The sequence below is a fragment of the Chenopodium quinoa genome, unplaced genomic scaffold (genome assembly GCF_001683475.1).
Source record: "Chenopodium quinoa cultivar QQ74 unplaced genomic scaffold, ASM168347v1, whole genome shotgun sequence".
Taxonomy (NCBI): Eukaryota; Viridiplantae; Streptophyta; class Magnoliopsida; order Caryophyllales; family Amaranthaceae; genus Chenopodium; species Chenopodium quinoa.
The window spans coordinates 2,271,800-2,394,404 of record NW_018744151.1 but is presented as its reverse complement, the minus strand read 5'-3'; the positions used below and the strand labels follow the sequence as shown (position 1 = coordinate 2,394,404).

General features: G+C 34.2%; 8 protein-coding genes, 1 non-coding gene and 1 pseudogene across 9 annotated transcripts; 4 read left to right on the top strand and 6 right to left on the bottom strand.

Annotated features, from left to right (window-relative positions):
- The first annotated feature begins 23,851 nt into the window (after positions 1 to 23,851).
- Positions 23,852 to 28,531, top strand: LOC110693563. Its single transcript, XM_021870691.1, has 2 exons — positions 23,852 to 24,885; positions 27,904 to 28,531. The coding sequence occupies exons 1-2, from the start codon at positions 24,613 to 24,615 to the stop codon at positions 28,093 to 28,095; spliced, it is 465 nt and encodes a 154-aa protein (XP_021726383.1). The 5' UTR covers positions 23,852 to 24,612; the 3' UTR covers positions 28,096 to 28,531.
- A 1,027-nt stretch (positions 28,532 to 29,558) lies between these two features.
- On the bottom strand, positions 29,559 to 29,645 carry TRNAM-CAU. Its single transcript is given in 2 exon segments — positions 29,559 to 29,594; positions 29,608 to 29,645. It is a non-coding gene; the product is annotated as a tRNA-Met (tRNA).
- Positions 29,646 to 29,826: 181 nt separating this feature from the next.
- LOC110693760 (albumin-2-like) lies at positions 29,827 to 30,842 on the bottom strand. The gene is given in 2 exon segments (XM_021870931.1): positions 29,827 to 30,212; positions 30,215 to 30,842. Coding segments are annotated over 2 exon segments (867 nt in total). The 5' UTR covers positions 30,831 to 30,842; the 3' UTR covers positions 29,827 to 29,961.
- Positions 30,843 to 40,443: 9,601 nt separating this feature from the next.
- Positions 40,444 to 41,334, bottom strand: LOC110693399 (serine/arginine repetitive matrix protein 1-like). The gene has a single exon (XM_021870520.1). The coding sequence runs from the start codon at positions 41,332 to 41,334 to the stop codon at positions 40,444 to 40,446; it is 891 nt and encodes a 296-aa protein (XP_021726212.1).
- Positions 41,335 to 47,977: 6,643 nt separating this feature from the next.
- Positions 47,978 to 51,929, bottom strand: LOC110693562 (lipoyl synthase 2, mitochondrial-like). Its single transcript, XM_021870690.1, has 4 exons — positions 51,359 to 51,929; positions 49,384 to 49,595; positions 48,440 to 48,819; positions 47,978 to 48,337 (listed from the first exon to the last, which is right to left on the bottom strand). The coding sequence occupies exons 1-4, from the start codon at positions 51,799 to 51,801 to the stop codon at positions 48,206 to 48,208; spliced, it is 1,167 nt and encodes a 388-aa protein (XP_021726382.1). The 5' UTR covers positions 51,802 to 51,929; the 3' UTR covers positions 47,978 to 48,205.
- A 3,134-nt stretch (positions 51,930 to 55,063) lies between these two features.
- Positions 55,064 to 63,954, bottom strand: LOC110693561 (annotated as a pseudogene).
- A 2,751-nt stretch (positions 63,955 to 66,705) lies between these two features.
- Positions 66,706 to 70,967, bottom strand: LOC110693560 (F-box protein CPR30-like). Its single transcript, XM_021870689.1, is given in 3 exon segments — positions 66,706 to 67,806; positions 69,085 to 69,779; positions 69,781 to 70,967. Coding segments are annotated over 3 exon segments (1,218 nt in total). The 5' UTR covers positions 70,255 to 70,967; the 3' UTR covers positions 66,706 to 67,757.
- Positions 70,968 to 81,661: 10,694 nt separating this feature from the next.
- Positions 81,662 to 89,352, top strand: LOC110693559 (protein STRUBBELIG-RECEPTOR FAMILY 3-like). Its single transcript, XM_021870688.1, has 17 exons — positions 81,662 to 82,253; positions 82,950 to 83,105; positions 83,244 to 83,373; positions 83,485 to 83,556; positions 83,671 to 83,736; positions 83,857 to 83,925; positions 84,036 to 84,107; positions 84,200 to 84,271; positions 84,361 to 84,426; positions 84,500 to 84,565; positions 85,627 to 86,015; positions 86,122 to 86,483; positions 87,176 to 87,447; positions 87,551 to 87,689; positions 88,069 to 88,187; positions 88,300 to 88,456; positions 88,884 to 89,352. Exons 2-17 carry the CDS (start codon positions 82,997 to 82,999, stop codon positions 88,956 to 88,958), a joined length of 2,235 nt encoding a protein of 744 aa, XP_021726380.1. The 5' UTR covers positions 81,662 to 82,253; positions 82,950 to 82,996; the 3' UTR covers positions 88,959 to 89,352.
- Positions 89,353 to 103,391: 14,039 nt separating this feature from the next.
- LOC110693558 (uncharacterized protein DDB_G0271670-like) lies at positions 103,392 to 105,960 on the top strand. The gene is made up of 2 exons (XM_021870687.1): positions 103,392 to 104,958; positions 105,417 to 105,960. The coding sequence occupies exons 1-2, from the start codon at positions 103,719 to 103,721 to the stop codon at positions 105,467 to 105,469; spliced, it is 1,293 nt and encodes a 430-aa protein (XP_021726379.1). The 5' UTR covers positions 103,392 to 103,718; the 3' UTR covers positions 105,470 to 105,960.
- A 14,785-nt stretch (positions 105,961 to 120,745) lies between these two features.
- Positions 120,746 to 121,159, top strand: LOC110693398. The gene has a single exon (XM_021870519.1). It carries the CDS (start codon positions 120,746 to 120,748, stop codon positions 121,157 to 121,159), a length of 414 nt encoding a protein of 137 aa, XP_021726211.1.
- The last annotated feature ends 1,446 nt before the right edge of the window (positions 121,160 to 122,605 follow it).

Here is a 122,605-nt window from a genome sequence, read left to right as displayed (position 1 = left end):
TTGTACCCTTGAAGTAGATTACTAGACCGGAGAAGGAACCTATTCTCCATGTTTTGACATAAATCCTTCCGTCTCTTAGGGTATGTTCTCATTTACTAAGCTGAGCTGCACTAAAATTAAATTGAAGAGAACATACCCTTAGTTTAATCTTTTTGTATTTTTTTGAGATAATCATGTTCAAATAAAAATTAAGAATTCCCTAAAAAAAAATTAAGAATTACTCCGTATTAAAGGTACTCATATTAGAGACAGAGTATCTTTTACCAAGAATTAATGTTCACTGTTGATGATGAATGATTTATTCATCAATGATAAACTTCCAGGTTCCCATAAAATAATGATGAAACCTGTCATTCGAGCAAGAAAACATGGATTCTTTGTAGATTTGGTGATGGATGAGATCATAAGACATACTTACTACAGTAGAAACTAGAGACTGTTGCTGTTCTAGTACTACTTGTCCAAATATTACCCGAGTTTTATGCGGTAAAAAATTGGCAAAAAAAAAACCCAATTAATGTTTTTTAGCACAAGGTTGAAAGTAACTTAAAACCACCACAAAACAAACCACTGAATTCTCAATAAGAGAATATATAGTGGGCCCCACTACCCAACTGATTTCTCTGCTTCTTCACAGCTACTCACCTGTGTTTGTTGTAGACTACCAGTCGGTCACTTCATCAACACTTTTACCCAAATGAGGTAAAAATTCAACAGTAAAACAAAATTTACTGTTGTAGACAATTTTCTGCAAATTATTAGAAATTCCACTCTCAAGTCTGAAATGAAAACAGCAACACACCACTAAGGAATGATAAATCCACATCCAACCCCTTTTACCAGGACAATAAGGACAAGCAAATCCGATTATCTGATCCGAAATCCAATTTAATTATCCGATATTTCTAACATTTGATCCGAATTATAGAACCAAACCCGACCCGATACCCGGTTTTGCTCACCCCTAGTTATTAGTCCCTCGCCAACTAGTACAATGACACTTTGTTTTTGTGGATAGAATAAGATGACATTTTCTGAGTCTTCTTATTTGTCAATTTATTCTGGTGGGTCATCTAGGAAATAAGAAAATACAGTAAATATACTCTAAAAATAAGTGTAGAAAACCCAGAAAAATATACCAATAACCCAAAGACAGAAACCCCAATTGGATTAATATAAGCATAAAAGCCAATTTGTACTAACTTATATGCAAAATTTTTGCAAACTTCAGGGAAAACATGAGTCAATTCACTAAGTACTAGACTACTACTACATTCAACAAACCTTGATTTATCAAAGTCTGATTAAGAAAACATAAACTAAAGTAGAATTAGCAGCTAAAAAGAAGAAAAATTGAAACTTGTAATAATATCCAATTCCATTTTCTTCTCCAACATTACTCTCTGCTCCTCCTCTGCTCCTGAATACTCCATCAATAGAGTTGTTGCTGTTGTCATTATTGCCGCCATCATCGAAATTAAGAGCATAACTTGAAGGATCATAATGAAATGTGACCTGTTTTTTCTTATTCTTTTGATTGTTACTCTTAACACTCTTCTTAACTGCTGCTCTTACTCTCCAGAATAAGCTTCTGCATTGTTTTTTACAACTATTTCTGTTAATCCACCCAAAACTTCTGGCAAAACCCATCATTAATTTCGATTAAACTTGATGATTTGATGGGTTATATGTTAGAAAGATTCAATTTTTAGGGGTACCCACTTCAATTTAAGTAAGAAAATATTGAAGGGAGTTTGATCTTACAGAAAATTTATAGCAAAACCCATCAATAATTTCGGACAAATTTGAGGTTTTGATGGGTTGGTTGTAAGAAAGATTCGATTTTGGGGATTACCCACTTTGAATTAAGCAAGAAAAAATGAAGGGAATTTGTGTTCTTTTTTTTTTTGTTTTTTTTTTTTTTTGAAACCAGGGAATTTGTGTTCTTTAGAGAGAGAAAGGAAGTTTTTTTTTTTTTTTTCTTAATATTTATGAGGAAAATGAAGGACGGAGTTTTAGAAGGAGAGTTATAAATAAGAAGGAAATAAATTATGGAAAAGGGTGTTTTTTTTTTTTTTTTTCCCGGAAAATCCAAAGAAAGGTTTGGAAAATTCTGTTACTTTAGAGGGATTAACCTAAGTAGTAACTGTGTATTGGGACGCTAAAATTCCATGTTTTGAGAGAGAGAGTAGAGACTTAAGAGAGAGAAGATGGAGAAGAAGGTGGGTGATACAGTAGGCAGAGAGAGCACCTTGCCTTCTTTTATGTCGTATAACTTTCAACATGGTGTAACACGAGGACAAAAACTAAGTCTCTTAAATTACGAGTACAAGTTTTAGGCGCATGTAAGATCTAATTTGTGATTTAGATTACTCAATTAAAAGCTTTAGTTGAATTTCACATAGTAAATCTCATTGTTTTTTTTTTTTTTTGTTTTGTTTTTTTTTTTTTTTTTTTTGGACAAAAGAGCTAGCAAATAAATAAAAGCGATATTACAACCTAAGAGAGCTAAAAGAAGCAAAAACCAACCTAACACAAACAACCTTGTGTAAAGATGCTAAGACAACACACCTAAACCTATCATCATAGAGTGCCTGCCAATGACTAATGGAGGAAATACAAAGAGAACCAGAGTACCAGAAAAGACTCGCTGCATCCCAAACACTACAGAGCCTAGCCAACCAAGATAATCGTACCACATCCTCAATGTGGATCGTGAGATGTCGAATTAACCATAAAATTTGAGATGGATAGAAAACACAATATAACCTCAATGCAGAAAACCGGAAGTGGCACTGGCATCAGAAAATAAGTGCACCCTATTGTTGAAAAAAAGACCCTTGACACCATTCCACTACTAGGGATCGAAAAGCAAAGCCACATCCTCGAAGGCTTGGAGCAAACCCATTAGAGTTATATACTTGATTGACTCTATCATGAAAAACTGTGCATTCTAATGTAGGTTTACTTCTTGCAACCCTACCAACAGAGAGTGCAAGAAAATGGAGGACTTTGTTTACCCCAAACACTAAAGATGGGGAGCCTCCTTCAAGATTTTGATTTACAACGATGACTGTCTTTGTCATCACCAGGACAAACAACAAGGGGATGGTAGCAATTGTATGAACGCCCATATTATCCCACAACCAAACAACACGGACTACAAACAAACCGCTTTTCTCAAGACCCCTCTCCCCCTACAATCTCCAAACGCAAGGGAACTCTTCCAACTGCATACGAAACTTGACCCCCTGGAAAACAAAACAAGGAAAACCACCACACTCCCGGAGAAGGAAACCCCAACACCTGATTGAGAACTCCCCTTCAACCGAAAAACTTTAACTACCATGGGAACAAAGACACACCCCGAAAAAGCAACCACACGAACCACCAACCCAACTAGTAAGAGATTGCCTAACCTTACAACCCCTAAAACCGACCAACAAGGCTCCAAGAACAACGACCACACTTCAATAACCTCCATAATCAGAACAACCCTATGAAACTCTTAACTCATGACCACACAAAGAAAGAGAATTATTACTGAACAACAACCAAAACAACAAAATACACAAGGACAACATAATTGAACTAAGGCAAACTAAGAAAAACATAATTGTTGGCTTTGGTTAGCTTTGAGTTTAAAATTAAAGTTTTTTTTTTTTTTTTTTTTTTACTTTATCCGTGTGATATATTAAGAAGTGTTAAGTAGTTAAACGGTGCATTTTAATGAACTAGTGGTAGATCAAATCATGCTGAGCTTTGAATCATCATAAATCACCTGTTTCGATGCTATTGGTATCATCTTGACGTCTTCAGTTATAATACTAGTATCAATCATATACTCCCTTACTTTCAAACTATGATAATGAGGTAATAGGTTATACTTGCACCTTCTTTATCTTGTACACAGAATTAGTACAAGTGATATGTTTAATGTGTAATAATGTTGTGCATGTAAGTCAGTATAAAAAGGAGAGCTTATATCAAGATAAAGGGTGTTTCATTAGTCTTTGAGGAATGTATGCTTAAATTGAGCTAATTTATCGAAAACAATGAGACAAAAATAATAAGGAAAATGCTATACATAGTTCTAAGGGCTACATATAAGCATTTAATTTACTCTTGAAAATTGTTTAAATTTAGAAAATCATGACAAAAACACACTAATTACACCGATTTGCGCGTGTTTTTGTCATGCATTCTTAACTTTATACATTTTCCAAGAGTAAATTCAATGCTTATATATAGCCCTAAGGGCTATGTATAGCATTATTATAATCTAAGCAAAATTAGCAACTTTTCTACTAATATACGGATTAATGGTTTTCGAATTTTGATAGATGACTATATGTCTATAACTCTATATGCATAATCAAGACTATAAGAAGTGGTCCAACAAAGGGCTAGGTTGCTAGATCTATCTTACAAGTTACAACTCATCTATCAATTAAGACAATTATTAACACTCTGATAGATGGGCATGGACCAAAAATAAAATTGTATAATTTGTATACGGAATCAAATACGGAGTAATTTCTTTTATTAAAACTGTTATATCTTTAAATGTCTTGGTTAATTATTAGTTTTCATGGCGTTTCATTGTTTAATGAGCAAATCTATTGAAAAGTAAATTATTTTACCTATTTTTCTAACAATTGGTTAATTTAATGAAAAACAAAATTATTAAAACTAATAGAGGTAATTGTGTAATACTCACTTTTCTATAATTTTCCCAATTGATTTTGAAAACAAAACAAAGGAAAATGAAATGACACAATACGTTTATTTTCAGTTCAATTCAACTCAATTCAGTTCAGTTCAGCTCCTAATTTCCTTATCTTATAAAATATTCAGTTCAGTTCAGCTAATTTCAGTCTATTAGAACAGGCCCTTAAGTAGTATAAAAATTTCCACACTTTATACAATTTTACTTCTCCATAGTAATTTGATGCACAATACTAATAAAATTAATACTTTGTACCAAACAAAATTTAACTCATTAGGTAGAATTTCCACCTCAAATTTTGTAATCTGAGGTTCCAATCTTAAGAAATTGTAGTGTATTTCGATCAGTCTTTTTCTTTAACGTAAATAAATACAAATAAAATAAAATAAAATTTGTTTTTACCAACGATCCATCAATTCAAAGTGTCCTTTATAGAGCTCTAACTGTTTTGTCATCGATAGAGTGCAATATAGAAGGATATGGTTCATATATGAGAATGAAATTAAACTCTTTACATATTACTGAGCTTTTTTAAAAATTTGATGCTCATCACTTTCCATTTTGTCATCATGTTTAAAGCCATTTTGCTTTAACATATTCCACTAACATTAAATTCCCTTATTGTCCTTATTATGAACATTTTTCCAATGAAAATGCAAATTTTAATAATCTTTTTGCATGGCCAAGTCCTTTTCAAAATTAATGAGTAATTTTAGTGTTGCCAAAATGTGGAGGGGTCAGTTGGTCTTTTTACCATATGACCTGTCATTCTTCTATATAGGGCTAAATCTTTGTCCCTAATCTCTGCAATTGGTGGACACTTTCTATAGCATTGTCTAATTTTGATGTTGATTTACAGCATTTATTTTAAGTGGGTTATTTTGTTGAATAATTATCTTGTATGGAATTTTTTTTTCATGTTTGCATAATTAAAAAATTAATATGAATCTAAAAATATCTCATTTGTTTTTATTTTTTAATAAATAGATGTACAAATATGATCAACATTTAGTCATATTTGAATCTGTAATTTGATCAAGCCAGAGATCAAGTGGATTGCACATAATATAATCTAATTAAAGGTCTGTTTTCATTGACTGAACTCAGCCGAATTGAATTGAACTGAACTGAGCTGAACTGAACTGAATTGAATATTTTATAAGAGAAGGAAATTAGGAGCTGAACTGAACTGAACTAAGCTGAGCTGAACCGAACTAAACTTAACTGAATTTCAACGTAAGAGAATAGACCCTAACACTTGAGATTGAGTGGCTTGTTTGAGAGAAGAAAAAATATACTTCGTATATAGTTACCATGTATAATTATATACATTGTATATACATATATATAATTAGATTAAGGTTTTAAATACATAACATATTTGATAATCTCCTTAGGGAATTATGTTTCAAGGTAATTAATGCTTAGACTATATGTTCACTTCACCTTTACAAATTATTTAGTAAAATTCAATTTAAATTACAAAATACTATTAGAAATTAATTTTAATCCATGTAATTAAATTAACTTTGTTGAATAAATAACACTACATGTACTTAGATCAGAGTATGAAATGACAAGAACAAATTTAAATCAGTAAAAATAATTTACATTCAACATAGTTAAGGTATAAACATAATTATGCACTCATGGAAACACTCCTAATAAGGTAAAATCATTTCCAAAAAAGACAAAATTAGGCTATATATGCAATGTATAGGAGCATCCCTAGCCTTAGGAGAAGTTTCAATATAAAATCAAGGGAAGACCAAAAGTGTGATTGGTCAAAATATTCGATTGCTAAATTTGCTAACAATACAAGCTAGCTTTAATTTCCTTTCCCATGTTAATAATCTTAAAATGTATCTGACTTAACAAAGAACCGTTGCCTTCAAAACTTTAAGTGCAACAAATAAATGTTGTATGATAGCCAACTTTAGGGTAAAAATTCTAGAGAAATTAAATTATCTCTTGTACTTTTACTACAATCTGTCAATTCTTTTGGAGTACGAGTACACCCTTTAACCATTTGTTAAAGAATCCAATACTCGTATAGTCGTATGTTTTTACTAGAGGGTACTAGTACTAGATTTTGTCACAGCCATGCAATTCTTGTGATACCTGGGTTACTCAAAGTCATTTTCAATAATAAAAAAATAAAAAAAAATCATCTACTCCGTATATGTTTGTTGGGTATGGTGTGTTTCGCCTTTTAAGGCTCGTAGTATTATATTCTCCTTATTTTTATTGACTCTGTATTTAAATATAAAGTATATCGAATAAGAGTTGATAAGTTTAATAAGTGAAGAAAATTTTTATGTATTAGTTACCGATTTTTAAATTTTCAATTAGTCAATTAGTAAAATATTTTGTGTAAATAAGGATAATGTAATGTGTATCAGTAGAAATATTTCGTCTCAGTAGACATTAGGAGAAAAGACATAACCTTAAATATTGTGTAAAACCAAACAAAAATAATAATCTGTTATAAACACATAGATTTTCCCATGAATAATTTTATTGTTGATTTTGAGTGCTAAATAAGCATGACTCTTCAAAGCAGTTTCCTTTAGGTGCACTAGGACGTCCTAGTTTGAAAAACTTTCTTCTACCATTTTGGTGTTAAGGAGTTCAACATCAAGTACAACATTAATATATATGAAAGTTACTTTATTTAACAAATAAATTAGTTTAAGGTTGTGCAGCTCAACTTGTCAACATACCTAACTACGTGTTTAATATTTTTCTCTACTAACCTGTAGCTTTTAAAATTTGTCCGTACGATAACATATTCCCTCCTTATTTCAATGAATTATAGGATTGATTCTCATCACTCGTCCTTATACCTTTTGGAAACCCAATAAAAAACATTCATACTTTCCCTCAATTTTCAACTATTGTATGTGCATAGCTTTGAGTCTTTGACATTCCATTGTTCTTAGAATTGCCCTTTGTTATAATATATGCAAAATACTATAAAAAAAACCTATTTATGAACAACATCTAGTTTTAAAAGCTCGATATATATATATATATATATATATATATATATATATATATATATATATATATATATATATATTTTTACAAAAAAAGCTTGAATATAAGGGGGTTTTTTAAAGTTAATTTTTAAGGTGCATCCAAATTAAATAAAATAGTAAAAAAGAAGCCATGATGCTTTGAAACTTATTTTAAATTTTTAATCCTGTTGTAAGCAAGTGCACTAACTTCAATAAATTTGTTTGCCATATATACTACTTTAATAATTATTATTATCACTAATCATTTACTAATCAAGTACATGTTCCAATTTACTAAAACCAAATGAATTGAATCGAGCTAATTAAAATAAATTGTTTATGAGATAAGGAAATTATAAATTGAACTGAACTGATTGGAACTGAACTGAACTGAACTGAAGTTAAGCAGAACATAACAGGCCCTAAGGGTCTATTCTGATTGACTGAACTGAATTGAATTGAACTGAAGTGAGCTGAACTTATTGAAGCTGAACTGAACTTAATATTTCATAAGAGAAGAAAATTAAGATAAGAACTGAACTGAACTGAACTGAACTTATTGAAGCTGAACTAAACTGAAAATATGCTGAAAAGAATAGTCCCTTAAGTTTACATAAAATAAATAAATAAAAAAATAAAAATGATCTAAGCTACACTCAGATTAAACCAAAATTAGATTAGTCAGTTTGATTGAATATGACCAATCAAATATATTTTATTTATGGAAAGTATTACACTTATAATTAAAATATTCATATCAATTTAACCGACATATTTATCGAAAAATATTTTTGACCATTGATATCTTTAATTATTTATTAGTAAAAATTATAAAACAATTAAATTATGAAAATGGACATTGTAACTAATCCAACAATATCTTACAACTTTACAAGTAATAAAATTGCTGTTAAAAAAAAAAGTAATACGGTAAAATTCATTCATTTTATAATAATAAAAAATATAAATAAAAAAAATTATATAAATAGTGTATAAATCAAAGTGATAAAAATATTAAAAAACAGAAGGAGTAATATAATTTATAAAGATATAGTCATACTCATAAGATTCTCTCAAAAAATAGAACAAAATATAGTCATAAGATGAATCAAACATACTCCGGTATTTGCGTATTTCTTATTATTCGGCTTTTATATTTACAAGTTCTCCGTATATTTTATGTAGTGTCTTGTGATACTCTAAAAGCCTAACATAGAGACTATAGACAATCTTGCTTTATAGAACAGAAATTGCTTATGCTATTTCAGTAGATTCTCACTTTAATTTGTTGACTATATTCCTTACCAAGTAAGACCTTTTTGATTCACTTTAATTTTGATGAACTGAAATTATTTTTACTGAATTGAACTTATTTTTACTTAACTGAACTTAATTTTACTGAACTTAAATTATTTTTACTGATTTTCTATTATAATTCATCTTTAAGAAAACTGAATTTTACTGAACTGAACTTATTTTTACTGAACTGAAATTATTTTTACTGAAATGAAATTAATTTTAGTAAACTGAAATTAATTTTACTGAACTGAAATTATTTTTACTTAATATTATTTTTTTTAAGGTGAAAAGAACAGGGCCTAACAAGTAGAGATTACTTTAGATGATACATACCAAGTATTTTTTGGGTTATCAAATAACCAAGCACGTGAAATAGCCCCCAATTTGAGCTGTAGTATTGCTCCTCTTTCTAGCTTCCAGCATTTTCTTGCAAATATCATTTGAAACAAAATATTTTTCTCATCGATCTATGCAATCAACTTTAATTACATTATGAAGTACAAGCACAAGTATTTATTTTATTGTATTTCATATCTCTACATGTTCAAGTTCTTAACTTTCAATTCCAATAAAGAAGAATTGTCAATAAATATTTTAGTAATAATATGTGGGAAAAATAATAATTTGTACTCTATGATTCTCTACAAATTTAGTGATCAGAAGATCCTATCAAGTTTTGATCTTACACAAGTCATTCGGCTTAGGCTTAATGGACATGGTCACGGGCACTTAGAAATTGGGAGAGTAATAAGGGAATTTTCATCCCAAAAAACCTCTTATTACATACAAGTTGAACCTATAGCGCCTTATATTATTAGATATAAATCTTTTCATTAGATTAAGCTTTGATTATACTTGGTTCAAATTAGGGACAAAAACAACGTAAATTGTGAAGTACAAATATATAATGACATACTTTTCATGTACTAAAAATAGGTCTTAGGACTTGTTTTCTTCAACTTAATTTTAGTTCAGTTTAGTTCATAATTTCCTTCTCTCATAAACAATTCAGTTCAGTTCTTAGTTTCTTTCTCTCATAAACAGTTCAGTTTAGTTCAAATCAGTTAAGTTCAGTTCAGTAAATTAGAACATACCCTTAGCTAAGAAAAAATTCATTATATCTAACCGTGCCTATAAAACTACAAAAACCCTTGGTAAGGAGGACCTGTGTTCGGTGCTCCACAACAATAATGAAACATAACCACCCACAACTGATCTCTGAATTCGAATTAGCCCAAAGGGTAAATCGGATGAAAAAAAAAAAAACTTATTTTTAGCTAAATTATACTCTATAGACTATAGTACGATAGAAGCCAACACATGTCACATGTGTATTCATATTTTGAGAACAACCATATTAGTAATTAAACAAATTAAGTGGCCGGCGAAATTAAAGTACAAACCACGTTCATTTTGTTGACTTTGCAAAAGTAAAATACTTCGAAAAATTTATGACTAATTGACTAATCGTAATTTGTAGATCAACTAGCAAATGCCAATGGCAAGGTTTTGCTTGTGTTGATATGGAGCACTCGACCTACTCCTCGAGGTGGGGTGGGATTCTCTTAACCTCTTTTTTCAAGTTTTTGGTTTTGATTTACTAAATTGAGCTGAATTGAAATGAATTGTTTATGAGAGAATGAAATTAGGAACTGAATTAATTGAAATTGAACAGAACTAAACTAAAATTATTGGTTATGCCCATTTGTGTATAATTTTTGTTGTCATTTTTTTTTTTTTTTTTTTTTTTTTTTTTGTGAAGAGTAAATTTTGTTCTCTTTATTAAAAACTATAATAAAATGCTTGTATTATTTTTACCGAATTAAAATTATTTTACTAAATAATACGAAATACTACTATTTTTAAAGGTAAAGAGATTAGGGCATTATAAAGGATAAAAAAAATAAAAGTATATATAAGGAGTAATATTATTTTACTAATTAAAAATAAGTACTCCACTTGTATAATTTAAATTTTTTAATTATTTTATTGAAGTAGTTGTATATATATATACATACTTGTTTTTAAATGATTTTTTTCTTAATTAAAGTACTTGTATAATTTAATTAATTTAAGATAAGGTAAGAAGTAGTATAATATAGTCGTAGGTAATCTAGGAGCTGACAGTCCTAACAAAGTGAAGCAGGCATGAGAGGCTGACTTTATGTCTACAAGTGAGAAATTCGAGATATCTAAATCAAATAAAAATATTATCTAAATTATTTGTTAATGTTAAATAAAACTGCAGAAGTATCTCATATGGATTTGGATATGAATACTTTTTTGTCGTTTTGATGTCTTTTTAGGCTACAAAATTATGCATAAATTGGCTTTTTGTGTTTGTTTAATAAAGACTTAAAGAGAGCAACTACAGCTAAGGGTTTATTCTCATACGTTAAAATTCAGTTCAGCTCAGTTCAATTTAGTTCAGCTCCTAATTTCCTTCTCTTATAAAATTTTCATTTCAATTTAGCTGAGTTCAGTCAATGAGAACAGACCCTAAGTATAGGCGTAAAATACTCCGATACATATACATATAATATCTCCGTTTCATATTATTTGCAACGATTTGACATAAAAAAGGAAAAAAAATGTCTAATCATTGCAAATAATATATAACGGTGGTAGACTGGTAGTATTTATTTTAAGGTAAGGAAGCCTTCTCACTAGAAAAATTCTTTATATTTTAAATAAAATACTATAAATATATATATGCGGAGTATAAATTATGTTGAAATGGTGCGATGGAGGAGGTAAAATAAGGAAGAAGAAGATCTCATTTGGATTTGTTCCCATGCATGATGCATCCTCCTCTTCTTTTTAGGTGGTATTTGCCTGCACACTGCCTCCTATACCGTACTAGATCATGCGTCCATGCTTGAAGTCATGATTCATGAACAATGTATATAGTCTTTTTTGCAGATTCTGGATTTCTAGCTAGAGTTAACACCAAAAAATTAGAAGAAAAAAAAACTCCTTAGAAACAAGTTACGGTAGAATTATATACGGAGTATAAATTATTGTTTAATTAGATTGTAAATACGGAATATTAAACATTTATTTTGGTCGATAAATTTTACAAACACGAAATAATTTTTCTAATTATCAATATAATAAAATGATCAAATTAAAAAGTATTCATTTATCTATGTTTGGTATCATATATGAATAAAAAATAGTTAAAGTAAGAGAAACTATTTATTTATGATTTGAAAATAATAGATTCGACAACTTTTTGATTTTTTATAGCATAAACGAGAAGGGAGATAAAGATTAAAAAAAAATCAAAAAAAATCTTAAAAAATAAGTTGAACACAAAATTAATTATGCACATATCTAAGTAGAAATTTAGGTGAACAAACAATTTATAAATATTTGTTCACATTTACTGAATTGAGCTGATTTAAACAGAATTATTGAATACTTTTTGAGATAAGGAAATCAGGAAATGAACTGAATATTTTATGAGAGAAGAAAATTAGGAACTAAATTGAACTGAACTGAAATTAAGCTGAAGTGAACAAGCCATAAGTCGATATTAAACTCGACTTAATATAAAATTTTCAAATATCAACTTTTTATACTTTTCACTTATATGATAATACATATTAATAGTATAAAATATACATTAGAGACTATGAAAATGCAAATTAAAGTAAGGGCCTGTTCCGATTGACTGAACTCAACTGAACTGAACTGAACTGAGCTGAACTGAACTGAACTGAACTGAACTGAACTTATTAATTAGTGATTTTTAACTACGGATTAGTGATCTTTGATTATTTATTAATTATTTATTACTATACATATGTGTATATACAAATGTACATAATAATAATAATATTATTATTATTATTATTATTATTTTTATTATTATTATTATTATTGATTATTATTATTATTATTATTTATTGATTATTATTATTAGTATTATTATTATTGTTATTATTATTATTATTATTATTATTATTATTTATTGATTATTATTATTAGTATTATTATTATTGTTATTATTATTATTATTATTATTATTATTATTATTATTTATTGATTATTATTATTATTATTAATTATTGATTATTGATTATTATTATTATTATTATTTATTGATTATTATTAGTAGTATTATTATTATTGTTATTATTATTATTATTATTATTTATTTATTATTATTATTATTATTTATTGATTATTATTATTAGTATTATTATTATTGTTATTATTATTATTATTATTATTATTATTTATTGATTGTTATTATTATTATTATTATTATTATTTATTGATTATTATTATTAGTATTATTATTTCAATTATTATTGTTATTATTATTATTATTATTTATTGATGATTATTATTATTATTTATTACTTATTGATTATTATTATTATTTATTACTTATTATTATTATTGTTGTTGTTGTTGTTGTTGTTGTTGTTGTCGTCGTCGTTGTAATAAGAGCTTAAAAGAATGAAATTTGGCTTTATATCATTAGCAATATCATTAGACGTAAATTAAGAGCTGAACTGAACTGAATTTCAACGGAAGAGAACAGACCCTAAGTTTACCTTAAAAAAACCATAGAAGTATGATTTTTGATTATATGACTTGGTTGAATTGTTTGGTTGTTATTTTTATAATTTTATTTTATTTACTACGTATAAAGTTTGTCCTAAAAATCAATAATTGTGCTTTCATTTTATAGTCTCTTTATTTCATAATAAATAAATTAATAATGGGCATAGTTTGCATTTATAAGGCTTTCATCCATGAACTTTTTTAAATCCTACTCAACGGGTTCGGTTGTTGTTCTATGGCCATAACCGCATGGGCTTTTATTTTACTCCCAAGTCATCCCAAAAACGGGTTGAGCAAATTTAGCCCAGAAGGCCCAAACCATCCCAAAAACGGGTTGAGTTTTATTAGCTCAATTTAAATTTATTTATAATACAGTGGGCTTTGTAAATCAAATTATCAAGGCTGGATTCTATAATCATAAAGAAAATGGGCATGATTGCTTCAAAAAAAAAAAAAAAAAGGGCATGATATGGCCTGCAAAAGAAAAACTTATGTTACGAAATGCAAATGTTAAACTACACCCAAGTGTAAAGTATTTTCATCCAAAATTTTTTGGACAATGCACTTACCAAACCAAATATTTTCAAATGTACCAATATAGATAAATAGATACTCCGTAGTCCTGTAGTTAATACACCTCCAGTAAGCGATTCCTACTCCATCTCTGATGAGGTGAAGGGGAAAATCTTTAAGTATCTACTAGTCAAACTCGGATTCACATACATTTGGAATTCAAAAGACTTAACTGGCTAACTATCCAAACTTGATTTGAAGTTAGAATAATATATGCTACGTGTATGTCTTTTATTTGAAGTACTACGTATAAATTATTAGTTACTGAGTATGAAAATTGTAGAGCTTTCGCCTTCTGGGATAAAATCCCTAAATATGTGTAGTCGAAACACCTTTTATAGTAGAAAGATCTAAGATCCTGTTCAATCGATAAACTTAAGTAAACCTCAAGCTTTAGTATAATTGGGCTCCATAATGTGCTTTGAGCTTTACTAATTAAGATATGATACTTTATCCTAAATATGTCTCTATGTTGGTGTTACGTTTCCACTTTGTTAAACAACTTGGATGTTGTTTGTCCAATTTTATTAGTGGCTAAAATCATCTTTGGATCTTATCATAATTAATAATAATACTACGGAGTATTATAATAAAGTTTATTGATTAGTCTCAATCAGTAATTTATTATTTCTAATTAGTCATTATATATAAGACATAATTAGTGATAATATATATTGATAAAATGTTGATTATTTAATGTAAGATCATGCAAAATTGTAACAGGCGCATGCATACGAGTTATAATGCATGTTTATTATGATAACTATATCATAGTATATTTTTAATTAGTTCAATCTGTATTATTATTGTTTTATCTTGTCCAATGGGACCACACCATTAATTATTATTTGAGTGCTCAACTTTATTTTGCAATAATGTAGTCTTAAAGTCATAATGTGATGATCGATTAGATAAACCCACAACAAAAAATAACAAGTGCTTAAGGCTCCTTTTGCTTGATAGACTTAGCAAATAAACAAAGTTACTGATAGATATTTGTGTATATATCTCCCTTGATTGGTTGATAATATTTAGATATATGAGATTGAAGGATAGCTCAAATGGTTAGATTTTCTCTTCCGATTTCAGGAGATCTTGGGATCGATTCTCGCCCCACCCTTGTGGCTGTCTAAACACCAAAAAATAAAAAAAAATAATGAATCACTATATGCGTAGTTTATAAAGGAATTCTTGTGTAAACTTACATAGTGAATTTGTGATGCTTGTTTGGTAGAGTTCGCTATTATTTGAAACGCGTACGTACTTTTAGATGAATAATCGACGGTGACTAATACTTTTTTCAAGTTTGAGTTGAGCTCCAATGTTTTACAAACTAAGTTGTGCTTTATAAAGTCTTGTCAAGCTGGAGTTAGAGTCTAATCAAATTTAATCAAGCTCAAATCATTAGCCTATATATAAATAATGTTGGATTTTCACGGTAAGAAAGTCTCAAATCAATAGTTTAGAAAAGACCCGCACCCGAGCTCAGAAATGAGTTTGGGCAACCCAAACAAGGAGGATGAGAGTTTGGTTCCCAAATAAGACTAAAGAAAATAAGAGATTTCATACTAAGACCAATTGACAATAATAAGAGTAACTCCTCTATCTTATAAAGTGAAAGTGTGGAACCATATCTTCTGTTTCTCTAATATGGAATAGTCTAAATGGGTTATAATGGGTTTCAACAGAGATCATTAAAGACATATAAGTATATCTTTTCTATTGCTCAAATAATTGAGATTGTAAATACAAGTATTAGAAAATTTCAAATAAAATACACTTTTTAAGGCTTCTTGAAGATTTAGATGGGTCACGGGGCAAAATTACGATCACGTTGAAAGCGCATATATTCCCAAAAGTGGGCCGGAAATGTCTGGGATGATCTAAAGCCCACATTCTTTAGAGTCAAAATCCAATCAAAAACATTTTTTTTACTCCATTGAAAGACGAGAAAGTAGTACAGAACAAAGATCACTAAACTCGGCCAATGGAAAAAGAAAAAGGGAAGTTTAATAATTAAATAAATAAATAAAGAATACAACGTATAAAATAATTATAAAAATAAAGTGAAAAAAAAAGGGTGAACGAGGGACCAACTTACTATCTGTCTAAGTGTCTATCTCAATTCTCAAAGCATCCTGTATTATAATTTTACAAACCATGCACTTACTTGTAGGGCTTCATTCAATCTGTAATTGCGAGAGAAAACATACATGAAGGTGATAAGAAAATGTATCAATCTGAACATCATCCGTTTAGATAGGTTGGTTATTTGGTTAAAGTATGTAAGTACCTTATTTCGCCTATTGTACACACATTGTTCTTAATATATTTTATAAACAACACGAAATAAATCTAAAACAAACAGGAATATGACGATTTGTGATCTGTAGCTATGAACTTACAAATATACATTATGTATTACTCACGTCCACTGTGGGCCTGTTGATTTACATAATTGAGCTAAACTGAACTGAATATTTTATGAGAGAAGGAAATTAGGAAATGAACTGAAAATAAGATGAAGAGAACAAGTCCTTTGTCATTATAGTAGTCATATTTAAAAAATGAAATAAAAATCATTTAATGTGATGCTTCCACCTTGCTTGCAGATTATTTTGACAAAAAGCTTTATAGTTCATTAATAATATATTTTATTATATATATATATATATATATATATATATATATATATATATATATATATATATATATATATATATATATATATGGTGCACCCCATGATGAGTTTTTCACGTAAACATGTACGTTATGTATTGCTATTGTTTATCTTGTTTCTTTTTCTAATTCCCAATACAAAATGAATGGAGAGTTCAGATGTACAAATAAGCTTCATTACATTCTTAATGGATGTTATCAAAGCATTGATTCGATAGTTGTTTTAATTTGCTCAATGTGAAAAACTTTGGAGTAAGACTTGTTCTTTTTGTTTTCAACCAGTTTCAATTTATTTTACTTCAGTTCAACTAAAACAAAGCAAGGCTTAACTATCTCATACATTTAAAAAATTCATCATTAATAAACATGCATTTTGTCATTAGGAGAACAAATCTCTACGACTTTTGTCTTAACATATACGATCTCAAGACATATGAGCAAATGAAGCCATGACCATGTACTAATGAATCTAAAATTTAGAAAACTAGCATTCTTATTAACATAGATTGAGAACGTCTACAATTGGAACCATTTATCATCTATACAAAACTAGATAATTACAAATATGGATCATAGTTACAGTTTATATTTTTATCTAATTAACTAGGTCGTGACTATATATTTTTATCCACTATTTTTTTTTTCTCTCATTAATTCTCCAATGTCCGAAGTTACAGTTACAAAAATAACGGAATAATCCTTAAATAAAACGAAAGAATTGAAGAAAGGTAGGCAAGGAGTAGAATGAGAAGAGCACGAGTGAATAGATGACAAGTCACAATCACCAAGGTAGAGTATTCCGTAGTAGTGGGGGCCCAGTAAGTAGAGTGGGGTAAAAGTGTAAAATGAGCAGTCCTCACTATTTTAATTTTAATTTTAATTTGGCACTTTGCTTTTCAACACTCATACATGGACCGTACTTTTCTTTCAATGTCTTGTTCTACGAGTACCTTATTTTTATTTTTTAAGGTAAGGTAAAAAACTCTATTGAACCTACACCTCTCACAAGTTTAGCTAATTCAGTTCCGTAGGTTGACGCTTAATAGTAGAGAGAGGAGGTAAGAGAATTCCCCTATGCTTAAGAGTATATTACTAACTACGAAAAATGAAGCATGCATTTTCAAAATTAATTTTTTTTTTGATATGCTTATAATAATTCTCTCTTTGCTAACTTGACATCAAATTAAGAACAATGATCAGGCTTCAGTTACTTAATCTTGTACGACGTACCTATAATTGTATATATAATGTATATTGTTGTTTCGTTTCAAGACTCATTAAACTGGTGCGTAATATTGATTATTGGCACTCCATTAGTCCATTTTGTTGTACCAGCACCACTACAGTAGATACGGAGTATGAATTTACAATGCAGTCGTCGGTAGTTGTCATATGGTTGGACACAGGGTCTGAAATCAATTAAATTGTACTAAACTAAATTGATTGGGGCTGAATTAAAGTGAATAGAGCTGAAATGGATTGTTTATGAGAGAAGGAAATTAGAAATTGAACTAAACTAATTTGATTGGAGCTAAACTGAACTGAACTAAAATTAAGCTGAACAAAATAGGCCCTTATAGTCCCAGAGTCCCTTGTCACATACTCACATTTACAGACACCAGAATTTTGGTGTTAGTGATAAGCTGATAACTGATGTTCCCTCTATTTTTAAATACTTACTCCTTCATGGCTCCATGTGCGGAGTTTTATACGTATTGTATTTTTTGACAAATATCACGAGTCTATATAAGAAAATAAAGAGGCCAATCCCCCGGCTTCCTGGAATAACTATATATATATATATAGTAATTCTTTAACACTCTTTAAAATGTCTATTAAGGAAGTAATTACAAGATTGCTTTGCATTCCATGATCCAAGAATTTACCTAATAACATGACTTTTAGATGCTTCTAAATAACTAAACAATTTTTTTTCTCCTTAAATCAAGCTAAGGCCTGGACTATCAATTACTTCATCCATTTTCTTTTACTTGCAACACTTCCCTAAAAAGGAAACGTCACAATACTTGCAACACACTATAAAAAGAAAGTTACTTTAGGGAAAAACTATACTATATCCCTTAGGGCCCACTAAATTACACTTCTAACAACCACTCATCCTATTTTAAAGTTTATTATATTATTTAAACCCCACATTTCTTAATTACCGCGCTAAAGGGTGTGTTGCATCAAAAAGAAAACGGAGGAAGTATGTAGCATTAGGCGTTAATAATTTTTTTTTATTTTTTTTTTTTACATATAAAAAAATCACCAAGTCATCATAAAATTATTAGCTATTATACTACCAAATTTCATAGATTAGTCATTGCACATATATTCTTGCCTTTATTACTGTGCTTAAAATGTGTTACTCTTAAAATGTTACTCCCTCCGTCCCTTATTTTTTAGGTTATGACGTATATCCGTATTATATAATTGTAGTGTACAATACATCTGGCAGAATTTGGTGGTACCACGATAAATTATGTATTGTGGTACAGTACATATACATTATACGGACCAATAGATGATGAGTTGAATAGAGTTGGTGCATGTGGTACAGTGGTAGTATGGGTGAGGTACTGGAAAGACAAGCAATATGACAAATTATTGAGATGTACTCCTTATATTTGAAGGAAACATATATTGTCATTTTGAAGGTAGGGTTGTGCACTTGTGCATGGGTCAATTACATGGATTAATATTTAATACTGTATCGTTATGTTTCATTAAGTAATCAACAACTTAAAAAAAACAGTACTCGTACCCTGTATTTATTAAAGGTTCAAGTACCCAAATTTTCGAATCAAATATTAAATGTTGTTTGTGATTAAAATTGGAAAATTCATGTGCGAATATATATAAGAAGACAAAAGCTAATGAGGGTTCCCGGGACATTAGATAAGAAAATTAAAGTGCAAATATTAGAGTAAAATTAAGAATTACTCACGCCTTCTTCAAATACAATTTGATAAATTATGTGTATATAAGCCATAGAGTGTTTACAATAATTTTCAAAACCCATAAAATGTAGATGTTAAAACAACTTTCATAATCAAAACAATTACTGGTTATATTACTTATATTTAGGGCATGTTCTGATTTACTGAACTGAACTGAATTGAGCTGAAATGAATATTTATGAGAGAAGGAAATTAGGAACTGAACTATAGAATTGATTGGAGCTAAACTGATCTGACATTAAGCTGAAAAGAACATACCCTTAACATGCATGCTCAAGCATATATTATTGTCTTTGCATTCTTGTTTTTAGGTGGCATGATGCCTTGCAGTTTCATTTTATGCTATAATAATTCAGATTAAAGAATTTAGGAAAATTCCTAAACTCGACCTTATGAATCTATACCACCTTTCAAATTATTTGAAAATTGGGTTTACAATCCTAAATATTAATAAATATCTAGTAATCCGAGAAAATAATATCCCTACAAAAGAAAAGAAGCCTCATTGTAAAATTGTATAGATAAATCGCAAAATTTAACTTTACAATTCAGGAATGGTTGCTATAGTTTGATGAGAAGTGGATGGATGAGGGGAAAAAATTAAAAAAAAAAAAAGTTAAGTACACCTCATACTTAATTATTTTATAGGAAAAATTGTCCGGAATAATCCTACTTTTGGGCCGTCCGCTAAAAATAATCTCACCTTTGGGGTATTTTAAAATAATCTCACCTTTATCCCTAATCTACTCCCAATGGTCCCAAGTGTCTGGTTACTTTTAAAAAAGCCTTTTTTGGGGGGGTTAAAGTACACGTGTCACTATACATTTGTCTTAAATTATAATTTAAAAAGGGAGGAGGGGGAGTCAGCCAACCACCCTTCCACCAGCCCCAGGACCCAGCCACCGCACTCGATCACTGAATTGCAGCAACCATCGGATCAGAGCTCGCCGAATCGCAGCAACCATCGGGGAGGCCGAACTCGAACCGGGGAAAATGGAGGGAGATCGGGATTGCATCCATCAGCAGATCGAGACAGGGGAAGGGGCGAGATCGGGATGGCGATAAGAATTCTGAGGGTGGCGAGATGATTTTATGGGCCAAAAAAGGGATAAGGGAAGAGGAGAGGCAAAAAAAGTAGCGGGGGAAAGAGGTTGGGATCGGGACGGAGAGGATTCAAAGGTGTTTAGTGGTTCAGGAAGGGGGATATAGAGGTCAGTGCGTTCAAGGGGAGGGGTACGACGATCGGGGCAGCACGACGCGTCGCTCTGGCGTTGAAAGGCTGGCAGGCGATCGGGGGTGGTGGGATGGTGGGAGTGGGTTGGCGTGATAGATGGTTAGGCTGGTGGGGGTGATTTTTTTTGTTTATTTTTCAAAGGTTGTTTGGTGGTTCACGGGAAGGAGTGCAAGCATGCCGCCGAAGACGGCGCTAGGGCAGGGTTTAGGTGACCGAAGCCACGAGGCAGGGGTGTAGGAGCGGCAGGGAAGGCTTGGGCTGGTGGTGGTTTTTACATAATTATTTATTTTATTTATTTTTTCCTTAAAAAAAATTAACCTTTTTGTAAAAAAAAAAAAAAAAATTTTTTGACAAATCACAAGCAAACATGTGTACATGACCGGTTGAAACCATTTGAAGTAGATTGATATCAACGGTGGGATTATTTAAAGATAACCAAAAGGTGGGATTATTCTGGACAATTTTTCCTATTTTATATGTGAATTTTAACCACTAAAAAAATATATATTTTTGCAACGTTTTTTTTTTAAAAAAAAAATTCATATTTTTACAAATCTAATAAGATCTCAACTCAATTAATATATATTATCCCTGTGATTAAGCTTATATATTCAAAGCTCACTCAATTTAAACAATCACATCACATCAAATCAAATAAGAAAAAAGGGTTTAGATTAGATTAGACTAGATCACTAGACGGATTAAAAACATAAAAATAAACTACACATAGCCTAATTTGGATGATTTACAAAAATATAGCTTTTAAGAAACTTATTTACGGTTTTGCATTGGAATGAAACTTATTTACGAAAATATGGTCCACGTAGGCTTGGAGATACATTTGGGGGTAATTTTTTTTCTTTAGAGACAAACCACTACCTTAAGTAGTGGTTATAGTCTAAAACCGCTACTTGAGGTAGCGGTTTGTCATTAGTACTCTAAGTAAAGATACATTTAATTAATTTATGAAGAGTAAAACCGCTACCTCAAGTAGCGGTTTTAGTACATAAACCGCTACTTGAGGTAGCGGTTTTACTTTGAAAAAAAAAAAAAAAAAAAACTTATCCGAGCCTACGTGGACAATAAATTCGTAATTAAGTTTCATTCCGACGCAAAAGTGTAAATAAGTTTTAAAATAACCATACTTTCGTAAATCACCCGCCTAATTTCTTCTTTCAATTTAACACATATTTAAACCTCAGCTCCCTAATTTAAATACTACGAAGTACTATCTCCGTCCTTTTATTAAGACCATATTTTCCATTTTGGGTAACCAAAATTAAGAGTCTATTTCTATTTATAAGTTGTACTTTATTTTTTACAATGTTATTTTCTTTTAATGATTTGTCATTGTTTTTGTACTTTTGACATCAATTTTTAATATTTTTTATCTCCTTCTCATTAATAACTAGTGTGTGGCCCGAGCGATGCTCCGGATTATTTTTTTAACACTTATAATTGAATAGATAGATTCATTTTTTTTTGTTATTTATTCATTCATTATTTGTATATAATTTATAATAATTTCTATTAAACCTTTGAATAAATTATTTATGGAACAACTATTGACTAATTATATAAATATGTTCTTGTAAAAAAAAAATATAGATACATATTTTTTGTATATGCTTTTTAATATAATGAAAATAAAGACATAATTATTATCAAAATAATTAAATAACTAAAATTTATAACAATAGTTAATTTTTCTTGGTTGTATGTATTATCTCGATGATCATAATTAGTAAATAATAGGATTTTTTTTTTTAAGAATTGCAGTTATTAAATGTTCAGATCTCTATCCAATCCATATACTTATATATTTATGAGTCGAGTATTAAAACATGATTAATATATGGATGAGATGGTAAGACATCTAACGCATATTTTTGTGGTTGTGAATTCGAATCTCATGATAAACATTTTTATTATAATATGCTCATAGTTGAAAGATGACATAGCGAGGTGCCACGTGACACATAAACATTTTTAGGAACGCTTTTTAATAGATAAGTATAGATAGATATCTACGGAGTAACTGCTTTTTCTTTCTCTGTATTTCTTTGCCCACATGCATATTTATACTCCCAATCATTAGTTTTTACAAAATTACAACTTTCTCAATTCCGATAAAAAAAAAAAGCCAAAAAGGTTCTTAATAAAAAGGATAAAAGGTAGTAGTATCTTCTAGAGGTGTCAAAATCAAACTGATCCGAAAAAAACCATCCGTCTCGAACTGTAATCTATCCAATTTGATCCCATAAATTCAAGACCCAAATCCGATTTGTAACCGAGCTGAACTCAACGCGTATCAGAATTGACCCGATTTAAACTTTACCCGGTACCGATTTGATCAACTTGAACTTAAACTGATCTGGTATGACTCGACCTGAACTCAATCCAAACTGAAATTGCGCTTGACCAAAAAAATACTAGATTCAATCCAATCTGTTTTTTTTTATCCGAATAGATATTAACTAGACCTGATTTTGATCTGGCCTAATTTTGACTTAATATGATTTTAAACCAACCATATTTTTAAATCCAACTTGTTATTTATTTTTAATTTTTTTTTCTTTTTGAAACATATATTAGTGACACGATTCGAAAAGATGACACTGAATGACTTGCTATCGAACCAATAACAAATTAAATAAATAAAAGACTTAATAACTACTACAATTTCAAGAATGTAATTATTTGAATATTAAATTTGGTTAACCCAACCAAAATTCAGCCAAACATGAAAAGTTTTTGAATCAAAATTGACCGAATATTGAATCAACCTTAATAATCAAATCGAAGTTAACATAATCGAAATGAACCGAATCAGTATCAAGCATCAACCTTATCCAAATTCATCCAACCCAAAATTAACCCAGTCAAACCCGTTTTAAACTCTGATCTGTATTTATCTGAACCAAATATGAACCAATTTTAAGTTGACCCGACCCAAACCCAATAAATTTTGACCAAAATTTAACACGATTCGAAAGTAAACCGATTCGACCTGAGGTGGGTTAATAGGGTGGATAGTTTTAAATCGAATATACCCGATCTGAATATATTCGACCCGTCATAAATCCATCCAAACTCCATCCTGAATTGACACCTCTAAGAGTATCCATCATCTAAGAGTAGTTGTTAAAAGACCAAATGAAGACCATTTTAAAGGTTCACATCTTTGTTCCCACTCCCATACATCCCTAGCTATTGTTTACACACTTTTCTCTCTCCTCACTCTTCACTACTCACTTACTCAGTCCACACTCCTCTCTACACTAGTAACACTACATAAAACAAAAACAAAAACAAAAACATCTGAATCTTTCAACATTACACTATTATCCAAATTCCAAAGCCTCTCTTCTCAAAATCCCACTTAAATAACTAATTTTATTTTTCTCTTTCATTTTACAATTTTATTTTCTGTAAGAACGAAGCTTGAAAAAAATAAAAAAGCTGAAAACTTTATTCTTCATTTTCGGTGAATTAATAATATTTATTATAAAATAAACAAATTAAATTTTTTTGAAAATGGGTGAAGGTGAAAATTGGGGATGGCAACCAAGTGGGTCTCCAACAATGAATTTGGAGAGATCAGATGTACATTGGAGTCATTTTGACAGTTCTGTAAATGCAGTTTCATTTGGTTTTGTTGCTACTGCTGTTCTTATTTCAATGTTTCTTGTTATGGCCATTTTTGAGAGGTTTCTCCGCCCAAATCCGCCGGAACTTCCGCTGCCTAGCCGCCGTGACATTGAATCCCAACTGGGTTTTCATTCAAAGCTTGGTTACTCTTCTCCCAAGGTTTGTTTTTCACCTTTTTTTACTATGCCTGTTAACTGTTTGATGAAATTACTGAATGAAGTTACTGCAGAAAATCTGAGGAATCAGAAGTGTTTTTTACTCAATTCGTGTACCCTTTATGTAAAATGTTTTGTTCTGGAAAAAATTTGCTTTTGTTTGGTGCAAAAGTTTATTTCTTTAATTTGGTGAGTTACCCTTAAATTGTGGAATTTTTTTGCATTTTCTTTTTAGTTATCATGTAATTGGTTTCTACTGTTTAAGTAATTTTGCTAACTTTATCAGCAGGGTAACAGCCTTCCTGGATTAATGTGAATGTGACCATTTTTTTTTATCACTTGGTAGTATTATTATATACTCCGTACTTCGCTTTAATCTTTGTATGCTCCCGAAAGCTCTTTAAATTTGGTAATTTAATAAGATGATTTCAATTCATAGCATTACATGGATTCTGTCACATTTGAGGAAACTTAGATATTTTGTCTCCAGTATATCTGAATTTGCTAGTACGGAGTAAGATTTATCCTGTTTTAGTAATTTAGACCGTATTTATCTGAACTTATTTGCCCTTATTGAAACTTTACTGTAGTTGTGAACTAAACCTACTGAAATTTATGGTAGTTGTGAATTGAACTCATTGGTACTACTTCGTATATAATAATGGCATTCTTAGGATGTCTTAGCTTCCCATGTGATTTTGGTCCTTCTGATTTGAACTCTTTCCTGAGTTTTTCCAATTTTATAATCATGCAGAAACCCTTTTCATCTGCACAGTCATGTGGATGAAATGGTGGTACTAATTTCATTTAGGGTAATGATTATTTTCTAAAGATAGGGAAAGAAACAGATGGAAAGAAGAAAACGATAATTCATTTTTCTGTGGACGTAACTTTACATGGTCCATCCCCATCACATACTAAATTGGACAATCTTCAATAATTTTATTTTGGCCTATAGTCTAAAGTAAACCTCTAGCTACTACAAAGCTGCAAGCCCTTTGAAACATATTTTTGTTTTATTTGAGGTTAAATCCTCTAAGCTAGTTGTGTGAGTTGGAGTACATTAATTATAGCAAGACTCTATAAACCTTCTTACTCGTGTCCAAGTATGCAACCCATATGCATCTATCGGTTAAGAGACGATAGATACATGGGTTAACTGATAGATACATGGGAGCATTGTGGTCATTTTAGATAGGCCTTTTAGAGTTTTCCGATCAAGGTATATTTGGGATGGCGGATAAAAATATCCAATTGCTGTTACGCACTTGTATGTAGGTTGTATTGGTCTTGAGTCCGCTGATACACACGAAAGCAATAGTAGCAATGTTGCATGGAACCTTGCATTTGTGGATCTTAGTCCCTTGCAAATGTTGCAATGTAATATTGTCAAAATCCCCACATGTGCAGAATTGAGTTTGTCTTTTGGATTTTTTTGAGTGCCTGATTAAAAAAATCAATTGCTCAACCAACCTCTTGTCTGCTGGATGTTTAAGTTGCAAGCAGCCCGAGGGCCATGATGCTAATGCTTACCAGTCAAGACAGAAATCTCCTAATATTGCAGATTTCTGATGGCCCATGAATACCCAGATGCATATAATGTCCCACATGACTAATGTCTTCATAGTTTTTATAGTTAATTCCCTTTCTTCATGGACAAGCCTTGTTGTCTTCTTTTAAGCTATTAATTTATTGTTTATCTTAGCCCATTCAGAAGAGCAAATCATTGTTTTCATTCTTGTCTATGCTGTCTCACTCGCTGTCTAGCTAATAAATTTGTCACCAAGATTTCAATGTTTTGTCATCTTCAATCTTGTCTATGCTGTCTCACTCGCTGTCTAGCCCGAGGGCCATGTGCAGAAAGCTAACAAACACTGCCTTTTAGTGTTATGTAATGAAGATAAATAGTCGTAGTAGGTCGGCATTCTAATATATTACTCCGTATAATTCAGCATGGATTAGGTCATCAGGAGAGATATTTTTAGCATTCCTCCATCTTTACCTCCAAGGGTTTTGACATTCTATGGATGTGTCTTGGAAGGATCAATTGACTTGTACTTCATTATTTTTCTATCCTGACTCTGATTTCCATTGCTTCATTTGTTTCAAATCCATATTCAACTTTTTATAGAGACATCGATTTCTTTGTGTGTTACAGCTCCAATACTTTCCATTAGCTTGAAAAACATGTATTTACAGAGTTTGTTAAGCTACGTGCATTTTTGTGTGTGCCAATTTTATCTTTTAGGGTCCTATACTTCCTATTAGTAATGACACTTGCACTTAAAACTTGGTCATAAAAGATTATGTTCTTCAAGTCTATTGCATGTTGCAAACTTGCAATTGATACTGAACTCCTTGGGAATTGGGATGTCACAAAATTCTTAAGATTAGATGACTCTGCCTTTACTGACCTGCTTTTATTGACATACAATAGATGCAATCATACACGGACAGGTATATAATTTTTGTGGTACCCCGAGCTTTAATACCATTTAGGGTAAAGCAACCAGTTGGGAGTAGGTGCTCGTATACATTGTTATATTTTTTTTAAGGTAAAAAAAGGGCTTTACCGAGCCAGAACCCTTCACAGGTCAACCAAGGCCAGCTGGCTAGGCACTTAGTGTGGGATAGGGTAAGGGGATCCCTCCTCCACTTTGGTAGTGTGGGATAGTTAAAGGGATCCTCCTCCAAAGTGGGGATTGAATCCCCAACCTTGAAGTTAGAAGGTGCTCTCCTTTCCACAAAGCCGAGCTTAGCTTGGTATATAATTGTTAGGTTAGATCACAAACTTTTACATATACGTGTATGTTTTTTATCCTCTTATATAGAATGATACCAGCTGCTCTAATCAGCTGTTTGTTGATCTTATCTTATTTAATTTTTTGTGGTTTTTGTGGTTCCTATGTTGCCATCAGTCCTGCAGAAGGCCTGCTTGTGTGACAGACAGAAATAGAGTAGACATTTTTAACAGTGTAATGTCTAAATTGTCATTTTAATGTGTCTTTGTTTTCGTCTTCAGATGACAGTCTACTCTCAAGAGCATCCGGTAGTGATGCCTGGAGATAATATTCCAACTTTCATTGCTCATCCGGTTCCTCTTCCGTGCCCTCCTGACCGCATCCATTGGCCACCCTGTAAGTTTAAATTACCTCCAAAAGGCCCTCAAAATGCCAGAAGTACCCTGCAAGCTATCGTAAGAGAATCAGTCTAAAGATAGATAGCACAATAGCACATATTGTTGCAAATTTCTTTTTAGTATGGACAATTTTTAGCTCGCACAATGGAGATTTTCTTCTCCATTTGAGTTGTTTACTACTTGTACATAGAGCATCTCGCTCCTTTGTGTAGACTCGCCCTTTCACTTTGAGAGACTGAGGCGAGCAAGGCTTACTGCTTTCAGTTTCTAGGGATCGATGAAGTTGCGGATCAAATTGAAATCCCCGGTTGTAAAAAAATTGGAATATGTAATTGATATGTTGAGCACAAGCTGATTCATACCATGTTTTGGACCAAGTTTTTTGACATGGTCAGAAATTAGAGAACCAACATGTTCTAAACATTATTTTTATATTTCACTGTGATTTACATCATTTCGAAAATTACAACTGTAATCTTTGTTATCTTAACACTCTTTGTTGCCGGAGTATTGATGTTCTAGGACCGCGTTTATCAGTTTCCTTTAATTAACGGGGAGTCATTCTTAGCACATGAACTTGAGCTATATAGGTGATATTGTGGACACAATTTATGCCGTATGACTAATATGCATATATTGCCAATAATTCGAATTATTTTTTGCAGATATTTCCAAATTTATGCATATATTGCCAATAATTCGAATTATTTTTCGCAGATTTTTCCAAATTATAACTAGAGACTTGGTGAATTAACTACATGCTTTATTACTACGTATCATTCATACGTTTCAATCTTTAAAACGAAGCATGTTATACAATAGTTTCTGTTGCATGTATGTCAAATGTTGATTTATGTGACCAAACATAATTTCATATCAAGGTGGGGACTTTATTTATACAATTATACACGAATATAATTCATTGACAGAGTATGTAAACCAATTGACAATAAATTTCATGTTTGATTGTTTGTTTGTTTGTCTTACTAGACTGCATACTTTGATTTAATATGTGACCTAACTTTTTATATCAAGGTTTATCTATTAAATAGTCACTTTCATATTGATTGTATTTTATTCAGACCATCTTCCTTTGTCATGCAAAATATATACAGATCAATCTTGATTTTGACACCTCAACCCTAAATTCTAACACGACTATTGTCTTTGTTGACCTACATTTAATTTGTTAGAAAATTTAATTACTCTTTACATAGATTTTTTTATTAATTGTGAATGATTAGTTATGATGTTATGACAATTTTTTTTACTAAATAATATAGAGTTGTAAAAACACTCATAGTTAAGGGTTTAAAGTTAAAATTACTTGAATAAAGATAGGGTAGGGAGATCCCTGATTTACGTGCCTTGGACTTGGCTCGACCCATGGACGAGCCTAATCACTAAAGTGAGGGTTATGCTCAACTTAAGGCCAAGATCTATTGTTTTGTCATGTCGTGATGTGTTTGCACTAGTACAAGTATTATTCTCCAATTAAAACGTGGCCTAGGTCCCTCCCACAATAGTAATAAAAAAAATGGGGTGAGAGAGGCTCGAACTCTCGACCTCAGGATCACTCAACAAAGCTATGAGACCTACGCGCTAGCCAACTGCGCCACCACCCCAATGTTGATATATTTAGCTCTAAATTAATTATAACTCCAAAAAGGCACAGAAATTGCACCTCAAGAACTTAAAACATCCAACTAAATGCTATTGTATTACATCACGGTATTATTAGTTTTTTTTTGTCCAACAAGCTAAGTAACATTGCTTTATTCTTAATAAAAATAAAAGTGCATATAATTTAAAATTTTAAATACCCTAAGCCTAAAACAAGAAAAACCTTCTCAAGTGAGAAGTAAAAACTGTAGACAAACTCTAAATATAATCCTCATAAAACAACTTAGCTTGTAGTAGGACTATATATTGCAATGATTTTCAAGTTGATTCATCATCACCAGTTATGTCAATACCACGGTTGTTCCGAGGCAATATGGATTGCAGAGAAGTCCAATTAGGAAGAATTTTCTTAACCCCGCCAATAAGAGAGTCATCTGTTGAACCAGGAGCAAAGTTTATGAGCGCATACGAGTCTCCTTTAAAAAGGTAAGCCTCATTGTTTCGGTGTGAAGCAAATGCCGCATCAAATCCGCTTTCGAAGATGGTGTTTCTCAAACTACCAAACCCCGTGATATAGAACGGATGGCGATAAGACGGGGAGAGGCATTGTTGTCCATCTTGTAGTTTATAAGAGCATACTGATCGCCTTTAAATAGATAGGCTTCATACGGAGTAGATGACTCAAATGCGGCATCTACTCCGTTTTGGAAGTTAGTGTTTTTGAAGAAAGGGAACATCTTAGTGATAGTCATGGGACCGCTCGTGATACGGTCGTTTGTGGTGCCCGGAGCGTAGTTCATCCGGGCACATAAATTTCCCGAGAAAATAGAAGCTTCATACTTATTATCAGACCCAAAAGAACAGTCTACTCCATAGTCTCCAAAGGCGGTACCCTTTAGTGAATGGAACCCGTAGGGTATCAGGAACGGTCCGTTGAGTACTCTGTCATCTGATGACCCTGTTGCGTAGTCGAGTAGCAGATACTCGTTCTTCATGAATAGGTATGCTTCATTAGTACGCGACGAACGGAATGCGGCGTCAATGTAGCCCTCTGACTTACTTACCCCATCCGTGTACCATTCTATCATGGAACAATTGGTGGTGTTGTTCCTTTTATCCCCTGATAATTGACATTTGTTTATGCTTAGACTTACCCTTTCGCCGTTTTCAGCTTTGTAGTTAAACATTGGCAACGGGCCGTGCCGGCTTCGCGGTGGCCGTGCCGTGCCTAAATTTGGCACACCGGCTCCCGTGCCTGGCAGGCCGTGCCGGGCCGCGGGCCAAACCGTGCCACTTTTTTTTTTTTTTTTTTTTTTTTAAATGAACGTAAAAAAAAAACGATATATAAATATTTTTTAGGACAACTTAATTTTATATAAATAATGTTATTAATTTATGTTTATATTAATGTTAATATATTTTGTTTTGAACAAACTTTATTTTAATTAAGGTTATAAAAATTATATATCTAATTATGTTTAAGTTTATATAAATAAATTTATTAATTTAGCAAAAAACAACAATACATATAATAAAAATTAAATTACCACTGCCGTGCCAGACCGTGCCACGTGTAGTGCCGGCGTGCCGACCCACGGGCCGGCCACCGTGCCTCGTGCCGTGCTCCCAAATTTTTGTTCACGGCCCACAGGTGGGCCGCCGTGCCGTGCCGGAATCGTGCCGGGCCCGTGCCGCCCGCGTGTCGGCACGGCCCATGCCCATCTTTATTTGTAGTAGCTTATTGGCCTCTGAAGGTTGATCAGCCTTTGTGGATGGGATTGTGGGTTGAAATTCGAGTTTATAAATAGTACATTGTCTACTCTTTCTCGTCCTGTGCACCTGTTTCCTCGAATTATTATAATACATAGATGATTATAATTGACAAAACAAGAGAGAGGAAAGTAGCTGAAAATTTTAAGGTGCAGGCGGTTGTAAAGACGCAAAAAGAACATGTAACTATTTTGTAAAGAACATATAATTGTTTTGTTATGAACATCCAATTTTATATATATTTTTTTTATACTAAAGAACATGTGTAATATTAATAAAGAGCATGATAATATTATTAATAAACATTATCTATATATAACCACCATAATTTGAAGACAAAATATAATAAACATTTACAATAAGCAATGAATATTATGTCGCAAATAAAAATACATTACGCTGACAATCAAAGAACATAAACATATGTTCTTTTCATTTTTTTTTGTGCAAATATATTCTTTTCACTCTAGGTATATGTTCATTATATTTTGATAGTATGTTATTTTCACTCTAGATATATGTTCATTATATTTTAATAGTATGTTCTTTTCACTATAGCTATATGTTCATTACTTTTATATATCAGGTTTTTTCCTACAAAACGACTGTATATTGCACCGTACAGGCGCCTGTAGGAACCAGCTATTGGAAAGTAGCTAGTAAATCAAATAGCCATCTTATAGTAAACTCCAGACATAATTAAGCCAATTGATAATATGCTGCATCTGGGACTAGCTAGTAAAACAAGTTGGTCAGTCTAGGCTAAATATTTAGTTATTTACTACATTGAAATATAACATGTGGAACAAAATGAACATTGAGCACATTATAAATAAATATAATTATTATACAATCATAGAATGAACATTGTTATTATCTAACTTTTGGTAGTGCGGCATTAAAGATTAAAGATATATGCAATTAATAATTCACATCGATATATGCAGATAAAAAACATTATAAAACGAAGAGAGTAACCAAAATTGAGATTACGATGATATGGGAAGTTTAGGATCAACGTTTGGAATTTAGTAGCTAGTAAGGGATAATAAGTATTAACGTGAACTCCTTGAATGTTGACTTTCTCAAGTGATATAAATTCCAGACATGCATATACTGATATACGAAAGTGGTTAGTTTTATGATCAGACTTCGTATACTTTTTTTTTTTCCAAGATGCAAAAAATTGTTGTGTTATTTTTTTTTTTCCACTTATGACTAGAAATTTTTTACGCTCATAAACTGAAGCATAGACAAGCCAAGGCAATTCAATTCCTAGCACATACGAAGTATATTGAGTTGAAATTGCTCAGTTTTTGGCTAACTTCAATCTCAAATTTGACTATTAAGGTCCCAAAATGACCCCATATAACATCAATTGAGGAAATTTCACGGCTAAAATAAAATAAATGCGAAATTGAGGCATTACTTGCCCACAAACCATGGTCTGCATAGTCGTTTATTACCAATTTCTACTTTAAACTATATTCATAGAAGGTCAAAATGATTCTAAACTTCAACCGAACAATTTCTGTGTTTTGTAAAAAATTATCTTAAAATTTAAATTTTATGGTTCAAATTTAGTACTTCGTATAAACGAAAAACGAAAAAAGGACTCCAGTTTGCAAAGGTATAATTTTACGATAAATCTTGGTACCAAGTCATTCAAATGTTTTGTACACCCAAATTAGAATTATCGTTTTCAGTTTTTTCTTCTTTCTATGATCAGCTTCTTTTTTCTTCAAAAAATGTTATCACCACGTGTGCGTGCCTACCCATTTCATCCACATGACTATATGTGCTGATACATAATAAAGGGTTTTTAATTTGTATGATCTGATTATGAAAATGCATGGAAGAGGCTAAGACTAATTGCTTCTTAAGTCTTCTATTTTAAGTTTTAAACAGCCGCCAACATGAATTATATTTATTCCCTCTCCGTTTCATAACAATCGCAAAACTTAGTATTGGATAAAGTTTAAAAATATATATATAGTCGGGCTAAAAGGTGAATTATATAATATAAAATGCAGTTAGTGATAACTTTTTTGTTATTTACTTTTGTAAAAATAAGGTCAAACTAGTGTATCGGCATGTGTGTAAAGTTTGATTGTGTCAGTTATTCTTGAGACAGGTGGAGTATGGACTAATTAACGAATTAGAGGTCTATAATTAGTTTGATGTTCGTTTGCACAATTGATTCACCTGCATTCGTGTGCTCTTTGTTCAAAGTATGTGATCGGCTGATGACTCTTATGTTCCCTTTACTCAATCCTTTATTGTTGCGTAGCTTTGATTGGTTTTTTTTATTTATTTATTTTTTTGTGACACAAAATTGTGTGCTGGTCTATTACAAAGTTATACGGAGTGAGAGTGAGGGATAGCTCAAGTGGTTAGAGCTTCCTTCACATTTTCAAGAGATTTTAGGATCGATTCTCACTTCACCTTTAGTGGCTTTTTAAATACCAAAAAAATAAAATAAAGACAAAAAACAAAGTTATGCGGAGTACATTATTATTAATAAAACTAATGGCCTGGTACCATTGTTTCACGTAATTACTCAGTTAATTAATTATCTTTATTATGGAGTACTTGGTACACATCAACTAAAACACACTTAATAAAAAGTAACTTGGTGTAAATCGTTTGATAATTTATGATTTGCAATTCATATACCAATTATTCTAACAAGTGTTCGTGAGCACTTTTTAAGATTTAAAAAGACATTAGACAATCCTTGGAAATACTTCTAAGTAGATCTAACATATGAAGTTATACAAAGTTATTACAAACTAGTGAACTACAAAGTACCAAAGAGATGTTGGAAAAACATGTAATTAGAGAGGGAGCTTTACCTTCATTTGTAGGATTTTTCTTCTAGTTTTATGTTTGGGCTTTTTATTTAGGAAGTAGCTCACATATTTGGGCCTTTTTTGCATTTTATTAGAAATTCTTAACGCTTGGCTTTGTACCTTTTAAAAACCAGGCCTCAAATGGCCCAAATTAATAAAAGAGGAGATATTTTGGCTACTAAATGACAAGAAGGTAAGACCACAATACATGAACTAACAATATTATTGAAGGATAAAATGGAAGCAATAGAAACGAAAGCATGTGAGATTTTGAGGTAAATGACAATTTAATATTTGGTGATGATAATCTTGGAAGATAGAGTTGTTACTTGTTAGCGTGGATTTTCATTTTCCTATGAAAAATTTGAGATGGAAAGTGACTTGTTTGTATATACTCCGAGTATGATTTTAATCTAAAACATAACTAAACTCATATAATGATATAAGTATGTAACCATAGTTATCTTTGTATTATCTAATTAATCTTAATCTTTTCTAATGTAATTAGACGACATATAATTGGTGCAAATTTTATGTCTACAGTTAAGTGTCTCACTATGACACTGAGGACCTATTCATATTTACAGAAATGAGCTGAACTGCATAGAGCTATAATGAATATTTTATGAGAAAAGGAAATTAGGAGCTGAACTGAATTGAAATTAAGTTGAAGTGAACTTAGGGTCTGCTCACATTTACTAAACTGAACTGAACTGAACTGAAATGAATATTTTATGAGAGAAGGAAATTAGGAGCTAATCTGAAGTGATTGGAGCTGAACTGAACTGAAATGAAATTAAGCTGAAGTGAACATGCCCTAACTCGGCTTATATATGAGTAGCTTGATGCTATGTTCGATCCCTAAATTATAAAAAAAGTTTATTAGGTGTTTTTATATCTGAATTGTGCACATCTATATTAATACCAATTTAAAGACATCTTATTTTATAAATATTTTATTAGCAATTAGCGTAATAATAAGACTAAGCTCAATCAAATTGGAGAAATTTAAATGAGATGAATTAAACGTCACCTTGCAGTATAAAGGGTCTTAAATGTGTGTCCACTGTCCAGGCCACCAGTTGGTGCCTGCTAGCAATCCTACCATCCTAGTGCCTACCATTTTTCATACCCAAACAAAAACAATCCTAGACCTTAGCCCTAAATGGTCACTATAATTTAAACCACAACGGCTCTTTACTCTTTAGATTGTTACCGTACAGTGTGAATGCCAAGTGGCTGATTTCTTCCCAATATATGTCTCAGTGCTTTCCTGCAAATAAGGATGGCAATTTTATATGGATATCCAGTAATCCGCTCCACCCGCTCTAATTAAATGGATGAAAACCCGACTTATACGGATGAAAGGCGGGTGGTGGATGAAATGGATGACGGATCGGGTCGGATTCGGGTGGAACTTTTAGTCATCCGTCACCCGTTTATCATCCACCCGTTTAATTTTTATAATAATAAAAAAATATGCCCTGAAATTAAATAAACCCTAATCTAAATTTCAAGCAGCCACCTTCTTTCATTTTCAATCTCCCTCTATAGTCTACTTCCTCTCTACCTTTCATTCTTTAGGCTCCACCTTCATCGACGACTCCACCCTCACCGGCGGCGACTCTACCCTCTCCGGCGACTCTACCTCCACCTGCGACTCCATCTCACCTTAGTCACCTACGACGTCCAGCGATTAAGGTATAATTTTATACCCTTTTTTTTTAATTTCCCTATTTTAATTTGTTCTTTTGACACACCATCTATAAATCTATAATCCAAGAATCGATTCTATGTTTGTGTGTTTCGATTTAACCATTTTTTTTTGTTAAAGATTGTTAGTTTTTTGATATGTATTTAATTTGTACATAGTTGCATTCAAAATTTTCAAATAAGTAGTAGCTCTGAAATTTGTTTTATTTTTTCTTCTGTATTAACATTTCTGATGTTTTCAACTTTAGATCTAAAAACTTTAACTTTTATGCCTAATTTTAAATTTGTATAGCATTGTAAATAATAAAAGATAATTAAAAAAGTTCGTGAGATTATATTTTTTGTACTCTTATAGGATGATGACGATTTCATGGATATTTGAAGAAAAAAAGGGACTTGATGACAAATCTCACCTCTTTGGCTCATTGCAAGTTCATTGCTAATTTGCTACTGTAATTGTGTTCTAGTCATTAGTTCATTTTTATGTTATTGACATATTTGAGTAATTTGACACCTAATTGGTGTACTACTGTAATATTTTACATTTATTGAAGGTTGTAGTGCTTTTGTTTTTCGACAATAAATTATGATTTCGATAAATTATAATTTCATTGCAAGTTTAATAGCTTACATCCATTTAGCATCCGATTCACCCGTTTCACCCGCGGATGATGGGTGGATCGGATATGGATGATGGGGTAAGCGGGTGGTGGGTGGAGCGGATGGCGGGTGCGGATGGATGCGGGTGAAGGTCCATCCGATTCAAATCCGACCCGTTGCCATCCCTACCTGCAAAGGAGTTTGCATTTTAGTTAGTTTGCAGGAGCAAAATGATTGTATAATTACTTCATAAGATACAAATTTAATTTACAAGTATGAAGTTTCAATTTTATGCACCAATGTTTTCCATTGTTATTTATTACAACTTCTATAAATAGAATGCAAGTATTAATAGTCCATAATCATATCCGTGAGCTTTTGAAAATGCATTTAATTCTATTATAGGGATAGTGTGTGTTCATGTGACTATTTTGAATTTCATAAATGATCAAATAGGTCAAGTTTTGAATTCTGTAGAAACCACTTACTACGTATTAGTTCAATACTTACAACTTTACAAGTTACAAGCAAAGCATAAGAGATCATAAAATACATCAAGGGAGAGTGATCAACCCATCGAATTAGCTTGAATATCATGGGTTGTAAGTCTAGTAACTTGTAACTAGTAAGGTATAATTCAAGAATATTCAAAAAATATGTTGTGCACAACACAATATAAATGAGAATGAATATCAATGTAAATATAAACTTATCTACTCACAAAATACTCGATCTCGTGTCTAGCGGTGTTAGGCAATAAGGGGTAATATATTGAGTTAAAAAGCCCTTAAAAAATTGTTTAGGAGAGGTTTCACATCACATTAACCATTCTATTCTTTTTTTGAAAAACCTTAAATGTGTACATGAGGCTATCTTATTAGTGAGAGACTCATAATCGAGTCATATTAAAATCTCTTATTATTGAGTACATTAGATTAGTCATAAAATCAAGTACAAGTATCAATTTTCTGGTGGATTTAAGTGAATTTAGGTACAATTCAATTCATATTCAAGCTGAACTATTGCATACTCCGTACAGGTCGAGTCGGTTATACGAAATCCATTGTACATCTCCTTTACTTTACCCATCTATTTCAATTATTGACAAGTACCAGCAATACATACCAACTACCTTATTAAAATTGAATGTGATATCACAAGATTTGCAAATGTCCTACCACCATGTACTGGCTTTTGTATCAATAACAAAATTGAAAGAAAGAGTATAAAAACGTACATGCAAAGTAAGTATGCAGTACGCCAGTACTTGATGAAGTTGAGTCACTCAGATTGACATAACTTGCGTTCTTATGTAACCAAACTGACATAATAGTGATTTTTTTCTTTAATTTATAATGGACCTTCCCAAAAGCTAAAGGATACCCTTCTAAATATTAACCACTTTCCTACTTTTTTTTTTTTTTTTTTTTTTTTTTTTTTTTTTTTTGGGTCCATGACAAATTGACAAGATATGATATCTTACATCCAACTATATAACAAACAAAAAAATGTCATTATAATATAAAGTGTACAATCATTAATTGTGATCTTCTACCACCTTTTGACTTGAGAATATTATATTACTAATATTAATTAACTTTAATAGCAACTCTAACCGATGATTAAGGTGATTGTGATTGTGGGTCTTGTGATCTACATTTGCCTTATATAATTGGTAAAACTCAATCACAAGCTTTACTTCAACTTAACTACTAGTATTAGTATATTATTAATGTTTGCAATACATATTACTTCCTCCGTTCTATTAATATTGCAACAAGGAGGAAATTACGCATCCCAATGCACATTTTATATGCTAGATATCTATAATTGTGTAAGAATAAAAATTATAAAAAGTTGATATTGTGAAAGTATTTTATGAGACGAATCCATCAAGATATCACATGACCATAATTTGCATAGTGTATAAATCATATTATATGGTCAAACAAGAGTGATGAATAGTGCAAAAAGTTCATTGTTGCAATATTAACAGAACGGAGGAAGTAATAATTTAGGTCTTGTTCACTTTACTTTAAAAAGAATAATATCCAATAGAAATAATTTTAGTTCTTTAAAAATGATTTTAGTTCAGTAAAAGTAAGTTTAGTTTAGTAAATTTAAAAAATGTAACAGAAAATCAGTAAAAATAATTATAGTTCAGCAAAAAAAAAAAATCAGTTTAGTAAAAATAATTTAAAATTAGCAAAAAAATTCATTTGAGTAAAAATAATTTCAGTTTAGCAAAAATAAGCTAAAGTGAAGTGAATATGACCTTAATTTATTATTTTGTCTATTAAAAATTCAAAATGTAACATTTAATTCCATTACTAGATAAAATAATCATCAATTAGCTTCGTTATTAATAAATTAATTTTCCATTGATGCGGGTGATGTACTTACTCTTTTTTTTTTTTACATTAAAACATAATTTATGAAGTCTTAATATCTTGCCCATAGTTTTTTTTTTTTTTTTTTTGACAGAAACCTTGCCCATAGTTGTCGCAGTACTCATTTTGGGTATAATCTTTTAGATCTTGCTATAATCCCGAGGAATTTTAAAGGGAGGAAAGTTAGGCATTTGTAAATGCATAACATTGATTAAAATATTATTAAAACACATGATAGAGAGAGAAAAGAGTAGAGAGATAGGAAGAGAGAGGTCTGTAGGTGAACCCCCCCTATTTTTTGGTCGGATTGTATCACGTGATGGGGACTACATGTTGATTGTTCCACTGAAAGTTTATATGGTACCATTGAATCCTCGCATAAATTTTGTACAACTGAATGCATATATAATACCATTATGTGCATATATAGTATCACTGTATATTCAGTGGTACCATTTGATCATTCAGTGATACTAGAATATACATTCGTCTGTACATATGTATAATTACATGAATACCCCCTGTTATGCATTTGTAAATGCCAAACTTTCCTCGTTCTAGTTCCTCCTATAATCTCATCGTTGCTAACTTGCTATGAGTACAGGTCTCATTCTATGTCATAGTACTTCCATATTATTGGTAAATTGATACGAGTATAAAGAGAGAAAAATTCATTTTTTTTTATATTAAAAAAAAAAAAAGTACTCCAATTGATTCAAACATTAAAACCGTTGATAATCAAAGATAATTGATGGCCTATCTTCAATTAATGGAGAGATACAAAGGACAGACAATATCAATTGTAACCAAGGCAACAATTGAAAGACTACTCCCCTACTTTGATTGTGCATGTTTGTCAATGTCTTATTTTGATCATAAATATCTTTGTTTCTGTCTTATATTTTGAGAGAAGATTTTAATAGCAATAAGTTTTTTCTACCATTAGACAATAATAACTTGTTTAGTTGTTTAACACAAAGTAGTATAGTGTAAATTATGGTTTATAAATAGGTTATGTCCACTCGAGTTTGTGTTCATGTCAAAAATTAAACAATAATACACAATTGAGATTTGACAAATTGAGATTAACCTTGATGTCTTAATAGCAGATACTAATAAATTTGTTCATAACATTCATAGTACATCAAACATTACATGGAGGAGTTCATAAATGGAGAATAGGAGTATTACACAATTTGGTCAATAAAACTCATATAAAGAAAATTGCAACATTAAACAATTAGATAACATTGCATTAAAAAAAAAACAATTAGACAACAAGAGTAATGGTAATCCGCTAATCCCTATTGAGATCAAATCCTCCTAATGTAATACACTAATTACTACATTACTATCAACATTTACAATTAAATATTACTAAGAAAACATTTAACAAAACCACAAATTACAAAAATCCCAACATTCATTCATTAAAAAAAAAAAAAAGTACTAACTAATTTTAGTAGAGTAATAATCTACAGAAAGATGAAGCACTCCAATGAAACAAGTGGATTTTCAAGTGATTCCTTTGGACCTTGCCACTCTTCACTCTCTCTCCTCATCCCAATCTCTTCATTCTCTTCCATCTCCTCCTCTACCTTCCTCCCATTCTCCGGGCCATGGACCATCCTAACCCGGCCCGGAGATGGCCCAGTCCTCCTGGAAGACGGGCTACGGCCCACATTAGCCCGTATTCCAGGGGACTGAGACCGACGGCCCGAATTATCCCCGGTAAATTCCCTTTTAGGCACACCACCACCCGGGCTGGGATTCCTCTTTCGAGGCGGGGATGGTTCGGGCCGTCGTCTCGCGGGCGATCTCCCCTGATTCCTATAATGCTGACCACCACCACCACCACCATTGTTCACATTATTAAACCCCTGAGATCTGTACACCCTTTGACGATACTCACTACCACCACCTCCCCCACTAGTAACAACGCCTTCTCTGCCGAACAATATTTGATTAAGATGATGATCATCTTCTCTGGTTGTAGATATACTCTCGCTAAAACTACACATTTCCGACGCTTCTGAGATCTCTTCTGGGGTACACGGATCCGGGTACCCGGTGGGTAGTTTCTGCTCTTCCGGGTACGCTTTCTTCGGAGGAGTAAATGGAAGCACCTTCGATTTCATGGACTCTTCTTGCTGACCATGTTCAGCTACGACCTTTCTCGGGCTTTCGGGCCTGGACCTGGGTTTGGGCCTGGGTTTTGGGGTTTCAGAGAGGACTTCTTTGACGGCCTCTTCCTCGGCTATTGGTGGTGATTTGGAGACACAAGGGAATTCATTGAGGTCGTTTGGTTGAAGTGAGGAATGTTTTAAACGATTTTGTTTGTCATGAGTGCTAACACAACAACCCATTTTTGAAAATGAAGATGAAATTGATTGTATAAAGGAGGAAATGAAGGATTTTTGTTAATGGGTTTTCATTGTTTGTTGGTTGTTGAATTTGTGAAGGTTGGATTTTAGAGTGGAAAGTGTAAAAATGGAGGAAGAGGAGAGAGAAAATGAGGTGTGAAGGAGGAAGGAGAGAAGAAGAGGTGAATGTAAGAAAGGAGTTAATTTAAAGGGGGGAAGTCAAACAGTCAAGGAAGCAAAGGGTGTTTTTAGACTTTTAAGAAAGTGTGAGAGAGTGGTGTGGCCTATAAATTTATCTATCTATCAAGATTCAAGGCCCACATTGCCTTCCACCAAGTTACCCAAATGTTAAAAGTGTAACAACCCCTATTGTAGATTTGTAGTCCAAGTAGTTTATTTAAATACTACCCCCGTTACAGCAACGATTTGACATAAATCATAGAGTTGAATTGAAAGCTTGACAAGCTTTGCTTGAGCTATGGTCTCGACTTGCTCAATTATCACCCCTTAACGTGAATTGTTATACTTCCTCTATTTTTTTATTATTGCACCATATGAGTTGGGTACAAATATTTTGGTAGTGGAAAAAAGTAAGAGAGAAAAAGGTAAAAATACAAAATTGCCCATGTAATATATTGATAAACTAAAAAGTAAGTGTAAAAAAGTAAGGGTATGTTGGGTATTTGTAGTGTGAACACAAATAATTTTTTTCCTAAAGAGGAAATGGTGCAATATTTGTGAAATTTCCTAAAAAGGCAAGTGGTGCAATAATAAAAAAACGGAGGAAAGTAGTAGATTTGTAGTTTTCAAAGATATCAAATTTACCTTATTACTAGTACTAATTTAAATCTAATACTTGTAACAATTAGGGCCTATTCTCTTATGTTGAAATTCAGTTCAGTTTAGCTCAGTTCAGTTCAGTTTAGCTCAGTTCAGTTCAGTTCAGTTCAGCTCAGTTCAATTCAGTTCAGTTCAGCTCCTAATTTCCTTCTCTTATAAAATATTCATTTCAGTTCAGTTCAATTTAATTCGGTTCAGTTCGGTCCAGTTCAGCTGAATTCAATCAATGAGAACAGACCCTTAGTTTGTGTAGAACATCTGCGCATTTACCACATAATGACTTTGGTAGCAACTATAAACGGCTACAGTTCTTAAACATTTACTTATACATCTATCAATACTCTTACAATGTATCGCTTTGTAAGCATATATACAAGATAGAATTCACATTCACCTTTACCTTTTTTTCTCATACTAAACTTTATTTTACTGATTTTTTTTTTATTTTTTTATTATTTATTCCTGACCTTAATATTACTCCATAGATTTTATTGAACTGTGTTACGAAGTAGTTATTTTGATACAATTTTCATTTTATATTATGATCTATTTTTTTATATTATGATGTACTTGTATATGTATATAATGTACTCCGTATAATGTATGATATACTTGTTGGCTTGCTGCAATTAGGGTCTGTTCTCATTGACTGAACTCAACTGAATTGAACTGAACTGAGCTGAATTTTAATGTATGAGAACAGACCCTTACTAGCAGTGGCGGATCCAGGATTTTCGAACTTATGAGTCACCATCAATAATTGATCACTTGTTTCAATCCAAAAATAGGATATAAAAATACATACTATAAAACTATTACATTAAACTAACTTTATGATTTTTTTACTTAAAAACTAGAATTATTAAAAAAAAAAAGTTAGATAACTTAAGAGATCCGTTATTAAATATAACAGGTCTCTTTAATGAAATATGAAAGCATCGCACAAAATTATTCTAATTCTGACAAAAAGAGACCTGTTATATAGATAACAGGTCTCTAATGACGTGGTGACAATAGCAGCAACAAAGAGACCACCTATCTGATATTTTAATAGGCGATCTCTTTGATATTTAAAAAACTGACAGTGGGGTAATCTCAAATAGAATCAACAAAGAGATCCCCTATCTGTAATAGGCATCTTTTTTTTTTTTTTTTTTTTTTTTTTGTGTGTGTGTGTATGTGCTGGTGAGTCACGTGACGTGACTCACTATGCACCTTAATAGATCCACCCCTGCTTACTAGTTACTATGTGTGTACTAAAAAAATCAATATTGGGTGTAATGTGCAAAATATTTCTGAAGCTTCATTGAGTTGATTCCACCTTAAACAGATACAAAATGGATAAATACAAGAGGAACAAATATTTAATGTAATATTAACATAGATTCTTGGATTCAAATAGTCAGAAAACAGACCATAAGACTCATCTCAGTATTGCTGAACTATGATTTTGTTTTGTAAGAGTATTATAACTAAAATTTCTGATGGATCTGAAATTCAGTTTCCTTATCATAAAAATTTAGGAGAATATTATTAAGACCAAGAATTATAAACATCCCCATGTTCTTCCGAATCTATCATCTATGAAACTGACGCATCTTATGTAATGCTAATGTTTTCATGCATGTGGACCCATTAAATATAATTATATGCAGGGGAGTAACTAAAATTAACTGACAAAGTTTATGTAATTTTGATTCTCTCATTTTAGAGCTAAGAGTTGTAGTACAAGTTATGAAGCTAGAAAATGACTCATCTTAAAGTTGTGGATTGAGTAAATTTGATTCATAATCTTGGACAAAATGTGTGACGTTCTTTGAGTACTTCTTTTATCACCTTATACACACAAACAAGGTGTACTACACTACTACATACACTAACAAAGTGTTAGTTGACTCACTTGATAAGATTCTTATCTCGATTTTAGATGTTTGAGGTTCGAACTCTACCAAGTGAGAGTATTTGGAGTAGAGATTCCCTTATCCTCCACAATCCCACCATTAACTCGTAAATATTGAACTAAAAAAATCTTGAGGGTTTGAGAGTTAAGGTTTAGTCAGGATCCTTCTTACTATTACACAAAAAGGTGTACACCATATAAAGAATGAGTTATTCATAATTTCATACAACTACACAGACATTATAAAAACTAACTATGAAGCATAAGTTAACACATGATATATTGATATTATATACTTCAAAGTCAAAATTGAAGATAGTACCATAAAGTACTTACTACATTTTAATTTAGTGCTTAACTCAATACATTACGTGAAAGTTTTTGTCTCAATTTATTGTTATAAAACCACGTCTAAATTGGGTAGTTTTTGAAATCTACAACCTAGTTGACCTAGCATTCCCAGTGCATCATTATTCAGGCTTGCGGTAGATATGATTTAATTCACACAAAATCATAAATGAGGTCTGGATTGTATGCCTGGATGCGCGCCAATGGATAAGGAAGGAAAGGGCGCCATAACTCACGCTCTCCTTGCTTCATTTCTTCACCTAGTCATTACCTACTTCCAATTCAAAAGTTTAGGTAAATTATAAATGAACTATCTATAACAAATAGACATTTTATTTTGCTATTGTCAAAAAAAAAAAAAAAAAAAAATAGACGTTCTTTGAAAATAAAAATACTTTCACCGTTTCTTTTTGTTTGCCTAAATTTTCTTTTCGGCATATCTCAATTTACTTGTCTCATTTTCTTTAAGTTGGGATTCATATTCACCTACCTATTGTTTCCTCTCTATTCTTTTTGTACAAATAATTACAAGATAAATAGGAACAAAGAGAGTAAAGGCATATTCTCTTCCGCTTAATTTCAGTTCAGTTCAGCTCCAAACAGTTAGTTCAGTTTGTCTCTCATAAACAATTTATTTCAGTTTAGTTCAACATACTACAACTCCAATCAGTTCAGTTCAGTAAATAAGAACAAGACCAAATAGGCAAAAACAATATAGGGATAAAAAGAAGAAATAATTATTTCATAAATTCCTACAAATAATTAACAGTTAATTAATTATGTCATGTAAACTGTCCAACCAGATATATACCGCTTGCACTAAATAATAATCACACTTCCAACAGAAGAGCGAGAGTCAACAAAACATGATCTAATGAGTAATGACACACTACAGATCGAAGGCTTATGTCTGAAGACTAGTCAAACAATAATAGTAATAACAGAAAAGGATCCTTCTTAATTCTGATCAACCAACCAACTTTAATGGCTAATCGATCATGATGTCCTTTTCATTCTTCATGCCTTCATGAGTTACATATGGACCATCATATGGTCCTGTATTATATATATCATATTCTGTACAGCCTCGCAGCATAAATCGTTATTATTATACACATTGTGTCCGCTCACACCCTTATAATCAATACTCCTTTCGTCGCATAAAGTTGACTATATTTGTTATACAAAATATTATCCAGTTTCCATGACTTATTACATACGGAGTGATCATTTATATAATATGTACGATTACTAAATTCAGTAATTTAAATTAACAAAATCGTCAGACGAACCATTGTTTGTACTAGGTCAATGTAATATAATTCTTGAGTATGAATTATGAAATATATCTAATACCTATTTACCTATGTTTTTCCGATCCTAAGAAAAAAAAAACAGGTACACAAGATTACAACTAATACAAGTACATAAATTTGCAATACTGAAACATTGTAGAATTATTATAATAAAATGATCGAGTAAAATTAGAACATGTGAGATGTCGATAAATTTGGTAATGCAAGGAGTATATTGTTGGAAAATCCAGACCCACTACATGTGAAGAAGCATAGAGAATTAGAGATGCTGTATTGGTCCAATCATATACTATATCATAGTATTTCATGTCAAAACTAATAATTTTAGAGGATAACAATAACATAGATAGCCGATGCTAGTCATAATAGAGATAATAGCATTCTGTTTGACACAACTTTGACAAATTATAAGAAATGGAGTCTACTGGTGACACATCTTTATCTTTGTCTAGTTATTTTCTTAGTTTTCCGTTACTAAATAACAAATCATCTTAAAGAGAATATTAACGACTGTATGAGATTTTTATTTATATTTTTATGAAGGATAAATTGCATTAGCATGAACATTAACACGAGACTTATAAGTGATTAACGGTCCATTTTTTTTGAGCAACAACGGATCCACGAATTAATGTTGGATACTTAGATGAGGTATTTACATACAATCACATTCATACATGTGGAAAAACACTACTCCTTACAAGTTATACGGAGTAAAAGAGATGGTTATAACGTGGGTCGACCTAAACTCATCCACATCTAACGTTATTGGTTATAATTTGTGAAGCTGTACTTCAGCAAAACTTACTCCCTATATATTTTTTGACCACCGACTATTTGCACTTCAGCATAGTTGGCTTTAAAGGCTTAAGTCTCAATATGTACTTCGTAAATGACAATCTTTGGCTGCTTCGAATTCATCTAGATGACCAACAAGAGTTAGCTTAAGTAGTACGCGGTTTGATGTCGTTTAAGGGGCTCTCGTATTTGAGCCTTATCGAATGCTAAAATCTCTTGATGGGAGACTCACCCACCATAAGCCAAGCTGTGCAACTCGAGTCAGATTCAGATGTAGCGTAAGCTCCAGTGAACTGGATAAGGCAAACTTATAAAAAAAGAAAAGAAATCATCTAGAATTCTAGATGATGGGGCCAGTGGGAAGGTGAGGTAATCTAATGTCAAGACTGAATTCCTCGTTTGCTTAATAATGCGAAAAACATGGGAAATAGGAGGATAAATATTTATTTTGTTGATAAAAAACAAAGGATGTTGCAATTTTCAAAATGTACTAATTCTCATAGGATGGAGAAAAATTTCTTCTACCATAATAGAATCAATATCCTCTTAAGAAGATGGCATGGCCTATCGGCCCTATCTCAGCCTTGCTTACAATGTATTCGTTGTAGCTAGAGTGGATAAACTTAATTGAATGTACATGGAGACAATGAGGTGTCAAAAGCATATTCGACCCGATCCGAAAAATATCCGATTCAGATTTGGATTCGCGTGGACATAACAATTTAGTATGACTTTAAAAATTTACCCGACCCGACCTGATCATATTAGACCCGACCCGATCATCCAAATTGACACCCTTAGGTTTCCAATCTGTTAGGGAAATCGACGGTAAATTACGAAATATTGTCCCACAATAAAATTTGGTGGTCGTCAATGTACTACTTCTCCTATAACCAATTAATGTGAAAGAATCTGGAGATGCTTCATTGGGTCCAAGGTCCAATCAAATAATCTTTTATCGCGGATATGCTACGTATTTTTGCCTTTAACCCATAGAATAAAGCTCATTTTCATGACCAATTTTGGACTAAAAATTATCGTTAACGTATACTTGTACAACAAATAGTCATAAAAGAAAGAGTTAGATTCATCACAATAAGTAGTTAAATAAATGTAAACTTATGTAATATTGGTAATCGAAATATTGATGGTCAAACGTACATTTTGAATAAGCACTATATCATGAAACGGAGGTTGTATGATACTGATCACAGATTTCATGCTACACACACTAGTACACTCGGAAGAAGGGAGCAAAAATAAGTCTGTTGCTCAAGCTGTGCTGATTTCTTAGTGAAAAAAAGTCGTGACTTAAGTTTTATTATACCTTTAATAAAAAGGGGTTTGTAAAGACTACATAATAGTACAGTACAGAGGAAAAAAAAGGCGGGGGGGGGGGGGTGGGGGAGGGGAGGGGAAGTTCCAACTTAAAATGGAAGGAATCTGGTAAAATAAAGAGGCATTATATCATGAATCATGGCTGAATATACAAAAAAGCAAAAGCCACATGAAGAAATTTTTTGCTTGTGTATGACTTTATGAGGTTAGAGCTTTCAGAGAGTATTCATCAGCTAACAAACAATTATAATCACAGTAATTAATATACAACGAAGTCATGCAAATCCAACAATTGAACAGCCATTATATCACGGAATTGTTCACCTCCAAAAAATTAGGAGATAACTGCCGTTGCTGCAGCAGACGATGAGGTTGCTCGATCTGCATCTATCATTGACTTGATGTAGTACTCACCAGCTTTGTATGAAGATCGTACCATGGGACCAGATGCCACATACCGAAATCCCTACAGGAAATTCAAAAAACATGATTAGCTGTTGAAGCTTAAAGAGACAGTAATCTTGTCTGTCTTGAAAGGCCAAGCAATTTCAAAATGCTTAGAGCATACCATTTCCATTCCAAGTACTCTATATTTCTCAAAAGCTTCTGGAGTTATATACTCCGACACTGGCATGTGGCGCTTTGTCGGTCTCATATATTGACCAAAGGTCATCACATCAACACCAGCTGCTCTCACCTTTTCCATAGTACTCACTACTTGGTCAGGTGTCTCACCACAACCCAACATTACTGATGTCTTAGTTAGGGTGCCAGCAGGAGCGTATTCTTTAGCCAACTTTAAAACATCTATAGATTGCTTAAAGTTAGCTCGTCGATCTCTAACAACACTCTGAAGTTCTTCCACTGTCTCAATATTGTGAGCAAACACATCCAGCCCTGATACAGAAACTTTCTCAACACAGGCAGCGTCCCCACGGAAATCAGGAACTGCAGAAGTTGCAAAAATGACAGTTAGAAAGGCGAGTCTTAAATAAACAGAGACACAGATAAAGATTTAAGAGGCAAACAAAATACTACATAAGAATGTTTAGCCCTGTTTCCAAGTATTCTGTAGCCTAACAGGAAGGGAGGACATAGGGAGGTATATGTAAAGCCTAATCAATCAAACCAGCACCATCAAAAATTTCAGTTAAGCTACTGTAATTCTGTTCTACAGCTACCTCTAGACGCCGCCACCCCCCCCCCCCCTCCCCCCCAAAGTGATGACAATAACATTGCAACTACTTCACACTGCAAGGTAGCTTACTGAGGAACTCCAATATTTGCTAGTTTGGTTATTCATTCTCAGGGACAATATCCGAAAGAGTATAGAAGCTGAAAGAGCATGATGAAGCACGACAATCATTAAGTACAGAAAGTGGACACACTATTGATTATCTTCCCAGGGTGCATGTTAAGGGCTAAATTTGGTGTCAGAAGTTGATAAAACAGCAGGACTTCTCATACAGACAAAATTGAGTAATTTAAACAGTACAAAGAAGTTTCTAGTACCAAGAGCCTCTATCAGCATAGTTGGCTTTAAAGTCTTCAATTTCTGCACAGTCTCAGCAAAGTGGCCACTACCCTGATCAGGTAAATCATCTCGGTCAACACTTGTAATTACTACATAATCAAGGCCCCAGGATGCAATAGCCTCAGCAACATTAGTTGGTTCATTTGGATCTGGTGGGGGAGGAGTTCTGGATGTCTTGACATTACAGAACCTGAGAACCAACATATTATAATCTTACAAAAATATTCGCAATATTACTAGAAATAACAGGGAGCTTAAGCAAGCAAATAGTTCTATAGGTAAATTTATAAAGGCAATCACGAATTGTCCACATATGAAGCATACATAATCCTATTACATACCATGGAAAACCACTAATACCTTCTACAAATGATGAAAAACTACCAATGATGGAAAACCATCAAATTGTAAGGTCTGAGCCCGTCAATGGTGCAACAAAACTGCCGCAAGCTCTAGCAAAAACTTAAAGTTTACTAATATAAGGCCATATGCAACAATGCAAATGATCTTCTCTAATTATATTTTCCATGTTAGTATGTAGGAAACATCCATTCCATAAAAAGATTTCACAAACAGCAGAAAACTCATTAAGCACCATGGTATTCCAAGTAAACTTGGAGTATCAATATCATTGCCAAAGTCCTTGGTTTCTGACAATGGTAGAGTTTGCAAAACAGTATTGGACCAAACAAGTGGAGTTGTCTCCAATATCTATCAAAGAATCCCTAGTTAAACGTTCCAGCCTAGGACTTTGTGCTCTTGCTCAAAAGTATAAGATTCCAAGAATGGGTTGGGTCTTATACAATTGGCAAGAGCCAGGTTCCGCGTTAGGGGTAAAGTTCTGGTTTAGGGGTAGATTCCATTCTAACCGGTAGAAAGTGGTAAAGTTAAGAAAGTTTTACTAAGCCCAGTTTCGAGGCAAGCCCTAGAATTTCACTCATCAGCAATCCTTCCACATAAGCAATTTCTTAAGCACTACATAAAAAAGTTCTATCAAGTATCAACTAGAGGAATAATAAAATTGTCTTCTGATTCAAAATTCTCACTACAAAACCATACGAGAGTTCAAATTCCACTCACATGAACATAGCTTAAACCAGATTTTCCATCATTACTAATGCCACAGTCCAACATAAAATGCTAACAGCATTTGATTCACTAATCCTCTCCCCCCTCTTCCTCCCCTGGCAAAACCTAAGAGGTATATGATATAGTATGATATGCAGTATATGATATAGCGGTAGTGCGGTACACACATTAACAAAATAACAAGGTTAACCAAGATAAGATAGTACCATTCCAATACTTGTTCCACATACCAGAGTACCAGACACTAGGTTCCAAGTAACAGTGAAGCTAACATTTCATAATTCAAATAAGCAACTCCACCACACATTGCCTAACGAACCACAACTTACGAAAATGAAGGTAAATATAACTACAACTACATTACTCCAAACATCCCCATGATCACAGGATCAAGTCAGTGGTCACCTAAGCTTAAGTATAAGTTGTTTAATTCCAATCATCTAGAATTTAAACAAGCAACACAATATTAATTCCCATTAATTCCGAAATTGGAAGCACATTACAAATGACTTCATCTCAAATACCAGACAATGTCTTATCTTCTCAAAGATCAAATCTTTCCTACCAAATCAAACAATCAACACTCCATCCAACTCATTTACCAAATTCTTTTCAATCCAACATACTACAAACCCTTTTCCACATTAACGTATACATCAAAACAACACCAGACAAAATCAAATGCATAATTAGAAACCATTTTACACCATCAATTCCATACCAACTAATCAATTTCATCAAATTTACACAGTACATAAATCAAATAACGATCATTTCCAAAAACTTACATAAAAATCATCATCAAATTCATCAAAAAGCAACAAAATAAATCAAATTAAAAAGCAAAATAAAGCAGAAACCAACCTGCAACCTCGAGTACAAGTATCCCCCAAGATCATAATAGTAGCAGTAGCCGTCCCAGTCTCACCACCAGACCAACATTCCCCCAAATTAGGGCAACGAGCTTCTTCACAAACAGTATGCAAATTCAAATCCCTCAATTTCTTCTTAATCTTAGTATACTTATCACCTCCAGGAATCGATTCCTTCATCCATTTAGGTTTAGGAAGAGGCTTCTTCTTCGTCCCAACTTCGACGGAATACTCTTCGTTTCGCTGCAATCGGATGAATTCATCTAGGGTTGGAGATTCGTCGGCTAATCGACGTCGGAGAGATTCTAGGGTTTTGGATTGGGGTTCTGGAGGAGAAAGAGTGGATTTTGGGCGGAGTTGGAGGAGAGAGATGACGGATTGTGGGTTGTTGCGGTGGTTCAGATGGCGGAGGATGGGTGTTAGCCGAGGATACATTTTTTTTTCTCCTCGGTTTTTCTTTGTTTTTCCTCCCTTTTCTCGGCCTTTAAACTACCTTATTTAATTTTTAAATGTCAATTCGTGTGTCCGGATCGGATTCGGTAAGGTCAGATAAGATTACTGGTCTATTTAAAAACTTGAATCATGTTACCTAAAAGTGATCACGCGAGTCGAAATTTGAATTGGATATTTTTCGAGTCGGTTTTGGATCAGGTTGAGTTAGGTAGTGTGGTTTTGAGATTTGACACCTCTATTCCGATGTGTGGGTTCGGCTTATTAACTTGATTTTCACTTGTGTGAGTTAATGGTTTGTTTTGAACTATTTCTTTCATTTTGGGAAAAAAAAGTTTAAGTAAAGTGAATTGGAATTAACTTGAATAAGGGTCTGTTCTGATTGGCTAAATTGAGTTGAACTGAATTGAACCGAACTGAATATTTTATGAGAGAAGGAAATTAAGAACTGAACTGAAAATAATCTGAAGATAACAGACCCTAAATCCAAATGAAATAAGCTTAACCTAGAGTTAAAAATTGATTTGATAGGATTTACTATTAATCGTAATTGGAGATTGTATTAAGTTTCACGCTATCTTTGATATGACATACAAGTATATATTAAGCATGACAAATTGAACAGAAAACTATCAAAAATTGGCAACATCATCTCTATAAATAGGTAATTAATCTCATGATAATATGTCATATTCCATATAGACCATATGTCTTAACCTTTTATAATTTCATTCACTTTCACCCCAATGCAACACTGTACTATATACTACCAACTAAGCTTCCAAGCATATGTGAGCCAACAATTGTTTGAATTTGCATTGAATTGGCAGATTGTTTCTTTAACAATGATTAGCAAAATTTTATATTTGGTATTTAATTTGTAACAATTGATCAAATTTAAATAGCTTACTGAGTTTTAAATAGGCGGATCGATCAAGGAAAAAAAAATATAGGTGGATTTAGTGGTCACCACTTTCACACTTTGTACAAAAAGAAGCTATGTATGGTTGTGGATTTGAGGATACCCACTCCATATTTCATTTTTGTGGGATAAAGACATAAAGTTTGTGGATTATTTGTTGTCAAATTTAAAGAAAAACCCTATTAGAAAAAAGAGTATATAAGGAAAGGGTGAAATCTAAAGGGAATTTTCCCATTATATTTGTTTTTTTTTTTTGAATAGAACCATTATATTTGTTATTATCAAAAAGACTTGCGTGGACCTGGTCTACAATAATATTATTGTGGACCCGAGATCTATACACATGCAACTGACTTTATATTGAACATAATGACCATTATTTTAAACATAGTAACCTTATTTTTAACCTAGTAACCTTTATTAAAACTAATACAATGTTTAATAATATTGTGAACTTGAAATACGACGCTATTACCCTAATTTTAACCTAGTGGCTTTTATTATTCATATTGATTAATATATAAAATACTTCATTATAAAAATAACCACTTAGGCCTATTTCCAAAATGATTACCAAAATGATTTTTATTTCAATATAGTGACTTTTTTTTAATTATAGTGACATTTTTTTTTATTAATAAAACAACCATACTTTCTCTAATGTTAGTGGTCCACAATAAATTAGTGTGAACCAGGTCCATTTAAGAATTTGTATGTTATTATAAGTAATAATCATATTTTTAAAGGCTTCTTACATGATTTGAGGGTTTATCTATTTTATTATACTCTAATTTGGCTAATAAATTACATTATACGAGGGCTACTATTCTCATCAATTAGAAATTTTTTATATTAATTTGGGCTCTGTCTAATGGATCCTAATAAAGTAATAATGTCTATTCACTCTATGCAAAAATTGCTCATTAATTTTGGTTTAAAAAAAATTAATTAAAGAAGTGCTCACTGATTTCCTGAGTAAATAAAAGATCAATTTATATGTACAACTATCGATTAGAAGACTGGAAAAATCAATTATAAGGCTGGATAAATATTTAGATAGTATATATAATTCACAAAATCTACGTTGCAAATTTTGTACGAAGAATCATATAATAAAACTAAACTTTCATTAATGCAATCAAATAATCAAATTAAACAACCATGTACATCGTATAATCATCCACAGATATTACTACTTTGAAGTTTGAACTGCTGGATATTTAACATAATAACGTAACATAATAATTACATAAATGTACCAAGAATATTTAACATAACAGTCCAAACTGCTGGATCTTAATTAATTCTTCTTAAGGACGTGTTCTTCGGCAGCAACCTCTTTAGTCTTCTCTTCATCTTCATCAATGTTTCTTTGGACTCGACTCTACTTTTTTTTCACTTCCAATGTACCAAGATTGTCGAAGTCAGAGTCGTAACCCTCTAACTCGGTGCAATTGTTCCATTCATCTAAGTCGAAACTGAACGTAACGAAATTCGTATTCACACGCATTCTAGGCTTCCTAGAACGTCTTACTACTCTTGGTTTATTGGACTCCTTGGTCACACCCAAGAGTGCCAACGTAACAGTAGACTTCTTTACCCTCGCAATGTCACGATCACGATCACCGTTGCCGTGGCGGAGTTGGAAATCAGAGGATTTGGGACTCATATTTGAAGGTTAAGAACGAACTAAAACTTACGACTTGGAAGTCAAGAATATCTGTAATAATTTGAAGTAATTTTGGAATGATAGAAGTCATGAGCTATAAGGGGTTGCAAAAGCGGTGTATGTACTACGTGATCAACAAGATATCCAGAATAAATCTGATAAAATTTAACCAACATTATGGAAAGTTTTATAATTTTTATTAAAAAAAAAATTGTAAAAGATATTAACCCAAACCCAAAATAAATCTGAAAAAATTTAACCAATATTATGGAAAGTTTTATTTATCTTTTTTTTAAATATTTTTTTGTAAAAAATATTAACCCAAGCCGGCTATCAAAAACAATACGGAGTATAGTATACGGAATAGTATAATTTATCAAAAAGATATTAGAACAATTAATACTTTTCTATATGGCTTTAATAATTTGAAGTCTAATCAAATACTAATTCCATTGCACATTATTATTTGTAGAAATATTAAAAGTTAAATTAGTTCTTCAAAAAAAAATGTGTACTCCGTAATTTGTTTGGTTTTGATATAATCCAGGATGATAATTTGAGGAATATTATTGTCAGACTTTTATAGACTTTTGGAAATCTAATTAAGTTTAGCTTTAGACAAGAAAAATATTAATTGCAAGTAGTAATAGCCAAGATTTAATAACATACTGAGTGTATGCATGCACACCCAAAACAGAATATCATATGATTCAACATTACAACCAGATGATCAAATTAATAACAAACGTCAAAATGGTTCAAAACTGCATTAAGTAAAAAGAAAATAAAATTCCAAAGTCACAAAGTCTGCTTGATCAAACAAACACTTGTTGTCGAGGACAAAAGATAGATAGCAGGTCCAGCATTTTCACATCTAACTATCTCAACAGTCAATTGCACACCTATGAGATAAGAAACATGAAAACGAGTTATCGTGTAGATATAATAGTTGAATCATAAGATGCATGAAATCGTATACTTAGTAGAAAGTCAGCGTAAAAAAGATAAGAATCATAAGATGCAGTTCAAAAGATAACTAAGTTTAATTTCATCAGTGTACGCGCACTCACAGTTTAATATATTCGTAAAAAAGGTAAGATGCTGTCCTTTTTGTTTATTGACGGGAAGACGCAGTTCAAACCATTGAAATCAAGCCTACAAAGATCAAGAGTATAAAAAAAAAAAAAAAAAAAAATTCAATATTTCCAACACCACAATGTATAAGACACTATCACAAATCACAGTGGAACATATGAAAAACAGTACCTTTCATTCTGGTTCATACTTTTCTGGAATCCTTTGGGTGGTTGCTCATGAATAACCGGGAAATTACTTGTACTGTTACCAATCGGAACAAAACTACTTGAGCACAACACAGTATCAAATGCTTTAGGCAGGCCGGAGGTTTTGACAAAATCAATTGTCTTCTTGGTCAAGTTGTACCAAAGAAACTTTTCATTATCTTGCTCAAAAAGGATTTGAGAGCCATCCTCTGAATATGTTAATGGCTTCAGATAATCGAAGCATCTGATTACATTAGGCTGCGAGATGGAAACCAGTTTTGTCCAAGACTCAGTGTAATAGTCATCCATCACCCACAAATCAAAGCTTTCTTTAGGATAATGGCAGAGAAAACAAAGATTACCCCCTAAAAGACCAATATTCATGTGGAAATTAGTGTCAACGTAATTTGGCTGAGCAACCTCCCTGCATTTCTCCACTCCAAGATCAAAAGCTATGAGCAGATTTGAGTTACTGTACAAGTCGGGACTTTGACGTGCCACCCAATACAAAGCTCCACTTGCATAAACTCCATAGCATAGACAGCAAACAAAGTAAGAAAAATGATGAATCTGTTTCCAACTTTTGGCTTTCAAACTATATACTTGAACTTCAGTATGAACTGTACCACCTTTGAGCCGGTTGTGCTGATGTAACATAGAGACAATCTTGTAGTCATCACTAGTGGGATCATACCCAAATCCATGGATAAAGTAACGAAAGTGATTGAAAGCATGCTCAAAATGAAAATCAGGACAATGAATTTTCTCATGTTTGCCAGTATATGGATTCCAGAGGGCAAGGTTCTGGTCCTTGCACAAGCAGATTAAGCCATTACATGAACCCACAATATTAGTATATTCATTATCACATAAAAGTGGGTGACTGATCTCAACAGCTTTAATGAGAAGCTGAGCATTCACTGAGAAAAATCTATCCCCCTTAAGAATGAGTGACAAACCACTGTTGCACTTCCTCGGAACTTCAAGATGCATCTTAATAAAATCTGGCCCGTGAATGATATTGAACCATGTCTTGCAAACACATTGAATCTGCACAAGGGTCTTAACAGGAAGCTGAGAAAAGATATGACACAGCACTTTCTCTGGAAGGGCTGCTAAGAGACTGCTCAACTTCAATGGTTGTTCCTTTTGCCTTATCACAGCATGACTTCTGCAATGGAAAAAAAAATGTGGTGGATGAAATAGGGCTAACCAATAAAGAATTTCAAATTGCTACTATATTCTCATAAGCAATATATATATATATATATATATATATATATATATATATATATATATATATATATATATATATATATATATATATATATATATATATATATATATATATATATATATATATATATATACTTATTGTCAAGGAAAATGTAGGATTTGATATATGTAACCAAGATACCTAATATATATGTATAAGAAACCATAAGTAGACAACTAAAAGCATTTGATAACCGGATAACGCATTTATCATACATTATAGCATTTCAGAAAATTGTGTTAAATTTTTATACATAAGAACATAACCGGTAGGGATACATAGAGCAAAACCCTTTTCAATGCGAACCACCTTTGTTGAATCTTTACTGCCAAACAATATAGCACCAGATAAAGTATAGGTAGCACAACAGGAAAGAAAATAAAGTATTGAACAACTACGACCCAAAGAAATCTATGCAAGTAATTAAACTAGAGAAAAGGTACACACCAAAATGAACAAAAACTGTATACAACAATACCCTGGTGAAATTAACAAAGCAGGCATGAAGGTGAAAGTTAAGATATCAAGATATAAATCTACTACCTCGTCTGGTTGAAATTTTCAGGATCAAGTAGACTTCCAGAAAAGACCTTTGCTTCGAATAGATTTGGCAGGTGACGTATATTAACATGCCTAATTGTCTTCTTTTGCAAGTTATACCAGACATACTTTTTAAAATCTAATTCCAACAGAACTTCACTGCCATTCTTAGAGTACATCAATGGTGTGATATACTCAAAGTATTTAATTGGCCTTGGGTGAATAATTGAAATTAGTTTGCACCACTGATTAGAATCCTTCAAAACCCACATATCAGCACCGTGTTTTGGGTATGTGCAAATTACACAAAGCGATTCTCCTAAGAGCCCCAAGCCCATGTGGAAATGTATGTCATCATATTCTGGTTGTTGCACTACTCTGCACTTTTCGAGATCAAGATCAAACACCATAATTATATAGGAGGTACTATCCATCTCATGCCTTCGGCGTGCAACCCAGTGCAACGCTCCATTTGCAAAGACACCAGGGTATGTGTCACAGATAATGTAGGGAAAATTATCAACCCTTCTCCAATTGTTGGCTTTCAAACTGTAAATATGGACCTCAGAGCCAGCAAATGTGTCACTATTAGTGTCCAGGAAGCCATATTCAGCATAACCACAATAGTGGTAACACTGCAAACACTGGACAACCTTGTAGTCATCAAAAATGGGATCATATCCAAATCCATAAATTAACGAGTGGTAGACATCTGAAGCATTTTGGGGATCAGTAAAGAAATGATGGAAGGGAGAAGTATTAGACTGGGATTCAGAAATAGGCAACCTAAGACATTTTCCAGCCAGGGGATTCCACAGAGCAACATCTTTATGTTGGTTGGCTATACACAACAAGCCATTGCATGAACCCTCTATATAAGTCCAGCCCTCAGGGCATGTCAGAGGGTGGTTGACCTGAACTGCTCTATTCAGATTAAGATCAACCATATGCAGCTTCTCCTCTCTAAGAATGAGGTTCAAGTTTTCATTGCTATTTCCAGACACCTCAAGATGCAGTTTAGCAAATTCAGGTTCACGAATAAGATTATTCCATTTCTTGCAAACACATTTTAATGGCAAAAGAGACATAGCAGGAAGACGAGACCAAATGTTGTAAAGTAGAATAGTTGGAAGTGTTGCCATCTGACTGCTGAGTTGCTCTAACTGCGCATATCTGCAATATGTCAAAAAAGAAAATACAAAAGCCAACAAATTAATAACTGAAAACAAAATTAGCAACTTCATGGTTTCAGCACTTTATCAATATTATGACAAGAAAAAGATGAAAAAATGATGCATTCTTAAATACTTTTCATAAGGCATCAAGGGAGTAGTATTGACACCAAGAAAAAGAAAATTATTAAAGAAAGGGCATTGCAACCTAAATACCTAATACAAGGTATAACTAGAATCACATTTTAATAAGTGCTTACCAAATTCAATGATTGTGCATAAATACTTAATATATGAACTAGTTCTCTACAGGTATTAAAATTTCTCCATCCACAATAATTAATAGCCATCATACTCTAAGACAAGTAAACAACAACAAGAATCATTCAACAACATACCTTTCATCTATAAAGAGAAATCAAACAGCTATTTTTTTTTTTTTTAACTCACAAAAAAAAAAAAAAAAAAAATTTCAACCACAATCTAAATCCCAAAAGATTTAAGATTAGATTCAATGCTTCAACTCTTATATTTCTGTAAGAAATTTTCTCCTCACTTTTCAATGTCACCACCCAAAAAAAAATTGTGAATGCAAACTCAAAGAATAATTCTGAACAGTCATAAGGTTCATATCTTAAAACCTCACTTTTGCTAAATTTAGCCCACCAACTTTAACATAATCACGTCAAACATTAAGAAGCACATATATCTCACACAAATAATCCTTCATTGAAGTGACGACAGAAAACAAATGAGCTTGCACACTCCAGTTGTCAGCAATTAACACAGAATCTTGCTATACATGAGGACTGACCAACAGTAAATAATTGTCATTCTCTAAAAAATAATTGTTAATTTTTAAAAAATATTACTCGATTAAATCAATATTTTAACATGATTTTGCAAGCATATTCAACTCCCATGTACTATCGTTTACTACCTACGTTCTTATCCACCTTTTCCTACGTCCACTCAGATTTTCCAACCTTTCCAAGAGTCTGCCTAATGTAAGTGTTCCATCATAAAAGGGGAGAAAGTATAAATCAAGTATGAACTTTTAAAAACGGAGTAAGTATGTTCAATAAATTTGAAGAAAGATGGATACCTATACATGAATTAGATTCCTATGCATCCAAGGATAAGGCTTAAAGCATAGACTTCCCTTTTATTTTTAGATTTTCCCTTCTCATACTATTTCCATGAAACAGCAAAAAATCTAGCAAAGTAAATTCAAGTAATCTACTGAATAGTGCACACTTAAGGCCCTGTTCTCTTTGCCATATTTTTGCTAAACTCAAATTATTTTTACTATACTAAAATTATTTTGAACTTATATTTTTTACAGAACTGATATTATCTTCACAAATTTTCTACTACATTTGTTCTTTAGATTTATTTTAAAGAGCTAGAACTATTTTTACTGAATATTATTTTTTATGGTAAACAGAACAAGGCCTAAGTTCAAATCATTAAATACACATTTGCCAAATTCTTAGTCCACTGCACTTTGTGTAACTGCCTAAGACATAAGAAAAAAGAGACCTCTCCCATTCATTTTCCTCCAGACAAAAGCTAACACAAAGTTGCACTAAGGCGAACATTTAACCAGCAAATTCTATAAAGAGGCGAAAAGAGCAGTATAACCTGCCTCCTTCCTCTGCATTTATCTACATGATAATCTCTCTTTAATTTAATGCTGTTGTCATTTACTAAAAGGTATTCGTCAGCCATAACAATCTTTTACTAAGATATACAGAGTACTTCATATGAGAATGATTCTTACTACCAACCTATGTACTTATAATGTCCTTAACCAACCCCCCCTCCCCCCACCTGCCTTATTCCCTTTTACAAAATTAAGCACCCCTAGGAAATGCTAAAGAAAGACAGCATGCCAAGCCAATCATACAAATCGATTGTGAGTTAGCATGGTAATCATGTGACATTTTAAAAAGAGAAGTATCAGTAGACTTCATAGATCAGATATTATTTTGCCCAACTTAACATACCACCAGCCCTGTGAAAATCTCTAGTAGTAACAAAAGAATCTTATGAAACACGACTAACACCACCACTGGTCCATGGTTATAATATGACTTGAGGCATTGAGGTGCAGAAGGCAATCAACTCAAGATGTTTCAGCAAAGAGGCACACCTTTAGCATACTTGTTCAAATTACAAGAGGTAACCCACTAACGTGATTGTTCAAATTACCGTCTTCAAACTCTAGTGTTTTTCTTATATAATGGTATAATGCTACTAATGATATTATGTTAAATTCGAAAAGTATGTTCTGCTACTTTGCAAAGCTGGTAAACTTTCTACTCTACTGTTCCTTTAAACAGCACTCTTAAGATCAAAATTACAGTGGCCTAACACATACATTCCTTCAAATTTGCTAGAACAAAACTCCAAACAGGATATAACTTACCTTTTCAGCACAAAAAATCCAAAAGAGTATAACAGCTTAAGGAAGGAACTCCATATCCACCAAGGCAATCACAAATAGATAAATAGCAAATTTAACATGAGAACTACAATAAATTAACTTATCTATCACAATTCACACAGATAGAGTAAAGAAGACTCATCCAACATACCATAGCTACTTAAACTATCTAAAGCCACATAAGGAGAGAAGAAAATTCTTCCAACATACCACGACAGTGCAATAAAGGTACAAACAGATAATGCGACTAATAATACTTTGTAATAATGGTGACAGCACCACAACAATGTTATCATGCAAAAACCACGCATCAAATGACAGTATAATCATACGAAAAAGTTCATTATTAAGCTACAAATATAAGAAGGCAGAGAAGTACAACATATCATGATACCTCTTCTTTTTAGGCTTCTTTTTCTTCTTCTTCTTGGGATAATCAAGTGGAACAAGGCTTTCCACCATTAGTACCGTGTCAATTGAATCAGGAAGACCACGAGTGTTCACAGTCTTAGATCTTCGCCGCTTAAGATCAAACCACACAAGTGTCTCAAAATTTTTCTCAAAGAGCACCTCCTCAGAACCATTCTTATTCAAGTAAACAATTGGCTTCAAAGAATGATATACACCAAGACACTCCCTCTGAGGAACCGTAAACAGCTTAGTCCATGATTCCTTCACCCCATACTCCTTCATGATCCACACATCAGTCCGAACCCTACGATAAGCTACCCGAACCATAAGGCACCCATCAATGACCCCTAAATTAGCAGTATAATTCAGGCACCCATCAATGACCCCTAAATTAGCAGTATAATTCGAAGTCACTTGATCATACTTAGGTTGTGGCACAACCTTGTATTTTTTCCGTCCCAATATCAAATGCAACAAGCACAATCACCCCATCTGACACTGGTTTTCGAACATAAAACCAATGCAAACACCCATTCAAATAAACTCCCCCAGAAATATTGCTATTACCAATGTAATATTTATTAGAATATTCCCCAACTTTTTTCCAAGAATTAGACTTCAAACTATATAATTTCACTTCACTAACATGATCATCACTATTATCAGCAAACATTTGAATAACACGCACCAATTTATAATCATCATTCAATTTATCATACCCAAAACCATAAACTGCCCTATTAAGTTCTTTAAACCCAGGAATTTCAACAGGAGAAACAGGTAATACCCGGTATTTTCTCGTTGCTGGGTTCCAAATAAACGCAGCAATTCCATCAGCCAAACACAGCAATCCATTGCAAGAACCCGCAATCTCTGTTTCAAAAGAATTGCAATCAAAGGGGCAATTGATTAATGTGGCACGATTCAAAGAAGGGTAATCGACGGAGTAAAGAAAAGGGTCTTTGTCGGTGGAATTGGGACTACCACCATATAAGAAAATGTCGTTGATTAAGAGGGTTTGATGAGTAGGGTTTTGCAAAGAGTTTTTGAGATGAAGATTGATGAAATATTGTTCGTCGATCAAAGAACGCCATGATTTTGCGACACAACGGAAGCGTAGAAGAGATTTGACTGGAAGTTTTGAGAGGATTATGGTGATTAATGGCGTCGGAAGATCCGCCATTGTTGTGCCTTGCATGCAACTATGGAACACTCCAGGGTTTGAATTCCAAGGAAAATGATACGACTCGATTGAGGGTTTGTAAACTTCTAAGTTCTAACCCCACGATTCACTTGTGTAAGTTGTGTTAAATGTGATCATTTGGGCTAAGCTGGGTCTTAACATCAAATGTCATTCCTGGATTCGTAAAAAAGTGGTGGGTTATCGGGTTGAAACGGACTTATCAAATTAAATTGGGCTTTTTGGGCTGACTTTGGGTTGTAAACTAAATAAATGATTTTGTTTACCTTGTCCAAACTTGTCCTATTTTTGAGTCGAGCTAGCAGGATGGGTCATAGACTCATAATTGATCACCGCTAGCTTGTGTAAGTTGCGTATGTTCTCTCCATGATATTTTGTTAGAATTAAATATTTTGCTGAATTACACCTAGCTCACTTCACCTTAAAATAAAAGAGGTTAAACTATTGGGTTGTTTGGTGATAACTTTTTCTACGGCGGCAATTGCCTTTTGGATGTCGTCAAATAATCAAAGTATTGGCTTCCTTGAGATTTTTTGCCCAGGTCAGCAAGATTTCCCCAAATGAATCAGACGCAGCTAGGTTCAGAGCATCCTCACATCCACTTCTCATCCATAGCAGACTGGTGGTCGATTTTGGTGAGTATACAGCAAAGATTTATGGGGACACAACTCCTTCTAAAGAGTCTGCTGGTAGAACTGTGTGGCAGCCCCCCCCCCCGGCATCATCAAGATTAATGTAGATGCGTCCATTTCTGGAGAAGGTTGAGTGGGACTTGGTGTGATTGCTCAAGATAGCATGGGTCAAGTGATGTTCTCGGCAGTCAGCAGAGCTAGAGCTCGATGGGCTCGCTGATTGCAGAGAGTAAGGCTGCTCTTTTTGGTCTAAAGAAGGCGAAGGAACATGGCTACAATGATGTGATCTTAGAGGCTGACTCTTTGCAATTAGTTTCCAAGATTAAGAAGAATTCTTTCTCCTTGGCAGCGGTGGATGGGATTCTTGAAGATATAGCGGCTGTTAGCTCGAATTTTACTTCCATTTTATGGTCTCATGTTAAACGTGAGGGTAACTTCGTTGCTCATCACCTAGCTAGGTTAGTGCCGTTTGGTCGTGAACAGTTGTGAGAATATCTTGTCCCGGATGAGATATCTCCGTATGTACTTTTGGATAACCTTTCATTGAATTAATGCACTAACCGTTTTCTTTCAAAAAAAAAGTATGTGTTGTATTTGCATTGACCTTTTTGTTGGCTACCAACTTTTCCGTCAAAAGCCAAAGTCCGGTTAGACTAGGTTTTTATTTTGTAGGGGGTTTGCTTTTAATGTTTACGGAGACTTTTCAATCCTAACAACCAATTACCAAACATAATTATTAAAAATCCAACAGTCAAACTTCTAACATTAATGGCTAGACAAACCGTTGATTACATCGGCTAAGAAAAATAGTCAGCAACCAATTGACAAACAAGATTTATACTTAGGGAATATATATTCTGACCACAAGTGTCATGTATCCTCCTTTCCTTTATTTTTTTCTTTGTCTAATTTCTTTATTTTTTTCCAAACAAGAAAATAAAATAATCTTGTTTTCAATTTACTCTAAGTATATAATGTTTATTTCATATCCATTGATTCAATAACATATCTAGGTGCATTTTAATGGTTACTCCGTCCTCTTCCTTATAACTAACTCTTCATTTTTCTTAAGAGAAAAGCATAAACTAAAAAAAACATATTTTAAATAAAAGAATACTTTTTTTTTTTCCACAATTTTACTGGTAGTATTAATATATTAGCTTTGTGCGCTACACGAGATGAAAATAGTATAGTGCACCCAGAAAGAACATTAGACATATTTTAAAGAACATGGGCAAAAAAAAACATGTTAGTGTTTGAAAAAGAACATACTTGTGTTTGACAAAAGAACATGTTTGTATTTGACAAGAACATAAAGTCTTTACAAAAAGAACATGTTATTTTTCATGGTTACTTGGGTGGTTGAACGTGTTTGAAAAAGAACATTATATTTGACAAAAAAGAACATGTTCGTGTTTTACAAAGATATAGGTGATCATTGGGTGGACCGGGCCAAGGTTAAAAAATCAGCTCACTTCTCGAGTCGGGCCAAGTTTTGGGCTGAAGTTTTTGTGCCCAAACCTGTCCAAAATGGTCCGGCCGTGCGGGCTTTCCGGGTTGAGTAAAAATAAATCAACTAAAATGCATAAAAACGTAATCCCAAACCCGCCCAAAAAATTAAATTTACGGGCCGGGTTCGACCCGATTTGGGGGCGAAAAAATTCTGCCCAAAACCCGTCTAAAATCAAGCCGGGTCGGTCTAACTTTGATCACCTCTAGCCAAAGAACATAAAGTCTTTACAAAAAGAACATGATAATACAGTAAAGAACATGTTCTTTTTTTTAGTTACTCGGGTGTTTGATTTTTTTTTTTTAAATGTACATACATTAAATAACATATTGTATAATATAAAGAACGTATAGTTCAAACTCAAAGAACATAATAATCAAATTTAAAGAACATATTATGCTCACGTTCTTTATAAATATCTATAATGTTCTTTTTTTTCGCCCATGTTCTTTTAAATATACCTAATGTTTTTTCCGGATGCACCAACCATACATTATAGAGGTATTTTCTTTCCTTTTCAAAATGCATTTTTGCAAGACTAAATAAAAGATCAATTATCACTAAAAAGCGTTGATAAATGTTTAAATATTGTATATAATTCACAAAATTGAAGTTGCGAAATTTGTATGAAGAATCATGTAATAAAATTAAACTTTCATTAATGTAATCAAATTTTCACATTAATCAACTACGTACTTCGTATAATCATCCACATATATATATATATATATATATATATATATATATATATATATATATATATATATATATATATTACTACTTGCATTGGAACTACATAGTACATAAGAACATAACATAAACCAAGAATATTCAACATAACAGTTTAAAACCAAAGAAACTGAACATAATCAACATATATAAAACTGCTAGAATTTAATTCTTCTTAGGGACGTGTTCTTCGATCAGTGACCTTTGATCTTTAGTCTTCTCTTTTATCTTCATCAATGTCTTTCTTTGGACTCGACTCGACTTTTTTCACTTCCAGTGTACCAAGATTGTCAAAGTCAGTCGTAACCCTCTAACTCGGTGCAATTGTTCCATTCATCTAAGCTGAAACTGACCGACTGACCGCGTAACGAAATTTGTTATAACACGCGTTCTAGGCTAGAACGTTTTACTACTCTTGGTTTATGCTCTTTCTTCACCTCCAACAAATTTATCTTCACCCTCGCATTGTCACCATCACGATCATTGTTGCCATGGCGATGTTGGAAATCAGAGGATTTAGGACTCATGGTTGAAGGTTACGAATGAACTAAATCTTGGTACCAACAAATTAAAGACAAGATTTATTGATGGAAAAAAAAAACAAATAAAGACTTGGAGCTCAAGAATGCCTCTAACAATTTAAAGTAATTTGGAATAATACAAGTTAATAGTTAGGAGTGTTTATAAAGGGGTGCAAAAGTGGTGTACTACGTACAGTAATCACCAAGAAATCCTAACCAAATCTAATACTTCGTATAAAATATTTTAACCTACATTATAGAAAGTTTTATTTATTTTTCTGAGAAAAATATAAAATGCTTAAAAAAAAAAAAAAAAAAAAGAAGAGTCAAACGGAGTATTATTGTATTAAGGATACATGTGCTTTCCTCGAAAAAAAAAAAAAAAAAAAAAAAAGAGATAACATTGCTTAATTACTTCATTGCACGATACAGAGTATAGTGTGTAGACTTGAAAAAAGCTACTAGTAATTAGTTTGGTTTTGATGTAATAAAGGGTATTTTGAGGAATATTGTTGTCAGATTTATATAAGTTTTGGAAATCTGATTAAGTTTAGACAAGAAAAAATATATGAAGTACATTGCAAGTAGTAATTGCCAAGATTTAATAACATACTGAGTGTATTATATATGCATAACACTCAAAACACAATATCATATGATTCCACATTACAACCAGTTGATCAAATCAATATAAAAGTCAAAATGGTTCGAAACTGCAAAAGCAAAAAGAAAATAAAATTGCATAGTCACAAAGTCTGCTTGACTGAACACACACTTGGTCGTCGAGGACAAAAGACAGAGAGCAGGACCAGCATTTTCACATCTAACATATCTCAACAGTCAATTAACAATATGGCTGCAAGTTAATCAAAACACAGTCTAAGCAGAAGAAATCAGAAATGCAAATGAATATTTCACAGAGCTGTTCTTCAAGTATACTTGGACCATAAACACATAAAATGCTTTAGTGTTTAGTTGTTTACCATCCCTTTTTGAGATGTAATGAACAAAAGTGTAATGGTAAGCATGAAATCATAGAGGTTATATAATCGGAGGGTTAAGAGAGATGTAGAAGTATCTCGTAGGGGTAAATTGGTCATTTCATACAGGATTTAAATTTTGCCTTTTAGATTCAGTGGTACAAAATACACTTTCAGTGGTACAAAATATAATTTTAGTGGTATTTAAAAAAAGGTTCAAATGTCTAATTAGACTGCCAAATAATATCATTACAGCTCAGTGGTACAAAATACACTCTCAGTGGTACTCAATGTGGTTTTAGTGGTACTTATAAAAATTCTCAGTGATACAAAATATACTCTCAGTAGTTGTGGTCCCAGTTTTTTTTGTCGTTTTTGCACGTGAAACCATTTCTGAAAATTTTTTGTGGGGCCCACACCACATTTTTCACTCTTCCTATCTCTCTCCTCCTTTCTCTCTCTTCTTTTTACTTTTATGTTATTTTAATGGTTGTGAGACACTTATATTAGTCTCACAACACTCTATTTGTACTTCCTCGAAATCATATACTAGTCGAAAGTTGGCTGTAAATAGCAGCTAAAAAAGATAGGATGCAGTTCAAACCTCAAGATTTCCAAGTTTAATTTCATCAGTGTATGCGCGAACTCAAAGTTTAAGTTTAAATCCTTTGGATAAGAAACCATCCAAGTCATGCCTGCAAAAATCAAGAGTATCAAAAGGAGAAAATCCGAAAATTCCAACACTGCGTTGAATAAGAAACTAACATAAATAGAGCAAAATTAGTCACAAATCACAGTGGAACATATTCTTTCCAATATTCTTTTTAAGAAAAAAAAATAAAATTGCTACACTTACCCTGTATAACCTTGAATAAAAAAAATCCAAAACAAATAAAAGATTTTCAGGAATCAAAAGTAGACAACTAAAGCATGTAATAGCACAGGATGAATGGATGATGCGTTTGTAATTTGTCGTCTAAATATCAAAAAGTATAATATTTTTGAGAGATCTTTATTCATAACCCATTGAGAGATAGAGATACACATAGCAAAACCATTTTCAAAGATCCATACGCAAAAAATTTGATAACCTTCTTCTTTGCATCTTTACTGCCAAAAACAATACTCTACTAGAATGAGTAAAGGTAGCACAACAAAGAAAATTAACTCTATCATAGAAATTGACCTAAAGGAAACGATACGCACAAAAACAATGAAGAACAATATACTGGTGTAATCAACAAAACCGTGTTGTAAGAGAAAACATCAATATATAAATATGCTACCTAGTCTAGTTCTTATGGCTGAAATTCTCTCTTCCAAACAATTCTACGCATCTCTCAAAATAGACACCTATACTTTCAGGATCAAGTAGACTTCCAAAAGACCTCTGTTCCAAATGAATTTGGTAGGTGACATGTTATAATGCCTAATTGTCTTCTTTTGCAAATTATACTAAATAAACTTTTTTATAATCTAATTCCATTTTTAGAGTAAACCAAATCACTAACGGTTACTCAAAGAATTTAATTGGCCTTGGGTGATACCTTTTGAGCCCATGACTTCCAAAGGAGCATAATAGCTTAAGGAAAGAACTCCATATCAACCAAGGCAATCACAAATAGATATATAACAAATTTAGCAAGAGAACTATAACATATTCAAAGGCCATAACCTAACTACTTAACTAATCTATCGCCACATATAGAGAGAAGACGACTCATCCAACATTACCATAATAATGAGAAAAGAGGTTTAATCCAACATACCATGATAGTGCAATAAAGGTACAAGCTGATAATGCAATAAAGGTACAAGTTGATAATGCAACAGGACCAGAAATAATAATGGTCACAAGACTCACAACAATGTTATTATGCAAAACAACCGCGCATCAAATGAGATAGAATCATAGGAAAAATTCATTAACCTACAAATATAAGAAGGCAGAGAAGTACAACATATTATGATACCTCTTCTTGTTAACAGGCTTCTTTTTCTTAGGACTATCAAGCGGAATAAGGCTTTCCACCAGCAGTGCTGAGGCAAGCGACCAAGGAAGACCACGGGTGTTCACATCCTTAAATATTTGCTGCTTCACATCAAACCACACAAACTCCTTAAAGTCTTTCTCAAAGAGCAACTCCTTAGAACCATTCTTCTTCAAGTAAACAATTGGCTTCAAACATGAAAAGAAACCAATATTCTCCCTCTGTGGAATCGAAAACCACTTAGTCCATGATTCTTTCACTCCATACTCCTTCATGATCCACACATCAAGCCGATTGTTCGGATAGAATACCCGAATCGAAATACACCCATAAATAACCCCCACATTAGAATAGTAATCCATTTTCAACTCATTATATTCAGGTATTGGCAAAACTCTGTGTTCTTCAGTCCCAATATCGAGTGCAACAAGCACATCCACTGCTTTTGATATTGGTTTTTTAACCACCAACCAATGCAAACACCCATTTAGAAAAACCCCTTCACTAAACAAACCAACACCAATGTAATAATTATATGGAAATTCCCTATTAATTGGGCTAACAGTTCTCCAAGTATTAGTCTTCAAACTATATACCTTCATTTCACTAATATGATCATCACTATTTTCAGGAAATATTTCAATAATTCGCACCAATTTATGATCATCATTCTTATAATCATACCCAAAACCAAAAAATTACTCTATTACGTCCTCTAGGAACATACCCAGGAATTTCGACAGGCGTAACGGGCAAAACCCGGTGTTTCCTCGTCGCCGGATTGAAGATGTACGCCGCAATTCCATCAGCCAAACACAGCAATCCGTCGCAAGAACCCACAATTTGTGTTTCAGCAGAATCGCAATCAAAGGGGCAATTAATCAATGTAGCGCGCTTTAAAGTGGGGTAATCAAGGGAGTAAAGAAAAGGGTCTTTGCTTGTGAAATTGGTATCTTTTTGCAAGAAAGAATCCTTGATTATGAGGGTTTGATGAGTAGGGTTTTGCGAAGAGTTTTTGAGATGAAGATTGATGAAATGTTGTTCGTCGATCAAAGAACGCCATGATTTTGCGACGCAACGGAAGCGTAGAAGAGATTTAGCAGGAAGTTTTGAGAGGATTATGGTGATTAATGGCGTCGGAAGATCCGCCATTTTTTGTGCAATGGCAAGACTGTAGAAGATTCCAGGGTTTTGAAAATCAAAGGGGGTTTTAAAGGATGAGAAATGAGAATCCCCACGTTTCACTAGTTTGGTAATAAAAACGGTTGATTCTGTTTTGATCTACTACGTACTTGATAATTGAATTCGATCCGATCCAATTCAAATCAATCCAATTCAATCCGATTTGATTATATGATTTTATTTGATCTGATTTGATTGTTTACCTAGATTATCCCCGTGCGATGCACAATTTTGACAAAAAAAAAATTCAGAGCTTAGAATTCTTATATGTATAATGAAACTTTTCATTTTTTTTCATTGAAAGGAGATTTTTTTGAAATGAATACAATTTGAATATTTCAAGAATATTCTAGATGTTTGAATATTAATGTTAAGGAATTGAGGAGAGGGAATAATAGATCTTCAAATCAAAAGAAAGGAATACACTTGCTATTCAATTTACAATACTCCGATTTTCTAGACTAAAGTTGTTGAAAGAATTCACTGGGTTTGTTTACGAAGTATCTCAAAAAAAAATTAAAAAAAAGTATTAAAAATGACATCATCAATTGTTTAAGGCGGGAAAAAAAAATTCATAAGAAAGCGACAGGTGTACATTTTTGAGGAGAAATGATGTCAGCAATGTTTTGTTTTATTAATAGTTAAGGTATGTTCTCTTACGTTGAAATTCAGTTCAGTTCAGCTTAGCTCCTAATTTCCTTCTCTTATAAAATATTCATTTCACTTCAGTTCAGTTCAACTCAGTTCAGTTCAGTTCAATTAAGTTCAGTTCAGCTGAGTTCAGTCTATGAGAACAGGCCCTTAATAGATTTTACCTAATCAGATTTGATTTTATTAATTAACCTGATTGATTTGATTGTATGATTTTACCTGATTTTATGTGTACGATAAGTCGGTAATCTATAATGAAAAAAATGTACGGAGTACTTCATATTGTTTTATTAGATTCTTAATAATGTGTATTTTATTAGGTAATGTTCATAATTTTTTCATTATAAAATTAATAGCATATAATTTTTTCATTCTAAAATTAAAGTATAATTTGCAAATTGCAGCAATTTAAAGTTCGTATTTTACAAATTGCAGCCATTTATTTATTTTATTTTATTTTATTGCAAATTGCATCCCAAAAGTTCGTATAAATTGTAAATTGCAGCCCAATTCAACTTTGTCATCGGTTAACATGTCAAAAAAAAAATCTTCGTTTAAGGTTTTAGGGGCCATTTTAGTTCTTAGGGAACCGAATTGAGCTCGGAATTAGCAAAAAAATAATGTAAGTGTCTCATTTTTACAGTTTCCCACAAATCGTTATATTTTTGTTACAAAAAACGAGGCAACTATGTTATTTTTTGCTAATTTCGAGCTCAATTTGGACTCTTAAGGCCTGAAATGGCCCTTAAAACCTTAACCGAAGACTTTTTGACATGTAAATCGGTGTAAGAGCTGAATTGGGCTGTAATTTACAATTTATACAAACTTTTGGGCTGCAATTTGCAAAAAAAAAAAAAAAAAAAAAAAAAAAAAAAAAAAAAAAAAAAAAACTAAATAGCTGCAATTTGCAAATTTTCCAAAATTAAATATAGCATATAATTTTTTCATTCTACAATCAAATATAGCATATAATTTTTTTCCTGATATAATCTAAAATTATTTTGTTATGAAGTAATTAAAAATAAGATGAATTAAATATGGACTTATATTCCATATATCTATGTCTGGAAAAAAAAATAATTCATATTTCTATACTTGTAGTATTGAATTATTGATAGAATACTCCTTCCATCCCATAATAATTGATACGTTGAAATCTATCTATCTATATATTATACTAAAAGACAAGCGCCTCAATGTGAGGATGACAAATGTCACTTTCTCATTGGCTTATCTTAAGTATTAAATATATCTATATAATTACTGTTTACATATTCAAGCATAGTTATTTTTGTTAAACTTCTAACAATAAAAGCAAGTTTCTATACATGCATAAGATTTTCATGATTTCCTAACATAAATATTGATTTAATTTTTTTTATAATAAATATATATTTTCCAATACTACAAATAATCCATAAAGTCTTTCCAATCTTTATTTATAGTTAAGTTAAAGAATAATAACTAATTTGAAGCAATATGATTAAAGTGGACAATAGGTCGATATTGATAAATAATATATGAATTAGCAATAACCAATCAAAAAAAAAAAAAAAAAAAAAAAAAAAAAAAAAAAAAAACTGAACCAATAACCAATCAAAACAAGACCAATTAGACATTTGACGGAAAAGGGATAGATATAAAATGTATTATAACTATTACTCGTGTTTTAAATTGTAATATTCGTATTAACAATGCTATTACTTATGAATTTTTTTTTAGAAAAACTAACATTTTGATTTAAAAATCGTGCATTGCTCATGTACTATACTAAATATACAACAATCATGTGCAATAATTTATGTTGTTTTATACATAATAATACTTTTAACTATAATAGTATGTGTATATAATATAATATTTTTTATAATATAAAAAAGTATATGTATATAATATAATATTTTATAACACGTGTCCTCCATACCAAGTGTTTGGTTGTTGGTGTAGTGGTGATTGAGACTACACTTGGTAGGGAGGACCTGTGTTCGCTCCCCTGCAACAACAATCGGAAGGGGAGTGGAACCTAATAGCCTAGAACAGATCCTCAAATCTGGATTAGCCCAAAGGGTGAACCGGATAGAACACCCAAAACTCAATGCATATATGACGGGAATTAACTTATCCTTTATCTATCTTATACAAAACTCCAAAGTCTAAATTTTTTTTCAAAATATAATAACAACATTTGTAAATTTTTGTTAATATGAAAGATATAAACCTATCAAAATGTATATATAGTTAAATTGTTTAATAACTTATATCGAATGCGTAGTTTTATTAAAATTATTTGTGTAATACCCCGTATTTTTATACGTATTTTATTTAATGTATATACACTTTATACGTATTTTATTTAATATATATATTTTTTAAGGGTATTTAAATAACTCTAGCATTTTAATTATGATGTTTTAATTATTTATCCCATGTAAATTTGGAATATTTTACAAAAGGAAAAGCCGTTTAATTAATTAATTAATAGAAGTTGGGGTTTTATTTTAGGAAACTATGATTTTTAACAAGTTTTAGTAGGGAAGGGATTAGGAAAAACTAAAGGATGAAAGTTAGGGTAAAAAGGGGAGATAGAGAAGGGGTATAAATATCCCTCTTATGGGGCAAATCGACTTTGCCCAGAGTGGAGAAAACCCAAGGTAAACTTCTCTCTCTCTCCTCCTTAATTTTCTTTCTTTTTCTTTTCCCCTTCCCCTTATTTTTTTTCGGCTGCCCCTTTTCCCCCACCACTGCCAGCCGCCGGCAGCTGGTGGCCGCCATTGCCAGCAGCGCACGCCGCCGGCAGCAGGTGGCCACCGCCGCTTCCAGCAGCCGGCAGCCGGTGGCTGCCGTTTTTCTCCCCCCTCTTTTTACCCCTTTTTCGAGTATAATAATTAAAAAAAAAACTTAGCTTTCTTATTTTAATTTAATCTATGCTTAGATCTAATTATAAATTATGAGTTTGGAGGTTTAATTTTGATGTTTGGTTATTGTAATTGTGGGAATTAATTTTCAGATTTGGTTTTTAATTAAAAAGCCCCAATTTTTGAAACCCTAGGTTCTTGTTTCATGATTTATTGAAAGATTATGATGTGTAATAGAGTAGGCCTTTGTTTTAAGTGTTTTAAAACCAAATTACAACAAGTTTTAAGTAAAATAAAGTGCTGGAATTTTATGTAGAACACTTGATATTGGGTTTCTTGAAGAAATTTTAATTACCCATTAATTGGGACTTGATTTATGGTGTTTTAATATAATTTCAGCTTATTCTAATTAATTTATGAAGGGTTTTAAAATAGTATATATTGCTGGAAATTTGTTTAGAGTGGATATTAATACTCTATTATGGATTTAATGTGTAGGAGACTTTGAAGTAAGCGATTTCTGCTAGGTTTGTTTGTAATTGATTATAAGTAGAATCATGCTAAGGTTTATGTATGGAATTGTGAGTTTATGGTGTTTGTGATTGAATGGTGAAGCATGAATTATTTGTGATGGTTTATGGATTGGAAAATTGTATTTTTGGTATGTTGTGTTTGAACCACATTTTTATTTATGGCATGTTAGAAGGCATGATTAATTAAACTACATGTTTAATTATGTTTGGATTATTGAAAAGGAATTTTATTATGGTTCAAATAATTTTTATTGATGCTTTAAGCACGAGGAAGAAGCTACATAAGTGTCTAGGTACACAAGGAATAAATTGTATGTTGGTGCCTTTGTGCACTTAAGGTGTTTTTAACACCGAGGGATAGGATTTTTGGCGCATTATGTGTTTAAGGTGTCTTTGACACTGAGGTAAAACTAAAAAGGGTTCAACATTAAATAGTATGTGGTCACTAATTATTCAAGAATTAAATTGGTATGTTTGTTTGATTGAATAATTATTGTTGATTGATTTATTATGCTTTGAGAGTCATCACCAAGTCTAATAATATGTAAATAACGTAAAGTGAAAGAGATTACGCACCAAAACTCTTGGATCGTATATACCTTGAGTATGAACAATGGGGGGGGGGGGGTTATGGGGTTTTATATTTAGCCATAACTTCCAATGGAGTACAGGACGTTGTATATTCCTTTTTATTATTTATTATGCGCAGGAATTCCGCCACCTTTGTGTGGTTTGTCGCTGGCACAGTTAGCTCCCGTGCCAGTTAACCTCAAATTTATTTGGGGAAGGTTAATAGGTGGAAACTCGTTCGATGCGTAATCAATGCAAAATGAATTAATTAGGGTATAGTCATTGTATTGTGTTGATTGGTATTTGTAAACAGGTGCAATGAGGTAAGTGTGTGTTGATAGGTGAAAACATGTTTAGTGTGGCTATCTTACGCTTATGTACTCAGCTTTGCTGATTGTGTGTGTTTGTGTTTTGGCCATGTCTTTACCTTGGCCCTATGATGACCCATTTTTAATGGAGAGTAGTGGAAGCAAGTAGAGATAAACTTTTCAGGTATTGAAGCATGATCATGATGGGGCAAGAGTGAAGAGTGAATCCTATTAGTTTTCATTAGATTACAATGTGTTTTATGCTTTATTTATTTATGATATATTATGTGTGGACTAACATAAAGGTTTGATTTGGGAACGGTTTTTGAATAAGGGCCTTTGATGGTTCCAAGTTGTAATTTGATTTTATTTGACTTGTTCGTTTGGTTTTAAACTTTATTTTCGTTTGGTTGACTTTGGGTTGACTTATCTAATCGGTTTTAAATTTTTAGTCTTCCGCTGTGTATCTTTGATAATTGTCTTAGCTGTTTTCACGGTGGCGGTAATGTCTTAGTTTTTCCTAAATCGCATTTTTAAAAGAGTAGAATGAGTATTTAAAGAAAGGAATTTCTAGGGTGTTACAATTTGCATGTAATCATTAAATGTGTTGGATTTTGTGTAGCTATGCAATGTCCAAAACTTTAGTTGAGCGACTTTGATTTTTGTGATTGTACGGTAAAAAGATATTGACTTTGATCTTGAAACCTAATAGTCTAATAAATTCTAAATAGAAAAATTAAAACAAAAGGAAATGAAAAGTAAATGGCTTTAAATATTAAAATAAACATAACCTTTTAAATCAATTTAGCGAATTCAAGAGACAATTTTAAGGTTTTTAAAATTAAATGGGGGAAAATATATGTAAAAAGAACATTTTTAGATATATAAATGTCCTTGCACTATTATAAGAGTTTTGTTAACCATTTTATAATTAAGGTAGGGGTAAATCTTAGTAATATATACTCCGTATATTTTATTTATATAAAATTATCAGTATCCATACTTATATACGAAGTATTTGTGTTGTATACTATATTTAATCAGTTGTTGGTTATATATATGACTATATATAATATATAGTCATGGTCGTTTCTGAGATTTCGGTGGCCTGGGGCAAAAACATAAATTGGGGCCCTAATTGACATATACTATATAAAATTTTCAGAAAATTGGGTATGCAAAATGAAAAATACATATTTTATTATGATTAATAATTTTTATAAACATCAGATTTCATAAAACATTGAAATTACATTCCCGTAAGGCCGTAACTCTCGTTGAAATAATTACACCAGCCGAACCATTCAAACCAAGTATCCAACCAATCAAATAAATTTTTTTCCTCAAATTTTGTAATATTTGAATGAAAGTAGTTATACATTTTAAGAAAAATAATTTAATACAAATAAGAGAACTTGATGAATAAAGTCATGTATGCACCATTCAAAAAAAAAGGTATGCAAAGAGAATTATATATAATTAGATAAATTCCCGTTGAAAATTGAAGAGTAAAAAGACCATTTATTTTAGTTTTTATATTCAATTGAATTGAGAAAGAGAATGAATTTAACTAACTGAAAATTGTAATGAGATACATTTTGAAAAATAAAATTACCAAAAACGTGGATATAATTTAAATTAATGACATTTTTTTTTGTTAATCAAATTCACTTAGGAAAGTGAATAATTTGGGCAAAAAATCAGGGAAGAAATACGCTGACCAAAAATGTCATTTGATATTTTGGAATTCTACTGCACTATTGTAGTGTTGAATAGTACACACTTCTTGTTTTCTTTATTTCTTTTTTCTTAAAAATACATATACATAGTATTATTTAGTACGAAGTATATTTTCTGGGGCCTTGTATTGTATTAAAGCTGGACTTTTTAACAAGGGGCCCAGGGCAGCCGCCCCAGCTGCCCTCCTCTTGCTACGGCCCTGTATATAGTTTTTGGCACAATGCTTAACTTAGGAAAATATATGTTCTAGTAGGTCAAATATAAGGTTATTATTGTGTCTATAGATTTAATGAGTGCGACGGGTAAATAAAACATGTATATATTAGATTGATTGTAGCTTCTGATGCGGATGGTATGATAAGAAAATTTTAGTTTTTTCTCATTGGGAGATATAAATAAATTAGTCCACTTCTTATATAGCCATGTGGAGTATTATTCAATTATTTTTCAATTAATAAAATAACATTATAAAAATTAAAAGAAATTCAAATAACATAAAATACTATCCAAATAACGTTCCTTTAATTTTTTTTATTGACCATTAGTAACCAAGTCCTTTAATAATAAATGAATTACCTTTGTTTTTATTTTTATTTTTCCTACGGGTTTAATAGTTTGATATATAAACCGTGCATTGCACGGGCACTATGTTAGTTTTTAAACTATTTATATACTTGTATTATTATTGATAGTAGTTTTTTATAAACCTAATAAAAACATTTTATTTTTCATAAAATATGTTGTTAGATAGTATCAACATAAAGTTTAATAAGTATAACTTTTTCTTTGAAAAAAAATTGTTAATATAATTATATAACATAAGGTTATAGTGTCATACTAGTCGTCGACATGTGTGAGAAGTTTAATTGTGTCAATTATTTTGGGACAAATTATAGGCCATAGGGTGGAGAGCATCACAAATCACAATGATATGCAAGACAAAAAAAAAATACTCAAGCTAGAGATTAAGCCCTTATATTATTACGACTTTTTTTTTTTCCTTTGAAAGATATTATTACGGCTTTAATAATGAAATATTACATCTTAATGACTTATAAAATAATTAAGAATGAAAAGTCTAACTTAGCTTGTATCCAACTTTCATCGAGTTATATGTAATGCGATGGCATGCAAACTTCATCTGCATCATACGGGGTATATCTTAGATTCTTAGCGACTAAGTATATGTCAAAGTCGAAATCAGTTGTTTCTTAGTAAGTAATAACTAATTGTCGTGTTTTCAAAAAAATAAAATAATAATAACTAATTGTCGCATCTAGAGACTAAAGTAGCACACACCTTAGCTTGTCTTTAATCACCTGATAAAGTGACCAACTAACATTATGTCATCATCATACATTCATACCAATCAACAAACTTAATTAGTAAATGAATAAACATATAATTAATCATCAATTATATATATGTTATTTCTTTTTTTTTTTTTTTAAGTAATTGACAAATTTCTTTAAACACGTGGTATTTAATTTGTTAATGCATGATTATTTATATTTTCAATTACTCCGTACTAATAATAAATAAATATAAATAGTAAACATCTATAAATTTATCGAGACAAACAGATTTAATAAGAGTCGATATGACCTTCTTATGTACTTTGTATAAAATAAATTACAAAAAAAAGTTAATTTATACTCCATACTTCCTTAATATAGAAAAACAATTAAAGTCAAAAAAACCAATCTAATACAATGGAGGAAGTACATATAAAGTTTTTAAAAAATTATACAAGTCCTTCGTAATTGTTGTATTGGAATGATATACTTCGTATTTTATATTTCTACTGGTTGCATATAATAGTTTAATCAACAATGACGAATATCAAGCACTGGGTACACCTTTTTTTCCCTTTACTTTGCTCACTTTTTTTGTGGGCTATTTTCCTTACTCCTTGCACAAGAGATAAGCTGCATTATTATTGGATTATGAGTATTATAGGAATTGATAAAGGAATTTTTTCTTATATAAAAAAAAGGACATCTTTACTTATTTGCTTAAAAACAACATACTCCGCATTTAACTTTTGCAAATAGCAACATAATTGGGGGATCACACTTATTAGATTCGTGTATGTAATCTATTAGCAACATCAATCATGATGTATGTTTTTCCACAATCAACTTTTACATGAAGAAAATTTCACAATTTTTAGGTTTAATAGGTTATTCGGTTGGATATTGTTAGAGATATTAGATATCGGAAAAATATATGAAGTTAAATGTTAGGATTTAATAATCTAGTTGAATTGTCGCATGTGAGTATTCTAAGTTGATAAAAGAAAAGAGATCTAATGATTTTATTAGGCTAAGGGCTTGTTCACATTTACTTAATTTCAGTTCAGTTTAGTCCAGCTCCTATCAATTCAGTTCAGTTCAGCTCCAATCAGTTCAGTTCAGTTCCTAATTTTCCTCTCTCATAAAATATTCATTTCAGCTCAGTTATGTTCAGCTCCAATCAGTTCAGTTCAGTTCTGTTCAGCTCCAATCAGTTCAATTCAGTTCAGTTCAGTAAATGTGAACATGCCCTAAATATTGAGAGCTAATTCTTTGATTCTATCCATATAGACCATATTATGAGATTTTATGCCATGCCATTCATCCTGCCCATTTTAATGAAACAAACAACCCTAATTAATAATGGTAAGAGTAACTCTTCAAACAGTTGAACTTATACAATTAAAACCCTCCCCTCTTCTCAATGTAAAATAATTCACATGCAAACATTAATGGATTTTAGCAAATAAAATTGTACTATATACCTTCGGTCATACACATTAATTTGTAAATAAAATGACCACTCTTAAAAAATCGATCAATGTGAGAACAAAGAGTAATAAGAGAACTCATTAAGCTTAAAAGTAGTTGGCAAATTGTGCCACACTATAATGTACTCCACTCTTTTAAGATACATATATAGTGTACTAAAATTTCGGATTTTCCTGCATTATTGCAAATTATGCCTTGTAAGACACCAAAAAATTAGGTCATACCAAACGATGATCTTTAATCCTAGCTAGAGTATTTAACTTGATTAACAAGAAAAGATGCCTCAAAGACTAAAACATCACTTTATTAATGAATATTGATTATCTTGTTTTGCCTTATTCCACCAAATTAATAACATATCAGCCTTTCTTTTCTAATTAAAAGGATAAAGTATTGCTATATTATTGATCTTCTTGGTGATATAGAGTGGAGTACAAAATAAATTTGACTAGAAAGATGCATGATATATAGCATTCATTACATATATAATTTAATTTTAAAAATTGATGCACTAAAGTATAAATCGATCAAATCTAGTAAAATTATAAATGACTAAATTATACCTTGTGTGTTAATCACACATGATGATTAAAAAAGCAAGTTATCTTGAAATATAAAATTATAACTTAATCCTACATTTTGGAGTCAGTAGTACGATGTGGTAATCTATCGAATCCCAACTTCTTTGTTACATATACTTGTATGTATAAGATTTTTTTTTTTTTAAAACTTATTCTTTGTATTTGTAGGAAAGGGTTAAATGTTAGCATGTTACATTTGGACAAATAGAGGGAGTTACCATTTACTAGACATCCTTATCGGATTACTTCAATGAGGACGTAAATTGTGCAAATAGGCCAACACTTAAAACAATTGAGCTAAAATCTATAATGTAGTGGTCCAACTTGTAGGGCTATTGTCTAGTAATCGATCATGGAAGCTGACAAAAACTTTGGAGACTAAAGTAAGCCATGCAATAAAGTAATTATTTGAGGACCCTTTGTTAACAACAATCACTGAAAATTCCCATCTTACCCACTTATCCTCGAATACCATTTGACTAGAGTGTTTATGTTGTTTCATTTTGTTCTCTCTAAGCAATTAATTTGGTGTGAAGTGTAACATAATTGAGTTACACACAATAAAAATGAATATAAGTTGTTAGAACATAATTTGATAATTGAAATATAGGAACTTTTATGTTTGAGAACCTTGAGCTAGCATTGAAATGCAAGTGGTGATTGAAAACCTTACCTAGTAAGGCTACATGCATTTAATATGAATATAGTCTCTTAAAGTAGGAGTGACATAGTTTCTTTATTTGATATATGAGGTTCATTATACATGTATATTATGACATTATGTATTACTCCGTATATGTTTGTGTTATAATTACTAAAGTAGGAACTTTTTTTGTATCTAAGATTTATGAAGTATGACATTTAGACATTTAGTGATATGATACATGGACCAAAAAAGGAAAAAAAACCTTTGCACAACTGAATTCTTTGTGTAATATATTTTTTTTCCCTATTAAAGTGTCTCTTATTATACTTAATTTAGAAGAGTTCACAAAATTCTTCACACTCTTGGATATCCTGAAAATTGGTTGTGATCCAAAAGTTAATAACCAATACTTCCTTATCCACTAACTCCGAGATCCCGAAAGCCTGTAACTAATACTTTCTTTTCATATTTAGGGTCTGTTATCATCAGATTATTTTCAATTAAGTTCAGTTCAATTCAAATCCTAATTTTCTCATCTTATAAAATATTCATTTCAGTTCAGCTAGTTTCAGTCAATGAGAACCGAACCTTAGTTGTGATTACTTTGATCTCCTCATACGAAGTAACAATTTATATTTTGGAAAAATATACTACTTTAGGTTAAACCAATATATATGTAAGCTTGAACTTGTGACTGAGGCTTAGAGTAGTAAGATGAGCTCCTACAATCTCTACAAAGCTTGATAACTAACACGCCTTATTAAAATAAACTACTCCACATCTTACTTTGTCCCTTAGAAGAATTAGGATACTTTGTATTTAAATTGCCATAAAATAACAAAGCTACAACGGCAATATGCATTTATTGTTACATAAACCTTCCCAATTTACAAATCATTTGCGATACAAGTACCATCTTTCATGAAAACCTAATTTTTTAAGTCAAATTATACGTTTGATACATATCCTACACGATACATTCTTTCGTCTCCCAACAAGTACTAATAAACAATTCGGTACTTTCAACCATTTTAATAACAATAATTAATAAATCTTCCTAGCCGTTTGTAGCCTCAACTAGCTTACAAAGACAAGCAGAGGTGGGAAGTGTGGGAGAATCAGAAAAAGAGGGAGCGTGTTTAAACTACAACTTTTTTTCTCAGTCTCTTCAGATTTTCTGCCTTTTTCTTTCACCTTTTTGTCATTGATTTGATTTTATGAATTCAATAATTTGTGTTCTTAACTCCAAGAACTCTGTTATTGCTGATTTGGTGTTGAAATTCCAGAGAGTTTATTCCTGTAAGTTGCTCAAAGCTTCTATCTTTGTACAATTTTCTGTTTTCCCTTTAATTGTAGTTACTTTAGCAGAAATTTGATAATGGGTGTTCATCAATTCTCTCAAGGATTCAATCTTTTTGCTACAAATCTCTGTTTTTTTTCTTCAATTTTTGTTATGTTTTTTATGCTTGGTGTTCATCATAGTTCACATAGATTCAATATTTTCTGCAAATTTCTCTTATTTTTTCTTTTCTTTTTAGTTAATTTAACATGATTTTGATTGGGTATTCAGGTAAGCTCACAAAGTCACAAATACTCCATCTTTGCTACAAAATCTCTGTTTTTTTTCTTCACTTGTACTTAATTTAATAGAATTTTGATACTGGGTATTCATTTTTGCTCACAAAGATTCAATCTTTGCCACAAATTTCTCATATTTTACTTCTTTTTTTAGTAAATTAACAAGATTTTGATTCCGGGTACTCATCTTAGCTCCTAAAAGATTCAATCTAAGCTCCTAAAAGATTCAATCTTCTCTTTTTCCCTTCACTTTTTAAGTAATTTGAAACTGGGTATTGCTAACTTTATCTTTTTTTTCTTTGCTTTAAGATACTTGCTTTTTTGAATGTTCAAAGATGCAATCTTTAATTACTGTCGATGCTTTGAATTTGATGTCATGTTTTTTATTAATTGTCCTTCTTTGATTCTCCATTGTAGAAATTACTCAAAAATTTGGAAAGAGAAAGAAACCTAGAGAGAGAAAAATGGGGTGCATGAATTTGAATTTGGCCCATCAGCAGTGGACAGTAGTAGTCTGCTTGATGATGACCTTAACGGTGTCGTTTTGTGATGGATATACTGATCCCCGTGATGGTAAAGTAATTAATTTTATTTTTTTGTGATTTTGAATTATTGTTGATAGGCACCTGAAATTTTTCAATGCAATTGGTAATACATTTTTATTTATATATTTTTTATTTATTTATATTTGGATTTTTGCTGTTTTATCAGTTTTTGCAATAAATAGTTTATATGCTGCATTGGGAAGTCCTTCATTACCTGGATGGATTCCACTTGGTGGAGACCCTTGTGAGGAAGCTTGGCAAGGTGTACTTTGTGTCAATTCAAACATTACTGGAATGTGAGTCTTATTATTTGATCATATATTCATATATAATTGGGTTGAAATTATAATACTAGTATAATATATTCTCTAAGATTTTAAGTTAATATTGCTTTTGTGTTTTGGCAGATCACTAAACAATGCTGGTCTTGGAGGAGAATTGGGTACTAGTTTGGACTCATTTTCTGCAATTATATCTATGTGAGTTTCTTTGGTGACAAGTTTGATTTATGTATTGAATTATCGTTCACGAAGAACGATTGAATACTTCGACGTATGGTTTACTAATCCTAGTACTTATATCTATATCATCAGAAACCTCAGTGGCAATCACATTGGAGGTACCATTCCTGCCAATTTGCCTCCAACAATGAAGACCTTGTATGTTTTATATCCTTTTGTGGCTGTTTTGCTATTATTAGTATATATTACGAGCAGTGTATTGTTACTTGCTATTTGCTAAAATTGTTGGAATGTTTATGAATTTATCTACTGTATCAGGTTCCTTTCTGATAATCAGCTTACCGGAGGCATTCCTGACTTGTCTATATTAAGTCAGTTGACAGATCTGTAAGCTTCACTTGATCATTTTGTTTCCAAATCATCATACTTAAGAAGTCTATAGAGCAGTTAATGTTTGAGCTTCTTCTAAAGGGTTTGCTATCGTCTTCACTCTTCAGGTCGCTAAACAAGAATAATTTGACTGGGGGACTACCTGATAGCTTTCAGCAACTTTCGGGTTTAATAAACTTGTAATAAATTGCACTGTATCTGCAAGTTTTCTTTTACATTTATGTTACCGTGTTTTAACGTATTTATGTGTATGTTATTTCATTTGGTGTAGGGATCTCTCTGAGAACAACATTAGTGGTACTTTGCCACCATCAATGGGGAATTTGTCTTCCCTTACAACACTGTGAGTGTTTATTTCATTAAAATATTTCTTAATTGCTTTCTTATCTTGACTCAAGCACTCACCTAGCCGCCACCTTCCATCAATTGCAGCCATTTGCAGAATAATGAGCTCACAGGACTCCTCGATGTTATACAAAACCTTCCCTTAACTGACTTGTAAGTCATAAAAGTTTTTTCTTTGTATAATTTAATATATAGTGATTTTCTCTAATTTCTGCCTATCATACAGAGATGTAGAGAACAACCAATTCTCCGGCCCTATACCTCCCAGATTGTTAACTATTCCAAATTTCAGGTGAGGTCTCTGAAGATTAGATAGTTTGTTGAATTGATTCCAAATACTATACCAAAATTTTTCTGCTATGAAGTTGATAATGTAGGGTTACATTAAGCACCTTTCTTTGTGATAAGCTGAATTCACTTTCCTCATAGGGAGAGCCTAAGTATGAGTTGCATGATAATGTAGCAAAAGAGATATACAGTAGGCCGCTAGTTTTGTTCAATCAAACAGCTGGTGCCTGGTGGTGGTCAAATAATTTTTTATGCTCTTTTACGTGATATCGGTGATGTTTTAGATTAATATGGTTTTTCACTTTTTTGGTTTCTTACTCCCTTGCATGAAATACATAATACCGGGAAAAAAAAAAAATTATACTCCGGTACTACAGAAAAGATTTAAAGGAATTCCTCTGTGGCACTGATGTAGGGCTGAGGAAAAATTGCAGAACTACTTGAGAATCCAAAAGAGCCGAATCCAATTCAATTTCAAGTAGTTCTGATATGAAAGATCTGAAATCAGATTTTAGATCTGATATCTGGTCGAAATTTTAGAGATTGGATATTCCAATTCAGATATCCGGCATCTGAAATATATCCAAAATGTTTCGGGACATAGGATTGGCTGTTCTTTGTCCGGTTCTCCCTATTTTTTACTTGATTGTATTGATGTCCAAATTATGGGGGTTGATTTGCCATATGTTTCATGTTTTATTCACTTTTTAATGATGTACTGATGTACATGTCATATGGTGGATCATGAAAGATAGGATTTGATTATGAATATACTAGTTAAAAATTAGAACAAAAGATTTTGATGCTTATAACTATCCGACCATACTGATGGTCAGATGACATGCATAATTGTAAACGGGAACAACAACGTTACTTTATACGAGTATTTTTTTCATTTACATGATTTAGTTGCTCAAAGAACACATTGTAGTTTTGTATCAATCTCTCTGCAGTGACTTTCTGAATTTACTGCTCAAAAGTTTACAAGCAGCTGCTTAGCATATGCGTGTCTTACTGTCTGTAGTCATTCCTGGCACAAAGCTAAGCTTCTTTTTGGTTTTGCAGAAGCACTGGAAACCCTTTCAATACCAGTGTTCTTCCTCCACCTCCAGCAGGATCCCCAACTTTAGCGCCTGCAACAAATGCATCTTTACCTGGACAGCCTTCTTCTCAACAAACACGCAAGCAGCCAGAAGATAGCCCATCAGCTCCCAGAACATCAAATTCCTCAAATTCGACAAAGTACATAAAGCCAATAGTTAGTGCTGCTATTGCTGTGTTGCTTCTTTTAGCTATTGTGCTTGGAGTTTGGTTTGGTGTTGCAAATTGGTGCAAGCGAAGGCAAACAGGTGATGAATTTACCAAGGGGAATGTAAAACCTGTATATGAAGGGAAAGGAGAAAAACCTAAATATAATGAGTCTTTACCTCAAAAACATAATCAAGCTGCTAAAGGTGAGCCATGCTTGGATTTTTGTTTTGTTTTGAGACAATGAGTGGTGACTTTTTCGGCCTCCTTTTGAACCATTCTAACATGATCATCTATCCTTTGTTTGTCCAGCGTTTCAAGAGATACCTTTTAAGACCCCAAACGTGAGGGATGTAGACCAAAATCAGGTGAAAGATGTAAAAGAAGTTGCCATGAGTAAAGATGCTCATTCCATAGACATGACAGGGACAACTGCCAGTTCTTTTTCAGCACAACCAGTGCCACCTCCTCGACACTATTCTAACGAGAACATCATTTTGAAACCAATAATGCCTACATTTGTGACTAAACCACAGAAATCCACCTTTCCAAGCTCTGTGAAGTCTTTCACTATTGCTTCACTTCAACAATACACCAATAGCTTTTCTGAAGATAATCTTATTGGTGAAGGCATGATAGGCAGTGTTTACAGGGCTGAACTTCCTGATGGAAAGGTGAGATTTGGGATGCTGAACTGCCTTTTTGTCTTGAGTAGTTTTGTGCATTCTGAAAAGTCATTTCGTTTTTAGTGTATTTCCTGTGTGCATGTTTCTTGTGTTGCATTCATTTTAGTCTTTTTCTGGTAACTTCTTTGTTGATTTGACAGTAGACAAACGTAATCATTTTTTAACTACTCGTATAGATTGTGGAGAGTAGTATTTAAATCCTTTCCATAGAATGCTGTCTTTTTACTGTGATCAAACAAAGATTCAAGAGCCATGGCCCATGAACTCCTTTGTGTTCTCATATCAGACTCTAGAATGGAATATTAGTAAATGCGTCATATAATATGGTTTCTTTTTTTGGGTATCTTTCCCCACTCTACATCCTCTGACACCCATCATTCAACCCCGAAACCTTTCTCTCGGCCGGATTAGCATTGCTTAAATTATAGCTGTATAGAAAGCATCAAAGCACACTCCCTAATTTTTGTGTGTTTATGTGTGCGGGTTTTATGTTACACCTTAGTGTGTCTTTGTGTTAGTACTATGCCAGATTAACAAATTTCAGGATTATCTTCTCTTTTCTTGTTGCATCTATATGTGCATAGAGCTATGCTTTGCTGAGCCTTTTTTCCCCCATCTCAAAGATCCATTCACTTTCCTGGTAGAGTTGAGCCTAACTTCCTTTGCCTGTACATTTGTAGGTCTTTGCAGTGAAGAAATTCAACAATGACTCTTACAGCCAGCAGACTGAAGACGAATTTGCTCAGCTAATTTCTATTATCTCTAATATTCATCATGAAAGAATTGTCAATCTTGTTGGATACTGTGCTGAGCACGGGCAAAGACTGATCATCAATGAATACTGCAACAATGCTACATTGTATGAGGCACTGCATCTTGATGATGAGATTCATAATAAACTTTCGTGGAATGCACGTATCAGAATTGCACTTGGAGCTGCAAAAGCCCTCGAGTAAGCTTGACATACTATCTTTAATGTTATTTCACATGTTTCTGTCCAGGCTTTGTTTACCTACATCAGAAAAATTAATTTTGCTCTTTTGTTTGCTGTGAAGATATTTACATGAGGATTGTCAACCCCCTGTTGTACATATGAACTTCAAATCCGCCAATATTCATCTTGATGATAACTTTGAGCCTCTAATCTCAGACTGTGGCCTAGGGTCTCTGCTATCAGATACTTTTACAGCTCAGGTAATTCCTATTCCAGTGTATCTTTGTTTACGGTGTAAGAATGGCTATTACATCATGATAAATAATCCGACCAAATATTAGGATGTCACTATGTCCTTTTCTGTATGATTGTTTGTAGTGTACCACTTGTGTATAGCTATGAAATTAGAATATGACGTTAATAGGTGATCATTTACTTGTAACTCGGGCATACTACATGTCTTCATGTACTATTTCTTTCATAACTGATCTCTCTCAAGTCTCAATTGTTAATAAAGAAGAGCAGCATATACTTGCATTGTTTACAGCTATACTCCAATAATCTGTTGTAGGTTTCATGCGTTCCATATGAATCAGACACCAGTGTATCGGCTGCTTACTATGATGTCATTTCTTGCAGGTTTCTGGTGGATATGGTGCTCCAGAACTGGAGCTAGGAACATATACTCAACAAAGTGATGTTTTCAGCTTCGGGGTAGTCATGCTAGAGCTTCTGACTGGCAGAAAATCATACGACAGGTTAGATTCTGACACACAAGATTTCCATGTTTCAAATTTCTTATTGCTTTTTTCTCGTGAAAGAACTTTTTATGCCATACACGAGCTCATTGATGTATTTGTAATGTTGTAGTGCACGACCTCGAGGAGAGCAATTTCTTGTGAGGTGGGCAATTCCTCAGCTGCATGACATAGATGCGTTATCAAAGATGGTAGATCCTTCACTGAATGGATCGTATCCCTCTAAATCGTTATCCCGTTTTGCAGATATTATTTCCCTCTGTGTTCAGGTCAGTCTTCACTCATGCTCCACCTATATATCTTTTTGTTTGACACTCTTTAAAGTGATCTGATTATTCAAATGGATCCCTGGTGTAACGTTACTGCGAATAATGCAAACTTGACTCAATAGGCCTACACAATAACACAAACCAACAACTAGAATTTGTCCCGTTTTGCTCCTTCAATCATAAATTCATAACACATAATTATATCATGTTTTGCACACTTTTATATTTGTTTTGAGCGTAAACCAAATCTGAACCACAATACCAAACCGAAACCCAACCAATTTACTCAAATTGGCCACTCATGTATGTAGGTCTGAAGTCATGAACAGGATCATGACACAAAGAACATGATAAGTTTAGCTTAAAAGCTTCCATATGTTTACAAACTGCAAATATCACACCTCATACATCGTTAATTTTGTTTCAGGCCGAACCAGAATTCAGGCCTCCTATGTCAGAAATAGTGCAGGACCTCTTAAACATGATTCAAAGAGAGTCTTGACCTTAAGATATTGGATGCAAATTTCGAATTATCTGAAGCCATGCCAATCAATTCAATGTTGGTGAATCTTGTTCAAGGAAAGAAAATTTCTTAGCTTGCAAAGTGAGCTAGCAATGTAACATAAGCTAACATGTGATCATTATTAGTTTGTAATGACCAAGGCTTACTACATAGGGGAAGTTAGGGAATTTTCGGGTAGTTCAGCTAGTTTTGCTGGTGTTTGCTCATTACACTGATGGGCATTCTAGGAGTGTATGTTGTATTTTTAAGGGTATGGTCTCCTCTTTTCTAGAGGTGTGGTGTAATATTATTGTCATTTTTTTATGCTGATTAAATTCAATTATTGGACGAAAGTTCGATTCTTTATCAAGGATTGTTAATCCTACTTGTTCAACTGGTTGGTGTTGGCTACATAAAGTTACCAAGTTTTTTTAATGCTTGCAATTGTATGAAACTTCTCCAATAATGCTCAATTCAAAAGTGTACTTCTAGATTTCTCAACAGAGTAACTCTCTCCTTTTTAGGTTAAACACAGCAATTTGACTTTTACATATAACCACACAGCAATTTGACTTTTACATATAAACTACAAGTTTGGTTTATTATGAACACCGAGTTAGGGTCTATTCTCTTTAGCTTAATTTCAGTTCAGTTGAGCTCAGTTCAATTCAGTTATTAATTTTCTTCTCTCATAAACAATTCAATTCAGTTATTAATTTTCTTCTCTCATAAACAATTCAATTCAGTTAACTCTCTCATTTTTAGTTAAACACAGCAGTTTGACTTTTACATACAACCACAAGTTTGGTTTATTATGAGCACCAAGTTAGGGTCTGTTCTCTTCAGCTTAATTTCAGTTCAGCTGAGCTCGGTTCAATTCAGTTTTTAATTTTCTTCTCTCATAAACAATTCAATTCAATTCAGTTCAGTTCAGTAAATGAGAATCGACCGTGAATGTGTTAATAATGAACCAAAAATATGAGAAATGTTGTATTGCATCACAAAATTTGGGTTATATTGTTTAAAATAAAAACAATTAATTGATAAATTTAAAGATTTGATTTTGGATATTTACATAAACAAAACTTGCAAGGAGATCATTCATTTATATATTTAGGCATTTATCTTGCCAAAGTATGTATTAGTGTTTTGTTCTATTAGGTATATGTTTTAGCTACATCAATTTAGTTCAACTTATTAGTGATCTTATTTCACAAATGGTAAAATTAGATTATATCATAAAACTAAATTCAATTACATCATAAAACTAAATTTGCAGCTACTTTTGCTAAATATCATTTTAGAATTGTTGTACAAATAACATCCATTTTAATCAAATATAGATTAAATCAAAATTATAAAATACGAGTAAGATCCAATCATGTGATCTAATCATAGCCTTAGTGTTTGAACTTTACTACTACTTGTATAAGATTATGCTTTTGTTAAGAGATGTTGATATTGCATGACTAAACTTTTTCCATGTCAAAAAAAAGATGAAGAAAAGAAAAACCTTTTTCACGTCAAAAGGTATCAATCAAACACAATCTAGAACTCAAACACAAAAACAAAATGGATAACTCCCTAGTTGGGAACTATAATAATAATTGGAAAAGATAATGAATAGTCAAGTCTAACTAAATGACAAACTAAAAAGGCCCGCAATTGAGTTACACGCGCTTCACTCTCTTCCACTTTGCAAGTGGGCTTTAGTTTTCTCTTTCCTTAGACTTAACTTAAACTCACCTTCTTTTCTTTTAATCAACTCCTCATTTATTGCTACCGCAACACTACCTTTGCTTCATTTACTTCTCCACCGCCGTATGGGTAATTTGGAATAGCCGTTTAAGGTTGCCGACTTGCTGGTTGAGGTCAAGTTCATTTAAAAAAAAAAAAAAAAAAAAAAACTAAAAATAGTTAGACAAATATTATTATTCTTTTATTTTTTTAAAAGACAAATTGGACAAGAGAATGATCTTAACCAGACCTTAGTTGATTAGGGGATTTTGCTCCCACCAATCGGAATGCGCCACGTGGGCCAATCAAGTCCTGCCAAGTGTCCCCCAGTTGGAACTGTCAGGACTTGCCACGTGGCACACGCCTATTCGTCCACCCTGGACCTATTATGTCAGGACACGTGGCATACTCCATGCCTAATGGAGAAACCGGCCACCTAGGCCCAACTTTCGAGGGAAGCCCAATCAGCCCAAGGTTAACCTAAACCTAGGATTGGCACGTTTCCCAAGGTTATAAATACCTCCCTTAATCCTCATTAAGGGGGATTACGCATATTAAACACTCTCACCTAGAGAGACCCAATCACTTTTATTTCCGCATTAATTACTCCTTAATCAAGTACTAACTTGACCGTCGGAGGCGGATCTCCAATCATCCGGAGCATCCGTTTGTTTTGCAGGTACAGGCGTCCGGTTCCAGTCTCGGAATTGTAACTCTCCCGCAGGACATCAGAAAACCCCGAAACATTTTGGCGCCGTCTGTGGGGAGAGTACTTCTGAGATGGCATCCACGTCTGTACCGACTCCTGAAGAGAGGCGTCCCCTAGACGACCCTCAAGTTCAGTCGGACCACGATACTGAGAATGAATTTGAAGTTGAAGCTCACACAGCTTCAGACGGGACCCTAAGGGCCCGACGTACCCGTCATACCGAAAGGAGGGAACGGGAACATCTTCAAACTGGACTTAGTGATCCAGCAGGCGCACTGCCTGTTCAGCAGCAGCCGGCTGATGGGTCTGCTCCCATTACAAGGAACGAACTCATGACCTTCATGAGGGGCTTCAAGGGAGAGATTCAAGAGTTGCTCAACAAGAAGCCTGCTCTAGCCAAGGAACAGTCGGCTAAGAAGCCTTCCACTTCAGGGAAGAGGAAGCCAGTTCAGGGGCGAGAGGCGACCCCTAATCCTAACTCTAGGAAGTGGGAGCCGCCTGCCCTTGATTTCACAAAGTACCGCTTTCCAACTCCAGGAAAGAGGAAACCTGTTCGTCATATTCAGGCGGACGGGTCGAAGAAAACATACACAGATGCTCGGTTATTGCTAGAACAGAAGAAGAATGACCGATTGTCAGAGTCGGCCTCTACTTCAAACTTCCAAGACAGTCTGCCCAATACCTCGATGAGGCATACTCAGTCGCATCATGAGAGTCAGTCAGGCGGTACCTCCCGTCAGTCCGGCTTTCATAGTGACCAGGCGGTACCAAACTTACCATTTGTACCGCAACAACAATATTTTTTGCAGCCACCTCTGTTTGGTGGGCATGCGGCAAAGAATGTCCAACCTATAGACTGGCAGCTACGGTTGCTTAGACTTGGGGAACAGCCGTCGGCCTTCTCCAAGGAAATTGCTGAAGCCGCTCAGCCGGCCAAAGTGAAAAATGTATTAGTAGGCGCCTATGACGGCACTACTAACCCAGAAGACCATTTGATGGCATTCACCAACCTGATGTACCTTCAAGTGTTGGATGATCCCACTTGGTGCAAGTGTTTCCCAGCGACTCTCAAAGGAATCGCACAACAATGGTTCGGCAACCTGCCGACTGGTTGTGTGAATAACTTCAGGACGCTTGCTTACTTATTCACCTCCAACTTTGCCATGAACATACCTGCGAAGAAGACGACCCTTGATTTAGGAACGATTCAGCAGGGCGAGAAGGAGGGGCTTCGTTCTTACATCAGGCGGTTTAACCTGATGAGAATACAGATTCAAGGGTTACCGGATGAGGTAGCCTATACTGACTTTTTCAGAGGCCTCAAAGACGGATCGACATTCAAATTTGATTTGGTCCGAAAGAGGGTGGCGACTCTTCAAGAGGCCTTGATTGAAGCGGAAGCCTATATACAGGCGACTGATCTTTGTAGTACAAAACAGTCGGACGGGAAAAGGTTCGACAAAAAAGAAGGGCGACAGAAACAGTTGTCGAACAAAGATGAGAAGAAAAGAAAAGAGGTCTGGGCGGCTGATTCCTCTAAACAGCCGGCCCAGAAGAAGAAAAAAGAATTCAAACCATACTCCCCAAAGTATGCGTTTAACAAGGATAGCCAAGCTATCCTAAAGGAAATCAAGGGACGGATCTCAATTGAGAAGCCGGTCCCCATGAAGGGTTCTGCAAGCAACCGGAACCAAGAAAAATTTTGTGATTATCATGAAGATGTTGGTCATCACACCAACGAATGCATCAGTCTCATGCGGTATCTGGACCGCCTGGCTGAGCAAGGCGATCTTGACTCTTATGTCAAGAAATCCACGGGGAACACTTCCTCGAAAAAGCAGTCGGCCAAAAAGAGTCAACAAGCCGACAACTCTGATACAGATGATGCAGTCGTCTACACCATTGCAGGCGGCTTCGCAGGAGGCGGTCCCACTATTAGGGGCAACAAAGACAATATCAGGCGGCTAGATGTAAATTCCGTTCACCAAGAACGGCCCTCCAAATATTCATTTCCTGAGATTGTCATCACTGAAGAAGATCTAGGAGGGGTAAGGGGGCCGCATGACGACCCTATCGTTATTGAGTGTAAAGTGGCCAACAAGAGAGTTGGCCGAATCCTTATAGATACTGGAAGCTCCTCAGATCTTATCAGTAGCAAATGTCTGTCTAAATTAAAATATCAGACTGATTGCATACATCCGGCATCCCACCCTTTAGTAGGGTTTGGAGGAGGAGTCGTCCACCCAGTGGGACGAGTGGATTTACCCATCCGCCTGGGTGAAAAAGGGGAAGGACGACACATGGTAGTCCGGTTCCTGGTAGTAGAAGAACTCTCGGCCTACAACATGATTCTGGGACGACCAACCCTGAATAATTCCAAGGCTGTTATAATCCCATCTCTTATGTTGCTCAAGTTTGAGAGGGATAATGGAACAGTAGGGTCCCTAAGGGGAGATCAAAGGATGGCCCGAGAGTGCTATCTCTCGGATATCAAGCCCACTGTTATGACCGCTGGGTCAAGTGGTGGAAAAACAGACCTTGACAATGTCAAGGAGAGTGCGCCTGTTCAAGAAGCAGGCGGCAAGAAGAGAAAGGCAGCCCAGACGGGGGCCGCAAGAAAAGACAGAAAATAGCAATCATTGGCAGAGGAGCGGTCGGACGAATTCCGCCCTCAGCCGGCTGGTGAGCATACGGACCTGATCTTAGACTACTCACGTCCTGACCGAACAGTCAAAGTTGGGACGACTTCTCTGAAAGTCCTGGGTGACGATTTGCACAAACTATTGAAAGAATACAAGGACATCTTTGCATTCGAAGTCCACGAAATGCCAGGCATTAGTCCTGACCTGGCGGTACATAAACTGGCTGTGGATCCGAAAAAGAAGCCGGTAAGGCAGAAAAAGCGGAACCATGGCGAAGAAAGAAGTCAGGCGGCAGCCGCCGAAGTTAAAAAACTACTTGATGCAGGGTTCATTCGGAAATGTTACTTCCCAGACTGGGTTGCAAATGTGGTGCTTGTTAAAAAGCCGAATGGCACCTGGCGAATGTGTGTAGACTACACAGACTTAAACAAGGCGTGCCCCAAAGACAGTTACCCTCTGCCTAAAATTGATAACCTGGTCGACTCAACAGCCGACCATGCTTTAATGAGCTTTATGGACGCCTACTCTAGTTTCCATCAAATTCCTTTATGGAAGAAAGATCAGGAGAAGACGACCTTCGTCACTGATCAAGGGTTATACTGTTACACGGTTATGCCGTTCGGTCTTAAGAATGCCCCGGCCACCTTCCAGCGAATGATAAACACTGTGTTCTTTGATCAAATCGGGAGAAACGTCGAGGCATACATTGATGATATGATTGTCAAGTCTAAGCTTCAGACAGATCATCTGTCGGACCTCCGAGAAACTTTCGCCACACTCAGGCGGCACCATGTCATGCTCAATCCCAAGAAATGTGTATTTGGAGTTGAGTCTGGGAAATTTCTCGGATTCCTTATCAATCAGAGAGGAATAGAGGCGAACCCTGAGAAGGTGCAGGCGGTCATCGACATGCAGTCGCCTCGTACCGTCCGAGAGGTTCAGAAGTTAACAGGTTGTCTGGCGGCCTTGGGAAGATTTCTAAGCCGATCAGGCGACAAATGCTTATACTTCTTCCAGGCCATTAAGAAGAAGGCAAGGTTTGAATGGGGGCCGGATGCTGAGGCGGCCTTCCAGAAATTGAAAGTTCACTTGCATTCCTTGCCAAGGCTGGTCAGCCCTTTGCCCAAAGAAGTACTCTACATGTACCTGGCCGTCTCTGATCATGCGTTAAGCGCTGTTCTTCTTGCTGAAAGAGACGGCTGTCAGCTCCCGGTCTACTTTGTCAGTCATGTATTGAAAAATGCCGAGTTGAGGTATCCCTTAGTGGAGAAATTTGGTCTTGCACTCTTCATGGCTGTTAAAAAATTGAAGCCCTACTTTTTGGCACATGCAGTCGTCGTGTATACAGATCAACCTATCAAGCGACCACTGACCACCATGGAGTCGTCAGGCCGGATGATCAAATGGGCCATAGAAATACAGAGCCTCGAAGTTACTTTCAAGCCTAGAAAAGCAGTGAAGGGGCAAGCCTTTGCTGACTTTATTGTTGAGATGACTCGTCCCCCTGATTCTCGAGATCCAGACCAAGTCTGGAAGGTATATGTGGATGGAAGCTCTAATTCAAATGGTTGTGGAGCAGGCGTCATATGTCAGTCGCCAGAAGGCGACAGGTACGAATATGCTCTACGCTTCAGTTTTCAGGCTTCAAACAATGAGGCAGAATATGAAGCTTTACTAGCCGGAATCCGCATGTGCAAGGCGGCAGGGGCACGAAAGATAAACGCCTTTTCTGATTCACAATTGATAGTGAGTCAGTATAATGGCGAATACGAAGCAACCCATCCGGCCATGATCAAGTATTTACAGGCGGTACGACAGGCAGTCGGTTCCCTTGAAGATTTTCATCTGACTCAAGTGCCGAGATCAGAAAACAACCAGGCGGATGCACTTTCAAAATTAGCATTGTCCGCCTCTTGTGATACTCCTCGAACTGTTTTTTGGGAAGTAATGGAAAAGAGAAGCATCGAGGAAGACCCTATTGGAATCCTAGACAGAAGCTCAACCTGGATGGATCCAATGGCGGCATCGCTGAAAAAACGGGCAGCCAGTTTTGAAATGATAAAGGGAGAACTTCACAAAAGAGGGTACCTTCAACCCTACTTAAAATGTGTTACTCCAGAAAAGGGGCGAGAGATACTAGACGATCTTCACTCTGGTTACTGCGCTTCCCATATAGGCGGTAGGACGCTTGCTTAACGGACAAGGCGGCAGGGCTACTTTTGGCCTACTTTAGAAGCAGATGCAATGGAGATGGTGAAAAAATGTGACAAGTGCCAAAGGTTTGGCAAACTAATTCACCGTCCGGCTACTGACCTCACTACCATTCATAGCCCACTACCGTTTGCTAAGTGGGGCATGGATATTCTGGGTCCCTATACGCCTGCTACAGGCGGAAGGAGGTACATACTTGTTGCAGTCGACTACTTCACTAAATGGGTGGAGGCGGAGGCTGTAAAGGGAATCAAGACGAAGGATGTAATTTCATTCATCTGGAAAAATGTCATCACTCGGTTCGGGGTTCCCATGTCTATGGTCTTTGATAATGGCCCCCAATTTGAGACGCCTGTTCTCAAAAGCTGGTTGGGTGACCAAGGAATTGCACACCACTTTGCATCAGTCGGCCGTCCACAAGAAAACGGCCAGGTAGAAGCTTTTAATAAAATCATCTCAGATGGTCTCAAGAAAAAGATTGAACGAGCAGGCGGCCTATGGGCGGATGAATTACCACATGTTCTCTGGGCCATTAGGACGACTGAAAAAGGGGCGACTGGAGAAACTCCATTCCTCCTAGCTTATGGTGCGGAAGCTGTTCTTCCAATAGAACACTACGAACCGACTCTTCGAGTAATGCTATATGACGAAGAGGCAAACTGGGAAGCCATGCGCCTGGCATTAGACTCACTCCCAAAAAGGAGGGGCAATGCTGTCTTGCGCCATGAAATTTACCGCCTGAGAATGACTAGATCATACAACAAAAAAGTACACAGGCGTCCACTCAAAGTGGGGGACTTTGTACTTAGAAAAATGGAAGCAGTTGGCAGGGCTAATGAGTCTGGCAAACTAACTCCCAACTGGGAAGGACCCTACCGAATCTATGAAGAAGTCAGGGACGGTACCTACCGTCTGGAAACACCAGACGGCCAACCGTTGCCTCGAACCTGGAATGTAGATAATCTTAAGATATATTTCTTTTGAATGATGTAAATAGTCGAGGGCTACTTAATAAAAGTTTGATGTTTCATTCAATTCTGTACTAAGAGGAGCATGCCTACTGACAAACAGTCGGCTACTCTCCATGTTTAATTTTTACTTAAGAGGGGCACGCCGCTTGTTCCACACAAGCGGTTACTCTCCCATAACACAGTTCACCAAGAACTATCAAAGGCTCATGGCTAAAATGATCAGACCAGGCGCCAAGCCAACTGATCCAAATATAAATTCAATTCGACCTGTCCCAACATTATAGCAGGCGTCCGACGACATCCATCCGGATGAAATTCGTCGCAGAGGGAAGCTCCCTTTTGGGTGGAACATTGTTCTATAAAATCATTACACGACACCTATACGGCTGTCTAACCAAGACAACCACGTAGCCGTTTCCCGGACAAGGATACCTCTCACTAACTGACTAATCAGGTCAAACAAGTGTTCGCAGGTAACCATCCGTGTCAACCGACCGACTGAACTACTTGGGATAAGAACAGTTGGTATCTTATGAGTTAATAGCCAACAAACATTGGCGAATAAAGGGGAACAACCGGTACCCACCGCTTGATACCTCTACTACTCAGTCACTTGGCGACTAGGTAACAATTATGTTTCCATGGTCGCTCCTTAAAAAAAAAAATTTATGAAGCTACAAAGGTGTTCATACAGCGCCTGTTCGCACTAGATTAAAAGTGGCGGGGAACAGTCGGCCTGGACCGACTAGAGTCTCTAGCTTTTAAAAAAAAAAAAAACAAAACAAAAAACAAACAAGGCAGGTAGGAAACCACCTTCCTACTTGGTTGAAGGAAATCCATTCTTTAAAGTGGCCGACTGATCGCTTAGCCTGGAAACAGACAACCAGTCGTCCAGGGGCATAGGTGGCGTGACTAACTATCTCGTACCTGTCCGCAACTATCGGCCATGCAAAACAGTCGGTATAGTGTGCAATTGGATATCAGAATATTCGATACTTAAACAAATTTGAAACAAAACAAAAACGAAATATTTTGGCATAAAAAAGAAGCCGGTCATTGAAGACCGGCCAAATATTCAAAACCCCGGCCCCCTGGCCAGGTAAATAGAAACAAACGGCACGCAGGCCGTGAAAAGAAGACGTAAAACTTAAGAAGGGGGCAGATCTTCAATAATAGCAGCTGCCGCTTGGTCATCACTCTTTTTGCTGGACTCGGCTTCAGCTGCATCCTTCTTCGATGCATTACCCCCAAGCGGCATAAGCGCCACTACCGGCTCCTCCTCCTCCAACGCCTCATCCTCAGCAGCCGCCAGGATCTCTTGATTATATCTATCAGAACACTGGCGGTACGTTTTTTCCCAGGAGGAAAAGTCGGCATTAGGGAAGAGGCGGCCCCAGGTCATGCGCTGGATTTGAGCAGAGTCTTCCATCATCTCCCGGACCAGCTCCTTCTTTTCTTGTTCGGCCTTTTCCGATAGCTCCTGAGTAAGATTCTTCTCCTGGGTCACCAGGCGTTCCTTAACGTGCGCCAAGGATTTCTCCAAGGTGTCGTATGAGGACATTTTTTGGCGAAGAGGTCTCAGCTCGGCCTTGAGATTGTTGATGGTCGCCTCCAGCTCGCTATTTTTCTTCTGGGCCGCCTCTAACTGAGCCCGGATGGCAGAAGTAGCCTGCGCCTGATAATAAAGAATGTCAATTGTCAGAACCTCATTTTGGGCAATTTGAAACATTGTCTTATCACAGTCAGAGGCGGCCATAGCTTTTGCAGCCTTTACCTCTTTGTTCTTCCTGTCAAGCGGCTTGCGAAGGCCGTTCACTCGGAGCAGGGCCTAAGTAAAAGGGAACAGGCGTCAATTTTCAAACAAAAAACAGGCGTCCTGGAATTTAAATAACCAAAAATATGCTAAGTATACCTCAGCAAGGACCCCTGCAATCCCCTCTAGGTCAAGGGTGCCGACACCCTTGACCGCCTCCCTTTCAGCTGGAGGAACGGCCTTGATCATAGACTTGGCCACCTCGACCAAGTCAGGCTCCTGAGGGCCGGCTGCATCAACCATAAACAAACGAGTTAGACCTAGGAAAGAAGGGAGCAAGTCTAAATTCACAAAGACAGCTTCATACTTCTAGGCGGCCCAATTGGAGTTTTAGAAGGAGTGGCCGGCTGTTTCTCAGCCGCCGCATGTTTCCTGGCAGAACCAGGAGAGCTCGCAACAACCGTCCTCCGGGTCTTGGAGTCCGGCTGTTGGGAAGAAGAAGCTCTTGGAGCGCCCGTCTCAAAAAAAAAAAAAAAAAACAAAAACAAAACAACACTCGGTCAGTATATGCATAAACCCAAAAAGAGAGTGAAAGGTTCGAAGCTCACCAAGGGCGCCCCCTTGTTGGGGGAGTCGGTTGAGGATTGTTGCATGATGGAGGCCCGCAACATGGCCGCCGCAGTCTTGGAGGCGGTAATTTTGCTCATGGCGTCCGCTGCAAAAACAAATAGTAAAGTTAATAAAAAGTCATAACAATAATGCATGGAAAAACAGAGTATTCGACAGGCCGGCTACCTCTTGAGCACGACTGCTGAGGCCACAGGCGGCCAAAAAGTACTCGTCGTAGAGCCATTTGAAGCTCGGGACGCAGTGCAGGGGTACTTGCTCTCGTACCCCTGAAGCAGAGTCGACCCTCGACTCTACTTTAAAGAGTCCTTTATCCAGGATCTCTTTCTTAGCTTTGGGGGAACAGGCGACATGCTGCGGCCGCCTGCAAGAAGAGGCGGATTCCTGTTCCACCTGTTGAAGCGCTTGTTCAGCTCTGTGTCTGAACTCTCAATGATAAGGAAGGTGTTTCGCCAGTCCTTCCACTTGTTTTCTTTACCTCTTGTCATGAGGTAGCCTTTGTGGCTTGTCAATTGATACCAGCCGGTACCGTCTGCCTTAGGGGTCCGGCTGAGGTAGTTCATGTGGGCGAAAGCCTCGAAGTTTGGCTCCACCCCATGCAGTTCGCACCCGGCCACATAGCCGAGTACGTTGACCCAGGAGTTCGGGGCTAACTGCCATAACCCCAACTCATACCCATCCAAGATCCGCTGAACAGCCGGATGTAGTGGGAAGCGCAGCCCAGCCTTGATGGCCGCCTCGTAGCAGCCAAAGCAGGCGCCATCATAGCTAGTACCAGCCGGCCAGACGACTGTGTCTTCTGGATCCGGCACGAACACTAAAAAGCCGGGTCCCATTGTGTGGTTCGCAATAAAGTTCCCCACTTTCTCTTGCATGGCCGTGATCCGGCCCCGTGGGACAGTGCAGTAGTAGGGGGTATTTTTCTCTCGGTAAGAGGCGGATGGTTCCGCCCAATTGTCCCCCTTCTCAACTGCGTGAGAAAGCCTCGCCTCTTGTAGGCGACTGTTTTTCTCTTCTGTGTCCAGAGAAGCATGACCAGAAGAGCTAGACTCGGATTCGTCCTCTGACGAGTCCGAAGAGGACGACTCCTCCCCTCTCCCAGAGGGGCCCGCCTCCTCTCCTTTAAAAGGAGCAGGAGAGAATGTAGACTTGTCAACTGTAAAATTGGAAGGGGTCACTTTGACTCCTCCCTCAGAACTGTCGGCTTTCAAGCCACTTTGGTTCACTTCCACATCTGGCGCCTGGTCAGATGTTTCACTAATCGGCACCCTGTGGGAGGAGCCGTTTGAGTTCGAAGTCCTAGCAGTTCTTTTTGTTCTGGCCATCATGTTCTGCATAGACACAAAGACAGTCGGACTTTGTATAAAGGGCAAAGATGGGTCCGGAAAAGGGCAGGCGGCACTCCTAGTCCTAGATTCAGCCGTCCCCGGTGACCGGCTGATCACTAACCTAGGTCGTGTCGTGTGCTTCCGTGGTGCCATTTCAAAAAAGAATAAAATAAAGAGAAAATTAAGAGTAAGAGAACCGACGGTTACCTGAACGAGTGACGTTGAAGGAGTTCTGAAAATCCTGTGCAGTCGGCTTGTCAGAGCAGGCGGTAGGCAGAAAGGGTCCAAAATGTCAGAGCAAGTTCAGGGGTCCGAATGTTCTCTCAAAAAGTTCTCAAGTGTGAAAATGACTAAAGTTAACACTCCCTTATATAGGCAAAGTGAGAAGGCGAAGGGTCACTTCCAAAATTCAAAATTTGGGCGGGAGAATCTTTCGGCCTTTCGCCGAGTGACACCTGTAGCAGGCCGTCGCCTGTTACAGTGCGACACCTGTCACAGGTAACACGTGACCAGTCACGTGCCACCTGTGAGGGGCAAATGATTAGGGGATTTTGCTCCCACCAATTGGAATGCGCCACGTGGGCCAATCAAGTCCTGCCAAGTGTCCCCCAGTTGGAACTGTCAGGGCTTGCCACGTGGCACACGCCTATTCGTCCACCCTGGACCTATTATGTCAGGACACGTGGCATACTCCATGCCTAATGGAGAAACCGGCCACCTAGGCCCAACTTCCGAGGGAAGCCCAATCAGCCCAAGGTTAACCTAAACCTAGGATTGGCACGTTTCCCAAGGTTATAAATACCTCCCTTAATCCTCATTAAGGGGGATTACGCACATTAAACACTCTCACCTAGAGAGACCCAATCACTTTTATTTCCGCATTAATTACTGCTTAATCAAGTACTAACTTGACCGTCGGAGGCGGATCTCCAATCATCCGGAGCATCCGTTTGTTTTGCAGGTACAGGCGTCCGATTCCAGTCTCGGAATTGTAACTCTCCCGCAGGACATCAGAAAACCCCGAAACATTAGTCTTCGCGGTTTTTTTAAACACTTGAAAGTAAAAGGGAAGGGTAGTATAGGGTAAGGGCCTCACGAGTCACGTCTAATACTTATGGTCTGTTCTCATACGTTTATTTTCAATTTAGCTTACCTCAACTTCTAATTTCCTTCTCTTATAAAATATTCAGTTGGGTTCAGTTCAACTTAGCTCAGTTCATTTCAGTTTAGTCCAGTTCAGCTCAGCTGAGTTCAGTCTATGAGAACAGACCCTTAGAAGAGGTTTTGACATTTTGATTCAAACTTCTAATTAAGGTCATATCAAAACAACTGAAATTTTATGCGTACACATAGATGTAAATTGCATCAAAGGTTACCTTAATTGTGCAATAATCATTATTTCGAAAATAAATAAAAAATAACCTCTGAGCAATAATCTTCAAATACCCTTTGATCTAAGATACACTTCTTTGATTTATATTATTTGTAACGATTATACACTTTCTACTCACACTTTACATCAAATCTTGACAAATAATATAAAACGGATTTACTAATGACATACTTTGCTAAACAACGCTTTGATGATGTATATAATGGTTATGAACTTACAATATTGTAAAGGGAAAAAAATAGAACAAGTCTAGTTTTACATTTACATTTACATGTCCTCAAATTTTTATCTCTTCTTTCTTATTTTGGCTCAATCCATCTTAATAACTTAATTTGATCCATCTTAATCATTTACAACTTACAAGGTGACCAATGTACTTAACTACTTACTCATCCAAAATCCAAGCATGTGATTTACGAGTACCACCAATGCCACATGCATCATTGTCATATTATCTATACATCTAAAGTTTAGCAAAAGTGTTGGGTGGTGATTTTAAGAGGCCATGTATTATGATAAATAATAGAGGGTAATACAATGAAATACTCATAAGTTATACTCTGTCTAATTATTTAGAGGTAAACAGATAGTATTAACATTTTAAAGCATATGGTTCATCCTACAAATCTATCTCATGGAATTGAATAAACTCCTTTATTTCTTTTTACACATAGTGATTCTTTTATCTCTAACTACCAAACCTTGCCTAAAAAGAAGTACTTACTCAAACAATTTGAGTCAAGTAAAAAAAAACAAAAGTATGACAAAGTACCCTCTAAAGGCTTAAAATCAGTTAAATACAGATAAAAATTACTTAGGTTTGAATTTCACTCCAAATCATTCACAATAGTTTGTTGTAAAATATAAACAGATTATGTCTAATTGTTACAAATTATATAAAAAAAGACAGAGTAAAGGCTATGTCTGATTTACTAAACTGAATTAAACTAAATTAAATAGAGTTTAAATGAATATTTTATGAGAAAAGAAATTAACAACTGAACTGATTGGAAGTTGAATTGAAATTAAGCTAAAGAGAGAACAAACCCTAAATAAATCTGTTTTTCCAATAATATCTCATCTCCTGTTCTTTAAATATTACAACGTTAATTCTATTTTACGAAGCGATTAAGACTAGATGCTTAATTATTCCCTAATCAATAACACCAACGCGCCATGGAATGCAGTTGTTAAACACTCCACATTGGCTCGTCAAACAGTCTCACTCCTCTCTCTCTCCACCACTTGACATCGTCCCCTTCTTTCCTCCCTCTTGAATGCTCTTTCATTTTCCTACTCATTCTTTCACTCTCTTTCTCTCTCCTCTCAATCACCCTTCATTCATTCCTTCATTAATATACATCCATTATCTCTACTCAACCACCGAAAATGGCGGTTGACGACGACATGTGCAGCGACGGAATGCAATGCACTGACCACCCTTACCGCACCACCTCCCCTGGCGGTGGGATCTGCGCGTTTTGCCTCCAAGACAAACTCGGTAAACTCGTCTCCACTTCCTCCTCCTCCTTCCTCATTAACTCCTCCTCTTCTTCCTCCCCTTCTTTCAGATCTGACCTCCCTTCCTCCGCCACCTCCGCCGCAACCGCAACCACCTCTCTCTCCATCTCCATCCCCACCGCTTCAAACAGTCGTAATTACAACCATCATTATAATCAACATCGTCATAATAATAATTTTCAAAAGGATCATTCTACTAGTAGGCCCCGCATACCTTTTCTACTCACTCAAAAGAAAAAGAAGAAAGATGATGTCCAGTCTTCTTCTTACTCACCTAGTAATTCTGTGCTCAAGAGAAGTAAATCATCTGCTACCCCTCGATCCACTCGCTTTCTAGAAGATTTCAGCCCTAGACGAAGGGGTTTTTGGTCTTTTCTACACATCTCTAACACCCACCACAAAAAACCCACTACAATAGTCACTCCTTCGTCTACAACCACCGTACCCCCGGAAAATACGACGGCGGTGATGGCGGTGACGGCGGAAGTGACGTCATCGGCGGCGGTGAAGCCGGATATGACGTCATCGGAGGCGGCGGCGGTGGTGGTGGATGAGACGGATGAGAGTCCGAACAGTAGCGGAGGAGCGAGTAATACGGCGTCGTTTGGGAGGAAGGTGTCTAGATCTAGATCTGTAGGATGTGGTAGTAGGAGTTTTTCAGGGGATTTTTTCGAGAGGATTTCGACTGGGTTTGGCGATTGCACGCTCCGGCGCGTGGAGTCGCATCGAGAAGGGAGTAAACACCGACACTCAACCTCACGCGCCGCCGGGGATACTGTCCGGGAGAAAGTCCGGTGCGGTGGTTTATTCGGCGGACTTATTATTACTTCCTCTTCATCGTCAACAACTTCATCGTCATCGTCGTATTGGGGGGCTGGAGATGGACGGCCCAATGGGCCGACAGTGACACCAGCTGGGCCGCTTGTTCATGGGCGGAGTCGGAGTTGGGGGTGGGCTTTTGCTAGCCCAATGAGGGCGTTTGCGAAACCGACTACGACTCGGTATGATCGTAGTAGGGAGCCTGGTGGTGGTGGTGGTGATGGGAGTGTTAAGAACAGTAATGGAACACCTAATTTGGCTGCCATTCCATCTTTATTATCAATAAGAGGTTAACATTTATTTAACAAATTTAATTTGGTAGTTTTATTTTGTATTGTTTCATTTACAAATGTGTATTATTATTATTATTATTATTATGTCTATTATGGTAATTTCTAATGATATTTTGTTACTAGTAAAATGTTACACTCTTGAATTTTGGGTATAAATTGTATGTTATGGGAAAATTTTTAGATTCATTTTTTGCTATTGGGTAGATTTCATATGATCATATCCTATAGTTTTATGTATGATGTAAGATGATGATGATGATGTGCAAATGATATTTAGATCTTGAGTTATATGACATTGGATTGAAATTAGTATGTTTGTACTTTGGTAGATATAAAATTTATGATTACATTGAATAGTTGTACACTATTTTTTTTTTTTTTTTTTTTTTTTTTTTTTTTTTTTTGTGTTTTTGCATTAATTTTGTTATGTAGTGTGTACTTTGTGTTTTATTAGGCGTTGAGTTTTCCATGAAGAACCCATACTTGTCTAAAGAGCGAAAATGTTAGTCAAAGATGCAGTTTTCGAACCACATGGTCATCCGATTATTTAATCATTCCTTTCGATCTTCCACTTTGCTATCAAATCTTCTTGATTCCTCCTTGTTTGGAAAAAACTCTAAAAAAACTAGTCCAACGGTTCGTTCTTCTGCAAGATTGAATGTCTGATTGTCTGATTTGACCAAATAACTACACGAGGGTATAGCTCGCACAACAGAGAAATCAGTTTTGGAGCGATGGCAACACAGGTTTAGTACTCTATCCTTTCACGCAATTCTGCTAAAGACACTTGGATTGTAATTGGGATGTTAGTACTTGGAATTGGAAATGCTATGTACTTGTGATTTTGTTGATTGAACGTTTTTGGCTTGTATGTGCTCTTACAATCTGTTCTATGTTATGTAGTCCTTTCTGTAAGAACACAAATGTATATTTTATGGCAGTATGGTGCTACGTCGTATGTTTAATGAACGGGGCAATGGTACACAAAGTTCCTTATTTACTTTTTTGCTTCGACGTCTAGCATGTTAATGGCCATCCTGTTGCTCCCAGCTCCCAAAACTCCCAACCTATTTCGCATACTGGATTCTCTCTTGATCAATGTTTAGTCTTCCTGAATCATGGAACTCGTCCAATGATCGATCTTTGTACTTCGTATGTAATCAGCTTTGGCTGACTAATGTTAAATTCTTCTTGCCTACACAATGTTCTAATCATTCAATACATGTTCGATAGTACCATCAAATCTACTAAGATCTGAGGTAAAACTTTTAAACGATAACTTGGGAAAAGAGCAGACTTCCTAGATACATTCTTAACTGAAGCAAGGCTAATATAGTTCATTTCTTTGCCACAACATCGACAAGCTTGGCAACGATCATGCATCTGAAACATGAACCGCACCTCCAGGAACTTCTGCTTCCGGTGTTTTTACCCCTATAGGATTGGCCTTTGGCGTCGCCTGCATTTCCGAATGCATGACCGAGTCTAACATGTCCTGATATGTCCCTGTATTTGCCTGATGAGCATGCATTCATCTTGCCAATGCTATGCCCTATGCATTTAATCAAAATGCTCAGAAAACAGCTTAACAGACAGCTACAACATTTTTGATAGATCAACTAGTACAGTAAAATTTTGTATGGTGAGTTTTGCTTTTTAAATTTTTAGCATCAGAAAGTATTATTGTAGATTTGGAAGGATATGTTTAATATGCCCAAGCAAATGAAGATGATTAGATGATAGAGTCTAGGAAACTGACAAAAAGTTTGCAGACTACTCCGTAAAAGCAAGCAATAAAGAAATTATTTGGGGACCCTTTATTAACAACAATTACTGAAGTTTTCCATGTGAGTTACAGAGTATGTGACCCTCAAATACAGTTTCATTATACTCACTGTATTTTTAACGGTTGTGTAATTTGACATAAATTACAAGTGCATCAGATACTAATCTTTTAGTATAGAAATATAGAAATATACTTCACTCATTCTTCCTTTTTATATTTTATTATACTGCCCTATAGAGAAAAGTCAATCTATCAAGGATTAGGCAAAAGAAATCATACATAAGTTGATTTGCTAGTGAAAACAATCTCAAATGGTCCAAAAAGGAATATAGGTTTTTTTTTTAAAAAAAAGGATAGGAGTAGACATGTAAATAAAAGTTGGCATTTTTGAAGAAAAGTACGTGCAAATATGCAAAAGTATTAGGGCCTATCTGATTTACTAAGCTGAACTGAACTAAATTGATTGAAGCTGAATTGAGCTGAGCTGAACTAAAATGAACTTAACTGAATAGAGTTGAAATAAATATTCTATGAGAGAAGAAAATTAGAAGCTAAACTAAACTGAACAGATTGAAGCTGAATTGAACTGAACTGAATGGAGCTGAACTGAACTAAATCGAAATTAAGCTGTTAGTTTATACTCAAGTGCTACACTTAAACACTTAATTTTGTCAAATCGCATTGTACAAAGTTGGGCTTTTAGCCAAATCACGAGATAATGTTACCTCTTATTGTAAATTTCTGCCAACTGAAATGCCAAATGTAGCGCCTCATACAACACCTGTTTCGGGGTTTTTTGATGTCCTGCGGGAGAGTTACAATTCCGGGACTGGTATCCTTGCGCCTGTACCTGCAAAACAACGGAGACTCCTTGTGGTGGGAGCTCCGCCTCCAACGGTCAAGTTAGTACTTGATTAAGGAGTAATTAATGCGGAAATTAAAGGTGATTGGGTCTCTCTAGGTGAGAGTGTTTATGGTGTGTAATCTGCGTCCTGTTTTGCGTCGTCCCCCTTAATGAGGATTAAGGGAGGTATTTATAACCTCGGGAAACGTGCCAATCTAGGTTTAGGTTAACCTTGGGCTGATTGGGCTTCCCTCGGAAGTTGGGCCTAGATGACCGGTTATCCCAGGTGGTATGGGAAGGACACGTGTCATGTCGTAATTGGTCCATAGTGGACGGATCATTGCTTGACACGTGGCAGGCTCCTATTGGCCCATGTGACGGACACATGGCGGAACCTGATTGGTCCACTTGTCAGATGGTGATTGGTGGGAAAAATCCCCTAATCAACACCTATGTTGTTTTTTTAGACCAAAAAAAAAAAAATTTACATAGTAAAAAATTACTAACAGTTTTTAGGTCACTGGTGTTATATTTTACATATATTAACATAAGTTTTCATCGGTAGCCAAATTGAGATTTTTTTTTTTTTTGTCAAAATATACCAAAAGTTCAAAACCCGAATCAATTGGACGCTTTTTATTGTTATTGAATATAAATCACAATTCACAAATCATACGTGATTCTATATACAATCGTTTATGAGAATCTTTAAGCAAAAGCACAACAATATCTTTGATCAGATAGACACTATCAAGTTGGCAACATATGTAATCCCTCCACCTCCGTCCTCAAGGAGGCCATGATTTTTCACTTACACATTATATAATTAAGCATGCACTTTGGTCTTGGATTAGTCTTATGATATACTAGAATTGCAACTTAGATGGCATATAAGAAACATATTGATATCAGAGTTACATTCTAATCAACAAGTTGTTACTTGTTAGTACTGACAGGAATCGATTGCTAGGGAATCAAGTGAGAGTTAGCTAGTTTGATCTTTGTACTTTTCTAAACTACTAACTAGATACATTAGACAAACATATAATCATTACTATCCCAAAACATTTAAATGTTTGTAAAGTTCACATCCATAAATCTTTCCAATGATCTTCTCATTATAGAAAATCTTTGAATGTATATCCAACAAATCCGACCAACAGGAAATTTCATATAATAAATCCTCAGTACTAGTTGAGTTTCTTGAAAGGCATTGCCTCCACGACGGCTTCTTATTGCTATCTTTATCCAAAATCCATACACAAAATAAACCTATTGGATGTCCAGTAGATGAGGGGTTTTACGAATATTTGGATTTAGCCTAAATTTAAGTAGGGATTTCACCGGTAGCCTTGGCAATATTTCGTCCCTTAGTATATCTATAGGTATTTCGTGCTCGAATTCTTGCCTGTTCTTAACGCGCTCCCTACAAGTCTCTTTTGGAATTTCAATGAGCGCAATGTCTTTAAAAGAATCAAGTTGATCATCGCCTTTTTCCTTGTCTAAGTGCTTTCGAAACATCCTTTCATTGATTTGAAAATCCTGTCGTCAGCCAGCATCTTCTCGTAATGCTCTTCATCACGGACAGCGCCCAGCTCGGGGTTTCGTCGTATCGTGTTTAGCATCTCATTCAACACCTTTTTGCTCTGTATTCTCTACAAATTAGACAAGGAATTAAGTGGTTAGTGTTTGTAAATTGGAATTAAATTAAATTGTTGTATTTATAATACATTGAATACACATTACTATAACTAGTCCTGTCAAAAACCGAACCGAACCGGGGAAACCGAACCGATTCAAACCGATCCGAATGAGAACCGAACCGTTTAGAAACCGCTTTTTTTAAACCGAAAACCGACCCGAACCGCATTTTAGTGAACCCGAAACCGAACCGATTCGAGTAACGTTAAACCGTTTAAGAACCGAACCAAAATCTAAACCGAACTGAAAGGAAACCGAACCGAAAATGAACCGAACCGTTTCTAACCCGAAACCGTTTGAACTGCCATAAAAACCGTTATAAACCGAACCGTTTATAAACCGAACCGTTTATAAACCGAACTGATTATAAACCGAACTGTTTATAAACCGAACCGTTTATAAACCGAACTGATTATTAACCGAACCGTTTATAAACCGAACCGCTTATAAACCAAAATGTTTATGAACCGAATCGCTTATAAATCAAACCATTTACAAACCACTTACTACTAGGAGTGGTTATTGGGCGGGTCAATGCGGGTCATTAGCGGGGCGAGTACGTTGCGGGTAAAGGTCAAGTCAGGGTCAAGATAAAAGTGAAACGGGCTATTAACTTCTACTTTCTTTTATCAGTTCCTGTGTTGCCAGTGAGAATGCTCTTAATATTTGTCAAGCAAATCGTTACTACTTTTTTTTAGTTTGATGACTCTCATTACAGTAGAATTATATAACTACAACAAAAATAATAACCAATAATTCAAGACAAATAAGGAACAAAATATCAATAATGTAATGTGATTAAAACTATTAATATTTGTTCTATGAGATTAAAACATTTTAGCAAAAGCCTGAACCACAATTCCATATCTTAACTAGATGCAAAACTTTCATCTATCACTTCTTTACCAATGTCAAGGACGTCTTCTTCAATATCACAATCATAACCACGTAACCAATTTTGTGTTGTAACCAACGCCTCAACATTCTTAGGCAAAAGCGCACTCCTATACTTGTTTAAAATACGACCACCCATGCTAAAAGAAGACTCAGAGGCTACCGATGTAATAGGAATGGCCAAAACATCCCTAGCCATAACAGCTAATATGGGGTACACACTAATTTGAGATTCCCAATACTTGAGAACATCATATTTCTGCCCTTCATAAATTGGTTGCCGAGGAGTACACAAATAAGAATCAATCTCCATCGATGGCCGATTTGATGGGCCATCCTCATCATCATCATCATCAACATACTAGAAAAGTTCAAACAAAATGCTTTATTAAATAATAAAAATTAAAACATACAATTATTAATTTTGTAAACCACAATAAACAGAAATTGATTACCTTGAATATGTCATCATCCAAGTGACTATTTGATTTATCGATAACAGCTGGGATGGAGGGTGGAACAATTGTACTTGATGTAACACCGAAAGACATAGAATAATAAAAGTTGTACAACTCCAAAAGAGCATCTTTAATTACCTTCGCCTTTTCAACACATGCCTCATCAACATAAAGCACTTTTAACATCTTCGTCACTCGAACAAGCTTATAGCGTGGATCAAGAACAATAGCAATTGAAAGGATCAAACTATATTCATCCCAATATCCCTCAAACTTTTCAAGCATAACTTTTGCCATGGGTGCAAGTTTAGGGTCTATATGCGCTTTACTTATTGTGTGCTCAATTTTTAAAACACTAGCGAAATACAAATTTGCAGTAGGATATTCTGAACCAGAAAATAACACAGTGATTTCATAAAATGGCTTTAAGAAATTACATATTTTAGTAAGGGTATCCCATTCATCATCCGAAAGTTTGAATTCATAACCCATAAACCTATCGATAACCAATTTCAAGGCTTCCTTTGCTTCTAAAGCTTTTCGGAGCATCGTATAGGTGGCATTCCAACGAGTCACAACATCAAGACGTAACTTTCCATTAAACACACAGTTAACCTCATGAAGAGCATGCTCAAATTGAGTGAGTCTAGAGTCTGAAGAATCAATATATTTACAAACCTCACGCAATTTTTGAACACTACTATCAACTTCTTTTAAACCTCTTTGAACAATAATGTTCAAGACATGAGCTGAACATCGAATATGAAAAAATTTACCATTACAAGGAAGAGGAGAAGTCAACATTAAATCTTTCTTCAAAAGGTTAACCATAACATCCATGGATCGAGCATTATCAACAGTCATTGCAAAAGCTTTACCCTGAAGGTTCCACTCCCCAATAAGTTTTAACACAAATTTTTCTACCTCAACACCAGTATGAGGAGGACCACAATAACGAAAATTCAGAATTTTAGACCTAAGACACCAATCTTTATCAACATAATGTGCCGTTAAAGTGAGATAACCTCGATTAGTGCATGCTGTCCACAAGTCACAAGTGAAGCTAACTCTACCTTCAATTCCAGATAAAGATTGCAACAACAAAGACTTAAACTTATCATGCTCAGCAATACAATATTTCAAAATAGTGTTTCTACACACATGGTTCACGTTGGGATTCAGATTCGTAAAAACTTCCCTAAGGCCATGATGCTCCACAATACTTAAAGGATAAGAATGCAAAATTATAGCTCTAGCAAGCAATTGTAAATGACGAGTTTGATTAAACGGGAGCTCAACACCAATTTCATGATTTCCTGGATGGTGTGGATTTTTACCCATGCATGTCTTAGTATGAGCTTTACAAGTTGAAGTACCAGCCTTACCTGGTGTTTTATATTCATTACCGCAAACATTGCATCGAGCATATTTTATCGGCGCAAGACCAACCATCTTATCAAAAAAGGTGTAATACCTCCAAACATCTGATGTTCGTCCACGCTTACTACCACTAGTGGTATGTTGAGTAGAATCTTGATTCTGAATAGTAGAATCCTCATCAAAACCGATAAACTCTTGCTCCATTGCTGAAAAAACAGAAACACAACAGCCTAAATCCAAATATGCCCCAAGAAGACAAAGTACAACTGTTAAGTTAGCCAATAAGGCACTATTACTAAAATCAATTGGCAAGCAAATTACTTTCACATATACTGTAACTTAAAATAACTCTATTAATTAACCATTAATATTTAATACCATGCACCCAAAACTAAACCAGCTAATCTGAACCAAATTAGTGTTGACTATTTCACACTAAAATTTCCAACCAATCATACTATTTAGTAGTGATACACTACCAGATTTATAAATTACTAAAATTAGTAGTAGTTGCTTTATCTAATTTACTTCAATAAGTCAAAACAATGGATTAAAATGACAAGATTCTCTTTCTATTGGAAACAAACCAACTTGCATTAAACTATAATTAGCACACAAAAATTCTTTAGTGTTTATACCTGATCATAACATTAGAATGATATTTTAAACTGAAATAGTGTAATGATTTATTGGGTTCCCTACCATACAAAAATTCTAATGCTTTTATAACCACAAGATTTGTCTCCCACTGTCCCTTAGATATTCATAATAGAGGGTGATTAGTATATGCCATCCTGGTCTATAGTTCAGGAATTATATGAACAACAAAAAACAAAAACAAAACAATTAAGTGAAAATTACCTGGAGCTGTGACGGCTTGAAGGAGAAGAAGAATTGAAGATGGAGAACTGGAGATCGAACAAAAAAAACGACAATAGAGAACTCGAGATCGAAAATAAACCGAAATAAAAAAAAAATTAACTGAAAAATTACCTTGAGCTGTGACGGCTTGAAGGAGAAGAAGAATTGAAGATGGAGAACTGGAAATCGAAAAAAAAACTAATTACATTTGGAGAAATTGAGATCGAACAAAAAACCGAAATAAAAACAAAAAAAAATTAAGTGAAAATTACCTGGAGCTGTGACGGCTTGAAGGAGAAGAAGAATTGAAGATGGAGAACTGGAGATCGAACAAAAAAAAACGACAATGGAGAACTCGAGATCGAAAAAAAAAACCGAAATAAAAAAAAAAATTAACTGAAAATTACCTTGAGCTGTGACGGCTTGAAGGAGAGGAAGAATTGAAGATGGAGAACTGGAGAACTTCAGAGTGAGTAAGGATTCAGCGCTTGAGGATGAAGAAGAAGAACCGAAGAATCAGTGTTTGATGTGGAGCAAAACGGCGAATTGAAGATGATGAATGAAGAGGAGATGACCTAACCAGGCTAATTCAATTCACGTTTCACCACTGTTTTTTTTTTTTTTTTTCCTCTTTTGCAATATATTATTTAATTATTTAACAACCAAAATATCTAAATTCTAAATTTAAAATTTGTTTTTCCTTTTAGTTTTGGAGGGAAATTTCCCACCTTTCATATTTTGATGAAATTGTCAACCAAAAAAATGAAATCAATTTTCCACTTTGTAAAAATCAAAATTTTTAATTTTATTTTAATAACATTAAACGAAATTTTATACAATTAATTAATTACATGGCTTCAAAAAAAAACTAATTACATTTCTCGAATCCCGATAAAACGAAATATGCCTTCATAATATCAGCTTTTATAATTTTTTTTAACACACACATTAAAATATTAAGTTCTTTAAATTATAAAATGTGAATCGGTTAGCGTGTAAATGTCTAGCGTTGCGATTAATAAAAAATCGAACACTGTTTAATAATATAATGACGTCATATATCTTAGAGAGTAAGAAGTACTACGGATTAGTTATATGGTTATTTTATATCAGTTTAGTTGTACCTATAAGCAAATACACTTGTAATCGTGTAAACTTATAAATTGTATAATTGACTAGTAGATTAGTACATAAATACAAATTACTTATTTAGATATGAGTTATGACTACATGAGTGATTGACTAATATGACTATATCAGCAATTGTCAATTTAGCATAGTTGCATAACAGATTAGCAGTGTACTAGACTATCCTACTAGGTAATATACTAATACCATTTCAGTATTTGATCTATTAGACTCAAGTTAAACGCTACTCTTTCTTATTAACTTGTTAGTCTAATTAAGTAATTACTAATTACTAATTAGTAATTAGTGACATAAGCCTTAGGGGTAAACCAATAAAGGATATAGAAAAATATAATAATCTTATGATTCTCATCCCTTTATACTAATAATATTTAACTATGAGAATATGAGATGGTTATATGTTATTTATATGTTAATATGTATAATCGGTTGAAAGAGTCAATATTACCTTCTTCTTCATTAATGTGTTCTTTGATTATACAAATCAAACTACTTTGTAATATATAACTTTATGCAAATATATAATGATAAACAAGTCTTAATTATCAGTCTTGTTGACTAATTAAGTATCGAATACCAAATTGAAAATTTCGATGTCACAATTACTCATCAAATCATGATTATGACATTATTAATTAACTAAATGATCAAATAAGAAGCAGATAATAATCTGATAGTAAAACAATAATACATTAATGCACTAAACTTTTATAATCTACTTCCTAATAAACTAGTAAGATCAGTATGGCTAAACTAAATACATAACATGATATGTATTTATAAAATTAATGAGAATTTGCATATAATATGATGCCTCAATATGAAGTGATGAAGTCTCGACTTGATATAAAACTTGTTAACTAGCAAAAAGTTAGAAAGTAGTATAAAATTTCAAACCAAAACTGTTTGATTGCCCAAATCCAAACGACTCGATAAAAAACCGGTTTTTTGAATCAAAACCAGACTCGAACTGTAATTTAGTAAAGCTGAAATAAAACCTATCCAAGTAATGTTAAATCGTAGAAGAACCGAACCCGTTAACGAACCGAACCAGTTATAAACCGAACTAAAATGAAACTGAACCAAAAAAGAACCGAATCGTTTCTAAACCGAAACTGTTTGAACCGGGATAAAAACCGTTTACACCGAACCGTTAACAAACCGCAACCTGTCTGCACCGAACCGTTTACTACCCGGACTGTTTACAACCCGGACCGTTTACAACCCGAACCGAATTTAAACCGGGATAAAAACCGTTTACACCGAACCGTTATCAAACCGCAACCCGTCTGCACCGAACCGTTTACTACCCGGACCGTTTACAACCCGGACCGTTTACAACCCGAACCGAATTTAAACCGGGTTAAAAACCGTTTACACCGAACCGTTAACAAACCGCAACCCGTTTGCACCGAACCGTTTACTAACCGAACCGTTTAGAACCCGAACCGAATTTAAACCGTTCAAGAATAAACCGAAACCGAACCGAACCGATAATTATTTAAACCGAACCGAAACCGACCCGTAAGACATTCGACCCGATTTCAAACCGAACCGATTTCAAACCGAACCAAAACCGAACTGTCAAACCGTTTTGACAGTGCTAACTATAACATAACTAGGAAAACTTCTAAACCTACCATATATATTCACATGCCTATCAAGCGTGTTTAACAACCATAAACAAGGAAGATTAGGATACTTACATATATACTCTGTTTATCTTTTATTTATTTATTATTATTTTTTTTTAAAGAAATACTGTGTTTATCTTAATGCTTTTTTAAAAAAAAAAAATCTATGATAATGCTATTTTAATTCTTATTTTATTTTATTTTTATCTATCTATTTTATTTTTATTTTTAATAATATTTTTATCTATTTTCATCTTATCATATCATATCACTAAATTTTAAATACGATCGTAGAAGTAAAATACTAAAATATTTAGACCTACAATATCATATTGCTCCCTCCGTGTTTTTTAAGTATTACAGTTTAACCGATACATAATTTTTGGCAATTTAATTGATTTAAATAAAATAAGAGGTAAGTGTGTTAATTAAAATATTAAAAAATTGTAAAAGAAAGATAGTGAGGTATGTAAATTTTTGCCAAACGTAGCGCCTCATAGAACACCTATGCATTATTAGACTTTCTGGAATTGTTAGACATATGAGATATCGGAAAATATATGTGTGATATATTTTCCGTAAATATCATTTAAGAGAATAATATATTTAGGTTTATTTTATGTTAAGATATTATTTTGAGAATATATCTTTAGGGTTTATGATTAGACGTATATCTTTTAGGAAGATTGTTTTCTATCTTATGAGCTTAGGTTTTGTATAAATACTCAACCTGTTCTTAAATAATAATCAAGTCATTCCATTCTCTCTTCTCCCTATTTTGTCGGGAATTTAACCGTAAGAATCTAGAAACTTGAATCAAAGCTAAACAAGGATCAATTCTCCAACCCTTAATGCCAATAACCAAATACAGATTTTACTCAAATTTTGGGTCTGGACTTTAGGAGAATCTTAATGCCAATAACCAAGTACCAACTAAGAAAAACCCATAGCTCGATGGGCCTAAACATTTACTACTAACCATTTTAGACATTAACTTATACTCCCATATTAACTGAGAGGTTGCATAGAAATTGATTTTAAGAAAATAAAGGTATCATTAAATGTTTACTACAATTAATAATGTCCCAACAGCAATATAGGGTTTTTTTTTTTTTTTTTTTTTTTATTATTTTTTTTTTTTAATAATGTGAATACGGCAATACAAATTAGTGAATTACATATGGAGGTGGAGAGATTTAAACTTATGACCAAGATCTCATCGTTGGACAATTTTTATTATTATTGAGTATAATCCATGATTTACAAATCATAGGTGATTTTTATATATCATCGTCCATGAGAAACTTTAAGCAAAATCACAACAATATTCTAACTCTGTCCTTTCGTATGACAATCGCTAATAAAAGGCGATATAAACTTAGAACCTTCTCACTTTCTCCTCCTTCTTGGCACAGCCGGAAGAGAAGCACAACTAAGGTGAAACATGTGTACATTGAGTAAGTAATATATAATACATGTATGAAAACTAGATTAAACCCGGGTCATGCAACTCTGTTTTATAAATTATTGATAATTAAAAAGGTAAGTTTTGGAAGACAAATTTCTTTAAAACAAACAAACAAAAAACAAACTCTTATTTTGAATAGACTATAGAGTAATAGATGTGAAACAAGGAATGAGGCTTGATTAAGGTGAAATTATTTACTGAACACTTCTCCAACTGTATGTATTGAATTCTATACAGCGTAGTCAAAACGATTATATCTTTGATAGGATAGAGTATGAACATATAATCCATATCTTTGATAGGATAGAGTATGAACATATAATCCCTCCACCTTAGTCCTCAGAGAGTGCATGATTTTTATTTATATTTTTATTTATTTTTTTATTTATTTATTTATTTTAAAATAAGGAGTGCATGATTTTTAGTTACACAAAAATAATTAAGCATGCACTTTGGTCTTGGATTAGTCTTATATGATATATACTCATTGCATATACTCCGTACTAGATTACTGGATCTAATATTTTTTTCAAGGTTCATGAATCATGATCTTGGAAAAGGATGTCAAAGTGACAAATTCCTTCATTAATAAGCTAATTTTAAATGATTATATACACAGTAATTTGATAGTTGTAACGGACCAAATTACTCCAACAGCTACATTATTGGACAACAAAGCCTTATAATCCTCCTCCCCCCCCCCCCCCCTTTTTTTTTTTTTTTTTGAGAGAGAGAGAGAATGATCCTCCTTCCATTAATGATTATATTGTGTTTTTCACACGCAAATCATGTTTTAAATAAAAATTATGGGATAACTCTTTATTATCTTGAAAAGTGATTCCTTAATTAAAGTGATCTAAAATTGAGTATAAATAAAGAAAAAGATCCCTTCTAAAAACCACTAAGTTCATGAATTTGAAGTGTAACTTTCAAATACAAAGTACTGTTTTAAAACTTCACTATTTGATAAAAAGGGCAAATTTAAAAATTTCAGATATTAGTCATATTACTTCTATATTTATTACGAGGTGGAGTACTTTTTATTATTAACACTTTAATTTGGTGGTTCATGTTTGAATTTAATTCATTTTGACATTCTATTTCTAGGAGGATTTGGATTTCTCAATCACTAAAAACTTGAGTCATTAACTACTCTTGTAACACTTAGAAAAAAAAAAAAAAATACTTCTCTCCTAACACTTAGCTTGTATATATGAAGTATGGAGTATTAAGTTGTGCGTGCATAATTGGTTTCTCTATTAGTAGCAAAATACTTCTTCATTAGTATCAACATATGTAGAAATTAGACTTTAAATTTTATTGGTGCTACTCGAATACAATTTAATACCAATGGATGCTATTAGAATTGTTGACGACTCAAGTTATTTTAACTTGAGAAATTCAACATCAAAATTTTTTTATCATTATGAAAATAGTGCACAGTATAAATGTTTAAACTTTGTATTTAATTAAATAATATACAAGTGTATTGAAATATACAAAATAATATCAAAGACTTTAGCAAATAAGCTAAAGCCTTTCCTCAATGATATTATTTCTGTTAACCAGAGTGCTTTTATCCCGGGTCGCTTGATTACTGATAATGCCCTTATTGCTTTTGAGATTTTTCACTCGATGAAGAGAAGGGGGGAAGGGAGAGATGGTACGGTGGCTCTTAAGCTTGATATGACAAAAGCTTATGATCGTGTTGAATGGTGTTTTCTAGAGAGAGTTATGAATAAGATGGGGTTCTACAATGGTTGGATTCGGAAAGTGATGGATTGTCTTTCGAGTGCCTCTTTTTCTTTCAAGGTGAATGGTGAAATTTCGGGCTCTGTGATTCCGTCTAGAGGTCTTCGTCAAGGGGATCCAATTCGCCATATTTGTTTCTATTGTGTGCTGATGCTTTTTCAGGGATGATAACGAAAGCAGCACGGGAGAAGAAAATTAGCGGGGCTAGAGTAAGCTACTCTGCCCCGAGAGTATCTCACTTATTTTTTGCCGATGATAGTATTCTCTTTGCAAAAGCTACTCTGCAGGAATGTTCGAAAATAGCTGATATTATCAGTTCATATGAGAGAGCATCTGGTCAGAAAGTTAATTTGAGTAAGACGGAGGTTGCATTTAGCAAATCTGTCACTGCGAAAGGAGGAAGGATATTATTGACACCTTGGGCGTTCGTGAAGTGGAGAGACATGAGAAGTATTTAGGTTTACCAACTATGATAGGTAAATAAAAAAGGCAATTTTTGCTTGTTTGAAGGAAAGAATATGGAAGAAATTGAATGGGTGGAAGGAACGACTACTCTCAAAGCCGGGAAAGGAAGTGTTGATTAAGGTCGTTGCTCAAGCTATCCCAACATACATGATGAGTGTTTTTAAGATCCCGGATGGTTTGATTGATGAGATTCACACCTTATTATGCCGATTTTGGTAGAGAAAATGAGAGAAAACTTCACTGGCAAGGATGGGAAAAATTGTGTATGCCAAAGGCAAAAGGTGGGATGGGTTTTCGGGATCTCAAATGCTTCAACCAAGCGCTCCTTGCAAAACAAAATTGGAGTCTACTCACAAACGACTCTACATTGCTCCACAAAATTCTTAAAGCTCGCTATTTTAAGAATTCGAACGTTATTGAAGCCCTTAGGGGTTATGATCCAAGTTATACTTGGAGAAGTATGTGGGGTGCAAAGGGTTTATTGCGAGATGGACTAGCATGGAGAGTTGGTGATGGGAATAGCATTCGGACTTGGAAGGATCCGTGGGTAATGCAAGAGGGGAAGCCTTTGATGCTGACAATGCCTATGGGTGCTGATGAGAATATGTTGGTGCGTGAGCTATTTCTGGATGGTGGCCGTGAGTGGGATCCTGCCAAGGTGTGTTCTTTGGTGGGAGAGGATATTCGGGCAAAAATTCTTGCAACACCCCTGCCTTTCTCCAGACAAGGGGATGGTGTATTTTGGTGGCAAGCAAAGGCGGGTCTATACTCGGTGCGCTCGGGGTACTGGCTGGCAAAAGGTGGTGAAGGGAGTGAGCTAGCCGGGATGCCCGAGGATGAAGTCTGGAAAATGGTTTGGAGAACCCGGGGGCCACCAAAGCTCCTGCATTTTCTATGGAATGCTGTGAAGGGTAATCTTGCTGTCAAGAGTCGACTTGTGCAACGTCACATAATTAATGAAGCCTCCTGCCAGATTTGTGGTCACCATGTCGAGACAATTTGGCACGCCTTGGTGGAATGTGATGCGGCTGCTGCCATTTGGGAGCATAGTGAGCTAAAATCAAACTTGACAGATGCTCCCTAATCACTCCTTCGCTGCGGTATGGGCATGGCTATATAGAAAGTTTGACGGGGAGACTCTTAGTTCGATGGCGGCATTATTGTGGGCTGCTTGGCGATGTAGGAATCTCATCATATTTGAGAATGAAAGACCAAATGTGGTGCTCCTTGCGGCTGGGTATTGTAGAATGGTTCATGATTACCATTCCTATGCAAAGTGTGTGTTTCATAGAGTCTCAAATGCGGGTACACTGAGTAGCATTGCGAGCTGGAGCTGCCCCCCAACAGGTACCATTAAAATTAATGTCGATGCACATGTACCTAGTGTTGGTATGGCTGGGCTTGGGGTGGTTTGTAGGGATGCCGAGGGTAGAATTGTGGCTGCAGCGAAGAGAAAGGCTGCAATCGCAGCTCCGGAAGTGGTAGAAGCCATGGCAGTGCGCTATGCTATAATGCTGGCTCATAGACTGGGGTATTCCCGAATTATGGTGGAATCGGATGCTATCAATGTGATAAAGGCAGTGAATTCGAAGGAGCATGGTCGTTCACCCATATATTCAGTTTATGATGATATTTGTATTGATAGAGCTAAGTTTGAGTTTTGTACTTTTTCACATATTAAACGTTCATGTAATACCATGGCTCATCTCATAGCTCGATGGGAAACGGGTGAGAATGTGGAACTTGTACGTTTATCCTCCTTTCCCCAAGGCATCTTGTCTCTGGCGGAAATGGATTTGCTTTAAATTAAGTAATAAAAGCTCTATCTTTCCTTCAAAAAAAAAAAAATATACAAGTGTATTGAAACAAATCTAACATGATTTCAAAATTAAAACATGCCAACTAATACAAGGAGAAAGTATCATTTTCTTAGAAAGTAGGCTAATTATAAATTTCTGACAATTCATTCAAGAGTTTTTACATACGTTATAATGAATGGTGATTATGTGAGGGAGAAACCAGATATGATATTTTACATACAATTTTGATAGATGTCTCGTCATTATAATGTTGGATTCTAGGCAACAATTACAATGTGAAGATATGGTACAAATGGTAGAACTTTCGGCGGAACACATGGATCACATATTCACATGTGTTGTACTTTGTTTATAATTGTTGCTAAGAAATGAACAAATCGGGCTTAAAATTGAGAGTGCAGTTTAGGGCCTGTTATCATTGACTGAATTGAACTGAACTGAACTGAGCTGAACTGAACTAAAATAAATATTTTATAAGAGAAGGAAATTAGGAGCTGAACTGAACTGAACTGAGCTGAACTGAACTGAATTTCAACGTAAGAGAACAAGCCCTATACCAACGTTGTTTTTGGCACGTAAATTTAATTAATAGGGAGGATTAAGCACATGTTCTCATTAGATTATTTCCAATTCAGTTCAACTCTAATAAGTTCAGTTCAGTTCAGTTCAGTTTAGTTAATTTCAATTCAATTTAGCTTCTAATTTCCTTCTCTCATAAATATTTATTTCAGTTCAGTTCAACTCATTTCAGTCAATGAGAACAGACCCTAGTTCTAAGCGCTTGTTCACAATTATTGAATTGAGCTGAACCGAACTAAACTGATTGGAACTGAACTGGATTGAATATAGCTGAAATGAATATTTTATGAGAGAAGAAAATTAGGAGCTGAACTGAACTAAACTGAAATTAAGCTGAACTGAACAAACCCTTAGTGACACTTTTTATTTTTATTTTTTTTTATTCACTTGTTAATTAAGTTAGTAAGTCAAAATAAAGTTACAATTGAACTATTAAAATGATAGTTTTGAAGGGGGGGAAAAAAAGAAGTTGAAATCCAATATTTTCATCATAAAAAAATACATTAAGGGTGTAAACTAGTAGCCCAATTTTTACCTATTTAAATGACCTTATTAAAACTTTATTTAGTTGTAATTTGAATGTGGGTAGCCCTTTTATTAAAACTTATTTTCTTGAATCGAAGATTACTTAACTTATCAAAACTTAATTGAACTATTAAACTTTAGTTAAATAAAAATAATGTGAACAGAACATACTCTAAATTGGATTGTTTGTTTGAGAATTCTAACTTTAGTTGTGTCTTTATTACTCCCGTAAAAAAAAAAAAAAAAAAAAAAGTCTTTATTACTATTTTTACATCTCTATTATACAAATGTTATTGTAATTTCGAGTATTTTCTATGTTTTTGTTGA

Coding starts and splice junctions, on each gene's coding strand:
- LOC110693559 (XM_021870688.1), top strand. CDS start 82,997: ATGGGGTGCATGAATTTGAATTTGGCCCATCAGCAGTGGACAGTAGTA. Junction 83,374..83,484: donor AATTCAAACATTACTGGAAT/GTGAGTCTTATT, acceptor GTGTTTTGGCAG/ATCACTAAACAATGCTGGTC. Junction 84,272..84,360: donor TTGTCTTCCCTTACAACACT/GTGAGTGTTTAT, acceptor CATCAATTGCAG/CCATTTGCAGAATAATGAGC.
- LOC110693558 (XM_021870687.1), top strand. CDS start 103,719: ATGGCGGTTGACGACGACATGTGCAGCGACGGAATGCAATGCACTGAC. Junction 104,959..105,416: donor ATCTTTATTATCAATAAGAG/GTTAACATTTAT, acceptor GTGTTTTATTAG/GCGTTGAGTTTTCCATGAAG.
- LOC110693562 (XM_021870690.1), bottom strand. CDS start 51,801: ATGTATCCTCGGCTAACACCCATCCTCCGCCATCTGAACCACCGCAAC. Junction 48,820..49,383: donor TATGCTGATAGAGGCTCTTG/GTACTAGAAACT, acceptor CAACTTCTGCAG/TTCCTGATTTCCGTGGGGAC. Junction 48,338..48,439: donor GAGTACTTGGAATGGAAATG/GTATGCTCTAAG, acceptor AATTTCCTGTAG/GGATTTCGGTATGTGGCATC.
- LOC110693399 (XM_021870520.1), bottom strand. CDS start 41,334: ATGGGTTGTTGTGTTAGCACTCATGACAAACAAAATCGTTTAAAACAT.
- LOC110693398 (XM_021870519.1), top strand. CDS start 120,746: ATGGCTGGGCTTGGGGTGGTTTGTAGGGATGCCGAGGGTAGAATTGTG.
- LOC110693563 (XM_021870691.1), top strand. CDS start 24,613: ATGGGTGAAGGTGAAAATTGGGGATGGCAACCAAGTGGGTCTCCAACA. Junction 24,886..27,903: donor TTGGTTACTCTTCTCCCAAG/GTTTGTTTTTCA, acceptor TTTCGTCTTCAG/ATGACAGTCTACTCTCAAGA.